Source organism: Salarias fasciatus, chromosome 18, assembly GCF_902148845.1.
Source record: "Salarias fasciatus chromosome 18, fSalaFa1.1, whole genome shotgun sequence".
NCBI classification, from domain to species: domain Eukaryota; kingdom Metazoa; phylum Chordata; class Actinopteri; order Blenniiformes; family Blenniidae; genus Salarias; species Salarias fasciatus.
In genome coordinates this window covers 5,437,119-5,579,654 of record NC_043762.1, presented here as the reverse complement: position 1 = coordinate 5,579,654, position 142,536 = coordinate 5,437,119, and the positions used below count along the sequence as shown (strand labels likewise).

The 142,536-nt window shown below is 47.4% G+C and overlaps 8 protein-coding genes and 1 pseudogene across 11 annotated transcripts; 5 read left to right on the top strand and 4 right to left on the bottom strand.

The window, feature by feature from the left end:
* The first annotated feature begins 8,076 nt into the window (after positions 1-8,076).
* Positions 8,077-9,609, top strand: LOC115405683 (5-beta-cholestane-3-alpha,7-alpha-diol 12-alpha-hydroxylase-like). The gene has a single exon (XM_030115338.1). It carries the CDS (start codon positions 8,077-8,079, stop codon positions 9,607-9,609), a length of 1,533 nt encoding a protein of 510 aa, XP_029971198.1.
* Positions 9,610-33,089: 23,480 nt separating this feature from the next.
* LOC115405466 (5-beta-cholestane-3-alpha,7-alpha-diol 12-alpha-hydroxylase-like) lies at positions 33,090-34,853 on the bottom strand. Its single transcript, XM_030115052.1, has one exon. It carries the CDS (start codon positions 34,835-34,837, stop codon positions 33,302-33,304), a length of 1,536 nt encoding a protein of 511 aa, XP_029970912.1. The 5' UTR covers positions 34,838-34,853; the 3' UTR covers positions 33,090-33,301.
* A 9,445-nt stretch (positions 34,854-44,298) lies between these two features.
* Positions 44,299-45,659, top strand: LOC115405921 (protein disulfide-isomerase pseudogene; annotated as a pseudogene).
* A 16,762-nt stretch (positions 45,660-62,421) lies between these two features.
* On the bottom strand, positions 62,422-64,180 carry LOC115405362 (5-beta-cholestane-3-alpha,7-alpha-diol 12-alpha-hydroxylase-like). Its single transcript, XM_030114929.1, has one exon. It carries the CDS (start codon positions 64,167-64,169, stop codon positions 62,634-62,636), a length of 1,536 nt encoding a protein of 511 aa, XP_029970789.1. The 5' UTR covers positions 64,170-64,180; the 3' UTR covers positions 62,422-62,633.
* Positions 64,181-81,982: 17,802 nt separating this feature from the next.
* LOC115406093 (5-beta-cholestane-3-alpha,7-alpha-diol 12-alpha-hydroxylase-like) lies at positions 81,983-84,249 on the bottom strand. Its single transcript, XM_030115987.1, has 2 exons — positions 82,605-84,249; positions 81,983-82,319 (listed from the first exon to the last, which is right to left on the bottom strand). Exon 1 carries the CDS (start codon positions 84,211-84,213, stop codon positions 82,678-82,680), a length of 1,536 nt encoding a protein of 511 aa, XP_029971847.1. The 5' UTR covers positions 84,214-84,249; the 3' UTR covers positions 81,983-82,319; positions 82,605-82,677.
* Positions 84,250-88,385: 4,136 nt separating this feature from the next.
* gjc2 (gap junction protein gamma 2) lies at positions 88,386-99,076 on the top strand. Its single transcript, XM_030114718.1, has 2 exons — positions 88,386-88,470; positions 97,728-99,076. The coding sequence occupies exon 2, from the start codon at positions 97,757-97,759 to the stop codon at positions 99,002-99,004; it is 1,248 nt and encodes a 415-aa protein (XP_029970578.1). The 5' UTR covers positions 88,386-88,470; positions 97,728-97,756; the 3' UTR covers positions 99,005-99,076.
* A 5,052-nt stretch (positions 99,077-104,128) lies between these two features.
* iba57 (iron-sulfur cluster assembly factor IBA57) lies at positions 104,129-108,514 on the top strand. Its single transcript, XM_030115345.1, has 3 exons — positions 104,129-104,634; positions 107,503-107,864; positions 108,039-108,514. Exons 1-3 carry the CDS (start codon positions 104,327-104,329, stop codon positions 108,425-108,427), a joined length of 1,059 nt encoding a protein of 352 aa, XP_029971205.1. The 5' UTR covers positions 104,129-104,326; the 3' UTR covers positions 108,428-108,514.
* A 154-nt stretch (positions 108,515-108,668) lies between these two features.
* jmjd4 (jumonji domain containing 4) lies at positions 108,669-113,283 on the bottom strand. The gene is made up of 6 exons (XM_030115339.1): positions 112,340-113,283; positions 111,889-112,054; positions 110,253-110,378; positions 109,912-110,179; positions 109,070-109,216; positions 108,669-109,004 (listed from the first exon to the last, which is right to left on the bottom strand). The coding sequence occupies exons 1-6, from the start codon at positions 112,890-112,892 to the stop codon at positions 108,669-108,671; spliced, it is 1,596 nt and encodes a 531-aa protein (XP_029971199.1). The 5' UTR covers positions 112,893-113,283.
* Positions 112,905-116,920, top strand: snap47 (synaptosome associated protein 47). 4 transcript variants are annotated; one of them, XM_030115342.1, is made up of 5 exons: positions 112,905-112,995; positions 113,126-113,230; positions 113,503-114,018; positions 115,190-115,805; positions 115,970-116,920. In XM_030115342.1, exons 3-5 carry the CDS (start codon positions 113,516-113,518, stop codon positions 116,114-116,116), a joined length of 1,266 nt encoding a protein of 421 aa, XP_029971202.1. In that variant the 5' UTR covers positions 112,905-112,995; positions 113,126-113,230; positions 113,503-113,515; the 3' UTR covers positions 116,117-116,920. The 4 variants fall into 4 exon arrangements, with proteins under 4 accessions (XP_029971202.1, XP_029971204.1, XP_029971201.1 ...); XM_030115344.1 differs by having other exon boundaries at positions 113,126-113,240; XM_030115341.1 differs by having other exon boundaries at positions 112,926-113,230.
* The last annotated feature ends 25,616 nt before the right edge of the window (positions 116,921-142,536 follow it).

Here is a 142,536-nt window from a genome sequence, read left to right as displayed (position 1 = left end):
TGTCTGCTGGAAGAAACCTGTGACTCTGAAAAGGTTCTGGCCAATTCTGGGTTCACCCTGATCAGGGATCTGGACTCCTTCCTCTCCTCAGCGAACCAGGGTTCCCAAACACAAACTTGTAGTCCATCTGAGAGTGGAGCGAGGGGAAAACCAGGGCCACAGCACCCCCATGTGGCCGCAGGAGTCTAGAGTAGGACCGTTTTCTTCACTGAACCAGATGTTTTCAGCAGTGGTGACATTAGAGGGAAATAATGGGTTTTAATATCAATACAAGCGTTTAAACTGTGTTTTTATTAGGGGAACAATGGAACGAGAAACTCACAGATCGGATCAGATCACGGTTTTAATGAATGGATCGGATCATTTTCTGATCAGCAAAAAAACAAAAAAAAAACAACCAAAAAAACAAAAAAGAAAAACAAAAACAGATAAGACAGATATGACTTTGTCCTCCTTTGATTTTGTTAAACACTTTTACCCAGTAAATCAATACAACGTTCAACTGAAAATGGCCAAATGTGGCCATTTACAATGGTGTGAAAACTACTACTTGCAATGTAAATCATGTCTTCCTGAAAAAACTGGAGTGACTGTGTGACTCTGCAGTGAGAGCAGAGCAGCACAGGCGACCTGGGAGAACTCAGCCACAGTTTTAACCTCTTCCTGCTCACATCTTGGTACGATGGCGTCGCTGAAGTGGCTGAACAGGACTTCATAGCGAGGCTCAGTCACGTTCAGAAGGTGTTTGAACCCCGTGTTTTGCTCAGTGGAGTACGGCATCAGGCCTGCAGCTATAAACATTCCGATGGCTGTGATTCTACAGTAAAGAGCAGCTTAAATACCGCGGTGATGAGAGACTGTTGAACCACACCGGAGTGACGTGGCTGTAAACAGGTGACCATGCTGTAAGGCTTTCTGGGGCCACAGTGTCGACGCACCATGATGGCTTTGTCCATAAACCTTCTTCCATCATCACTGTGTTTTGCAGGAAGCCTATATGGAGTGAAATTAATGCCAAAACCTCTCCAACACAAAAAACGTGTTTTATTCACAGCCGATGATTCACACACAAACTCAGTGTGTTTTGCAAAAGCAAAATGTCATTCACAACTAATGCACTTAGGTTTGTCCATCAAAAAAACGTTCCACAAATTAAAAAAATATATATCTGCACTTACATTAAAATATTCTTTAAGTGCAAAATAAAATCTTTCAAGATTATTTTTTTTTTTTCCGAGTACAAAAAACAATTCTGCAGGTTGGAGAAAAAAATCTGCAGGTTGGAGAAAAAATTCCGCGGGTTGGAGAAACTTTTCTGCAGGTTGGAGAAACTATTGGCTCCCCAGCGTCACGTGACTTTTGGCAGTGATTTTGCACCTTCCTGATTCGCATCCGCAGGACTTGGGATTTATTCACAACTGCGAGTGTTGTGTAATTTGCATGCCACAACAGGAGGTGGCGCTGTGCGCGTTCACGTTTACAGTGTTTACAGTAAATGATCATGTACTGTGCTTCAACAAGACAGAATTAAACACAAGGAGAAATGGACCAAAACAGAAAGGCGACGACGGACTGTACGGAGACCAGCTGGACCCGGTTCAGACCCGGTTGGGCTCACTTACCGCTCCTGTTGTGGAAAAGGCTGCCTGGAAGTGAAATGTCCATCAAAGCATCGCAGCAGCACGGCGCTACAGGTTGTCAGGGCACAAACTTTTGTCTGGATTCAGTGATGGCATTTTATCTTGAAGAAGACAGTAATACTACAGCCAGACACAGAAACACTACAGCCAGACAGACTCACATCTTTGTGACAGCTGCAAAGTTTTGTGACTTAGTTGTGTGGACCCGGTGGACTGCAAGGTGCACAATGTTTTCCTTCATTTTAGTTGCAGTGTTATTTGTTTATGCACAATCTAATCGTACTTTATACAGTTGCAGTGATATTTGTTTGCACAGACTTTTGCACCTTATTTGAACTGTAACTGTAACTTTAACAGTGTGTTGCACTACACAAGAAGGTTGGTAATAAACAGAAGACTTTGAAACCAGAAATGGTGACATTATTGCAGCATGGGTAAATGGCGCAGTCTCACAGAGGATTCCCCATTAAAATGAAGTTTCATAAATAGCTACCGAGCTACAATATTTAATTTCACCATAGTCTTATTAACTTATTAAAGCAGAGGCTGGTTTTTGTCACCATATGAGCAGTAACAGCTGAGGAGATTTACCTGTCCTGAATGTTCAGGATAAATATTAGAATTAAGCAGAGGAAGACTGTTAGCCATCAATTTTATTTACAGAAAAACAGAAGTTGGCCACATATAATCAAGATAAACAAAACAAGCGGTTCATCTCAGCACACATGGACTTAATTTCACCATTCATTCGTTTACAACTGACACACTGCTCATTCTCCACCATGTCGCTCTGTTGTGGAGCTTGATACACATCAGGTGTGTGAGGTTCAGGTGCAGCAGCTGCAGTAACTGCCGTCACAGTCTCCTGTCTCCTTTTTCTCCGTTGGAATCTTTCCGCAGCTTTCACCTCCGTGTGTTGAGATGTGATGACAGGAGCGCAGTCTGGATGAGGTTCATTCACTTCATCAGCAGCTCTCCTGAAAAACACACTTGCCCATTATGACTTTTAACATGAGGTCAGTTACAATGTACTCTCAAAGTCAATCTCCTATTAGTGAGGACATTTATGATATAAATTCAACAGTAGAGGGAAGTGGAAGTGGAGGAAAGAGTGTTTGCTTTGCCACTACTGCCCTGAGCTAGCGTGGCTAACGCTAGCAACCAGCTAACACCACGGACACCACAACATGGGTTAGCTCCGGCAGTGACAAAAATGACATGTACCCACGAAGATAATTTAATTTTTCATCAACAATGACCACAAACTCACCTGTTGGCTGCTCAGGGCGCGTTGTTCTGGGGCGACTGACTCACTCGGTTGTGGTCCTGGCTGGTTGTGGATGGTGCTATGCGTTAAACGGCATCAACAGCGCCACCTCCTGTTGTGGCATGCAAATTACACAACACTGGCAGTTGTGAATAAATCCCAAGTCCTGCGGATGCGAATCAGGAAGGTGCAAAATCACTGCCAAAAGTCACGTGACGCTGGGGAGCCAATAGTTTCTCCAACCTGCAGAAAAGTTTCTCCAACCCGCGGAATTTTTTCTCCAACCCGCGGAATTTTTTCTCCAACCTGCAGATTTTTTTCTCCAACCCGCAGAATTGTTTTTTGTACTCGGAAAAAAAAAATTAATCTTGAAAGATTTTATTTTGCACTTAAAGAATATTTTAATGTAAGTGCAGATATATATTTTTTTAATTTGTGGAACGTTTTTTTGATGGACAAACCTAAGTGCATTAGTTGTGAATGACATTTTGCTTTTGCAAAACACACTGAGTTTGTGTGTGAATCATCGGCTGTGAATAAAACACGTTTTTTGTGTTGGAGAGGTTTTGGCATTAATTTCACTCCATAGCCTAAATGCTCCCACATGTGTGGTTTAAATGATGTTGGAGGTTTTCAAAACACTTCTGCTCTTCCACTAGCCGTGGCTACTTGAGTGTTGATTGAACATTCCGCCTTCATGTGAACACGCAGAACCTTTTCTTCATCGACCAATCTACGGACCACGTTCGAGCCGATCCGTGAGGAGGGATCCTCAACAGTGATCCATTGCATCAGTTTTCTCTATTAACAATGTCTAACTGATAAAGTTTGATTGGTCGCGGAAAAGAATAAAACAAACCAGGTGTGGTTACTACGCTCTGAAAACTGTTTTATGAATGGCACTCGAAGTTTGCTTCCTCTCTTGCGCCATCTCTAATGAGCAGTTTATTTTTGATCCATCGAAGTCTCCACATCAACTTGACGTTTGGTGATTGCCTCCTGCTGACTCTGAAGTTCTAACCTCCTTGTACGGTCCCCTTCTTTCCATTTCCTTCTGGTCTGCAACTCAGCTCTCAATTTGTCCGTCACAGCTGCCAGGTCCTCTAACCGTCTTCACACCTGCTCCAGCTGGAATCGCAAGTCTGCAATGAACTTTGCATCTCTGGCAGCATCATCCTCATGTCTGCAACTGAGCTTGTCCACCTGCCTGGAGAAGCATTCCCTCTCTATATCGAATGTCCTGAAAACATCTTCCAGCTGAAGGTGAACATCAGCTGACCGTGATGCGGCTTCATTCAGAAGGAATTTGCGATGGCTCTCGTTTTGCAAGCCGAGTTTTTGCAGGCGCTCATCTCTAAGTTCCTGATGAGTGTCATCTTGGTGTTTCTCCAGTAACACACTTCGACACTTTTCAATCTGGTGCCCCTTTTTCAGATTGCTGTAGGTCACTGTCTCCTTCAGAAACATGACTGCTGACTTGTGCTTCCCAGAAGACACCTGTACAGCTTCTCTTCTTTCCTGATCTTCTTCATTACAGAGTCTCGCAGCTCACTCCTGAGGCACAGCTTCAGCATATCCCTTTTCAACTACCTCTTTCACGTACGCTGAATGCTTCTTGTACAGCTGTGAAACTTTCAAAAACTTTCTCTTCAGTCCCAACAATATCTGCTTTGCTACTGCAAAATTATTGGGAAGTTCAATGTCAGGTTTTTTGAATGGCAACTTCAAGTAGTCCCGCTCATCCTGCACCACTGCAGAGGTTTCCATGACCTCCATAAACTGATGTCCTCTCTAGACATCCCTGTGTCATAACTGATGACCTCTCATTGAAGTCATGGTTGTACTGACTGCTCAACATGTGTTCGAGCGTCGTCACAGAAATCCTGTAGAAAACAACAGAAGAATGTTTCCCTTTACTGCTGTCATCACCATCGCTTAAAGGAACATTAATGACCCAACCCAACACTGTTCTTATAGCGTACGGCTGTTCCACAATTCACAGTTCCAATTCCACAGCTGTTGACAACCTCTCATGGTTCCAATAACTTGGGAGCGTTGGTACCTATCAACAAGGCAACATCAGCATTTATGTTGTGGATGTGTATCTTTGACAAATACGGCCATCTTTGTAAGTCGGCAGTGGTGGCGATTTCCCACAAAGCAACAGGAAAGCGAGAACAGCGCCTACAAAACCGACGCACGCTTTATGGCATGACGTCATCTCGATGTGACTCAAACACACCACATGGATGAGTAAACGCACAGAGGTGAGTAAAAAAAACTCTGAAATATTAGCAATATTGTCTAACAGAACGTAGTTCTAGCAGTGTTTCAGGCTACAATGTAGCTGTTTAGAATGCTGATACAGGGTCAGTCTTTCCACATCAAGCTTATCTGAAAATTTGTTCTGATGATTTTGGACATTTGGGGACCGGACGGTGGAGCGAGGCGACCCGGCGCTCAGCTGCTTGGTGTGGGCTGCAGCTGGCTGTGACTGTCCGCTGTGGTCAAACATGAGGTGTGGATCGTTTTGTGTGAATCCAGCAGTGTCTTGGTCCAGTTTAATCTGTTTCAGAGTAAATCTGCTCAGCTGAAGGAAAAGTTCACGTTTAAAGCTGTTTAAAGGTGTAATACAGGATTTTGATTTCCGGGTGGATCACCTAAATAATTGGTGGGTCTGTTTGTCAATCATTCTGACGAGCTGGTTTCGAAAGGCGGTTCCACGTGCTTGCGCCCAATAAGCTTCTCCCTTTTGTGCATTCAGAGTGTTTATGTAGCCGGTGTGCTTCTGAGCTAGTACTTACCGATGGCGAGTCTGACATAATGAAACTGTGACTGTTTCGGAAAACAAGCTTTATGTATGAGCGAGGCCGATCGCAGAAACTGTAAACAGAGCCGTGCACGTCCGGAGAAGAGGAGATCGCGCTCGCACGCTTCCGCGTTTCCTGGGAGAAGCAGGAGAGCCGGGCGGATGCTCTGGCGCATGCGTGTTGTTCAAAAAGTGAGTAACAGATGTTTGGCTTCATCTTTTCGAGAAAATCCTGTATTATACCTTTAACTAACTTTAATGTTAAAAATGAGAGGTGAATGTTACTATTGACCATAAAGTTCAGTCTCAGTGGTGTAAATGTCTTCTTCTCGTTATACTGGTGAATGTTGTGCATTCAAAATAACATGAACTATATCAAGGGACCACTGAGGAAAGAGAACCTGATCCAGTGGGGATCTGCAGCCAGATGTGTATGGAGTGAGTCTTGTTTTTCGACGCTTGAATTATTGCATGTATGAATAATTTATTGAATTGGTAGCAGAGTTGGGGTTCGTGGAGCAGTGCCGTTACACGACTCGTTCCCAGCAAAAGTAATTTAACTTCTTGTAACGTTCGTTACTTGTCGTTACATACCCAACTCTGGTTGGTAGTGTGTGATTCTTTTTTTGTTTTTGTTTTTGTTTTTTTTTGTCCTCAGAGACTTTGGGATCTCTGCAGAGTTGGCTGTGATGCAAAACAAGCTATAAATATAAGAGGCATCATTTGAAGGCCGAATCCAAGGTATCAGACCTGTTTCTTTACTTTGAATGACACCAGAGAGGCTTCCTGTGACTGAGATATTATGTTATCACATGTACATGTTCATGTTTCTGAGTACTGACACAAAGCTTTCTTCCTTCCAGCAGAATCTCAGTCTGGAGTCATAAAGGTAACTGGGTGCTGCAGGCATGAGTCTTCACCTCCACCCAGCAGAAACCCAGCTGGTGGAGACAGGACCAGCTGGTTCATGGTGGGTCTGAGCAGGACCAAGTCCTCATCATATCCCAGGTTGTCAATATAGACATCAGTAAACCTCCCTTTGGTCACAAACACCCTGCAGAATGATGGAGGGGAAAACTTTCTGTTTAGGGAACAGATGTTTCTTTGGCTGTGCAGGAGGAAGAATTCTGATGTGGCTCCATCAACGACTCCAGCAGGATGGAGAAATGCCTGAAGACCAGGAGAGCAAAGCTCCAGGTTCCGGCGTCCAGAAAAATAGGGTCCTTGCAGAATTTTGCGGACCGCCAGATGGGCTTCATCGCGGCGCACACCGGAGCCCTCCCGGATCAATCTAAACAGAAGCAAAACCGGTGCCGCAAGGAAAGTACATACGTTTTCCAAAATAAAACTGATTTCAAACTAAAATCTGTGTCTTGATTTTGCCTTAACAAATTTTATTTTTAAATTCTTCTAGCACAATGCAACAAACAACACGATCTAATCATGATATGCATGAGAAAAACGAACGATTTTGTACTTACTCATTGTAGGAAAGTCAAACGACACCAAAATTAAATAAAAAAACAAAGTCAAAATGCTTTGGGCCTGAGTAAATATTGTTTTCAGCTTCCTCGTATTAAGAGGTGGAGACTTTCTGTTTGCTCTGTTTGAGCTTAGAGAAGAGAAAGAGACCAAAAGAAAAGGGATATGGTGCTGGTGACATGTAATGATAATTAATGACTGCGTAACAGAGGTAGCAACGGACTCCCAGCAGTCTTAACCTACAGCAGTTTCTCTGCAAAATGGTCCAGGGTGGCCTGAAAAAACTCTGTCAGCTTTACTGAACAGAAAAGTTTTAATCCAAACCTTTCAAATAAAGATGGTGTCAGTCTCCCGAAGTCAAGCTGGGAGTTGGTTCCACATGACAGGACCCTGATAGCTGAACGTCAAGCTGAAGCATGTCAATAAACAGCCATTAAAAAAACAGTCATGATAAAAACAAATGTTGAGTCTCGGTGTGATTTCCACAAACAGGGAGCGACTGAAAAAAAGCCTCAGTATCCTGTGGATGTAAGTTTTATTCTGGAAAAGAGTAGATTAGATGAGATGTGAGAGGATGAAATGGGGGAAAACATCCCCAATATTTCAATGACTTTCAGCTAATCTTTTGATATGTAGCTTGATGTAATATTTCAAGACACAAATGAAGTCTGGTAGCCATGCCAAACAAAGAGGCGAACTTACAGTTTCATCTATTGCAGAGCAAACCTGTTTTGACACCCTAAGGCGCTTCCTTGGCTTTACCTCCTGAACAGAATAAATAAGAGCAAGTGTTTGCAGGGGAGGAGCAACAGTGTGTTTGTCCTGCTGGATCTGGACCTTACCTCTTCACTGACTTGAGTCTGCTGAAGGAGTCGGTCATGGACCTGCTGCTGCTGATCCTGCTGAGCTTCGCCGCCGCTCTCCTCGGAGGACTTTACCTCCTCGGCGCCTTTCGACAGCAGCGTCCCGGAGAACCTCCTCTGGATAAAGGCCCCATCCCCTGGCTCGGACATGTTCTGGAGTGTCGCAGAAATACGCACAAGTTCCTGGAGAGGATGAGGAAGAAACACGGTGATGTGTTCACCATCCAGCTGGGAGGGTTTTATTTCACATTCCTGCAGGACCCGCTGTCATTTGGAGTCTTCGCTCAAGAGAGCCGAGAGAAACTGGACTATGTCAAGTTTGCCAAGCAGATGGTACGGCAAGTCTTTAGTTTCAGTGATATCAGTGACGATCTCAAAAGCCTGCAGGTGGCCAGCACCAAACACCTGAAGGGAGAAGGCCTGAAAGTGTTAAATGAAGCTATATCAAGTAACCTTCAGAATGTGATGCTGCATAAACTGGGCTCAGACTCTGATCGCATGAGCTGGAACGAGGATAGTCTCATCATGTACAGCTACAATGTGGTCTTCAGGGCGGGATACTTGACTCTTTTTGGCAATGAGCCACCGTCAGAGGGAGGAGAGGAAGAGGCCAAAGCGAAGGACCGAGTGGAGTCACAGGACTTGTTCTTCGAATTCCGCAAATATAACCGGCTCGTCCCTGACTTAGCACGTGGCACAAGTTCCCTGAGTCAGCGGTGGGAGGCAGAGAGACTGAAGGCCCATTTTTGGAAAGCTCTATCAGTACAGAAGATGAAGACCAAAGAGAACATCAGCCGCTGGGTCTGGGACTTGAAGCAGGCTAAAGAGGAGAACGGTATGGAAGAGTCAATGATTGACAGGTATATGTTTGTACTTCTGTGGGCCTCACAGACCAACACTGGGCCGACCTCCTTCTGGGTTCTCCTCTTCCTCATGAAACACCCAGATGCCATGGCAGCAGTGAAGCAGGAGGTGGACGATGTCCTGAGACAGTCTGGACAGAGTGTCCAGCCTGGTGGGCCCTTGGTAGACCTGACCAGTGAGATGCTGTTGAAGACCCCGATCCTGGACAGCATTGTGATGGAGACTCTGCGTCTCACTGTGGCACTGTTTTATTTCCGTGACGTAAAGGAAGATATGACCGTAAATATGGCCGACGGACGCCAGTATTCCATCCGTAAGGGTGACAGGATTTCTGTGTTTCCTTACAGCGCGCTTCATATTGACCCAGAGATCCACCCGGACCCACAGTCCTTCAAATACAACCGTTTCCTGAATCCGGACGGCACCAGGAAAACTGACTTTTACAAAGGAGGGACCAAGTTGAAGTTTGCCACAATGCCCTGGGGCGCTGGGGTGTCCATGTGCCCCGGCCGATTCTTTGCTGTCAACGAGCTCAAACAGTTTGCCTTCCTCATGTTGGTGTACTTTGAGTTTGAGCTGAAGAATCCTGATGAGGAGATTCCCCAGATCGACCACGGACGGTTGGGCGCCGGAGCCATGCAGCCAACCAGAGATGTTCCATTCAGATACCGATTCAGATATTAACACAATAGGCTCTATAATCGCAGAGTGCGCCTTGTCTAAGCGCGGTTTAGGCGCACTTTCAGCGCAGCAAGTCAACGGGTGTGTCCAGAACATTTTGCGATTTTGGTGAAGGGTCCCAGACTGTCTGAGGGGAATTAAGCTTATTTCTGCTTCTTTGTGCCACAATTCTGGTTAAGATGCACATAAATAATAAATGAGAAACTATCTGTCATGTACCTTGAAAGACTTACTGACTTCATTGTGTGCATACGGGTGAACAGATTATTTATTGATTAAATATGACCCCCCGGGGTCAAAACATATACAGCGCTAAAAACGTGCATCATAGGATTACTTTATTATTTTTATTTTCTCACTTTTTTTTTCATTTCTTACACTTTACCATCCCTTATTATTCATCCCTTATTATTTTATTTTCCCGAAAATTTTTGGCTTTGGCCGTAGCAGAAAACAATGGAGAATGGGCCGTGGTTCGCTGCAGCAGCCCGCTGTGTGTAACGCTGTGTCTGCTAATAACCTGCCTTTAGATGGAAAAGCACCGCGCAACAGGTGTGGGTTTGATGAGGCACATTGCAGGTGATAAATTATTACATGACAAATGGGTGTTTGTTTTCCAATCTGATTTAAAACAATTCTATTAGAAGCATCTGTATTTAAAGCGATCCAGGTTTAATCCTCCCAGGTGTAGCTTGTTATTCAGTTTCTGTGACATGATAAAAAGATCTCTCTTCCACTTAGAGGTTCTGATGATTAGCAGTCTTCAGCCCCAACAGGCAGTTTTTTTATCTGATGGATATCTGCTGAAAGAGAGTTCAAACATCTTCATGATGCGCTCATGAGCTTAGTCTGGATAGGAGCCCAAAGAAACGTCTTGCAGGGGGTGTCGGTTACTCCTTTGACTGACAGCGCACTTCAGCCAATCAGCGCTTCAAAACAAGTACGTCATCAAAATGCGTTCGCTAATCAAAGGGTTAGCATTAGCTCTAGCTTCTCTACACGCAAAGACACGCAACAACATCTTTTCCTGTTAGAAACTCACCAAGCACAGACCCTTCAGACTCTTGCTCTAGCTAAAGAGCTAAAGCTAACTCTTAGAGAAGCTAACGCATGACGTATTTGTTTTGAAGCTCCGATTGGTTGAAGTACGCTGTTAGTCAAAATCCACAGGGGGAGAGGCGGGATTTTCAGTGAAACAGAGCGTTTTCTCTTCCGGGTTTCAGAATTAGTCCCAGAAAATCATTTATTTCACACAAAATGACTTTTCCTTCGCGTCAAAAATAAGCTATTACCATGTTAATGCCAATAATGGCGTTTGGGCTAGCTAAAATAACATGATAAAGGCCCTTTAAAATGGAAAAAAGAATGAAAGAAAATGTAAACATCGTCTGAAATGATCGAGTATAAATTTCCTGAGGAATGTAAGCTGAGAATACCAGTCGTTATCTACATGATCTACATTATTTTCCAAAACAACAAGCCCCTCCACATCATTGATACTATTTATTGATGAGTGATTAGCAGCCATGTAGCTTAATCCAAGTTAATGTCACGTTCTGCAACAGAGACATAATTTCATGCAACATTACCTCTGTCTTTCTCTCGTTTCTCCTCCTCGTTTTCTTGTTTTTTCTTCCCAGGGCACTGGGACAGTTCTGGTTGTTTTGACATCAGTGAACCAGGAAGGAGAGGGGGAGGAGGGGGCGCTGGGCGGGCAGCTGGGGGGCTCGGACCACTCAGTAAATAATATGGCAAACTACTGGAATTAATTAATTGTCTTCGCTTACGAGTACAACTACTTAGAAAAATTGTGAAAGTTACACCTTTTCTTCTTTCCCATTTGTACTGTAGATAATACAATGTTATGATGAGCTACTACTAGATTCACACAGATTGAGATGAATGCTCAACCCTCACGTTTGGGCTTCGTAGTTTTATTACCAAAGACTAGGTTACTACTATACACCTGCATTGCAGAGTTGCAAAACCCAAACCCTCGTCATCATGCGTGCCTAACTGCCTTGAGTCTCAAAATTAGTAGCAGGCTGCACCATTATATCAGTGATGATGTGGCTACAGCTATCAATTAAAAAATTGATTTAAATTGTTTGTCCTGTGCAGCTATACATGCTTTTGCTGGGATAATAACTGTACCTGTGTCTGTACAGACACACTCAGCAAATTCTTAAAGTCCCCAACTCCTGGAGGAGAAGGGACATCTGCACCACTCTCTGAAGCATGTAAGTAACTCGAGCCAATTATTTGTGGTCTCAGTGTAATTGATAAGTTGCTGTAGTTTACAGTTACGCCTTGCTGTTACATGTAGCTAGTGGTGGGCACAGCTAACCAAAAAGTTAGCTTCGATAACTGTTCTTCCGCTAACTGAAAAATTAGGTTCGAGAACGGTAAACCGATAAACTGCTAAAAGATTTAGCTGAAGCTAACAATAACCACTAACCGCAAACTTTTATTATAGCCTATGAGTGACTTGTAGACTCTGTCTATGGACTCAGTAAACTGACGAGTTAGCACGCAGGACTCTATTGACGAGCTGGTGCACGTCAAATGCGCACGTGCGACATTTGTTGACATCGCACCATGACGCAAGCACGTACGTGAGTTGTTCAAATACCCCGGAATCTTGAGTTCCGGGGCTTTCTAACAGTTTATGAATCGTTTCAATTGGACAAACGGATTGGGAGTTATATGCATTACAAAATCCATGTTTTTTCAAAACAATTTTCTTCGTTTTTTTAACCACAGAGAAGAGGCTTTTCACTACTTTGCACAGTAACGGAAGCACGTACGAGAGGCGTTCAAGTACCCTCGGAAACTATAGAATCAGCCTACATTGGTTCCCAGAGCTACCACTACGCTAATGTGTAAATTTAGTGGAAACTAATTTGTCCGCTAATGTTTTTCAAAGTTAGCTGAACAGCCAATCCACTAATGAAAATGTTAGCTTCGCTAATTAGCGGTTAGCTGATTAGCGGACTGCGCCCACCACTGCATGTAGGATTTAGTAAATTTAATAAATTGTATTTGTTTTGTTTATGTGCATTAACATCACTGTACACAAAAGACAATGCAGTGGTTTACAGTTGCACCTCCAGCTCCAACATCCCCAACATCCAGCACCTCCTCCACTGACACACACAGTGCAGCTCCTCCAGCCCAAACATCTGATGATCTCCCATCGACACCACTCTCTGAAACATGTAAGTAACTTGAGCCAATTATTTCTGGACTCTGTGTAATTCAAAATACACTACTGTGTTATAATAATAATAATAATAATAATAATAATTGTTATTATTATTATTATTGCTGTTGTTAAATGTTAGTTACACCTTGTTGCTAATAAAGTTAGGTCTTATTTAAAGTTAGGTCAATTCAAGTTTATAGTTCAGTGTTTATATGCAATAAAAAAGACAAAGGACTGAATGCAGTGGTGTAACAGTCTGAATATACTATGCTTACAGCTGCAGCTCCTCCAACAACAACACACACAAACACACCTCCAACAGCAGGCACAGCTACCTCCTCCACTGAGAGACGGTCATGTGCAGCAGCTACAGATCCTGCTGACTGTCCAGCCCTGTCTGATGAGGTGAGGACGGAGCTCGTAATCTCAGGGCCATGTCAGGTAAAGCCAGATTTTACCTTTCCAAAAAGGGATGATGGGAGAAGTTGTTATCACCACCATTTTTATCGGCAATTAGTAAATGGAGAGAAAATGAAGAGAAGCTGGTTGGTATATTCCAAGAAAAAGAAAAAGTCTTTTCTGCTTCTGCTGCAAGCTTTTCTCTCAAAAATCATACAAACTAATCACTACTGGATTTAATGACTGGAAAAATTGCAGTGACCAACTCAAAACCTATGAGAACAGTCCAGAACACTTAAAGCACATGACATCATGGAAGGAACTCGAGACTCGACTTGAGAAAGGCCAAACAATAGATAGGATAGAAATGGCACTTTTAGAGGCTGAAAGGAGGAGGTGGCGTGACGTCCTGACCAGGTTTGTGGCCATTATTCAGTCGTTGGCAGAGCAAAATATTGGCCTTAGGGGGAGCAAAGACGCACTTTACCAGCCAGACAATGGCAATTTTCTGAAGGAGGTAGGGCTCATGGCCAACTTCGACCCTGTCCGTCAGCAGCATGATGCATTGGTGGAACGCGGAGCCATCCATACATCCTATTTAGGAAAACATATTCAAAATGAACTAATACATTGCATTGGTGGCAAGATTGTGGGGTACATTGTCAATCAAATAAAAAAATCAAAATACTTTTCGATTATTTTGGATTGCACCCCTGATTTAAGCCATAAAGAGCAACTATCAGTCATAATTCGACATGTTGCAATGGAGGACACACCTGAAATAAAAGAGCATTTTATGGGGTTCCTTGTAGTGGAAGAGACAACTGGAGAAAGCCTGGCGAAACTCGTTCTTGACAGACTAGAAGAGCTGAACATCCCCCTTGAAGACTGTAGAGGGCAGTCTTATGACAATGGGGGAAATATGAGAGGAAAGAGAAAGGGAGTCCAAGCGAGACTTCTGCAGTTAAATCCAAGAGCTTTATTTGTGCCATGCGGAGCACATACGTTGAACCTGGCAATAGCTGATGCAGCGAAAAGCTCTGCAGGTGCCACTTGCTACTTTGGCTACCTGCAGACGCTTTTCATGCTTTTCTCCGCCTCCTCTCAGAGATGGACCATCTTAAAAAGACATGTCAAAAAAACACTGAAATCCTGGTCAGAAACCAGATGGGAGAGTCGGGTCGGCAGTGTAGAGGCTGTAAGGTGCCAGGCTGCAGAGGTCAGAACTGCACTTTTAGAGGTGAGGGACAAAGCCACAGATGAAGTTTTGAAGACTGAGGCACAATCTTTGGCTGAAGAAGTTGGATCGTATCGCTTCTCAATCTGTTCTGTGGTATGGTATGATATCCTGACCAAAATCAAACATGTCAGCAAAGTGTTGCAGTCACAGTCAATGCAGTTGGATGTTGCAGTTGACCTCCTGAAGAAAACAGAAGCCGCTGTTTTATCAAAATGTTTTATCATAATGAATTTTTTAACTTCTCCAAACTACTGACCAAGAACAAATTGTGTTGGTGAATGAGTTAGTTGCTTCAGATCTTCGGCTGATGGGAAACACTGTATGGACTTAAAAACGGTGACAACAATAAGTCAAGAAAGCACCGTTTGTACAAAGAACATGGTGTAAACATTACTAAGAGTCAGAGTCCTTGCCTCTCCAGATACATCACCCAGGCCAGCATTTCCATAGTCATATCCTAATATCTTTATTGGTATAACCTCTGTTGTGGTTCAGAGAGAACAGAAGCAATGCCAAATAATGATCTGAGAACTCTGCAGACTGTAGTACTTGTCTCATATTGCACAGAAGTTTTTTTTTTTTAATGCTATTAACAACGTTTAATAATAGTCCTTAAATATGTGTATTAAATCAGTGTTGCAAATGTATGGTTTATTTCTCACTTAAAGGAGTCATATTTTGCAAAATTCACTTTAAAAAGGTGTCTTTGGAGTCATATTACCTCCCAGAGCCTCTGTGTGAGCCCCCAGAAGTGAAAAATTCAGTCACCTCCCTCAGTTGCGCACTCCACTTTTAAGGAAATATACACTCAAACATGCGATTCTGAAATCTTCCTCTTGTCTACGTCATCAAGAGGAACAACCACTCCCCCCCGGAAGACGATCCAGCCTTTGGCCGGCCCCCGGACAGGTGGTTATAGCAGTATTGTTGCCGTAGCCTCATTTAGATGTTAAAATTTGAAAATGGTCTTTTTCCTCCTTGTCTCGCTACACCGCTTTTTTGAAAATGAAACTGAAACTTAAGCTGAAACGGTCGAGGGGATGTGCCTCTGACTGTGCCCAGTGTTGCCAACTCCCCAGTAAGGAAAGTCGCTATTTGCTGTCCTAAAAGTCGCTAGAAGTCGTCATCACCTAATTTGCATAATAGGCCATTTGCATGTAATTGTAATGGACGCTGTAAGAGAGAGTAACGTCATTGGAGAAGCAAAAAGTGAGTAAAAAAACACCCTAATTATGTTTAGAATGACAAATGAACTGACAAAAGTGTGACAGTGAAGAAACATTTACATGTCCATCCTGCTCTGTGACCCAGGACAGGAGCAGCGGCGTATTTACGCAGGCGCGATTCATTTGAAGTGTGGACAGGGAGCGGTGTGGGTCTCCTCCTCTCTGCTCTGACTGCAGCAGGGAGCGCTGCGTGGCACTGACCGCTTGTGAGTGCTTTGGGACGGGGGAGGGGCTCACGGCAGCACCCGCTGCTCGTTGAGGACAGCAACTGCAGATGAGACGTCCTGTCACCTCAGTCTCCAGAGCACCAGAAAAAGTCGCGAGATTTGTCGCTCGTCGCTTTTGCCAAAAAAAGTCTCCAAGAGGCTTTGGAAAGTTGCCAGATTTAGCAAGAAAGTCGTTAAGGGGGGGATGCATTATTCGGCAGGACATATTTTGTCTGTGCCAAGATTTGCGTCCCCTGGTTTTCTGGGGCCAAATAAGTTCCACGTTTACATAATTCACATGGTGAACGTGAAACTTATTTGCCCCCCTCAAAAAAAAAAATAAGGGGAAAAAAAAAAAACAGGACACACAAATGTCGGCAGAGACGAAGTGTGTCCTGCCGAACAATGCATCCCCCTCTTAATAAATGTTATGGACATTTTTAGATCAGATACAAAACACATTACAGATGTGGGTCTTTTAATCAAACCACGTGAATTATATAAACGTGGAATAAACTATCCTGTCTTTACTGTAAATAAATGAGCTTTGGACATATTTTTCGGCATTACATTTTCAATTTCGAATCTGAACTTCAATCAAATGCTTCAACATATCTAACAGACTGTACTGCAAAGAAATCCAAGCTTTCATACAGCATCTTTTCATTATCAAAAAGTACTTTGCCGTAGAAAACTGTTTGGCGTCTCAGAGTTTCCGTTTTAGCGGAGCGGACGTGCTCCCGCGACCAGGGGATGCAGATCTCGGCAGGCATGCATAACTCGGCACAACACCCCCACCGCGTGTGAGAGAGTGGGCGTGGCCAGATGCGTTCAAGTGCATCCCGGAAAGTAGGCTGTGAAAAACAGGCTGTTCTGATGAGGGCTTCTCAGAGCCACTGTTTAGACCGCTCAAACTCTGAACATAGGATCAATTTCGGCGAACAAACTTATATACTATGTTTTTGGGCTTCTGTGACCTACATGACGTGACTGAAAAATAGCATAATATGGGAGCTTTAAAGCTCGTGTCCGGAGTTTTGAAACAGAGAGGTTTTTTTAAGCCAACATCTCAAGGTTCCGCCCTCCCTCTGCTTTCTGAGCGACCAAGCCACGCCCCTTTAATTGTGCACACGAATTATCTGTCGGGTGAAAATGAGAGCCTCTGAGTCCTACAGCTTCCTACATGTTTAGCTTTTTACGGTGGATGTTCAGCAGACAGTGGATATATCCGAGGTAAGCGGGGCGGCTGCTGCACAGCTAACTCACCTCTGCCTGGGCGAGCGGCCGTGCTCTCTGGCTGCTCCACACTTTGATTGACAGCAGGACAAGGCAGAAGCTCGAAGTCTATTGGCTGACACTGACCGGCGCTTTTTCGGATAACACGGGGGTCTATGAGACGAAGGCGGGGCTCATAAATACATTTTTATATTGCTTTATGCTAATATTATATTATTGTATCGAACCAGACTAACACATTTAAGCTCTGTTAAAAAATGATACATACGGTGGAAACGAACGGAAACGAACGGACACGAGCTTTAATATGATAACAGAAATGATTTTTATTTGACCTCGGGAGTGAAATAGATTGTTCCCGACATTGTAATTGCTCTTTAAAGCTCTCCTGAGCAGAGTGGTGAACATTGCTATGACATCAAGCTACTGTAAAGTAGCTTTGGATAAGGAAATACACTACCAGAGTCTAGTATGCAGTGAGTAGTGACATTCTTGTTCAATGAGAAAGTTGCAATAGATAGCAATTAAATCATTTAAACACTGTGATTAGCATTTCAAAGCACATTCATCTAATGAATACAACAAAGCACCAACATGATAAAGAAAAAAGACATTTTATGGGTTGAAAAACTACAAGAGCCAAGTGTTCTCAATAAAAAATAACTATTTACAATAAGAGTTATGGAAGACCAATATGATAAGTTACATCACTAAGAACGATAAGGGCATCCTCTGCTTCTTTGAAATGTGTCATCATCTCCAGGAGTGCTGCAAGACCATCTGTGCCCTCTCTGTCTTCCTTTAAAGCATTTTTCAGAAGACCTTTAACTTCTTTGCTCCAACACATCAGCTGACATCTGAAGTACTCCAGGATTCTCTTTCCCTTTTTATCCATGTCGTCCTTCATTCTGGTGTACAGGTAACACCAGTCAGGGTGGTGAAGTGAGAGAGTAAGAACTTCCAACACAGGAGAAACCATAGACATACATAGAAAGGCCTTTCTATATAAATCTATGGGAGAAACGGCCACCATTCACTTATGGCTGCATGGTCGTGTTACCAGCCAGGGCATCTGGCTCTTTAAGAGCGAGGGAATTGTGGGTAATGTAGTTGGATTCTGGAAAAAGACGGGAGGTTCGGCGGTGTCTAATGAGAGCTGCACTGTTTGTTTTTGGCCCAAATTGACCCACTATTTTTCTGTATTTAAATTGGCGATGGCGGTGTTTTTGTGACAGTAAAGTCCCTTTAGGAGCAAGACTTCTGCCTCCTCATATGACAGGAATAACTGGACAGCAAGTTACCAACACGAGCCTTTCTGGGTGCAGACACCCGGTCTATTTCAGCGGTTCCGTACCACGGGTTAGCAGCCGCAGAAGCTGAGGAGGTAACGCTCTGAACTGAAGGGCGTGCTTACCATTATTCGCCACAAGAGTGCGCACCCTACAAACCTATTGACTTTCAACATCAAGTAGCCAAAAATCCCTTAATTACAATAACATGAGTATTTTGTAACTTTTTATTTCCACCCCTGCAAATTTCAACCCTCTCACAACACTCACCTTTTTTTAAACTCATTGATTCTATCTTTTCAACATATAAAAAACATGAAAAATACCAAACAGGATAAAAACCATAATCTTTGGTCCTTGCAGTGCCTCAAATGACCTGTCTGACCCTTGTCTGGCTGAAGATGCTTACTCAAAAAAACCTGGGTTCTTCTTGCTTGACTTCATGTTCTTCGTCCAAATCATCAAACTCTTCATCTGGCTGTCTGTCACCTGGCTTTCTCCACTCTGCCTCACTCACTGCTCTTTCTCTCTGCTTACATTCTTTCTCTACCACTGCTGCTGCTGCTGCTAACAAAAACAGATCACCCTCACTCATCTCAGTATTTCTATCTTTCTCTTCACCTTCGACATTTGATTTTATAGCTTGTACAAACAGAGCGTCACATCCAGCTTTCAACACAGAACCAGCAAATGTTGAACCACCATGAATTAACATGCACATTAACTCTCTTGGTGATCTGAGATGACCAGGCTGTCTGCACTGACAGACATTAGAAGTAATGTGTTACTATACTTTGGTTACTGAGTTCAGGAAACAAGTAAAGTCAGGATTACAATTGCAAAAGCAGTAATGAAATTACTGCAGAAGCTGGTCACTGGCGATATTGATGAGGATATGTTACCTATTTCCACTGTAAATTTGAAATTTTCAATTATTTCATTTTCTGCTTTTTATTTATTTTATTTTTTGCTTTTTTTGTATTGTAATTGTATTATATGTGCTGAATATGCAGAGATAAACGTCATCAAATAATGACTAGAATAGAATAGAACAGAATAGAATAGAATAGAATAGAATAGAATGCTTTTTATTGTCATCATACATGCACGATGAAACAAAAACAACTCCTTTGTGCAAATAAGAGACAGAATCGGAAAATAAAATTAAAAAAGATAGCAATAAATAATAATTTGTATATATACTAAAAGAGGAGCAAGAATACAAGGAGTGTAAGAATAAAAAAAATACCAAAGTTTTACTACTTTCTTTCATTAAAATATGGTGGCCCAATGTGCATGAAGTTAAAAGATTTGAGCTTATTCTATGTACCATTTCCCAGTTTTGTTTTCTGGTTTTGTTGTAAAGCAACCTTGGTTTCTATAAAGTGCCATGGAAAAAATTTGATTGAAAACTTTAATGAAGATGCTTTCATTTGATTTAATTTTATGTGATGAAATTTGCAGAAAGATCCCCTCAACTGCCACCGCAACATGGTGGGAAGTTTGAGTACCTGTGAGATCCCAGGAGCTCTTTTGTCTGGTGCTTTAAAACCCTGGTAGTACGGTGGCCCTGAGGTGCAAAACACAACGGCAAATCAGAAAACACAACACAAAAAGAGAAAACACAACAGCAAAAGAGAAAACAAAACGCAAAAAGAGAAAACACAACGCCAAATCAGAAAACACAACACACAAAGAGAAAACACAACGCCAAATCAGAAAACACAACACAAAAAGAGAAAACACAACGCAAAAAGAGAAAACACAACGCCAAATCAGAAAACACAACACACAAAGAGAAAACACAACGGCAAATCAGAAAACACAACACAAAAAGAGAAAACACAACAGCAAAAGAGAAAACAAAACGCAAAAAGAGAAAACACAACGCCAAATCAGAAAACACAACACACAAAGAGAAAACACAACGCCAAATCAGAAAACACAACACAAAAAGAGAAAACACAACGCCAAATCAGAAAACACAACACACAAAGAGAAAACACAACGGCAAATCAGAAAACACAACGGCAAAAGAGAAAACGGAAATCGGGTGCATCAGTCTTCTTCTTCTAATGATTTCCGGCAGGCTGTACGCTTGTTTAGCGCAATGCTGCCCCTTCAGGTTAAGTAGTGGGTGACATCAGTTGTCGCTGATTGGACGAAAGAACTGGTCCGTCCTTTGAACCGGAAAGAGTCACAATTCGCCGCTAATCCAATGCTTCTGATCCTTAAGATGCAGTAAAAAACGCCTGTTTTTTAATAAAATGCCGTAAAAAACGTGCGTTTTAAACCAGCAAGACGTGCGATTTTTACGGCGTTTTATAAGATGTTAATAAGCTCTGCCCTCTGAAAAACACAGCCAATAAGTTTAATTTTTCTGAAGCCAATCAGCAGAGAGCACAGCGACGCCAAAACAATGGATCCAAGACACTTGTCAGCTCCTCTGCTCGAGGAAATGACTGAAATTCAGAGGATTAAAATATCGATTTGCACGAATTATAATCACCGTGGCTGAAAACGCTGTGCTGAAAACGTGTGGGTAGTATAAAAAAGCAAAAACAAAACTAAACAAAACAAACACACCCTTGATCATCACATTTTCAGAATTTCCTAAGTCCATATCTGTACATGTTTCTATATATTATAGCTCCAGTTATATTTTAATAGTATTAGTGTTATATTTTAGATCTGTTGTATATCCAGTTCAATGTTTTCTTTTTGATTTCGATTACTTATTCTTTATTTGCAAATGTCCTCATTTATTTGCACCCGTAGATAAATACAGTCTATTCTGTTCTATATGAGGCACAGATCTGCTCATAACTGGGTAAAATTCTGATTTTTTTTTTCTGACAGACAAAACAGTTTGCTGTTGAAGGTTTCGTTTCAGACTGGTCTTAGGAACTGTGCAGAGACTACATGCTTGTCAACATGAGGCCAGCTCAGAAGAGTTGGTTGATGACAGGAGAATTGTTTTATAAGGCTGTATTTAGTGACAGTTGTGTTTAAAACAGTAACAGGGTCAGATTAAATCAGTACTGGCTTCTCCCTACATGTAGATGATACTGGCTCCACCTTACCTTTGGCTCTTCAACTGCAGTCAGACTGAAGTGTGTTTCCAAAAAGGACCCTCTTAATGTACTGTGTCACAGTGCAGAATTGTCTGGATTGAAGTTCATGATAATCACCATGTAAAATGTTCAAAATACCACCATGTACAACCTTTACATCTCCATTTAGCACCACTACTTAAAAAGGAATGCCAAATGCAAAAACACTGCTGTGCTTGTGTTGAGCAAGAACCAGTGAATTCAGACACATGGGTGTGAAAACCGTTTTTATTGGAAAGGACATCAACACCACTAGTTGTTGAGTTACTCCTGTGTAGCGCTGGGTTCTCGGGGTCTGGACCAGCAGAGAGACCCGCTGCAGGAACGTCTGAAACCCTGGCTCTGCTGTGCTGCTGAGAGGACAAATCAGCCTCATTCAGCCTCGCTGCCCTGCTTCATCTTCAAGGAACTGCAGGTTCAGACGCTGCTCCTCCTGATGGACATGCCGTTCATCACGCTGCAGCTCCCAGCTCACCTGAAGCCTGGATTTCTCTCAGGGGCTCCGTCAGGTCTGGTTGGTGCTCCAGCCTTCTCCTGGTTTAAAAGCAAAGGGGGAAAAAGAGCAGTTGAGCAAGGCACTGCCACCCACACCCTGCATCCACCCATCAGACCCTGTGGTGGCAGCTGGTGGAGACGATTTTGGACAGTAACATTGCTGGATGTAATTCCCAGGGTGTAAATGCAGAGTGTGGCTGATCAGATGATCGCTCTGCACTTCTGTAATGGATTAAATATTATCTATTGTCCTTTGTCCAGCAGTTTTTGCTACTTCACTAGTTTGTGTTCACTGTAACACTGGACGAGAGACAGCTGTTCAGCATAAACATCCACAGTTCACCAGAGCAAACTGGAGCTGCAGAAACAGCAGCATAGATTTATTTCAGTGCTCTGCATCAATAGTACTGCACACTGGGCCCTGGATCCAGCTGGAGCAGCAGTGGTGAACGTATCTATGTGATACTTGACAGAATTCTGGTTGATAGAATACCAGTATAGATGCTGAATTGTTTCCTGAATTATCTACAGTATGAACAAAGCTGCTGCTCACCTCCCAGCTGCTGGAGCTTCATAACACAGGAGAGTCCGGCTGGAGGTGGATGCTCCATCCTGACGACGCTACATCTCTCTCCTCCAGCCCTGGGCCCAGAGGAGGACGACTCCTGTCCTCCTGCAGAAACGTTACACAAACCACATGCAACACCACAATGCTACATGGCTGGGTGCAAAGCTATCTAGCCTAGCCGCGTGCTAATGCTAACCAGCTAGCGCGCTGCGTGGATACACTTTTAAGACAAAAACCTCAGATTTCAGTGGTGGATAACGGCATGGTAACACTGGTGGTTGTACAGTTCAGAGTATTAAAACTTACCATCACCTCCATCTCAGCCGCCGTCCACACAGCCTCTCCTCCGTTTCTTGCATTTTGCGCGGTGCTGACCGGGTCTGGAGCCGATAGAGAGCAGCCACTCCGAGATGATGGTGGTTTTGTTTTTCCTTTTTTTCCCCATTTGCGGTGATTTTTTCCCCACTTTTGTCCATTTCTAACGGCACCGTTCGGTTCCGTTGAACCTCCTCTGCAGTGATGGAAAGCAGCCGCTGCTCCTCCGGTGAAGACCGGTGTTCAGTAGACTTTTTGGAAAGGTTTGCGTTGTTGTCGCGGTGAGACCGGTGGAACAGATCGTCACAGATGGCTCGCTGCTTCGCAGGCTGGAACGCCGCATATCCGATCCGAACTGAGCAGACCTGAACCGTACCGAAACTGTGGAAACGAGGCTTTACTGGCGAATTGTGACTCTTTCCGGTTCAAAGGACAGACCAGTTCTTTCGTCCAATCAGCGACGACTGATGTCACCCACTACTTAACCTGAAGGGGCAGCATTGCGCTAAACAAGCGTACAGCCTGCCGGAAATCATTAGAAGAAGAAGACTGATGTCACCCGATTTCCGTTTTCTCTTTTGCCGTTGTGTTTTCTCTTTTTGTGTTGTGTTTTCTGATTTGGCGTTGTGTTTTCTCTTTTTGCATTTTGTTTTCTCTTTTGCTGTTGTGTTTTCTCTTTTTGTGTTGTGTTTTCTGATTTGGCGTTGTGTTTTCTCTTTTTGCATTTTGTTTTCTCTTTTGCTGTTGTGTTTTCTCTTTTTGCGTTGTGTTTTCTCTTTGTGTGTTGTGTTTTCTGATTTGGCGTTGTGTTTTCTCTTTTTGCGTTTTGTTTTCTCTTTTGCTGTTGTGTTTTCTCTTTTTGTGTTGTGTTTTCTGATTTGCCGTTGTGTTTTGCACCTCAGGGCCACCGTATGGTAGGGTCTCCAATGACAAACAGGCCCTGGCGATGGGTCAGAATAAGAGGACTTCAAAAACCCCTATTTGGTGACAGGTGCCTCACTGTTGTTTCGACTTACAGGATGAACAGCAGTGCAGAGTACCCAGCCTTCTTGAAGTCCCTGGGAGGGGTGCTGGACATTGCTCCGATTGGGGACTGCATTGTTCTACTGGTGGACTTGCGATAGTGAGGCCAGGAGGGGGGTGATCAGGTTGCACGGCCTCCCCGATCTGAACCTGAGTGGTGTTCTGTTATTGGACTCCTGTGCTAGTCACAGTTCATCTATAACAAACACCATGTTCGAGCACAGGGGTGTCCACAAATGCCCTTGGCACCAGGACACCCCAGCTCAGAGGTTTATGACTGACTTTGTAGTCATGCTGTCTGACCTCTGACCTCGTGTCTTGGACACTCGGGTGAAGAGCTGTGGACCGATCACCACCTGGTGCTAAATTGGTTTCACTGGCAGAGGAGGAACAGGACCAAATGTGTTGTGAGGGTCTAATGGGAATGTCTGGTGGAACCTCTGTCAGTAGGATTTTCAACTCTCACCTCCGGGAGAGCTTCTGTCATATTTCAAGGGAGACTGTGGACATTGAGTCCCAGTGGACCTTGTTCTTCACCTCTATTGTTGAAGCAGCTGCTTGGAGATGTGGTCTCAAGGTCTCTGGTGCTGCTGTGGTGGCAACCGCTGAACCGGTCAGTTGTCGCCCCCACCCTCACCTACGGTCAGGAGCTTTGGGTCATGTTTGAAAGGAAAAGATCCCGGATACAAGCAGCTGAAAAGAGCTTCCTCCATAGGGTGGCTGGATGCTCCCTCAGAGATAGGGTGAAGCGCTCAGTCACCAGGGGTGAGCTCAGAGTAGAGCCGCTACTCCTCCACATCCAGAGGAGCCAGCTGAGGTGGCTCGGGCATGTATTTCGGATGCCTCCTGGTAGAGGTGGGCGATACTCCAAATTTTGGTATCGATCTGATACTAAATTGGTTTCTCTGGCAGAAGGAGGAACCCGGACAGACTTGGCAGGACCAAACGTGTTGTGAGGGTCTAATGGGAATGTCTGGTGGAACCTCTGTCAGGGCAGAACAACATGAAAGAACAACGTGTGATCTCTCCGTATCAGGTTCTTGGTCTGATTGGAATCCTGTCAGGTCCCTCCTCCAGGCAAAAGAATGCCAACAAGACAGACAGGTTTACAGTCAGAGAAGCCCTCTCAGTGCCAGCATTTGTGCATCAGCTTTCTGACCTTTTCTGACTCTGTTTCACTCTGATTTCAGCTCTGACACCATCTCTCCAACAAAAACTCAGCAAAGGCTCACTTCAACAAGCCAGAATGGCTGCCTTATCTGATAAGCCCCTCGGACTGGTTTTTGATAACACCTTCAAAAAAGACATATTTATTGACATTAAACAGACTGAAAATCATATTAAACGCCAGTGGAATGAAAATAAAAACCTGCTCATTAATATAATACATCCCCCAGTCCAAAATAAACTCTTAAAATGACACAAATACACAAAGTTAGTCCATTAATTCAGTGCAACTGGTCCGGGGCCATTCCCACCCCCCACGCCCTATCGGGGAGGCTGAGTCTAAAGGAGGAGAACCCTCAACTGAACTATAGAACTGATCCAGGGAGAATCATGGTGGGGTTTTGTGAGGGTCGTGGAGAACCAGGAAGTAGAGAAGTGTCTGAGATGTGGCATATGGTGTGTGTGTGTGTGTGTGTGTGTGTTTGTGTGTGTGTGTGTGTGTGTGTGTGTTTGTGTGTGTGTGTGTGTGTGTGTGTGTGTGTGTGTGTGTGTGTGTGTGTGCAGGTTTTTGTATGGTCACACACACACACACACACACACACACACACACACACACACACTCACACACACACAGAAATACTCCCATACCAGAAACACGCGAACGAGATGTCGGGATGCCACCACAAGGTCACCCGCACCGCCGCCACCGGCCTGCAGCCACGACGAAGGGAAAAGGAATAAAACACTGAGTGGGGTTGCAATCAAAAGAAATTAAAATGAACAAAAAGATACAAATAACACATATCAACACTGACACATGCACAGTCCACACTTTCACACAGTCATTCATACTGAAGGGGGAAAGCCCCAGTTTAAGACCGCTCCCCGGCCTGTAGCGTCCAGCCGTCACACGGTCTGCACAAGGCAACTGGGGATTTGGCTCTGTGTCGTGGCTACGCTGCAGTCGCCGGATCACTGCAGTGGCACAGGCTGATAGGGTTATGCAGATTGGATCAAAGGTGGTATAAACAAATGTTGAAACACAGCAGCTGGAGACAAACAGCTGCAGACAAAGTGACTCCACAAGCAGATCGCAGCAGCACCTGGATCAACCAAGTAATGCTATTGGGCTAAACCATACTGATATCCATCCACCCATCCATCATTTTTCTACCGCTTATCTGGGACTGGGTCGAGAGAGAGAGAGAGCGAGAGAGAGAGAGAGAGAGAGAGAGAGAGAGATTTTTTGATTTTTAAACCATACTTTTATTTACACAGGTTACAGTGATACAGTGTGTGTCAGACTCTTAAAAACAATTCATATTTTCAAATTAAAAAATGTGCAAAATGAAGTTCATTGTTTTCCAAACAGCACAGAATGTCCTTAAAACACCAGACCTCTTTAAAAGCGTTTAAATCATTGTTATGCTTAAAAAACCGGTATATAGCCAGAGTCTGGATTTGACGTTGACCTGCCACACTTCTCTGACGTCCTGTCCTTCTCTGCCCTCAACCTTGTTCCTCCTGCTGACATAAATCGCCATCTTGGCTTATCCTTAGATAAAATTGAGGAGCTGCCACTTGTTTTTTTTTCCTTTTTGTCTGTAGCCAGCTCCCATGATAAAAGTTCTCTCAGTAAAAGCAACACTAAAAAGACTAAAAACCGCCGTTAAAAGAGTGAAGAAGCCTGTGAGCCTCTTACACTCGGTAAAAACGTGGTAGACAGTCTCTCTCTGATGGCAGAAGGGGCACGTGTTTAAAACAGCAGGGTTGAGGACAGAGATAAAAGCATTGGAGGCGATGGCACCGTGTAAAACCCTCCACTGGAGGTCTCCAGTCCGTTTTCTCAAGGGGGGCTTGTATAAAATCCTCCACTGTGGGCCGGGTCCAGGTCCAGCCTGTCCCAGTCTCTGTGACCACACAGTGGGGGGCCTGTTGCTCAGTCCACCCTTGTGGATGCTCTTCACACAGTTCCTGTAAAATATTTTTTTGTCTGCCTTGTGTAAGGATAGTCTTTCAGGCTGTGTGGTCTTCAGGAGGGGGCCGGACAGATCCCCCAGCTCCAGGCTCAGCAGCACCTCGGGGAAGGGGTCGTCAGCATCCGGGGAGAGTTCTCCTTGGCTGTACCTCCTCAGCAGGCTCCTGTCTCTGGGCGTCAGTCAGAGATGGGAAAAGTACTTACATTCTATACTCAGTAAAAGTACAAGTACTTGTGAAAAAAAACGACTTTAGTAAAAGTAAAAGTACTCATTGAAAAAATTACTCAAGTAAAAAGTAAAAAGTACAGGCTCTGAAATGTACTTTTAGAGTAAAAGTAAAAAGTATTTCTTGTTTACCAGTCGTGTCTGTAAAATCAACTGTAACCTTGAGGTTACAATTTGTGAGGTTAAGAGCTTAACCTTACATCATACAATGGCTAATTTGAAGGCTATTAACCTGTTAGGACTTGATCTGTGTCATTTTTAAACACTTGTACCATTACACTTTCATAAGTAACAGATCTACAAGCTCATGGCACAGCAAGTGCAGCACTATGGGCTTGTAGATCTGCCATTTTTTGAGAAAAGAAATTGCAAATTGTTGAATATATCTTCAAACAGGTTTGTGCTGACACAGAAACCTATTTTTTTCATAAGACTGTTAGAATTTAGAGGACATTTATGTGATCAAACATTTGATCAGGTCCTCAGAGCTCAGTGTTAAACTCCACACAGGTCTTAATTGGCCTTTGGCCAAAAAGTAGTTTCTAAATTGATGTCAGGTATCATGGAAAGTAGACTCACCTCCTCAAATCAAGTTTGTTTTTAATCAGGCAGCAGCACAAAGTACATGTGTACAGTAAATAAGTGTTTCAGCCATATATGCAGAATGCATTGAACTTAAGAGAAAATAAACAAAAAGAAAAATGAATGAAAATTAAAGTTAATATTCCGCGGGCATTAAAAAAACACCATAGTGGTCCTTTATTGTTGAATTTCTTCTGTGATCGATGACTTTGTTGCAACTTCTGCAGAATAGCTTTCCTTCATCCTCATGTTGCTGTTTAAGTTCTGCTCTTTCAGCTGCGGTAATTCGCATGCTTACTGGTCGTTGCGGGGAGCGGGGTGCGAGGGGGGGGGGGGGGGGGGGGCAGAGGCCTGTTCGTCCCGTTCACCTGGCTTGTCCTCCGGCGTGGCGTCGTCAGGGTTTACCGCTGCCACCTTGCTGTCCTGCTCTCTGTGTCGGACATGTCGCTGCCAAGCTGGGCTCCATAGTCTCACATTAACACATCTCTCATTGAAATTACTGAAGTGAGTTAGCGTGCTACCTGAAGTCTGCCGCCAGAGAAAGCTGTGTGTGTGGGTGTAGTCTCTGTAGCCAATGAAAAGAACGAACATGGACAGCGAGCCAATCACAAGTTGGGATGTATGGAACCGCGAGTAATGTTTCATATGATTGGCGGAGCCTGCGGAGACATTTTCAATTCTTTTTTTAATCGTTGTCGTGCATTAAAAGTAACGAGCCTGTTTTGAAAATGTACGGAGTAAAAAGTACAGATACTTGTGTTAAAATGTAGCGGATACAAGTAAAAAGTACTCAGAAAAATATATACTCAGTAAAGTACAGATACCAAAAAAATGTACTTCGTTACAGTACTTCGTTACTTGTACGTCGTTACTTCCCATCTCTGGCGTCAGTGCACTCCTCCACTTCTCCAGGAGTCCCTGGGACACCCGGATGGACTGCATCCCCAGCAGCGAGCCCAGAGCCTGGGCGTCGCTCAGGTCCGGCCCCACAGCATCCACAAGCTGACCCACGGTGAGGGTCCCAGACTGGATCAGCCTTCCGGTCAGGCCGGGGGTCGAGGCTCCGCTGATGTCCAGTCTGGATCCGTGGATCAGGGGTTCTTTCAACAGCCAGTGCAGAGAGTCGGCTTTCAGGCACCTTCTGCGTGAAAACAAGGCCCAGCATTTAAATAAACTCTGGTAAAACGGAGGCAGCCCCTTGAGATTTAGAAATTTGGGATCAGTCAAAAACAGAACATTATCCAACCCCAACTTATTGGCCCGCCTCAGGATGCAGCTGGCCACGCCTCTCCACACCAGATCCGCCGGTCCTGCGAGGTACCTCTGCAGGAACTGGAGTCTAAAAGTGGCGGTCCGGCTGGCCAAGTGGACCAGGCCCTGGCCCCCCTCCTCTCTATCTAAAAACAGCACCTCCTGTGGCACCCAGTGCAGACCATCCCAGAAGAAATCTATCATTTTCTTTTGAATTTGAGCCAGGAGAGCTGGAGGAGGGTCTGCACTGGTGAGTCGATGCCACAGCTGGGATGCAACCAGATTATTTAAAACCAAGACTCTGCCCCGAAGTGACATTTTTGGGAGGAGCCACCTCCACTTGGAGAGCTTAGCCTCCACCTTTTCCAGGACGGTCTCCCAGTTCTTCTGAACAAAATGTTCCTTTCCAACATAAATGCCCAGATATTTGAGGCCTTCCCTCCTCCATGTTAAATTTTGGGGAAGAACTGGGAGACCGTCATGCCACCTGCCAACAGCAAGGGCCTCGCTCTTCCCCAGTTGACCCTTGCTGCAGATGCTGCATTAAAATCTTTAATAATATATTAACTAAAATATCTACGTCCCCCTGATTCCTTATAAAAACAATAAGATCGTCTGCATAGGCCGATAAAATCATGCTTTCACTAAAACCCGGTAAAAGCAGACCCTGCAGACTGGAACGTAGCTTAGAGAGGAGGGGCTCCAGGGAGAGCGCATAGAGCATCCCAGACAGAGCACAGCCCTGCCTGACACCTCTACACACCCTAAAAGGAGCACACAGACTGCCGTTGATCTTCAGCACACTCTCAATGTCCCTGTACAGCACCTGGATCTTAGCTATGAAACCAGCGCTGAACCCAAAACTTTCCATGACCCTCCAAAGGAAGCTGTGTTCAACTCGGTCAAAAGCCTTTTCCTGGTCTACTGAAATCAGACCAGCATCGATGTCCAAAGAACTAGAGACTTCCAAAATGACTTGAATTTGGTGGACGTTGTCCTCCATGGACCTGCCGGGGACACAGTAGGTCTGATCCCGGTGGATGACCTGCTCCATAGCCCTCCCCAGCCTGGAGGCCAAGACCTTGGACAGGAGTTTGTAATCCACACAGAGGAGGACATGGGGCGCCAGTCCTTGATGTCCTGCAGGTTCCCCTTCTTGGGGAGCAGAGTGAGCACTGCTCTCCTGAAGGACACTGGCAAGGAACCAGAGGCCAGACACTCGTTGTGGACGTCCAGGACATCCCTACCCAGGATGTCCCAGAACGCCTTGTAGAACTTGGTGGTGAGCCCATCGATCCCAGGAGACCTGCCCGTTGGCATCGCCTGCAGCGCTGCCCGCAGCTCCTGCATGTCCAGGCAGGCCTCCAGTTCTGTGTTGGTCTCCTCGGAGACACGAAGCAGTCCCCTCAGGAACCCCTCCAGGAGCTCCTGCTCCTCCGTGAACTCACTCCCGTACAGGGAGGAGTAGAAGCCCACCGCCGTCCTCCGTATCTGGCATGGTTCGGTGATCTCCTCCCCCGTGTCTGAGAGCAGTGCGTGGATCACTCTCCCCTGTCCGGCCTTTTTCTCCAGGCTAAAGAAGAAGCTAGAGGGAGCATCCATCCCTGTGATGGTCTGGTACCGGGACCGAACCAGTGCACCCTGCACTTTAACGTTCAGCAGGTCGGCTAAAGCCATTTTTTTCCTTTTGAGGTTTTCAAAATCACCTCGATTTCCTGTGGACTCACTTAAATGCTCCAGTTCCACTATCTCGGTCTCTAGATCCTTCATAGATCTGGTGATATCACTTGTGACATTGAGGGTGTGCTGCTGACACAGGAGTTTGATCTGCGTCTTACCGTGGTCCCACCACTGCCTAAGACTGCTAAAATCTCCCTTCCTCTGTCTAAAAACCTGCCAAAAAAACATTAAAGCCTCCCTAAAACTTCTATCAAAGGTTAAAACAGAGTTAAAATGCCAGTAAGCGCTCCTTGGTCTCACCTCCCTGATAAAAATACTGCTTAAAAGTAGACAATGATCAGTAAAACCAACCGGTAAAATATCACACCTCCTAAAAACATTAAAATGATGCTTAAAACAATCAATACGATCCAGCCTGGCTGAGGAGACCCTGCTCTCTCTACAGTGGACCAGGTGTACTGCCGACAGTCAGGATGCATCCTTCTCCAGACGTCCACAACGCCCTGAGAGTGGACCAGCTGCTTTAAGACGTGCTGAGAGGCTGGATGAGGCTCTGCATGGTTGCGATCCAAAGTCGCGTCTTCCGTGCAGTTAAAATCCCCACGCACAAACAAATAGTCCTCCGACCCACACCCACTTACCACCTCAGTCAGTTTGAGGAAAAACTGCTTCCTCTCTGCTCCGGCTGTTGGAGCATAAATGTTAATAAATACAAGTTTAAAATGGTGGAACTGAGCTTTAACTAAAAGCAGCCTCCCCTGTACACAATGCTGGACCTCCAGGGAGTCGGGGTTAAAAGCCCTGGAGAAGAGGAGGCCCACTCCTCCACTGAGAGGAGTAAGATGGCTTAAGATGGCCTCCCCCCCCAATTCCCTCCTCCATTCAGCTTCGATGCTAAAATCACTCTTAGTTTCCTGAAGGAACAGGACGTCGATCTTCTTAAGTGTGGCTGTCTCATAAACTGACTGTCTCTTTCTCAGATCTCTGGCTCCATTTATGTTTAAAACACCCAGCTTAAAAACATCCATGGTAAATGAGATGTCTAAAACCAGGATAAGAACAAATAAATTAATTAAAAAACACTTGGCTGCCACCTTCATCATTTAATTGTTTTTTGGCTTTTGGTACAAGTTTTTTTAAACGATAACACTCTTGCTCAGTGAGGCCAGACTCCTGTCTGTTGCTCATATGGAGCCTGGCCGCTGGGGGGGGGGGACTCCCCAGGCGTTGGCCCGCGGCGCCGGGGCCGGGGTGGCTGCGGCCGCGGCGGCAGCGCCGGGTCCCGCGGAACCCGGTCCCGCCAGGCCCGCCTCCGCCGAGCCAGACCCAGCAGAGCCGGAGTCCGCTGAACCAGATGAAGCAGACGCGGCCGGGCAGGCCCTGATCGTGTGTCCTTCCTGTCCACAGCCGAAGCACTTCATGCCAGCTGAGCTCGCGAAGACAACGTAATCATAATCATTTACTCTCACGCGGAATCGGAGGTTCAGCTCCTCGCTCCGGTTATTGAGTATCATAAATACGTGTCTTCTGTGGCACACGGCGTTCTTCAGCAGCTGAGACTTACATCCAGACAGGATGTCCTTCACCGAGGACACCACCTTTCCAAATCTGGACAGCTCGTGGATCAGAAGCTCATCTGGCACGAAGGGAGGGACGTTGGACAGGACGACCCGGACAGCAGGCTGAGACAGCGGCTGGACCGGGACCAACCTGTCCGCGACGGTAATGCCTGACTCCACCACAGCGTTAGCCTGCTCCACCAGGTCCAGGAAGATGACCACGGCGCTGTTCATCCTCGCGACCGACTTAACATTGTCGTAGCCCACTTTCTCCCCCACAGCCAGGGCCACGTCCTCCACGCTGAGGGGGAACTGGGCCACCACCCGGACCCCGTGTTTGCGGGTGAGCTGCCTGAGGTTGGTCATGGCTGCAGCCAGACCTCCCCCAAACAGACCGCAAAATCCACCAAGAACCCAAATAAACGATATAAACTAATAAATGTGCTCTGTGATTAATAAACTACAGTGAATATGAACATTAACAATTTAAACAAACAGAAAAAACAAGCTAAACGCCACACAACACACACCATGCTCTCACACACTCCAGCCGCTGCCCACTCCCAGCATGCACTGAGAGAGAGAGAGAGAGAGAGAGAGAGAGAGAGAGAGAGAGAGAGAGAGAGAGAGAGAGAGAGAGAGAGAGAGAGAGAGAGAGGGAAACTCTTCAGTGACTCTGGGGCAACTGAATCAAAACTCCAACAATACAACACTGGAAACCCACTTTCAGACACCACAAAATGTCTCTTTATTGTTTGACATGGCTGGAAGCAGTGAGAAGCGTTACACATTGCTGACTATAGAGCGATAACTGCTAACAATAAATTGAACCTCTGATAACAGTGGTGTTATTGATAAAGCTACCTCTGCTCAGGCTGGATGTGACCGTGAATGCTGAGCATACATGACGGTGGCCGTCACAGATGACGGCGGTGTGTTAATATCTGAATCGGTATCTGAATGGAACATCTCTGGTTGGCTGCATGGATCCGAAGCCCCACCGTTTGTGGTCGATCTGGGGAATCTCCTCATCAGGATTCTTCAGCTCAAACTCAAAGTACACCAACATGAGGAAGACAAACTGTTTGAGCTCATTGACAGCAAAGAATCGGCCGGGGCACATGGACACCCCACCGCCCCAGGGCATTGTGGCAAACTTCAACTTGGTCCCTCCTTTGTAAAAGTCAGTTTTCCTGGTGCCGTCCGGATTCAGGAAACGGTCGTATTTGAAGGACTGTGGGTCCGGGTGGATCTCTGGGTCAAGATGAAGCACTCTGTAAGGAAACATACCCATCCTGTCACCTTTACGGATGGCATACTGGCGTCCGTCGGCCATCTTTATGGTCATGTCCACTTTCACACCACGGGTAAGGAGCGGTGCAGCGGTGAGACGCAGGGTCTCCTCCACAATGCTGTCCAGGATCGGGGTCTTCAACAGCATCTCGCTGGTCAGGTCTACCAAGGGCCCACCAGGCTGGACACTCTGTCCAGACTGTCTCAGGACATCGTCCACCTCCTTTTTCACTGCTGCCATGGCATCTGGGTGTTTCATGAGGAAGAGGAGCACCCAGAAGGAGGACGGCCCGGTGTTGCCCTGTGAGGCCCACAGAAGTACAAACATATATCTGTCAATCATTGACTCTTCCATACCGTTCTCTTCTTTAGACTGCTTCAAGTCCCAGATCCAGCGGCTGATGTTCTCTTTGGTCTTCATCTTCTCTACTGATAGAGCTTTCCAAAAATGGGCCTTCAGTCTCTCTGCCTCCCACCGATCCCTCGGGGGGAGGACGCCATATGCCAGGTCGGGGAAGAGCTGGTCATATTTGCGGAATTCGGAGAACAAGTCCTGTGACTCCACTCGGTCTTTCTCTTTGGCCTCTTCCTCTCCTCCTTCTGACGGTGGCTCGTTGCCAAACAGTGCCAAGTATCCCGCCCTGAAGACCACATTGTAGCTGTACATGAAGAGACTATCCTCATTCCAGCTCATGCGATCAGAGTCTGAGCCCAGTTTATGCAGCATCACATTCTGGAGGTTACTCATCATAGCTTCAGTTAAGACTTTCAGGCCTTCTCCCTTCAGGTGTTTGTTGCTGGCCACATGCAGGGTTTTGAGACCATCTTGGTCATTACCAATGAAACCAAAGACTTGCCGTACCAGCCGTCTGGCAAAAATGACAAAGTCCAGTTTCTCCCGGCTCTCTTGAGTGAAGGCTCCAAATGACAGCGGGTCCTGCAGGAATGTGAAATAAAACCCTGCCAGCTGGATGGTGAACACATCACCGTGTTTCTTCCTCATCCTCTCCAGGAACTTGTTTGTATCTCTGCGAAACTCCAGAACATGTCCGAGCCAGGGGATGGGGCCTTTATCCAGAGGAGGTTCTCCGGGACGCCGCTGTCGAAAGGCGCCGAGGAGGTAGAGTCCTCCGAGGAGAGCGGCAGTGAGGCTCAGCAGGATCAGCAGCAGCAGGTCCATGACTGACTCCTTCAGCAGACACAGGTCAGTGAAGAGGTAAGGTCCGGATCCAGCAGGACAAACACACTGTTGCTCCTCCCCTGCAAACACAACAGCACTCCCAACTCTCCTGGAACTGCTGATTAGGTCTTTTAATGGCAGACAGCCAGCATGGAGTTGCTGTGGTTTATTGCATGAGTTGTTTCTCAGGAACTCAGAGTCTCCCAATCTGTTGGCAAACTGATTAAATCACAGGTTTTTTGAGGACTTCTGTTTAATGATAGACTGGGATGTGAGAACAGACTGTGACTCATGGTGTTCCTACTGAATAGATGTAACTTGTTGGATTGAAGTTTATATTCACTGAGTGACAAAACTGGAGAATAAATGATTAATCGGTCCTTTACAGGTGACGTCACTCTTTTGCATTGTGGGATTGAATCGCCATTTCGCAGGCATGGTCTCACTCTGGGATTCACGTCTTTGAGTGCGGCATTATTTCTCAGATATGGGAAGATCGTGTTGCGTGATAGGCTGCCATATAAGTCGCATCGACGGAATGGGAGCAGGACAGAAGGCAGTCTCCGTTTTTTCCAGTTTCCCACGTGGAAAAGAAATTAGGGGAGCAGACTGAGGAAAAGATGAAGAGGCGTCAGACGGCGGGGGTCGCAGCAGTGACATGAAAGAGCGTCACTTTTGACTCCATATCTGCCAACATGGTTGTTTGCTCTCGGCATTTTCATAAAGGCAAGTGAGCGAGTTTATTTGTTTTTAAGCAATGTTACTGAAAATGTGGTTTCTCTCTGAATGAAGTTACGTTAGCCGCTAACGGTTAGCGCACCTGCGAACTAGCTTCACCCAACTGCAAGCCAACTTCACTTGTGAAATACAGTCAGCGGAGGAGGGCAGTGGAGAATCACTTCATGCTAAAGCTGGTTATTTTGTTTCTTCATCTTGAATTTAAGCTTTCCAGACGGAGTGACTTCAAAGATCCAGTCAGACCTGCTGTCCAGAGGAGGACACGTCATGTCAGTTCTGTGCACACAGACAAGTAGAGACAAACACACATTCCCTGGTACACTGCAACACACATCCACACATCAGATCTGATCTCGTTTTGAAAACAAACATACAGTCATTGATTTGTTTGCTATAATTGATCAAACTAAATTAACAACACATCCTAGAGGAGAACAGTCAGCAGCTTGTCAGTCAGACGATGTTCCAGCCTGAGAAACAATCAGCAGAACAAATCCACCTGCACCTGTCTGTATTTACAGTCCTTGTAACTCACAATCTGACATGGTGGCATGTGTGATTAACTTACCAGTGTGCGATGTCATGCAAGCATCCAGTGTTTACTAGCTCTCTCAATAAAACCTAACGTGTCTGCAGGTCAGCCAGCCGATGAAATGATGGAGATTGACCCAGACTGGACACCATCCCTACATCTGGGACACACATCGGTCACACCGACAAATGCAGCGCGCTCTGCAAGGCGATTTAGGCGGGACCAGCTAAGGAAAGTGTCACCGCAAGCACCAGAGACAGGAGTCCACCGGGAGGCAGGGACTGGAGAGCTGGAGACCGAGGAGGGGACGTCAGAGCCTGGACAAATTCAACAGAGTGAGGACTGACACCTGATGCTGAGGAAGAAAGCAGTCAGCTGGTCACAAAAGATGACACACACACACACACACACACACACACACACACACACACACACACACACACACACACACACACACACACACACACCAGTCAGGACGCCACACAGACTGTTTTTAATATTTGTGGAAGCACGTGTTTTTGTATCTGACATACATAAAGTTTGTCACTGACACTGAGTCTTTTCGAGTTACTGCTTTTTGTTAGCACATAAGTAACTTGATAATTAGCTGTGCTCCATTTGTGCGGATAACATCAATGGAGCATGTCATTGTCACATAATGTGTTGTGGTAAATGTGTCCGACTTTGTTTTTTTTTCTGCATTTGCAGTGGTGAGGTCAATTTTGGGTCCCACTTTTCTGATGCTGCTTGGTATCAGCCAGTATGCAGGTTGTCTAGTCACAGTTGTTGTCTCTCTGCATCTGACAACGGCCTCCAGCTTAAACAACATAGCTGCAACATGTGTGCACGTCTCTGCTATTCCAGCCATACATGTGCAGTGACCAGATGATCTGGCTCCTGACGGCTCCATGATGGCCCAGGCCTTCAGTGGTGGATCGTTCAGACGGTGGGAGTGCAAGACCTGTAGAAAAGACATTTAATTTAATTTAATTTAATTTAATTTAATTTAATTTAATTTAATTTAATTTAATTTAATTATCGCCAACATTACCACTGTTTCTGTTTTACAAAACAAGAACAGGGTGACAAGTTTCTGTCTGTGGTTAGACAAAGTGATGCCTGCTATAAGCATTCATTTATAACTGCTTCATACTTGAGTGATGTAATGACAATAATAATAATAAATTTAATTTAACAGCGCCTTTCAAAACACTACACTTCACACAAGGTTAAAAACACATTACAAATAAAACAACAGACAGCGTAACAGAGCGAAAAGAGAGAAGTTACGGGTGACGGGCAGATTGAAACAGGTGGGTTCTGAGTATGACAGCAAGGTTTTCAATGTTGGACAATGACCACTTTTTTCTTGCACATGGGATGTGAATGTGAGGTCATTTTGTCACAATAATACATAACACGAGTCTTTAATTACCCTCAGTTAAAACTGGTAAAGCAAATCAGACAAAACCAGCGTGTCCTCCATCCAGGACTGGACTGATGACGGTCAGGTGAGCTCATCTTTGCGGTCACGACTGTGTTGTTCCAGCCCTTCAGTCGAGATGCGAACACATCCTGCACCCAGCCATTCGTCAAATGTCCGTGCGCTTCCAGAGATTTATAATTTCGGAACTGCTCACGTGTAGACGCTGACACCGTAAACCAGGCAGTCTGTGAATTCCAGCGCCGAAGTCGGAGGCAGCAATGTGGCGTCGGAGCTCCAGTCTCTGGTTTTCAGGTCATGTGGATCGATGTTTTTAATTGTGGACAATTTAGCCACACACCGGTCTGTGGCCTCCTTTATGAGTTTGTCTCTGTACCGTGTCCTCTCGTTGCTCTTATCTTCTCCATATGGGAAAATGCCAAAAAGAAGGTCATGAAACCACTGTGGTGCGGTTTGGTCACGTGTCTGCAAAGGACCCACAAGTTTACCAAGCAGGGGCCGATTTGATCCAACCCCTTCCAGAACCCGGAGAGAGGCCAAAATGGTCCAGTGCTTTTGAATACACAAGTCATTGTCCTCCAGCCACCTTTCATTTGTAAATGCAGCCGCTACGCAATGCATCATGTAGGAATGTGACCCAAACAGAGGGGGAAGTGTAGCGCACACACAAATGTTCAACTGAGGCTTCTGAAACTCTCTTCATGTGATAGTTTGTATCAGTTTGACACAAAATACCATTTTCAGAAGAGAAAACTTTGTTTTGGATGTCAGGTATCAGTTTGCACGAGATTTGAGGGGTTTGCACATTTTATTAGTGTGTGTATTCCATAGGTAGAAAAATGGAAATAAAAGATATTTCTTACAGTGCATTTGTGGGTCCTGTGTATGAAAACAGGATTTGTTATAACATAGTATGTACAGTGCCTTGAAAAAGTCTTCACCTCCTTTGAATTCATTACACTTTTTCTTAAATTTCATACTTTAAAAATACAGTTATAAAATTGGCATATTTTGTGAGGAACCAACATCAAATGGGACACAACTGTGAAGTGAAATGAAATTTATACAATATTTAAACTTTTTTTTTAGAAATAAAAGCTGAAAAGTGGGACGTGCAATATTATTCACCCCCTTTTCTCATAGTGGCTTCAGAAGTTGTCTGATTGTTTCCTCAATGATCAAATAGAGTCTATCTGAGTGCAATCCAATCTTAGAACAGATGTAGCTGGTCTGTCATGGGTCCCAATGGTCTGTCAGAGAAACAAATGCAAAACTACGCTCTTCTCTGTGCCACAAAATCAGTCCTTCTGCTGAGGGGAGGTTTGAGGTGGCCTTTTCATAAGGCTACCTCCTGCACTGAAGTGCCTTCCTCCCCCTCACACTCTGGCCCCCAACCCCCCCCCCCCCCCCACCAATAGGTATGCATGAACAGCAACCTGGCAGGTATCGGCTGCGTTTACAAAAGAAAAGCAGGCCAGTGAGTGGCCGCTGAGTTGTGCACTGAAAATCAGGGGGAAATTTTGGCCCCTCTTTGAGTTTCATAGGTAGGAAAGAAAAACCTGGGATTACAAAAAATTCATTGTGTTTGGAAAGAATCTACATTAACACTTTATTTGAAGCCCCCCTACACATTATAAGTACATTTATAAAGTATTATAATACCATTATAGCACATGTAGCTATAGTTATAATCATTCATAAATGCTCACAATGCCAGGACCTAACCCTAACCCTAACCCTATGCTGTATAGTGAGTTATAAAGCATTGTGATAATTTATGAGTGTTTATAACTACTTATAATGTGTTATACCGAGTGCTTCAAGTAAAGTGATACCGAATCTTCCTTCCTGGCCGATTTGCCAATTTTATATATTTATGTTTGCAGTATGAAATTTAACAAAAGGTCAAAAAATTTAAGGGGGAAATATACTTTTACAAGGCGCTGTATGTGCTTGTAGAAAATATAACACTGAATCAGTATCTAATGTAAAACTGAAGTAAGAGGTCGACGCAGTTTATGTTTTTCATTTCTTGCTGTGATTTATTGATGATGCCCAGAATTCAGTCTGCCTGGCTGATCCGGGCAGCTCCTGACGAATCTTATTCATTGTGCCAAGGATGGTGGTCTTCCGTCAGAGGAGTTGTTTGGCGAGTGCCAGAGACCTGAAGAAATTATCTGTTTTTTACCGTTCTGCCTTTGTCCAGAAACGGCTCCGTCTGCTTTATCACCACATCTTCTCCCACTCTCACCCTCTTGGCATGGCTGGGGTCTTTCCCAACATAGGGGATCATGTTGCACACAGATTTAGTCTTCAGGTCACATGCCACCCAGAACTTTATCCCAACCTTGTCTGGTTTTGTTGCAAGAAACAACAGTGAGACTCTTTTTGGGAACAGCTGTTTGTCTGTGGTGATGTACCTGCCTGGACTGTAGGACCAAATGCAGTTTGCAACAAAGAAACTCCAAACATCGGAGATTGTGGGGAACCTGTCAGTCTCAACTGGGTCCCACTCAAACCCTGGGAGTTACATTACAATTTGTAATGGGTAAGAAAGTTCATTGTGTTTGGAAAGATTCTTCTCTGCTAAACTCAGGAGGAAATCTCAAAGTAGTCCCTGGCTCTTTTCATGCCTCCCCCTCCCCCTCAGAGGTATGCATGAACCAACGAGCTGGAAGGTATCGGCTGCATTTACAAATGAAAAGAAGAGCCAAGAGTGGCCGTTGAGTCGCGCATCAGGGACCATTTTGGCCCCTCTGGGTTTCATAGGTAGGCCAGAAAATCCTGGTATTCCTGGTGTTAAAGGTGTATTGTAGGATTTTCTCGAAAGGACGAAGCCAAACGTCTGTTACTCGCTTTTTGAAAAACGTGCATGCGCCAGACCATCCTACCTGCTCTGTTGCTTCTCCTGTTTGGGATATACTTTAATTAACACTACTACTATGGAATAATTCTATTAACTGCATATTAGGCCATTCTTGAGAGAAGTACACCAAGGTTATAAGATGTTCTGCTAAAGTGTAAACATACCCACATGTTCCGGAGAAACCAACACACACTCACTAGTGTTCCAAAACATACTGGATAAGGATGTCAGCTCTCGGTTGGCAGCTGACATCAACATCAAATTGTCCAATTGCGAACAAAGTCCAACCTATCTGTCGGGGCAGGCCCAGAAGAACATGGAATAAAAACTCTGTTTCATCAACAATCAGGATCCTTTCGGGGCGAAATACTTTGTATCTTTCCCTGTAAGGTCCAGCGCTGAGCATTACATCTGGCTATACTTAAATAAATGGTAATAATCTGAAGTCGGTCGTTTTGGCATTCTTTATACCAAGCATAGGATAAAAGAACCGGGTGGAGTCAGCGGGACGGAAGTCCTGGGCTCCAACAATTGGTGCCGTGACCCGGATTCTTCTTGATATTAGGTCATTCGGAACCACGATCTTTCCAGACGGGCCTGTCTTCACCACCCAACGGCAAAGGAGCTCCAACAAAAGAGGTAAGCAGAAAGCCTTTTCTAAAGTTTCTGCCGGACTTCGGTCTGTTTGTCATTTGGGCGGAGATCAGAGGTCCGGAAGAAAGATCCTAATATTCGTAAGCGATGACTCTTTAGTCTTTTTTCTCTATGTAGCCACATGTAATGTATAAATCACATAGAACACACATAGGGAAAGTTAATAAGTGTCCGACCTAAATTCTAATTGGAAAACATAAGGACACAGGGACATATTTTCATCTTTATTGTTTTTCACATCAGCTGTGGGGGGGTTCCTGTGCTCTGAAGTGAATTAAACTCTCGGGGCTCACGCCCATTGCACGGGGGTCTCCAGGCACAGTTCTGTGGGGACATTGTGGTTGGTGATAGTGCAAAACAATAAAAACGGGCATAATTTGAATTGGCTACCAGAGGACACTGACTCTGAGTCTGTTGTAAAAGGGAGACCAGAGGGGTTGAGAGAAGGTTAGCAAGATTTCCCAGTTCTACGGGACTAAAAGTGGAAATACTCTCAAACCGTCGACTCGGGCCTGGGTCACCCCCAGGTAGAAACAGAGCCCTCTGCCTCCCCGGCGCGGTGGACAGCGGGACCCCATGTCCCCCACTGTAGACCACATCCGACAATACGAGCAGTGTGTGTGGAACCCTTTTTCGGCGTGGTGTGCACTTTCACTGAATCTGTGGCAGTAGGCCCAGGGGACACTGGTAGAGCAGATCCTCCTATTTTGACACTCACTCGGTTGCTGTATGGCGCTTGACCTCTTGGCGTGAGTCCATCGCCTCCCCAGACGTGGGGACATCAGTAGTCGGACACTCACCTCTTGACACTCACTTGATCGCAGTACCGTTTGCCCTCTAGTAGCGAGTCCATCACCTCCCTAGACAAAGAGGACACTGGGAGAACCGACCCTCATTCCTTGACATTCACTCGGCCGCAGAAAGGCGTGTGACCTCTTGGCTTTTGAGTCTCTCACCTCCTCTGAATCAAAAACCACTGCTGGAAGCAGTTCAGTGTGTGTGTGGCAATCCTTGCCTAAATATATTTTTTGTGTAAAATTTAGGTTTGAAGGTTATTGACGGAGTGCAAACTAACTGAAAAACCTGTAGATATATGCGGCTCTAACACAGGGTGCTGAGGTAAAAGAGAAGTTAATGATAAAGTGTAAAATTCTGGTTAAAATAACTACAATCGAACAAATTAAAACAGAGTTTTGAGCCAAGCCACTATTAAAACTAGACCGAAGGAACCCGTAAATTGTGTAACTTGGTAATTTACTTCACCTCGTACAGGTGCAGAAGAGTGACAGAATGAAAGACAAAACTCTTAAGTGTTGGCAGGAGCAGCAGCCAGACAGCCTGGGAGGTCTGATGTTCAAAATTAATCTTAAACGAAACACCAGACTGACCAAGAAAGAACAGGGACCGGCGTTAGAACGTTTGACTGAATGGGCAGAACAGCCTCAGACAGAGGGAGAGCTGGGAACATGAGGAGAGCCGTGTCCAGAACCGCTAAGTATACAAAACCTGATGAAAATCAAAAAGGAAAAAAGAGAGAAGGGACTTTTCTTTTTCAGAGGACAGAAAGAGAGAGAGAGAGAGAGAGAGAGAGAGAGAGAGAGAGCAGACAGGCGGCTGGCAGTAAACACGCTCGAGCCGACCTTGAGAGAGCGAGCACACACACACACACACACACACACACACATACACACACACACACACACACACACACACACACACACACACAGGTGGTGACCATCCAAGTGAGAACATTTAAACATTCACACTGACCCATAGAGGAAGCTTGGACTGGGTCACACCTCGAGAAGATCAAGTAATTTTAATTTTCGCGTTGGCAGTGAAATTCTCTAACTTTAAAGTTTTCAGATTTGAGACCATTGATCCAACATTTAAAATGACTCACTTAAACCTTTCAGTAGGTTAACTGTTTAGTAAAGAGACTCTAAAACTAGACATCAGGCCTTGAGTGACAATAATTAAGAATGAATGAATAAGAACACAAAACTGTCCCGAGAGCAGACTGGGCCATGATTGTTTGAAAGCCAAAGATTAAATATTTGTATAATTAACAACAGGTAACATAAAAACAAACTTTCTAACCAGACCTCACAGAGTTGGTGGCCACATAGAAGTCGTTTTAGAGAATTTGAAAATTGAAATAATCTATCTAAGTACAATAGAAAAAAAATAAATAAATAAAATAAAATAAAATAAAATAAAATAAAATAAAATAAAATAAAATAAAATAAAATAAAATAAATAAAGGGAAATGAAATACTGCAAAAGTTATCACAATATGCAAAACAGATGCCAGGTCAATAATTAAGGTCTGTCTCTTTCCAAAACCGTAGAAAACGTTTTTATTCACAGATCAGATAAATCTGTTGCCAAACTCAAACTGCAGTGAAAACTAAAATAGATTCAGACCACAAAGGTCCACTGCATTAATGGAGTGAAAAGATCATACCAAACTTTACTTATGGACAACTTTTCCTGCAATACAGGCCGTGGCAAAACTGACCCCTGACCCCCCAACCGACACAAGGGGGGTATCAACCTCAGGAACCTCAATAACAGCCAGCCCATACCAGCCCCCAAACCATCCCATGATGCCCTGGGGTGCCGAGGTCTTACAAGGGGGGAGAAGTAGCTGACTGTGTCCGATCCAAAATAATTCCCTGCTGTAGAACTGAACATGGACTGGAAAAATACTGGACTCCTCACTAATCCTGACCCTCACTCTGGAACACCATACAGCGCAATAGACCAGCCACACACACCCTCAATACACACACCAGCTGTAATATTTTCCAGGAAAAAACAGAGCTATGGCCACTTTATAAAGAAATTAAAACACAAATGGGAAGGTTATGAACTGGAGCAGACGTTTCTACTCTGATCTGACTGTCCTGTAAATCTGCTGGTGAAGGTCATGACAGCAACCATGAATGCACAAATAATCTGTTGAAGAAAAACACACTGAAATTATTTTCCCTGATGGTAGAATCAAGCGGCGTCTCTGAGACAAAACATCCCATCAGCTGATACAAACAGCAGCTCAGCTCACACAGGCAGAGGTCAGAGATATGGTGGGACGGGCTGAGACGTCTCGGTGAGACCCCTCTCCACGAGGCTTAGAAGAAATGGGAGCCGTGGATTAGAAGCCTCAGGACGTACATGCCCCCCGTCCACACCCCACATTGTACCTACAACTACTCACTGAGCCCTGGCTCCAGAATACGCCAAAGCGGCCGGCATGCTGAAGGCGGAAGGCTCGGCCATCCGTCTGGGTAAAGTGGACGCCACCGAGGAGACGGAGCTGGCCCAGGAATTTGGCGTGCGAGGGTACCCCACCATCAAGTTCTTCAAGGGCGGAGACAAGGATTCTCCCAAGGAGTACTCAGCGGGCAGACAGGCCGAGGACATGGTCACCTGGCTGAAGAAGCGCACCGGTCCTGCCGTCATCACCCTGACCGAGGTCTCCGCCGCCGAGTCTCTGATCGCAGACAACGAGGTTGCAGTCATTGGCTTCTTCAAGGAGGCGGACTCAGAGGGCGCTAAAGCCTACCAGAAGGCAGCCGAAGCCGTGGACGACATTCCCTTCGCCATGACCTCCAGCGACGCCATCTACTCCAAGTTCGAGGTGTCCCAGGACAGTGTGGTGCTCTTCAAGAAGTTCGACGAGGGCCGCAATACCTTCGATGGCGAGCTGACCAAGGAGAAGCTCCTGGCTTTCGTCACGGCCAACCAGCTGCCTCTGGTCATCGAGTTCACCGAGCAGACCGCCCCCAAGATCTTCGGCGGCGAGATCAAGTCCCACATCCTCATGTTCCTGCCCAAAACCGCCGCAGACTTCCAGGACAAGATGGGCGAGTTCAAGAAGGCCGCCGAGGGATTCAAGGGAAGAATCCTCTCCATCTTCATCGACAGCGACATCGACGACAACCAGCGCATCCTGGAGTTCTTCGGCCTGAAGAAGGAGGAGTGTCCGGCCATCCGGCTCATCACGCTGGAGGACGAGATGACCAAGTACAAGCCCGACTTGGACGACATGAGCGCTGCCAGCATCACCGCCTTCTGCACGGCCTTCGTGGACGGGAAGCTGAAGCCTCACCTCATGAGCCAGGACATCCCCGAGGACTGGGACAAGAACCCCGTCAAGGTTCTGGTGGGCAAGAACTTCGAGGAGGTGGCCTTCGATCCCAAGAAGAACGTCTTCGTTGAATTCTATGCTCCGTGGTGCGGACACTGCAAGCAGCTGACGCCCATCTGGGAGAAGCTGGGAGAAAAATACAAGGACAGTGCCGACACCATCGTGGCCAAGATGGACTCCACGGCCAACGAGATCGAGGCGGTCAAAGTGCACAGCTTCCCCACGCTGAAGTTCTTCCCCGCTGGAGACGACCGCAAGGTGATCGACTACAACGGAGAGCGGACGCTGGAAGGGTTCACCAAGTTCCTGGAGAGCGGCGGACAAGACGGCGGCGCTCCAGCAGAGGACGAGGACGTCCTGGAAGAGGAATTGGACGATGAGGACGGGGACTCGGATGGAGAGGACAGCGGTCCAGAGCACGACGAGTTCTGAGGAGGAGAGAGGAGCTGAGTTTGGTGACCCCGACGTGAAAACGTACGGAAAACAAGAGAAAAAATATGACAGACCACAAGAAAAGATTTTGTTGCTACTCTGAATAAATTTAAAATAACAAGAAACGAGGAAGTGACAGTTCACCAGTATTAGAATATTTTAAAGAGGACTTTCCTCAAACACTTCCAAATTCATTTAACTGGACACAAAAAAGCGACAACATGACCCCTTGACCCCGGGGTCAGTCCCTCCTTAGTGGAGTAAGGAGGAACTTGTAGTAATTATTGCTTAATTTGATATTATTTTGAATATTTTTTGGGGAATTTTAGAACATTTCAATTTATTTGGGTTTTCTCGTAGAGATTTAGACAAACTTGAAGAGATGGTTTATTTGCTCACTGAACTGATAAATGAAAAACGATACAGTGAATATACTACACTAATTTGGGAGAAAAAAAATAAATGTAAAAAAATAAAAAATAAAAAAATAAACAAAAACAAAATAGAGGAAAAAAATGCAGCGAATAAAAATTGATTGATGAATTATTATAAAGTAGTAATATGAATTAAAATATTTAGATTAAACTGCTAAATAAATGACAAGTAGCTAGATTACTAACAGCTGAAACACAAGTAGACCTTGATCACTAACAAAATAAAATAAAACAATGAAAAACCTTCAAAGAGCTGCAGCCCAACCAGGGAAAGACAGCTGGATCAGGAAAAGAGCAGCACTCAGACACACAGCACACTCAGATTATATTGTTGTGATTTCATAACCAGTATCAGCTTCACCGTCTCCACATTCAGCCTAAACTGGAACAAGAACACAAAACTTACTGACACTTAATATGGTTTTTCAACTTAACTCATTTTGGGAGAAATATAGAAAAACAGAGGAACGTCTACAGGGGACGATATCAGACGTAAAGATTTGATTTAAATGACTATCCAGCCACTGGTGTGAGCAGCAGCTCATGCTACCAAGACAGACTGCAGAAACAGGGAATATTAAGACTGCCTTACTGATAAAGCCATCCTACATGATTTTTAATGAAAACTCCACAAAATCAGAGCAACAATTTCAGTGAAGTGAAAAGAACAGATCCTTGTTGGTGATAGGGAACATTCTGACAACTATGTGATCAAATCAACAGGAGCTCAGTTTAAAATCAAACTGAACTATGGAAGGTTTATCTTCACAGGATCAGGAGGTCCAGCTCCAAAACCAGCCCCACCAGGGACAGTGGGGGACGAGTCCCAAGGAAACAACAGGGGCTGCAACAAACCATGTGACCCAGGAGACCGACCACAGTCTGACTAGACGATAACAGAGTGACTGATGGTACAAGACTCGACGTGTCTTCACTGACCTACTGACTGACACCAGACGACACCTGAAAGACCTGGACAGAGACCCTGAGGACGAGGACGGACAAGCCTCACAGGAGGTTTGAAAAGCCGTTGTGTAGACTGGGTTGTGATATTCAGTCAGGCCTGATCACCCTGCTGGTTATCACAATCCTGGCCGTCACACTCACTTTGTGGTGGGAGGCCCAGAAACATGAGGAGAGAAGATACTAAACAAATAAAATATGACAGTATGGTGTTTGGAGCCTGAATAATCTGAGGGGAGACTAGTTTGAACATTGGACTCTGTATTGGCTGAAAAAGGTGGAGGAGCAGCATGTTTGGAACAGTCTGCTGCTCATGTTCTCCAAACAACTCAGCTCCTGATAAGGTTCTCACAAAGGCCTTCGAAGGTCTGAGCTCAGTGTCAGAGCGACTGGCTGAACACTCTGGCGTTAATAATCCTCCAACAGATAGATAGATAGATAGAGAGATAGATAAAAACTTTATTAATCTCCCAAGGGAGAAATTCCGGTGTCCAGCAGCACACAGATCATCCACATGCAAATAATAAATAACAACAGTACAATAAATACAAGTGCTCGGATTGTACTTAGTTTGGCTCAGGCACATCTGTTATACAGCCTGATTGCTGAGGGGATGAACGACCTCTTGAAGCGCTCAGTTCTGCAGCGCAATGACAGGAGCCTGTTACTCCGCTCACTTTTTTGAGCTGCAACTGTGGATGTTTGGAGTTCCTCAAGATACTCTGCATTAGAGCCCCCATCCTCCTCTCCAGGACTGCTCCAACAGAGTCCACCTTCCTCCCATCACAGACACACACCTCCTGATCAGTCTGTCCAGCCGATTGCTGTCTCTTTTTGTCATGCTGCCACCCCAACAGACAACCCCAAAGAAAACAGCACTTGCAACAACAGACTGGTAGAAAATGTACAGCATGTCACCACACACGTCAAAGGATTTAAGTCTCCTCAGGAAAAACAGACTGCTCTGTCCTTTCTTATACAGGGCCCGAGCCTGCTCCGACCAGTCCAGTTTGTGGTCAAGGTGCACACCCAAGTATTTGAAGGTGTGAACAACCTCAATACTCTCTCCGTCGATGATGACAGGTTGATGAGAGGCTTCCTGCCAAAGTCAATGATCATCTCCTTCGTCTTCGAGGTGTTCAGAATAAGACCATTGTCCCTGCTCCAGGTGGTGAATCCCGCGATGAGCTCCCTGTACTCCTTTTCATCCCTACTCTTCACACATGCGACAATTGCAGTGTCATCTGAATAATTCTGCACATGACACGCAGCAGATCTATGAGCAAAGTCAGCAGTGTACAGTGTGAAGAGAAAGGGAGATAGTACAGTCCCCTGCGGTGCACCAGTGTTGCTCATCAGGGTCCCAGATACACACCCTCCGAGCCGGATGTATTGTGACCTCAGAGTCAGGTAGTTGTGGATCCAGCGAACAAAGAGAGGATCCACTCCCATCGTCTCAAGTTTCCCCTTCAGTAGCTGAGGCTGGATGGTATCAAAGGCGCTTGTAAAGTCGAAAAAAATCAACCTCACATAGCCAGAAAGGAGAGCGCCTGATGGACCATAAACAAGACCGCATCGTCCACTCCCATGCTGTCCTGATTGGCGAACTGAAGGGGGTCCAGCCCCCCCTCCACTTGAGGTTTGAGCAGTCGGAGCAGCAGCCTCTCAAAAGTCTTCATTACCACGGATGTTATGGCCACTGGTCTGTAGTCCTTCATCCCTGCAGGCCTTGCCACCTTGGGCACTGGGACAAGGCATGAGGTCTTCCACAACGCAGGGACACGTCCAGTCTGAAGACTCCGATTGAAGATGGTTTGGAGAGGCACAGCCAGCTCTGACGCACACTCCTTCAGCAGCCGTGGTGATATCCCATCAGGCCCTGCAGCTTTCCATCCATGGAGCCTCCTCAGCTCCACACGCACCTCCTCCACAGTGAAGGCCGGCGCGTCAGCAGAGGTGGAGCAGAAGGGGGGAGAAAACCTTTGGGAAGTAGAAATCACATATTCTCCCTCTGTTGGTGTAGCTCACTGTCGTCACAGTGGTGGAGACTCTCAGCAGGTGCTGCTGTATCCCTCATATCAGACTCTCTGCCTTAGATGCATCGATTCGGCCTTGACTAAAAGTTACACTGGAGATCCACCACCACCTTTTCAAATGACTAAAAATTGCCCCACTGATGTCTCCCTCTGAGCCCGGAGGTGCTGACATTGAAGAAGAAAACTACCTGGACCAGGACCAAGTGGGCCACTGGAGGATCCCTGGGATATCGGGATGAAGAGGAAGAAGAGGACGACGCCGTCTGATGAAGATCACCTCCCCGCCCCTCACCCATTTGAGTATAACATTTGCGTTGCTACTGCTAATACATACCCACATATATTCTTGCTGCACACACGTAGAAACTCCAGAACTTTGATTTTTGAGCTTGACTTTTTAGAATGATTTTTTTTGTTACATTTTTTTAGGCTTATTTAGGATGGTTTTTTTATTAATTTTTTGGGGTGATTTTTATGATGATTTAGAGGTTGATTAATAAATGGGTTGATTCAGTTACACTCTTTTTCTTTTTCTTTTTTCTGTTTTCTTTCCTTCAAATTAGATTAAGTTTGTTTTAGTGATTTATGTGTTGATTTACAAAAAGGATATAATCAGTTGAAAGGAAACTCAGAAAAAAAAATTACAATTATATTAAAATTAAAGTTATGCTTCAAAACATAAAATTAATTACAATATTAGATGTATTATGTTTTCTTGGAAAAATAACATTAAAAAAAATTTAAAAAAGGATAAAATAAACAAAAATAAAAAATCAATCAATCAATAATAAAATCAGTAAATAAATGATGATAATAATAATAATAATAGTAATAATAATACAAATCACATAGTTATTAGACAACAGATTTTGGAAAGACTGGAAAAATCTGAAGGTAATAATAAATATGGTAATGGTAAGACTAAAATGATTTTCGGACACTCGTAATGATTAAAAGTGATTGGCATTAAAAACCTTAATATAAGTTTGTAATTTCGTATACTAGCATTAGAAAATAGCTTGCATGCTTATTATTTTAAATAAACAAAATTTTGCAAATTGCTGGAGCTGTGATCTGTGGTAATTAAGGGTTCAGAGCTCCTGAGGAAAGGTTTTCCGTCAGTACGGAGGTGGACAGGCCCAGATCAGTGAAGGGACGCTTGCTGTTTTTTCTCTTTTATTTTTACCTTCTTATTTTTCTCTTTTCATCTTCTTTCCCTACACATGCATATTTACATACGCGTCCAGCAATGAAGAACGCTTGCTGCCCTTAACTGCCTTTTCAACACGCTGACACATAGTCGCGTATGTCTTGGGATGGTGAAGGATCCTGTCTGAGATCGGAATGTACCGAGAGGGGGCGGGGCTACGTCATAGAGGATTGATGACAGGCTATTTTACCTACCTCGGCATACACATTAACACTTACACACACTCACACACATTCATTTTTTTTGGTGATATGATGAAATCATATCAAAGGGGGGAACTGTTAGGGATATACTTTAATTAACACTACTACTATGGAATAATTGTTCATTTTTTTTTTTCATTTTCTGCCGCTTTATCCCTTTCGGGGTTGCGGGTGGCTGGAGCCGATCCCAGCTGCTGTGGGCGAAGGCGGGGTACACCCTGGACAGGTCGCCAGCCTGTCGCAGGGCAGACATATATAGACAAACAACCATTCACTCACACATTCATACCTAGGGGCAATTTTAGGGTGATCAATTAACCTACCATGCATGTTTTTGGACCGTGGGAGGAAGCCGGAGTACCCGGAGGGAACCCACGCACACACGGGGAGAACATGCAAACTCCACACAGAAAGGCCCCAAGCCCCGGCCGGTATTTGAACCCAGGACCTTCGTGCTGTGAGGCAAGAGCGCTAACCACTGCGCCACCGTGCGGCCTGGGTTATTAGGCCATTCTTGAGAGAAGTACACCAAGGTTATAAGATGTTCTGCTAAAGTGTAAACATACCCACACGTTCCGGAGAAACCAACACACACTCACTAGTGTTCCAAAACATACTGGATAAGGATGTCAGCTCTCGGTTGGCAGCTGACATCAACATCAAATTGTCCAATTGCGAACAAAGTCCAACCTATCTGTCGGGGCAGGCCCCGCCCAGAAGAACATGGAATAAAAACTCTGTTTCATCAACAATCAGGTTCCTTTCGGGGCAAAATGCTTTGTATCTTTCCCTGTAAGGTCCAGCGCTGAGCATTACATCTGGCTATACTTAAATAAATGGTAATAATCTGAAGCCAGTCGTTTTGGCATTCTTTATACCAAGCATAGAATAAAAGAACCGGGTGGAGTCAGCGGGACCGAAGTCCTGGGCTCCAACACTCCCTAGGAAACGCCTATCAATGGCGGAAGCGTGCGAGCGCGAGCTCCTCTTCTCCGGGCGTGCACGGCTCTGTTTACAGTTTCTGTGATCAGCCTCACTCATAAAGCTTATTTTCTGAAACAGTTACAGTTTCATTGTGTCAGACTCGCCACGGTAAGTCCAAGCTGAAACCGAAGCTCACTGGCTACATAAACATCTGAATGCGCATGCGCAATAAGTAGAACCTTATTGGGAGCGAGCACGTACAACGGCTTGACGAAAGCAGCTCGTCAGAATGATTGACAAACAGACCCACCAGTTATTTTGATGATCCACCCGGAACTCAAAGCAAATAGAACATCCTATATTACACCTTTAAACTGCATGGACATTAAATATTTATCAGAGCAAATGCACGACTGGTTACTGACCAATTTAATCCGTTTCGTCAGAAGATATTGTTGTGTTGCTACCTTTTAACTTGTCTTTGTTATATAATGCTCACATGGTGAGAAGATAAAATTCTTCCAATCACACAAAGGCTTTTGTTGATGCAGTAGGTGGATATTAACTCAGATTTACTGAGTGTTTATCATCCAATTGACCTTGAAATGTCCCACATGTTCATTACAGGAAACCTGCCCACAGTGCTGCCAGCCCAGGCAGATGAAGCAGCGCTCATGATCCTGCTCGATGAGCGGAGCGCCGCAGGAGCGGCAGGTGAACGGCCTGACGCCCGTTGGCGACTGGTCACGGGCCGGTGAATCCATGTAGGCTTGATCCGAAGAATCTTGATCCGAAGAAATTGTGGCTTCTAATGTCTCAAGGGCTGAGGAAGAAGAAGGGAGAGCGACCGCCGCTGGCTCGGGATATACCCTCGGCGAGGGGCGTGGTGCTGTGCCATCGCGCGGCAGGGATTGGTGCGTCGAGTTTTCTGTTGTCTCAGTGGATTGGCTGGCGCCAAGAGGAGTCCGTAGGTGGGCACGCACTTACTCATAGAACTGGAGTTACGTCCAGTAACTACTAAATATGTATCTAAACATTCCTCAATCTGTATCAAACTACTCATACAATGTCCATGCAGCTCAGATTTCTAACTTACTTTCAGTGAACAACACATACAGCTTGAGCTGCCAATGTGTTGTGTGCAGAGCCTCTTGTTCAACGAGACGCTGCATGGTCTGAACTGAAGGGCGTGCTTACCACTATTCGCCACAAGAGGGCACATCCTACAAACCTATTGACTTTCCAGCATCAATTGTATTCAAGTATGAGTGAAATCACAGGCTTGAAAAAAATAAAAGCACAAGCAGCCAAAAATCCACTTAATTACGTTAACATGAGTATTTTGTAACTTGTTACTTCCAGCCCTGCAAATTTCCCACACAACAGGCACCTTTTTCTTTACTCATTGACTCTATCTTTTAAACAAATAAAAAAACATGAAAAATACCAAACAGGATAAAAACCATAATCTTTGGTCCTTGTAGTGCCTCAGATGACCTGTCTGACCCTTGTCTGGCTTAAGATGCTTACTCAGAAAAACCTGGCTTCTTCTTTCTTTACTTCATGTTCTTCGTCCAAATCATCAAACTCTTCATCTGGCTGTCTGTCACCTGGCTTTCTCCACTCTGCCTCACTCACTGCTCTTTCTCTCTGTTTACATTCATTCTCTACCACTGCTGCTGCTGCTGCTAACAAAAACAGATCACCCTCACTCATCTCAGTATTTCTATCTTTCTCTTCACCTTCGATATTTGATTTTATAGCTTGTACAAACAGAGCGTCACATCCAGCTTTCAACACAGAACCAGCAAATGTTAAACCACCATGAATTAACATGCACATTGACTCTCTTGGTGATCTGAGATGACCAGGCTGTCTGCACTGATAGACATTAGAAGTAATGTGTTGCTATACTTTGGTTACTGAGTTCAGGAAACAAGTAAAGTCAGGATTACAATTGCAAAAGCAGTAATTAAATTACTGAAGAAGCTGGTCACTGGCTATATTGATGAGGATATGTTACCTATTTCCACTGTGAACTTGAAATTCTCAATTATTTCATTTTCTGCTTTTTATTTATTTTATTTATTGCTTTTTTTGTATTGTAATTGTATTATATGTGCTGAATATGCAGAGATAAAAGTTATCAAATAATGACTAGAATAGAATAGAATAGAACAGAATGCTTTTTATTGTCATCATACATGCACGACGAAATAAAAACAACTCCTTTATGCAAATAAGAGACAGAATCGGAAAATAAAATTAAAAAAGATAGCAATAAATAATAATTTGAATATATACTAAAAGAGGAGCAAGAATACAAGGAGTGTAAGAATAAAAAAAATACCAAAGTTTTATTACTTTATTTCATTAAAATATGGTGGCCTAATGTGCATGAAGTTAAATGATCTGAGCTTATTCTATGTACCATTTCCCAGTTTTGTTTTCTGGTTTTGTTGTAAAGCAACCTTGGTTTCTATAAAGTGCCATGGAAAAAATTTGATTGAAAACTTTAATGAAGATGCTTTGATTTGATTTAATTTTATGTGATGAAATTTGCAGAAAGATCCCCTCAACTGCCACCGCAACATGGTGGGAAGTTTGAGTACCTGTGAGATCCCAGGAGCTCTTTTGTCTGGCGCTTTAAAACCCTGGTAGGGTCTCCAATGACAAACAGGCCCTGGCTGATGGGTCAGAATCAGAGGACTTCAAAAACCCCTATGTGGTGACAGGTGCCTCACTGTTGTTTCGACTTACAGGATGAACAGCAGTGCAGAGTACCCAGCCTTCTTGAAGTCCCTGGGAGGGGTGCTGGACATTGCTCCGACTGGGGACTGCATTGTTCTACTGGTGGACTTGCGATAGTGAGACCAGGAGGGGGGTGATCAGGTTGCACGGCCTCCCCGATCTGAACCTGAGTGGTGTTCTGTTATAGGACTTCTGTGCTAGTCACAGTTCATCCATAACAAACACCGTGTTCGAGCACAGGGGTGTCTACAAATGCCCTTGGCACCAGGACACCCCAGCTCAGAGGTTTATGACTGACTTTGTTGTCATGCTGTCTGACCTCTGACCTCGTGTCTTGGACACTCGGGTGAAGAGCTGTGGACCGATCACCACCTGGTGCTGAATTGGTTTCTCTGGCAGAAGGAGGAACCCGGACAGACTTGGCAGGACCAAACGTGTTGTGAGGGTCTAATGGGAATGTCTGGTGGAACCTCTGTCAGGGCAGAACAACATGACAGAACAACGTGTGATCTCTCCGTATCAGGTTCTTGGTCTGATTGGAATCCTATGTCAGGTCCCTCCTCCAGGCAAAAGAATGCCAACAAGACAGACAGGTTTACAGTCAGAGAAGCCCTCTCAGTGCCTGCATTTGTGCATCAGCTTTCTGACCTTTTCTGACTCTGTTTCACTCTGATTTCAGCTCTGACACCATCTCTCCAACAAAAACTCAGCAAAGGCTCACTTCAACAAGCCAGAATGGCTGCCTTATCTGATAAGCCCCTCGGACTGGTTTTTGATAACACCTTCAAAAAAGACATATGTATTGCCATTAAACAGACTGAAAATCATATTAAACGCCAGTGGAATGAAAATAAAAACCCGCTCATTAATATAATACATCCCCCAGTCCAAAATAAACTCTTAAAATGACACAATTACACAAAGTTAGTCCATTAATTCAGTGCAACTGGTCTGGGGCCATTCCCACCCCCCACGCCCTATCGGGGAGGCTGAGTCTAAAGGAGGAGAACCCTCAACTGAACTATAGAACTGATCCAGGGAGAATCATGGTGGGGTTTTGTGAGGGTCGTGGAGAACCAGGAAGTAGAGAAGTGTCTGAGATGTGGCATATGGTGTGTGTGTGTGTGTGTGTGTGTGTGTGTGTGTGTGTGTGTGGTCAACAGTCAGTGCCTGGCCACTCTGTCAGACAAATGTTTCCAAAAATTCTTTCCCTTTGAATTCTAATGTTTGAGCGAGGGCTGTATGACACATAAATCGCCCATCATTATGTGGCAACGATTTGTAGAGTTATTTATTTAAGGTGTATTGATGAGCACGACAACGCCACCCTGGGACTTTCACCCAGGGAATTATTTGATGCAAAAAGACACACTTGGTTTGACAGTTAAAAATACAGATTTTATTAAACAAACAGGTTTAAAAAGAACTTTCACACATTGAAACTCAATCAGGGAAGGGAGGGTTTACTCTGGCCAAGGCCTCGTGGATGGGCCCGGGCTCGTGCAGGGGAGGGACATTCCAAAAGGAAAATAAATCAACCTAAATCACCCAACCTGTGGCGCACACACACACAAACACACACACACACACACACAAACACACACACACACACACACACACAGAAATACTCCCATACCAGAAACACGCGAACGAGATGGAGGGATGCCACCACAAGGTCACTCGCACCGCCGCCACCGGCCTGCAGCCACGACAAAGGGAAAAGGAATAAAACACTGAGTGGGGTTGCAATCAAAAGAAATTAAAATGAACAAAAAGATACAAATAACACATATCAACACTGACACATGCACAACCCACACTTTCACACAGTCATTCACACTGAAGGGGGAAAGCACCAGTTTCAGACCGCTCCCCGGACTGTAGCGTCCAGCCGTCACACTTCCTGCACAAGGCAACTGGGGATTTGGCTCTGTGTCGTGGCTGCGCTGCAGTCGCCGGATCACTGCAGTGGCACAGGCTGATAGGGTTATGCAGATTGGATCAAAGGTGGTATAAACAAATGTTGAAACACAGCAGCTGGAGACAAACAGCTGCAGACAAAGTGACTCCACAAGCAGATCGCAGCAGCACCTGGATCAACCAAGTAATACTATTAATGCTATTGGGCAAACTCATACTGATATCCATCCATCCATCCATCATTTTTCTACCACTTATCTGGGACTGGGTCGAGAGAGAGAGAGAGAGAGAGAGAGAGAGAGAGAGAGAGAGAGAGAGAGAGAGAGAGAGATTTTTTGATTTTTATTTTTAAACCATACTTTTATTTACACAGGTTACAGTGATACAGTGTGTGTCAGACTCTTAAAAACAATTCATATTTTCAAATTAAAAAATGTGCAAAATGAAGTTCATTGTTTTCCAAACAGCACAGAATGTCCTTAAAACACCAGACCTCTTTAAAAGCGTTTAAATCATTGTTATGCTTAAAAAACCGGTATATAGCCAGAGTCTGGATTTGACATTGACCTGCCACACTTCTCAGACATCCTGTCCTTCTCTGCCCTCAACCTTGTTCCTCCTGCTGACATAAATCGCCATCTTGGCTTCTCCTGAGATAAAATTGAGGAGCTGGCACTTGTTTTTTTCTTTTTGTCTGTAGCCAGCTCCCATGATAAAAGTTCTCTCAGAAAAAGCAACACTAAAAAGACTAAAAACCGCCGTTAAAAGAGTGAAGAAGCCTGTGAGCCTCTTACACTCGGTAAAAACGTGGTAGACAGTCTCTCTCTGATGGCAGAAGGGGCATGTGTTTAAAACAGCAGGGTTGAGGACAGAGATAAAAGCATTGGAGGCGATGGCACCGTGTAAAACCCTCCACTGGAGGTCTCCAGTCCGTTTTCTCAAGGGGGGCTTGTATAAAATCCTCCACTGTGGGCCAGGTCCAGGTCCAGCCTGTCCCAGTCTCTGTGACCACACAGTGGGGGGCCTGTTGCTCAGTCCACCCTTGTGGATGCTCTTCACACAGTTCCTGTAAAAAATCTTTTTGTCTGCTTTATGCAAGGATAGTCTTTCAGGATGTGTGGTCTTCAGGAGGGGGCCGGACAGATCCCCCAGCTCCAGGCTCAGCAGCACCTCGGGGAAGGGGTCGTCAGCATCCGGGGAGAGTTCTCCTTAGCTGTACCTCCTCAGCAGGCTCCTGTCTTTGGGCGTCAGTGCACTCCTCCACTTCTCCAGGAGCCCCTGGGACACCCGGATGGACTGCATCCCCAGCAGAGAGCCCAGAGCCTGGGCGTCGCTCAGGTCCGGCCCCACAGCATCCACAAGCTGACCCACGGTGAGGGTCCCAGACTGGATCAGCCTTCCGGTCAGGCTGGGGGTCGAGGCTCCGCTGATGTCCAGTCTGGATCCGTGGATCAGGGGTTCTTTCAACAGCCAGTGCAAAGAGTTGGCTTTCAGGCACCTTCTGCGTGAAAACAAGGCCCAGCATTTAAATAAACTCTGGTAAAACTGAGGCAGCCCCTTGAGATTTAGAAATTTGGGATCAGTCAAAAACAGAACGTTATCCAACCCCAACTTATTGGCCCGCCTCAGGATGCAGCTGGCCACGCCTCTCCACACCAGATCCGCCGGTCCTGCGAGGTACCTCTGCAGGAACTGGAGTCTAAAAGTGGCAGTCCGGCTGGCCAAGTGGACCAGGCCCTGGTCCCCCTCCTCTCTGTCTAAAAACAGCACCCCCTGTGGCACCCAGTGCAGACCATCCCAGAAGAAATCTATCATTTTCTTTTGAATTTGAGCCAGGAGAGCTGGAGGAGGGTCTGCACTGGTGAGTCGATGCCACAGCTGGGATGCAACCAGATTATTTCAAACCAAGACTCTGCCCCGAAGTGACATTTTTGGGAGGAGCCACCTCCACTTGGAGAGCTTAGCCTCCACCTTTTCCAGGACGGTCTCCCAGTTCTTCTGAACAAAATGTTCCTTTCCAACATAAATGCCCAGATATTTGAGGCCTTCCCTCCTCCATGTTAAATTTTGGGGAAGAACTGGGAGACCGTCATGCCACCTGCCAACAGCAAGGGCCTCGCTCTTCCCCCAGTTGACCCTTGCTGCAGATGCTGCATTAAAATCTTTAATAATATATTAACTAAAATATCTACGTCCCCCTGATTCCTTATAAAAACAATAAGATCGTCTGCATAGGCCGATAAAATCATGCTTTCACTAAAACCCGGTAAAAGCAGACCCTGCAGACTGGAACGTAGCTTAGAGAGGAGGGGCTCCAGGGAGAGCGCATAGAGCATCCCAGACAGAGCACAGCCCTGCCTGACACCTCTACACACCCTAAAAGGAGCACACAGACTGCCGTTGATCTTCAGCACACTCTCAATGTCCCTGTACAGCACCTGGATCTTAGCTATGAAACCAGCGCTGAACCCAAAACTTTCCATGACCCTCCAAAGGAAGCTGTGTTTAACTTGGTCAAAAGCCTTTTCCTGGTCTACTGAAATCAGACCAGCATCGATGTCCAAAGAACTAGAGACTTCCAAAATGACTTGAATTTGGTGGACGTTGTCCTCCATGGACCTGCCGGGGACACAGGAGGTCTGATCCCGGTGGATGACCTGCTCCATAGCCCTCCCCAGCCTGGAGGCCAAGACCTTGGACAGGAGTTTGTAATCCACACAGAGCAAGGACATGGGGCGCCAGTCCTTGATGTCCTGCAGGTTCCCCTTCTTGGGGAGCAGAGTGAGAACTGCTCTCCTGAAGGACACTGGCAAGGAACCAGAGGCCAGACACTCGTTGTGGACGTCCAGGACATCCCTACCCAGGATGTCCCAGAACGCCTTGTAGAACTTGGTGGTGAGCCCATCGATCCCAGGAGACCTGCCCGTTGGCATCGCCTGCAGCGCTGCCCGCAGCTCCTGCATGTCCAGGCAAGCCTCCAGTTCTGTGTTGGTCTCCTCGGAGACACGAAGCAGTCCCCTCAGGAACCCCTCCAGGAGCTCCTGCTCCTCCGTGAACTCACTCCCGTACAGGGAGGAGTAGAAGCCCACCGCCGTCCTCCGTATCTGGCATGGTTCGGTGATCTCCTCCCCCGTGTCTGAGAGCAGTGCGTGGATCACTCTCCCCTGTCCGGCCTTTTTCTCCAGGCTAAAGAAGAAGCCAGAGGGAGCATCCATCCCTGTGATGGTCTGGTACCGGGACCGAACCAGTGCACCCTGCACTTTAACGTTCAGCAGGTCGGCTAAAGCCATTTTTTTTCCTTTTGAGGTTTTCAAAATCACCTCGATTTCCTGTGGACTCACTTAAATGCTCCAGTTCCACTATCTCGGTCTCTAGATCCTTCATAGATCTGGTGATATCACTTGTGACATTGAGGGTGTGCTGCTGACACAGGAGTTTGATCTGCGTCTTACCGTGGTCCCACCACTGCCTAAGACTGCTAAAATCTCCCTTCCTCTGTCTAAAAACCTGCCAAAAAAACATTAAAGCCTCCCTAAAACTTCTATCAAAGGTTAAAACAGAGTTAAAATGCCAGTAAGCGCTCCTTGGTCTCACCTCCCTGATAAAAATACTGCTTAAAAGTAGACAATGATCAGTAAAACCAACCGGTAAAATATCACACCTCCTAAAAACATTAAAATGATGCTTAAAACAATCAATACGATCCAGCCTGGCTGAGGAGACCCTGCTCTCTCTACAGTGGACCAGGTGTACTGCCGACAGTCAGGATGCATCCTTCTCCAGTCGCCCACAACGCCCTGAGAGTGGACCAGCTGCTTTAAGACGTGCTGAGAGGCTGGATGAGGCTCTGCATGGTTGCGATCCAAAGTCGCGTCTTCCGTGCAGTTAAAATCCCCACGCACAAACAAATAGTCCTCCGACCCACACCCACTTACCACCTCAGTCAGTTTGAGGAAAAACTGCTTCCTCTCTGCACCGGCTGTTGGAGCATAAATGTTAATAAATACAAGTTTAAAATGGTGGAACTGAGCTTTGACTAAAAGCAGCCTCCCCTGTACACAATGCTGGACCTCCAGTGAGTCGGGGTTAAAAGCCCTGGAGAAGAGGAGGCCCACTCCTCCACTGAGAGGAGTAAGGTGGCTTAAGATGGCCTCCCCCACCCATTCCCTCCTCCATTCAGCTTCGATGCTAAAATCACTATGAGTTTCCTGAAGGAACAGGACGTCGGTCTTCTTAAGTGTGGCTGTCTCATAAACTGACTGTCTCTTTCTCAGATCTCTGGCTCCATTTATGTTTAAAACACCCAGCTTAAAAACATCCATGGTAAATGAGATGTCTAAAACCAGGATAAGAACAAATAAATTAATTAAAAAACACTTGGCTGCCACCTTCATCATTTAATTGTTTTTTGGCTTTTGGTACCAGTTTTTTTAAACGATAACACTCTTGCTCAGTGAGGCCAGACTCCTGTCTGTTGCTCATATGGAGCCTGGCCGATAAAATAAAACCATTCAAATCAGGGAAATGATCCCCCACCTTCACCCGGTGCTGGTTTTTGGTCTGGTGTAAGAACATTTTTATTTTGTCTGCGCAGTATGGTGACCTGTTTCTCTGTGAGCTGCTAAAAGAAATATCGCTGCTGTCTGACACACACTCACTGCCACTGTCTGACACTCGCCCCTCCACACAGCTTTTCTTTGCGTCTGCATTGTTGCCTTTTTTCTTTCTTTTCCGTGGTTTCACCCTGTCCACTCTGTCCTCCTCCATCTCTGCCTCCTCCACCTGTTCAGCCCAGGAGGCGCTCCTGCCTGCTTCTCCTCCCTTCTCCCTTTCCACCTGCTCCTCCTCCACCTGTTCCTCCACTACTTTCTCCCCCTGTTCCTCCTCCACCACCTGTCCCTCCTCCAACTGCTCCTCCACCACTGTCTCCCCCTGATCCCGCTCCACCTGTCCCTCCACCTCACCTTGCTTCTCCTCCCCTCCCTCACCCACTTTCTTTTCTTGTTTTTTATCTTTTTTCCCCTCCACCACCGCAGTGTTATTTACAGTAGTGTCAGTGTCCCTCCACCCGGCAGACTCGCTCTCCTCTCCCCTGCCGCCACCCGCAGCTTCACCCGGTGTATTTACACTACTCACCCCGTGCTCGGTGCTCTCCTGTGGGGCCACGACAGATCACCTCCTCAGGAAGGTCCGAGGAGCCGCAGTCGGCCGCTCGGACTGAGCCGGGGCCGCCGCGTCCCCCGGGAGCCCGGAGCGCGGAGCCGCCGCCGGGGGGGGGGACCCCCCAGGCGTTGGCCTGCGGCGCCGGGGTCAGGGTGACTGCGGCCGCGGCAGCAGCGCCGGGTCCCGCGGAACCCGGTCCTGCCAGGTCCGCCTCCGCCGAGCCAGACCCAGCAGAGCTGAATCCTGCTGAACCAGATGGAGCAGACGCGGCCGGGCAGGCCCTGATCGTGTGTCCTTCCTGTCCACAGCTGAAGCACTTCATGCCAGCTGAGCTCGCAAAGACAACGTAATCATAATCATTTACTCTCACGCGGAATCGGAGGTTCAGCTCCTCGCTCCGGTTATTGAGTATCATAAATACGTGTCTTCTGTGGCACACGGCGTTCTTCAGCAGCTGAGACTTACATCCAGACAGGATTTCCTTCACCGAGGACACCACCTTTCCAAATCTGGACAGCTCGTGGATCAGAAGCTCATCTGGCACGAAGGGAGGGACGTTGGACAGGACGACCCGGACAGCAGGCTGAGACAGCGGCTGGACCGGGACGAACCTGTCCGCGACGGTAATGCCTGACTCCACCACAGCGTTAGCCTGCTCCACCAGGTCCAGGAAGATGACCACGGCGCTGTTCATCCTCGCGACCGACTTAACATTGTCGTAGCCCACTTTCTCCCCCACAGCCAGGGCCACGTCCTCCACGCTGAGGGGGAACTGGGCCACCACCCGGACCCCGTGTTTGCGGGTGAGCTGCCTGAGGTTGGTCATGGCTGCAGCCAGACCTCCCCCAAACAGACCGCAAAACCCACCAAGAACCCAAATAAATGATATAAACTAATAAATGTGCTTTGTGATTAATAAACTACAGTGAATATGAACATTAACAATTTAAACAAACAGAAAAAACAAGCTAAACGCCACACAACACACACCATGCTCTCACACACTCCACCCGCCGCCCACTCCCAGCATGCACTGAGAGAGAGAGAGAGAGAGAGAGAGAGAGAGAGAGAGAGAGAGAGAGAGAGAAAGAGAAGGAAACTCTTCAGTGACTCTGGGGCAACTGAATCAAAACTCCAACAATACAACACTGGAAACCCACTTTCAGACACCACAAAATGTCTCTTTATTGTTTGACATGGCTGGAAGCAGTGAGAAGCGTTACACATTGCTGACTATAGAGCGATAACTGCTAACAATAAATTGAACCTCTGATAACAGCAGTGTTATTGATAAAGCTACCTCTGCTCAGGCTGGATGTGACCGTGCATGCTGAGCATACATGACGGTGGCCGTCACAGATGACGGCGGTGTGTTAATATCTGAATCGGTATCTGAATGGAACATCTCTGGTTGGCTGCATGGATCCGAAGCCCCATCGTTTGTGGTCGATCTGGGGAATCTCCTCATCAGGATTCTTCAGCTCAAACTCAAAGTACACCAACATGAGGAAGACAAACTGTTTGAGCTCATTGACAGCAAAGAATCGGCCGGGGCACATGGACACCCCACCGCCCCAGGGCATTGTGGCAAACTTCAACTTGGTCCCTCCTTTGTAAAAGTCAGTTTTCCTGGTGCCGTCCGGATTCAGGAAACGGTCGTATTTGAAGGACTGTGGGTCCGGGTGGATCTCTGGGTCAAGATGAAGCACTCTGTAAGGGAACATACCCATCCTGTCACCTTTACGGATAGCATACTGGCGTCCGTCGGCCATCTTTATGGTCATATCCACTTTCACGCCACGGGTAAGGAGCGGTGCAGCGGTGAGACGCAGGGTCTCCTCCACAATGCTGTCCAGGATTGGGGTCTTCAACAGCATCTCGCTGGTCAGGTCTACCAAGGGCCCACCAGGCTGGACACTCTGTCCAGACTGTCTCAGGAGATCGTCCACCTCCTCCTTCGCTGCTGCCATGGCATCTGGGTGTTTCATGAGGAAGAGGAGCACCCAGAAGGAGGACGGCCCGGTGTTGCCCTGTGAGGCCCACAGAAGTACAAACATATACCTGTCAATCATTGACTCTTCCAAGCCGCGCTCCTCTTTAGTCTGCTTCAAGTCCCAGACCCAGCGGCTGATGTTCTCTTTGGTCTTCATCTTCTGTACTGATAGAGCTTTCCAAAAATGGGATTTCAGTCTCTCTGCCTCCCACCGCTCCCTCGGGAGGAGGACGCCATATGCCAGGTCGGGGAAGAGCTGGTCATATTTGCGGAATTCGGAGAACAAGTCCTGTGACTCCACTCGGTCCTTCTCTTTGGCCTCTTCCTCTCCTCCTTCTGATGGTGGTTCGTTGCCAAACAGCGCCAAGTATCCCGCCCTGAAGACCACATTGTAGCTGTACATGAAGAGACTATCCTCATTCCAGCTCATGCGATCAGAGTCTGAGCCCAGTTTATGCAGCATCACATTCTGGAGGTTACTCATCATAGCTTCAGTTAAGACTTTCAGGCCTTCTCCCTTCAGGTGTTTGTTGCTGGCCACATGCAGGGTTTTGAGACCATCTTGGTCATTACCAATGAAACCAAAGACTTGCCGTACCAGCCGTCTGGCAAAAATGACAAAGTCCAGTTTCTCTCGGCTCTCTTGAGTGAAAGCTCCAAATGACAGCGGGTCCTGCAGGAATGTGAAATAAAACCCTGCCAGCTGGATGGTGAACACATCACCGTGTTTCTTCCTCATCCTCTCCAGGAACTTGTTCGTATCTCTGCGAAACTCCAGAACATGTCCGAGCCAGGGGATGGGGCCTTTATCCAGAGGAGGTTCTCCGGGACGCCGCTGTCGAAAGGCGCCGAGGAGGTAGAGTCCTCCGAGGAGAGCGGCGGCGAAGCTCAGCAGGATCAGCAGCAGCAGGTCCATGACCGACTCCTTCAGCAGACACAGGTCAGTGAAGAGGTAAGGTCCGGATCCAGCAGGACAAACACACTGTTGCTCCTCCCCTGCAAACACAACAGCGCTTCCAACTCTCTTGGAACTGCTGATTAGATCTTTTAATGGCAGACAGCCAGCATGGAGTTGCTGTGGTTTATTGCATGAGTTGTTTGTCAGGAATTCAGAGTCTCCCAATCTGTTGGCAAACTGATTAAATCACAGGTATATTGAGGACTTCTGTTTAATGATAGACTGGGATGTGAGAACAGACTGCGACTCATGGTGTTCCTGCTGAATAAATGTAACTTGTTGGATTGAAGTTTATATTCACTGAGTGACAAAACTGGAGAATAAACGATTAATCGGTCCTTTCCAGGTGACGTCACTCTGTTGCATTGTGGGATTGAATCGCCATTTCGCAGGCATGGTCTCACTCTGGGATTCACGTCTTTGAGTGCGGCCTTATTTCTCAGAAATGGGAAGATCGTGTTGCGTGATAGGCTGCCATGTATTTTGATTTCGTGAAATGGTTGCATTTGATTTTGTAAATGTTTTTTTTTTTTTGATATGTTAACAAATCTTGACAAATTGTCATTTATTTTATGTCGATAGGGGCAGACATTATAAGTCTAACTTCTTTCTGTTCCTTTTCATTTCTTTCTTTTAAAAAGAATGAAACAAATAAAATCAATCAATCAATCAATGTAAGTCAGTGAAATCACTGTGGTGCGATTTGGTCACGTGCCTGCAAAGGACCGATGGGCCTACCAAGCAGGGGCCGATTTGATCCAACCCCTTCCAGAACCCAGAGAGAGGCAAAAATGGTCCAGTGCTTTTGAATACACAAGTCGCTGTCCTCCAGCCACCTTTCATTTGTAAATGCAGCCGCTACGCAATGCATCATGTAGGAATGTGGCCCAAACAGAGGGGGAAGTGTAGCGCACACACAAATGTTCAGCTGAGGCTTCTAAAACTCTCTTCATGTGATAGTTTGTATCAGTTTGACACAAAATACCATTTTCAGAAGAGAAAACTTTGTTTTGGATATAAAGTATCAGTTTGCACGATAATTGGGGGGTTTGCACATTTTATTAGTATTATGTATTCCATAGGTAGAAAAATAAAAATAAAACATATTTCTTACTAGGGCTGTCGCGGTATACCGGTATTGATGATAATCGTGGTATTAAAAAATGAAATTTCAATATCGTGTTCAAAATGCGCACATGATAATATCGTAAAGAGGATCTAGAGCCACTTGAAACGTGTTGAAGTGTATTTTCAAAATCCGCTCCTGTTCTTCCGCCCTGCTTCGTCTCCCTCCTGCAGCACCCCAGCCTCTCCCCCTCCCCTCACATATAAACACAGCAGGAGAGGCGGTAGCTGCACGGCTCCTAGCTAGCGTGGCTCCCAGTTAGCGAGCGTCACGAGTGAACTAAACATGACGGCGGTGGCCGACAACGACAGTGAGACGCTATCCTAATCCGAAAAAAGTGTGTTTAGCAACACTGACTGCATGTTGATGTAAGCCGGGTAGCAGTGGGGCCCCGTTAGGTAGGTTCCAGACGTGTCATTGTAATGTATCTGGGGGGTTTCAAGTTGTGTCGCTGATATCTGCCGTCTATCGGGGCCCCCCTTCTAGCAACTAACCGGTGAGTACTCGGAAAAGGGCCCCATGTGGGGGATTTTCGACACGTTGTCGTTGCAGTGTCTAGTGAAGCGCCTTAAATGTGTCATTGAAATTGACTGATGACAGCCGTACCTCGGGGCCCCCTTCAGCTCGGGGCCCGAGCCAGTAGCGGCACCTCTGACTGGAGAGAAGCAGCTGCTGCTCATTCCGCCTCGGTGGTATAGGATTTCACCCCAACAGGGTCCGTGGGTTTTCATAACCCACCAACCCTACGTAAATGACGCCTCTGCTGTGGATCCTCTGTTAATCAGTTCATCAGATTTTAATTAGTTGAGTGTAACTACACTTTTGGTATGCAGTTGTACAGTTACTGTTCTCATATTGTTTCAACACCTCATTTGACAGGTATTCTGAATGTAATTCATCTGGGAGAAGAGAGAAAACAAGCAGAAATAAAATTAAAGATGAATGTAAATGTTTGTACCATTATTAGTTAAATTTTTGATAATATCGTTATCGTGACATTTTTTGCCCATGACAATCTTCAAGAGAAAATTTGATATTGTGACAGCCCTATTTCTTACAGTGCATTTGTGGGTCCTGTGTATGAAAACAATATTTGTTATAACATAGTATGTACAGTGCCTTGAAAAAGCATTGACCTTCTTTGAATTCATTGCACTTTTTCTTTAATTTCATACTTTAAACATAAAGTTATAAAATTGACATTTTGTGAGGAACCAACATCAAATGGGACACAATTGTGAAGTGAAATGAAATTTATACAATATTTTAAACTTTTTTTTAGAAATAAAAAACTGAAAAGTGGGACGTGCAATATTATTCACCCCCTTTTCTCATAGTGGCTTCAGAAGTTGCCTGATTGTTTCCTCAATGATCAAATGTTGAGCTCAGGGGTTGAGGAGGGGGTCCGGTTCGGGAACCACAGGATTTCGTCTCTGCTTTTTGCAGATGATGTTGTCCTGTTGGCTTCATCGAACCCGGACCTACAGCATGCACTGGTGTGGTTCGCAGCCGAGGGTGAAGTGACAGGGATGAGGATCAGCGCCTCCAAATCCGAGGCCATGGTCCTCGACTGAAAGAAGGTGGCTTGCCCTCTCCAGGTCGGTGGAGAGACTCTGGCCCAAGTGGAGGAGTTTAAGTACCGTATTGGCCCGAATATAAGACGACTCCGATTATAACACGACCCCTATTTTTCAAAGATCATTTTATGAAAAAAAAAAAAAAAAAAAAATGCCGAAGACAGTAAGGTCACTCATAAAACAACTTTTTATTATACAATTATGATAAAGTCAAACTCACAACTGAGATAACATTTCACAAGATATAAAATGAAAAAATATATTCTCTTTCTCAAAATAAGAAACAATAAGCAACAAACAAGAAGGCTCAAGGGGTCAAAACTGCATAAATGATGTAAATAACTTTCCAGTTCCTTTAGCTGAATCAGGCTCTGGTGGTGGACATCCCGTCTTTCCGTTTTTCAGTGACGTTTCACTCACCCTTCTATCAGTCTCTCTGAAGCGTCGCTCTTCTCATAGCTTTTCTCATAGCGTTAGCATCTGTAGGCGGTTTTTTTTCTGTGCTCTCCAATAAGAACGAGGCGCTCTGCTACACCACATCTTATGGTGGCTTGGCAGTAGTTTGAGGACTCTGCTGCATTGATCACCATCAGTTGAAAGTTGGTATCATAACTTCGCCACTGTTGTTTGCTCGGTTGTCCAGCGTTCAGCCCCTTTGTTCCAGATGATCCGCCATTTTTCATCAGATCATTTGATCTCATTTCATCGCGCCACTCGCTCTCTGGTCAGTGATACTTTGGCTCCATCTAGCGGCGTGGATGGGTATTGACCATCTACCGTAAGTCCGCGATTATAACACGACTCCACTTTTGAGGATGCAGTTTCTGGAAAAAACATCATCTTATATTCGGGCCAATACGGTATCTCCGGGTCTTGTTCACGAGTGAGTGACAGTTGGAGCGTGAGATTGACAGGAAGATCGGTGCAGCGGCTGCAGTGATGCAGTCGTTGCATCGGTCCGTTGTGGTGAAGAGGGAGCTGAGCCGAAAGGCGAAGCTCTCGATTTACCGGTCAATCTACGTTCCCACCCTCACCTATGGTCATGAGCTTTGGGTCATGACCGAAAGGACAAGATCCCGGATACAAGTGGCTGAAATGAGCTTCCTCCGTAGGGTGGCTGGGCGCTCCCTTAGAGATAGGATGAGGAGCTCAGTCACCAGGGAGGAGCTCGGAGTAGAGCCGCTACTCCACCACATCGAGAGGAGCCAGCTGAGGTGGCTCGGGCATCTGGTTAGGATGCCTCCTGGACGCCTCCTTAGGGAGGTGTTCCGGGCATGTCCCCCTGGGAGGAGACACCGAGGAAGACCCAGGACACGCTGGAGAGAATATGTCTCGCAGCTGGCCAGGGAACGCCTTGGGATCCTGCCAGAGGAGCTGGAGGAAGTGTCTGGGGACAGGGAAGTTTGGGCATCTCTGCTGAGACTGCTGCCCCCGCGACCCGGCCCCGGATAAGTGGTACAAAATGAATGGATGGATAGATAAAAAAGTTCATTGTGTTTGGAAAGAATTTTCTCTGCCAAACTCTGGAGGAAATCTCAAAGTAGTTCCTGGCTCTTTTCAAGCCTCCCCCTCCCCCTCAGAGGTATGTATGAACCAACTAGCTGGAAAGTATTGGCTGCATTTACAAATGAAAAGAAGGGCCAAGAGTGGCCGTTGAATTGCGCATTTAAAATCAGGGACCATTTTGGCCCCTCTGGGTTTCATAGGTAGGCCAGAAAATCCTGGTATTCCTAGTGTTAAAGGTGTAATGTAGGATTTTCTCGAGAAGACAAAGCCAAACGTCTGTTACTCGCTTTTTGAAAAACGTGCATGCGCCAGACCATCCTACCTGCTCTACTGCTTCTCCCGAGGAAACGCCTATCAATGGCAGAAGCGTGCGAGCGCGAGCTCCTCTTCTCCGGGCGTGCACGGCTCTGTTTATAGTTTCTGCGATCAGCCTCGCTCATGAAGCTTATTTTCTGAAACAGTTACAGTTTCATTATGTCAGACTCGCCACGGTAAGTCCTAGCTGAAACCGAAGCTCACCGGCTACTAGGGGTGTCCTCAGATAGTCGACGATTCGACGATTCGTTCGAAGGGGCCTGATTCGACTGCCAATCACGCAGTCGAAGCATCGAAAAAATGTGATTATTAAACGAGGACCATTCCATTACAGCTGTATGGTGGTGCTGAATGACTGATTTTACATAGAATTGCTTGGTTTTTTTCCCCAAATAAACATGATATAAAGCCTATTTGATATACATGTTAGCCTATCAAATATACTGTGGAAAAATTTACTTAACTTGTAGTTTTATTTAATATTATATCTATTTAGTGTCTGTGAATCAACCACCATGGTGAGTGGCACAATCCCATTTTGCGCAGAGCTCCGTCACAGAGCAGCATCTCGGTGGTGATTTGGCTTAACTTTAAAAGTCTTACAATGTCAGAAAAAAACAGAACTTCAGACCAAGTCAAAGATGATCCAAAAAAAAGTCAAATGCAAATTGTGTCCTTATCACTTCACAACAACATGGCTTTCCACATTAAACGGGTAAGTAGCCAGATAATTGGGCTATTAAAAGACGGTTCTGTTACTCAATTCTCATTTTTAATGCTGACTTTTATTTCGTTTAATTGTAATATTTTAGGTGATTATTATATTATTATTTTTATTTATCTAAAAGACTAATACTATTTAGTTTAGTGTTTGTTTTTGCATGGATGTTGCGCTGCGAAACGGACCGACACAGTGCAATTAAGCCTTTCATTTAATTTGAGCAGATAATGTGAGAAACTGTTTAGCCAAAAAATGTGAGCTTATCTGCAGAGATTATAGATACAAATAAATAACATGTTTTAGCCCGTTTGTTAGAAGTGGGTTTGGTTCTGGTCATTTGAACTATACTTCATTTGTTTGATGTTTAGAGTCACCGACACTTTGTTCCAGTCTGTGTTTCAGTGTGTAGGAAAAAAATAAGTGTTGTTTTACCTGCCTGCGCTGTTTTTTTTTTTGTTTTTTTGTAATTATTTGTATTTTTTATTATTATTAGTGCAATCAGGGCCGGCTGTGGGTATAGGCGCCCCGACGCTCCGTGTGCTGTGTGAGCACCGCTCTGCATTGTGCTGCTGCGCTGCTCCGACTCCCCGTGCAGCCCCCCCCCCCCCCCCCCCCCCCCCCCCCCCCGCTCCGCCAAACAAGATGATAGATTCGACTATCAGTCGACTATTGGCAGAATCGGACGAATCACATTCGACTATGGAAATTCTTAGTCGGGGACACCTCTACCGGCTACATAAACACTCTGAATGCGCATGCGCAATAAGTAGAACCTCATTGGGAGCGAGCACGTACAACGGCTTGACGAAAGCAGCTCGTCAGAATGATTGACAAACAGACCCACCAGTTATTTTGATGATCCACCTGGAACTCAAAGCAAATAGAACATCCTATATTACACCTTTAAACTGCATGGACATTAAATATTTATCAGAGCAAATGCACGACTGGTTACTGACCAATTTAATCCGTTTCGTCAGAAGATATTGTTGTGTTGCTACCTTTTAACTTGTCTTTGTTATATAATGCTCACATCAGCTGACTTCATGGTGAGGAGATAAAATTCTTCCAATCACACAAAGGCTTTTGTTGATGCAGTAGGTGGATATTAACTCAGATTTACTGAGTGTTTATCATCCAATTGACCTTGAAATGTCCCACATGTTCATTACAGGAAACCTGCCCACAGTGCTGCCAGCCCAGGCAGATGAAGCAGCGCTCATGATCCTGCTCGATGAGCGGAGCGCCGCAGGAGCGGCAGGTGAACGGCCTGACGCCCGTTGGCGACTGGTCACGGGCCGGTGAATCCATGTAGGCTTGATCCGAAGAATCTTGATCGTAGAAATTGTGGCTTCTTACGTCTCAAGGGCTGAGGAAGAAGAAGGGAGAGCAACCGCCGCTGGCTCGGGATATACCCTCGGCGAGGGGCGTGGTGTTGTGCCATCGCGTGGCAGGGATTGGTGCGTCGAGTTTTCTGTTGTCTCAGTGGATTGGCTGGCGCCAAGAGGAGTCCGTAGGTGGGCACGCACTTACTCATAGAACTGGAGTTACGTCCAGTAACTACTAAATATGTATCTAAACATTCCTCAGTCTGTATCAAACTACTCATACAATGTCCATGCAGCTCAGATTTCTAACTTACTTTCAGTGAGCAACACATACAGCTTGAGCTGCCAATGTGTTGTGTGCAGAGCCTCTTGTTCAGTGAGAGGCTGCATGGTCTGAACTGAAGGGCGTGCTTACCACTATTTGCCACAAGAGGGCGCACCCTACAAACCTATTGACTTTCCAGCATCAATTTTATTCAAGTATGAGTGAAATCACAGGCTTGAAAAAGTAAAAGCACAAGTAGCCAAATCCACTTAATTACGTTAACATGAGTATTTTGTAACTTGTTACTTCCAGCCCTGCAAATTTCCCACACAACAGGCACCTTTTTCTTTACTCATTGATTCTATCTTTTAAACAAATTAAAAAAAAACAAAAAAACATGAAAAATACCAAACAGGATAAAAACCATTACCTTTGGTCCTTGTAGTGCCTCAAATGACCTGTCTGACCCTTGTCTGGCTTTAGAGATGTTCCGATTCCGATACCAGTATCGTAAATTGCGCCGATACTGCCGAAAATGCTGGCATCGGTATCGGCGAGTCCTGGAGTCCAGGCACCGATCTGATACAACGTCATTAATTAAATTAGTAATCTATTCACTGGTCAGCTCCGTTAGCTCCGTTAGCTCCTTTTGCTCTGTTAGCACTGACACTTCTTCTTGTTGTTTTACGCAGCCTGCATCCCGTTGGTTGCACTACCGCCATCTGCTGGTCATTAACTCTGACAGTTCTTTGCCGCTGCTGCAGCTGCTGTTCTTGAGAAGAAGAAGAATGGATCACGTGACAGACATACAGCGCCTGTTAAAGAAGCCATTTGCCGATGTTTAGAGTGCAGCTTCTCCTGTTTAGATTTTTATTTTTGAATGTAACTTCATAGGTTGGACAATAACATTTTGGAAAGTAATCTTCAAAGTTGCTGTTGAACTATTTTTTACTGTTCTATTTAAATGCCCTGTTCATTTTACTATGTTATGTTTGCACCCTAATTTAAAAAAAAAAAACCCTAGATTTGTTTATTAAGTTACTGTTGCACTGCTTTTATTTATACTGTTTTATCTAAATAACTTAATTTTACAATATTGTGTCTGCACTTCCATTTAAAAATGCAACAACAAATATTTCTAGATTTATTTAAGTTGTTGTTGCACTACTGTTTTATATTGTACTATTTAAATTCCCTTTCATTTAAAAATATTGGGGCTGCACTTTAAGTTATTGAAAATAATTATTCCTAGACTGATTTAGTTCAATTGTATTTACACTGCTGTTTTTTATACTGTTCTATTTAAAAATAAATGGCTTGAATTTGCTGTATTGATTCATGTTTTAGAGGGTTTAACCTGAGCCAGGCCTCACCACAGTGATAATCATGTGACAGTCATGCAGGCGAGGCATGGTATTATTTTATAATATACTGGTATCGGATCGGTACTCGGTATCGGCCGATACCCACAGTAAAAGTATCGGAATCGGTTTTGGGAGGCAAAAAATGGTATTGGAACATCTCTGTCTGGCTTAAGATGCTTACTCAGAAAAACCTGGCTTCTTCTTGCTTTACTTCATGTTCTTCGTCCAAATCATCAAACTCTTCATCTGGCTGTCTGTCACCTGGCTTTCTCCACTCTGCCTCACTCACTGCTCTTTCTCTCTGTTTACATTCATTCTCTACCACTGCTGCTGCTGCTGCTAACAAAAACAGATCACCCTCACTCATCTCAGTATTTCTATCTTTCTCTTCACCTTCGACAACTGATTTTATAGCTTGTACAAAGAGAGCGTCGCATCCAGCTTTCAACACAGAACCAGCAAATGTTAAACCACCATGAATTAACATGCACATTAACTCTCTCGGTGATCTGAGATGACCAGGCTGTCTGCACTGACAGACATTAGAAGTAATGTGTTACTATACTTTGGTTACTGAGTTCAGGAAACAAGTAAAGTCAGGATTACAATTGCAAAAGCAGTAATGAAATTACTGAAGAAGCTGGTCACTGGCTATATTGATAAGGATATGTTACCTATTTCCACTGTGAACTTGAAATTTTCAATTATTTCATTTTCTGCATTTTATTTATTTTATTTTTTGCTTTTTTCGTATTGTAATTGTATTATATGTGCTGAATATACAGAGATAAAAGTCATCAAATAATGACTAGAATAGAATAGAATAGAACAGAATAGAATGCTTTTTATTGTCATCATACATGCACGACGAAATAAAAACTCCTTTGTGCAAATAAATGAGAGAATCGGAAAATAAAATAAAAAGGATAGCAATAAATAATAATTTGAATATATACTAAAAGAGGAGCAAGAATAGAAGGAGTGTAAGAATAAAAAAAAAATACCGAAGAACAGATGTATTATTACTTTCTTTCATTAAAATATGGTGGCCCAATGTGCATGAAGTTAAAAGATCTGAACTTATTCTATGTACCATTTCCCAGTTTTGTTTTATGGTTTTGTTGTAAAGCAACCTTGGTTTCTGTAAAGTGCCATGGAAAAAATTTGATTGAAAACTTGAAGAAGATGCTTTGATTTGATTTAATTTTATGTGATGAAATATGCAGAAAGATCCCCTCAACTGCCACCGCAACATGATGGGAAGTTTGAGTACCTGTGAGATCCCAGGAGCTCTTTTGTCTGGTGCTTTAAAACGCTGGTAGGGTCTCCAATGACAAACAGGCCCTGGCTGATGGGTCAGAATAAGAGGAGTTCAAAAACCCCTATGAAAATAATAAAATCAAAGGCTGATACATTACATGGAGTGCAGCTGAGGCCCAACCCTGGAGCCAGGCCTGGGGTTAGGGCTAGCATGCAAGCACCTGGTGGCTAGGCCTTTGCCCACAAGGCCTGACTGGGCTTAGCACAAAGGGACGACATGGGTCTGACCTCCAGTGGGCTCACCATCCACCGAGGGAACCTAGGGTCGGGGGCAGTGGTGATTGGGTATCAGGCGATATCATGGTGCTTGTCAACCTGATCCCCAGATGTGGAGACTGGCTGTAAGGACATGGATCATTATCTCATTGGGGGGAAGGAGCTTGACCTTGTGAAGGAGCTTAAGAGGTACCAGCCAGATATAGACTCACCTCCACACACAGCCTGGGCTCTGGAACCCATTCCCTCCACAGCGGCTGGACTCTCCACTTCTCTGCTTGGCAAGAGGTGGAGGGCTGGTGTGGGGTTACTTAATAGCCCCACCGTCATGTGTTGGATTTTACCCCCGCGAACCAGAAGACTGCGTCCCTGCTCAGTCAGGTCGGGGACAGGTGCCTCACTGTTGTTTCGACTTGCAGGATGAACAGCAGTGCAGAGTACCCAGCCTTCTTGAAGTCCCCGGGAGGGGTGCTGGACATTGCTCCGACTGGGGACTCCATTGTTCTACTGGTGGACTTGCGATAGTGAGACCAGGAGGGGGGTGATCAGGTTGCACGGCCTCGCCGATCTGAACCTGAGTGGTGTTCTGTTATTGGACTTCTGTGCTAAGAACAGTTCATCCATAACAAACACCATGTTCGAGCACAGGGGTGTCCACAAATGCCCTTGGCACCAGGACACCCCAGCTCAGAGGTTTATGACTGACTTTTTTGTCATGTTGTCTGACCTCTGACCTCGTGTCTTGGACACTCGGGTGAAGAGCTGTGGACCAATCACCACCTGGTGCTAAATTGGTTTCACTGGCAGAGGAGGAACCCGGACAGACTTGGCAGGACCAAACGTGTTGTGAGGGTCTAATGGGAATGTCTGGTTGAACCCTCTGTCAGTAGGATTTTCAACTCTCACCTCCGGGAGAGCTTCTGTCATATCTCAAGTCAGACTGTGGACATTGAGTCCCAGTGGACCATGTTCTTCACCTCTATTGTTGAAGCAGCTGCTTGGAGATGTGGTCTCAAGGTCTCTGGTGCTGCTGTGGTGGCAACCGCTGAACCGGTCAGTTGTCGCCCCCACCCTCACCTACGGTCAGGAGCTTTGGGTCATGTTTGAAAGGAAAAGATCCCGGATACAAGCAGCTGAAATGAGCTTCCTCCATAGGGTGGCTGGATGCTCCCTCAGAGATAGGGTGAAGAGCTCAGTCACCAAGGGTGAGCTCAGAGTAGAGCCACTACTCCTCCACATCCAGAGGAGCCAGCTGAGGTGGCTCGGGCATGTATTTCGGATGCCTCCTGGACGCCTCCCTGGGGAGGTGTTCCGGGCATGTCCCACCAGGAGGAGGCCCAGGACCCAGGACACACTGGAGAGTCTATTACCCCTTTCCCACTGCAACTAGCGGGTCGACCCGTGTCTTCGACCCGCTAACTATCGCCTTTTTAGACGCCTTTCCCACCGCCTGCTGACCCGCGTCTCACCTCCTGCTGGCGAGCCGCGTCGCTGCGTTTTCCCGCACTGATGGTGTCCCACGTTGATGACATCATCAGCGCGACGGAGCAAAACGAAAGTAAACAATGCAGCGGAAAACAGTCCCTGTTACCTGTAGACGAATCTCCTCTTCCCCACGGATCAGGGGAAGCTCTCTGGTCTCGCTATCTTGCCAATGCTGGGTCATGTTGACGAAGGAAATCTCACGCTGTGTCCAGAAACAACTAGCACGCTAACTTAGCCACGCTGCGTCGACGTCATCATGTAAGTTCCTCCCACTAAAAGCCGGTAGAAAGCTGACCCGGGAATTTACCGGGTTGATTGCAGGGTGAACGACCCGGGTTGAAATCCCGGGTCAAATCTTTTCCCACTGCCATGACTTCGTGGGTTTAAACGGGTTTTTTGGCCAGTGGGAAAGGGGTATATGTCTCTGGGCTGGCCTAGGAACACCTCGGGATCCTCCAGGAAGAACTGGAGGAAAAGTCTGGAGATTGGAAATCTGGGCATCCCCGCTAAGACTGCTGCCCCCCGCGACCCAGTCCCAGATAAGTGAATGAAAATGGATGGATGGATATGCAGAAAGAACAGAATTAGGCTGGAAAGTCTACTGCTGTATTGTGTATTCAGATTCTGCATCATGGTTTGAAAAGTAAGGGCCAATCCCAATTCTACCCCTTACCCCTACCCCTTAGCCCTTAGCCCTACCCCTATCACTCTCCTACCCCTTTTAGAATAGGGCTGAGGGCTAGGGCTATCTTTGCAGCACTATGAATTGGGATACCCCTTGGCCCTTTAAAGCCCCGCCGCGCTCCTATCACACCAAAAAATTATGGATATTAGAAATGATAGAAATTACATTAGAAATTACTTTTATTTTTTAATAATGGTATTATCATTTATCTTATATTTATTTTTGAGGTTCTCCCACTTTTTTGAAGCTTGCTGGGCTGTAACTTCCCCTTCCAAGCCATTTTCTTTTATGAATTTCCTAAAGTTATACATATATGTTTATATAAACACGTTTTATTACTAACATATTATAGCTCAGACGAATAATATAATTTACTCCCAATGTGTTTTGGCGCTATATTTTGATTTCAAAAACTTTTATTCATTTTCACCTCTAAACTGAATCAGAAGTCGGGTTTCATCGGGGGTCCCTGTGTCATACATATTATGTTAAAAACATGATAAAAGATGACGTTAATACAGTGATTAGTGCTCTTCAGAAGTTACAAATTTACGATCGGAAACGGTGCTACGCAGCGCTAAAACGTTCATCCATGACTGGGACACTGTCACGCTAGTATATCTATAAATTCAGTGAAGCAAATACACTTTTTATAGCTTTTTAAATAGTATACAGAAAGCAATCTTACATTTGTGCTATTCCGTGATGGGCGCCATGTTGTTTTTTTCTGGCCAATGTGAAACTCCGCCTACCCCTATAGAGAATAGGGAGCATCGATGCAGACTTCGCTGAAAGGGGTGAAATAGCCCTTCCCCTTTCCCCTACCCCTATTCAAAAAGTAGAATTGGGATAGCCCTTAAGCCTCGTGAACGCGCATATCATAGGGGGAGGGCTGAGGGGGAGGGGTAAGGGGTAGAATTGGGATTGGCCCTAAGTGAAGCAGTTACTAAAGTAACTATTAAAGCAACAAAAATAAGCAGTCTGTAAGGTAAATGGATTACTTTCTTGGAGATACAATCATTATCCACAGCTAATTGTTAATTCCAAGTAACTTCACCAACGCGGGTTGTTTAAGTAACCCGCCAAAAATGATTGCTCTCGCACTGACTTTTTTTGCATTTGAAGTTTCCTTCATCTGAGCCATTTCTGCCCTCTTTTTTGTAAAACAGCAACAAGCATTGGAATATGAACTCCATTAATCTTTCTCACCGCCACATTCACAGCAAACCAGCTCAATTCACTGGTCATCCATTCTTCAAGCTCTTGTCAATCTTTCACCCTTTCAGTTACATGCTATCACATGCTCGAACAGAGCAACATGAAACAACAACGTGTGATCTCTCCATATCAGGTTCTTGGTCTGATTGGAATTCTATGTCAGGTCCCTCCTCCAGGCAAAAGAATGCCAACAAGACAGACAGGTTTACAGTCAGAGAAGCCCTCTCAGTGCCAGCATTTGTGCATCAGCTTTCTGACCTTTTCTGACTCTGTTTCACTCTGATTTCAGCTCTGACACCATCTCTCCAACAAAAACTTAGCAAAGGCTCATTTCAACAAGCCAAAATGGCTGCCTTATCTGATAAGCCCCTCCTACTGGTTTTTGATAATACATTCGTAAAAGACATATTTATTGCCATTAAACTGACTGAAAATCATATTAAATGCCAATGGAATGAAAATAAAAGGGGGGGGGGGGGGGCAAGCGATACCGAGGGATGCCGAGCAGTGCCAATCAGTGCGGTGCGACGGAGCGCACCGCAGAGCGGCGATTACACCACGCGCAGAGCAGCGCGGTGCAGAACAGTGCTCACACGTAACACGGACCGTTTAAAGAACGATTTTTTTTTTTCCATACATTTGCCCTGGGTCTGCAGCGAGGTGTGCCGCGTTCCCGCTAATTGAGGAACTCGGGCCTAGTGGATGGGCCCGGGCTCGTGCAGGGGAGGGACATTCCAAAAGGAAAATAAATCAAACTAAATCACCCAACCTGTGGCACACACACACACACACAAAGAAATACTCCCACCACCAGAAAAACGCAAATGAGATGGAGGGATGCCACCACAAGGTCACCCGCTCCGCCACCACCGGCCTGCAGCCACGACAAAGGGAAAAGGAATAAAACACTGAGTGGGGTTGCAATCAAAAGAAATCAAAATTACCAAAAAGATACAAATAACACATATCAACACTGACACATGCACAACCCACACTTTCACACAGTCATTCATACTGAAGGGGGAAAGCCCCAGTTTCAGACCGCTCCCCGGCCTGTAGCGTCCAGCCGTCACACGGCCTGCACAAGGCAACTGGGGATTTGGCTCTGTGTTGTGGCTGCGCTGCAGTCGCCGGATCACTGCAGTGGCACAGGCTGATAGGGTTATGCAGATTGGATCAAAGGTGGTATAAACAAATGTTGAAACACAGCAGCTGGAGACAAACAGCTGCAGACAAAGCAGCAGTGACTCCATAAGCAGATCACAGCAGCACCTGGATCAACCAAGTAATACTATTAATGCTATTGGGCTAAACCATACTGATATCCATCCACCCATCCATCCATCCATCCATCCATTTTCTACCTCTTATCTGGGACTGGGTCGTGGGGGCAGCAGTCTCAGCAGGGATGCCCAGACTTCCCTGTCCCCAGACACTCCAGCTCTTCCGTGAGGATCCCAAGGTGTTCCCAGGCCAGCCGCGAGACACAGTCTCTCCAGCTTGTCCAGGGTCTTCCCCGGGGTCTCCTCTAGGTGGGACATGCCCGGAACACCTCCCTTGGCAGGTGTCCAGAAGGTTTCATCTTAAACAGATGCCCGAGCCTCCTCAGCTGGCTCCTGTGGATGAGGAGAAGTAGTGGCTCTAGTCCGAGCTCCTCCCTGGTGACGTCGCTCCTCCCCATATCTCTAAGGGAGCGTCCAGCCACCGAACAGAGGAAGCTCATTTCAACTGCTTGTACACGGGATCTTGTCCTTTTGGAACTCCAACACATGGTAGTTGAGCTGTGGGGCCCCAAACAAACCCAGACCAGCCCGCCGCCTCTCACCACAGGGAACGCCAGAGACGTGGAGAGTGCAGCCGCTCTGGAGGGGTTGGGTTCCAGAGCCAAGGCTCTGTGTGGAGGTGAGCCCGACTATATCAAGCCGGTACCTCTCAACCTCACTCACAAGCTCAGCCTCCTTACCCCCAACGAGTTGACGGTCCATGTGCCAAGAGCCAGTCTCTGTGACCCTGGATTGGGTTTCTGGGCACCCTGCCATCTACTGCCAGGGCGACGTCAAGTGCAATTGTGGACCCCCCCGTGCTCAAACATGGTGCTTGTTATGGACAAACTGTGGCTAGCACAGAAGCCCAATAAGCGGCTGTGGTTCAGTGGGGAGAGCAGTCGTCTTGCAATCGGGAGGTTGTTAGTTCGATTCCTGTCTCCCCCTGTCTGCATGCCGAAGTGTCCTTGGGCAAGACACTGAACCCTAAATTGCCCCCAGTGGGTGGACTGAGCGCCTTGCATGGCAGCCGCCTCCACTGGTGTGTGAATGTGAGTGTGAATGGGTGAATGTGTTAATGCAGTGTAAAGCGCTTTGGGCTCTGTCAATGCAGTGTAAAAGCGCTATATAAGTGTAGACCATTTACCATGTACCAATAACAGAACACCACTCGGGTTCAGATCAGGGAGACCATGTGTCCCACTCACCCCCCTCCAAGTCTCACTGTCCCTGCTCACGTGAGTGATGAAGTACCCCACTAGAACAATGGAGTCCCCAGATGAAGCACTGTCCAGAACCCCTCCCAGGGACTCCAAGAAGACCGGGTACTCTGCACTGCTGTTCGGCGCATAAGCCGAGGCAACAGTGAGGCACCTGTCCGCCACCTGAAGGTGCAGGGATGTGACCCTCTGGTTCACTGGGGTGAACTCCAACACATGCACTCAGTTTGGGGCTATATGCAAGCCCACGCCAGCCCGCCACCTGTCAGCACAGGCAACGCCAGTGAAGTGGACAGTCTAGTCCTTCTCCAGAGGTTGGGTTCCAGAGCCCGAGCTCAGGCTCCTTCCCCCACAATGAAGTGACATTCCAGGTCTCTAGAGCTCACCTCTGTGTCTGGGGATTGGCTGCCACCCAATCCACATTGCACCTTGCCCCTACGGTTCCCTCAGTTGGTGGTGAGTCCACCGGAGGTCAGGCCCTCTTCACCCCTTCAAGCTGAGCCCGGCCGGGCCTCTTTGGCAAAAGTCCGGCCACCAGATGCTCGTATTTGAGCCCAACCTCAGGCCTGGCTCAAGGGTGGGGCCCCAGCTGCACCATACCGGGAAATGTAACGACCTTTGGTTTTCTCTTTTTTATTAGGGCTTTTGAACTCCCGTCAGTCTGGCCTATCACCCAGGACCTGTTTGCCATGGGAAATCCTACCAGAGGCATGAAGCCACCAACAACATAGCTCCTGGGATCATGCGGGTGCTCAAACTCCCCCACCACTTTCAGGTGGCAGTCCTTGGGGGAAATTACCCATTGGAAACAACTGCTCCTTTTTTTCATTATACAGTTCTTCATACCCATTTTGTCATGTGTGACACATAGCCAAGCTATGATAAAGCCAAGAAAAGAAACTGCCACCCGACTTCATCATCTGGGGAGAAGGCAGCTACGTGTACATCCTTTGACTGACTCAATCACATTTAATATAATAAAGATGGGATATGATCAGAGGAAAAGTGTGTTTTCATAAGGCCTGTCTGATTAGGATGTGCGATGCTGCTTAATACTCTTTGTAAGAAGAGGCAACATTTTAGTGAGTATTTTACAGTCCAAAGTCAGCAAGCTGATTGGCCCAACGTTTGATGGGTCTGTACTATCTTTGTCCTTTTTTGGTGTCAGAGAAATATTTGCTTTTTTAAAAGTTGTGGGGATGTGTTCTCTTTTGAAAACTTACTCATACACTTTTTGTATAATAACAGCAAGGTTATCTAAGTAAGTTTCATAATACTAGCAGGGAATGAGTCATAACCGGGGGATTTTCCAACTTTCATCAGTGAAACTGCCTTTCTAATTTCCACTTCGGTTGTTGAAAAATTAAGCAATTCAACAAGTTCCTGAGGCAATTTAAGAAGGTTAAGTTTGGAGAGGAAAATTTCACTGTCTTGTTGAAAAACACTTTTCGGCACTTCAGACACTTTATAAGGTCTCATACTACTGCTTAATTGTGTTATTAATGTATGCAGCAGCAGTGACCAGTTTGTTTCCTGGTTTTACAGCTGGATTTTAAAAAAATCCTGTTTTTCAACTTGCCTAGTCAACACATTTCTAGTTGTTTCCCCTCCCTCACAAAAAGTTGCTTTTAGGCAAAACAGAGAAGAGGACACTTTTCTATTGTAGATTTCATTCCTATGAAATTTTAACCCACAGGTGTCTCAATATAATGATATAAAGGCTGTTACTCCCAGACTCTGGAACCTCTTGCCCTTGTCTCTCTGTATGGCCGAGTCTGTGGACTCCTGCGAAAAGAACTTGAAGGAACAATGCCAAAAGAATGCTAAACAAATCACTTAGTGATTTTATCTGTAAAAGGTGCTTTATAAATAGACTTTACGGACTTACTTAGAAGCACTGCTGATAGTGAGAATGTGAGTTGTTTCCAGCTGGGACCCGATCATGTTAGACTCTCTTACATCCTGGTGTGTGTTTTTAAATGACAGTGAAAGTCCTTCAGGTCAACTTGAGAGACTTTACACAAATCTGTACTTACATCTATAAATTCATTTTTTAAAAGCCTGACTTCATTCTGACAAGTCTGAAAGTTCCCTGATGAATTCATCACATAAAACAGTTCCGACAACAAACCTGACAGTCAGTCATGAAGACTTCAAACATCATTTAATTATCATTCTTCTCAAGAAACAAAGATTTCATGACCTTGCTGTCTGTACACACTCAGATTGATTCAATATCAACACATATCGTAATACTCTCCTGAACTTTCCCTTGTGACCCACATTTCTAAGACATCATAGTTGGCTGTCATTTATCAACATGCTGTTTCAGGGCTGATTCCTCTTCATGCTTTGGAAAAAACATGACAGCACAGGACATTCCTGCTGAAAAAAAAAAGTAATTTAACAGCAGCTGCTCTCAGTGCAGCTTTATGAACATGATCACCTCTGGCTGAGTGGATCTGTAGATCTGTGCATGAGGAAGTGGAGACCTGTTGTCCTGTAGATCAGTCAGACAGAGAGAGAGAGAGAGAGAGAGAGAGAGAGAGAGAGAGAGAGAGAGAGAGAGAGAGAGAGAGAGAGAGGAGGAGGAAACTCTTCAGTGACTGGGGCAAAACTCCAACAACACAACACTGGAAACCCACTTTCAGACACCACAAAATGTCTCTTTATTGTTTGACATGGCTGGAGGCAGTGAGAAGTGTTACACATTGCTGACTATAGAGCGATAACTGCTAACAATAAATTGAACCTCTGATAACAGCGGTGTTACTAATAAAGTTACCTTTGCTCAGGCTGGATGTGACCGTGAATGCTGAGCATACATGACGGTGGCCGTCACAGATGATGGCGGTGTGTTAATATCTGAATCGGTATCTGAATGGAACATCTCTGATTGGCTGCATGGATCCGAAGCCCCATCGTTTGTGGTCGATCTGGGGAATCTCCTCATCAGGATTCTTCAGCTCAAACTCAAAGTACACCAACATGAGGAAGACAAACTGTTTGAGCTCATTGACAGCAAAGAATCGGCCGGGGCACATGGACACCCCACCGCCCCAGGGCATTGTGGCAAACTTCAACTTGGTTCCTCCTTTGTAAAAGTCAGTTTTCCTGGTGCCGTCCGGATTCAGGAAACGGTCGTATTTGAAGGACTGTGGGTCCGGGTGGATCTCTGGGTCAAGATGAAGCACTCTGTAAGGAAACATACCCATCCTGTCACCTTTACGGATGGCATACTGGCGTCCGTCAGCCATCTTTATGGTCATGTCCACTTTCACACCACGGGTAAGGAGCGGTGCAGCGGTGAGACGCAGGGTCTCCTCCACAATGCTGTCCAGGATCGGGGTCTTCAACAGCATCTCACTGGTCAGGTCTACCAAGGGCCCACCAGGCTGGACACTCTGTCCAGACTGTCTCAGGAGATCGTCCACCTCCTCCTTCACTGCTGCCATGGCATCTGGGTGTTTCATGAGGAAGAGGAGCACCCAGAAGGAGGACGGCCCGGTGTTGCCCTGTGAGGCCCACAGAAGTACAAACATATACCTGTCAATCATTGACTCTTCCATGCCGCTCTCCTCTTTAGTCTGCTTCAAGTCCCGAATCCAGCCGTTGATGTTCTCTTTGGTCTTCATCTTCTGTACTGATAGAGCTTTCCAAAAATGGGATTTCAGTCTCTCTGCCTCCCACCGCTCCCTCGGGAGGAGGACGCCATATGCCAGGTCGGGGAAGAGCTGGTCGTATTTGCGGAATTCGGAGAACAAATCCTGTGACTCCACTCGGTCCTTCTCTTTGGCCTCTTCCTCTCCTCCTTCTGACGGCGGCTCGTTGCCAAACAGCGCCAAGTATCCCGCCCTGAAGACCACATTGTAGCTGTACATGAAGAGACTATCCTCGTTCCAGCTCATGCGATCAGAGTCTGAGCCCAGTTTATGCAGCATCACATTCTGGAGGTTACTCATCATAGCTTCAGTTAAGACTTTCAGGCCTTCTCCCTTCAGGTGTTTGTTGCTGGCTGCATGCAGGATTTTGAGATCGTCTTTGATAGTATCAATGAAACCAAAGACTTGCCGTACCAGCTGTTTGGCAAAAATGACAAAGTCCAGTTTCTCCCGGCTCTCTTGAGTGAAGGCTCCAAATGACAGCGGGTCCTGCAGGAATGTGAAATAAAACCCTCCCAGCTGGATGGTGAATACATCACCGTGTTTCTTCCTCATCCTCTCCAGGAACTTGTTTGTATCTCTGCGAAACTCCAGAACATGTCCGAGCCAGGGGATGGGGCCTTTATCCAGAGGAGGTTCTCCGGGACGCCGCTGTCGAAAGGCGCCGAGGAGGTAGAGTCCTCCGAGAAGAGCGGCGGCGAGGCTCAGCAGGATCAGCAGCAGCAGATCCATGACCGACTCCTTCAGCAGACTCAGCTCAGTGAAGAGGTAAGGTCCAGATCCAGCAGGACAAACACACTGTTGCTCCTCCCCTGCAAACACAACAGCGCTTCCAACTCTCCTGGAACTGCTGATTAGATCATTTAATGGCAAACAGCCAGCATGAAGTTGCTGTGGTTTATTGCATGAGCTGTTTCTCAGGAACTCAGATTCCCAATCGTTTGGCACATTCTGATGAAATCGCAGGTATATTGAAGATTTCTGTTTAATGATAGACTGGGATGTGAGAACAGACTGTGACTCATGGTGTTCTTGCTGAATAAATGTAACTTGTTGGATTGAAGTTTATATTCACTGAGTGACAAAAGTGGAGAACAAATGCTTAAACTGTATGGACATTAAATATTTATCTGAGCAAAAGTACAACTGGTTTCTGACACATTTAATCCTTTTCGTCAGAAGATATTGCTGTTGCTACCTTTGAACATGTCTTTGTTATATCATGCCCACATCAGCTGACTTCATGGTGAGGAGATAAAATTCTTCCAATCACACAAAAGCTTTTTTTGCTGCAGTATGTGGATTTTAACTCAGATTGACCTTGAAATCTTCTTCTTCTTCTGAAATGTCCCACATGTTCACTACAGGAAACCTACCCACAGTGTGCACAGCATGTCCTGCAGTATCACTTGCTGAGAGACAGGCTACAGGAGAATCAGAACAGAAAGAACAGCTTTCTACTTCTGAAATCACAAAGAAAAACAAGAAGACGCTTTGACTTTCAGAAGGGTTCATTGGCAGAAAGAGAAGATTCAAGAAAGGTCTCTCAGATACAAAGATGATTTTAATTCAGAAATCCATCATTATTTATGATCCCCTCGTCGACAATCGATTCCAGATCCATCAATCTTTTAGATATCACTGAAGAGAGAGAGAGGAGAGACTGCTGTGTGTTTGTCTTTTTCGATAATTATCTGGATGACTCATATCATGGGTTGGGTACCAATGTACACAACACACACACACACACACACACACACACACACACATACACACACACACACTAATACCCTACACACATATTCCTCCAATAAGTAAAGTTCACCAAACAAGTCCTTGAAGGTGATTGCTTATCAGTAGTGAAGGTCTTATTGTAATTTTCATTATCAATATTGATGTCATATGCTTAATTACTTTGAGTGTTGCTACTCAATGATTTTATTGACTAATCTTATCATTGGTGTGGTCCAGACATCTGAGACAATGTTGAACCAAGCTTAACCCAGACCTGGTCTAATGATCTACAATAAAAGCCGGAGGCCTCCCGCGCTCACTTCTCCAGCTGACATTCCTCTGCGTAACAGGCCTTATCGTCCCGTTCTGACAAAAATGTGTGATAGGTTGGGTCATTCACAGGCCAGGGAGACTTATCAAAGCACAGAAAAGACAAACAAGTGGCACTTGTTTACTAGTCCCAGATTGGGACCAAACCAGGGACCAAATACAGAACGGCTGGACACTCCAATGTTTGGGAGTTCCATCACCTCACCCTCACCCTAAGAACCGCTGACAGTCATGTTCCCCGCTGCTCTACCTAAACATACCAGCAACATGAACATTGTCATCCCCACAGACTCCTTCGACGCAATGTGGACCAAGACTTGTTCTCAGCCCCTGAACAAGGGCTTTTAAGGGTGCTTTCACACCATCCTGCACTGCATGAAAAAAGGGATTTTCGCCAGGAAACAACACTGTAAATGGTCTCGACATTTCAGGTGAACAGCTATAAGTGGGGACTTGCAGTCAACACCGAAAACTACCGAATATTGGTGTGAATGGCTGATCTGTCAGTCTCCAATATGGGGGAGACCTTCCAGAGACAATGAAAATGCTGTGAGTAATACAATTGCAAATCAGAGGTGTGTGTGTGTGTGTGTGTGTGTGTGTGTGTGTGTGTGTGTGTGTGTGTGTGTGTGTGTGTGTGTGGAAAGCTAGGTAGTGGGGGGATTGAGTTTTCACACTGGCATTGCTATTTTTAAGAGTAGAGATGTTCCGATTCCGATACCAGTATCAGAAATTGCGCCGATACTGTTGAAAATGCTGGCATCGGTATCGGCGAGTCCTGGAGTCCAGGCACCGATCTGATACCACGTCATTAATTAAATTAGTAATCTATTTACTGGTCAGCTCCGTTAGCTCCATTAGCTCCTTTAGCTCTGTTAGCACTGACACTTCTTCTTCTGTAATGTTTACGGCAGCCTGCATCCCATTGGTTGCACTACCGCCATCTGCTGGTCGTTAACTCTGACAGTTCTTTGCCGCTGCTGCAGCTGCTGTTCTTGAGAAGAAGAAGTATGGATCACGTGACAGACGTACAGCGCCTCTTAAAGTAGCCGTTTGCCAATGTTTAGATTACAGCTTTTGCTCTTTGGATTTTTATTTTTTGAATGTAACTTCATAGGTTGGTTTTGAACTATAATATTTGTAACATTTTTTAAGTTGCTGTTGAACTATTTTTTTACTGTTCTATTTAAATGCCCTGTTCATTTTATTATGTTATGTTTGCACCATCATTAAAGAAAACCTAGATTTGTTAAGTTACTGTTGCACTACTGTTATTTATACTGTTTTATCTAAATGACTTCATTTTACAATATTGTGTCTGCACTTCAATTTAAAAATGCAACAACAAATATTTCTAGATTTATTTAAGTTGTTGTTGCACTACTGTTTTATATTGTTCTATTTAAATTCCCTTCAATTCAAAAATATTGGGGATGTACTTTGTTATTGAAAATAATTAGTCCTAGATTGATTTAGTTCAACTGTATTTGCACTGCTGTTTTTTATAAATGGCTTGAATTTGCTGTATTGATTCATGTTTTAGAGGGTTTAACCTGAGCCAGGCCTCACCACAGTGATAATTATCTGACAGTCCTGCAGGCGAGGCATGGTATTATTTTATAATATACTGGTATCGGATTGGTACTCGGTATCTGCCGATACCAACAGTAAAAGTATCGGAATCGGTATCGGGAGGCAAAAAATGGTATCGGAACATCTGTAATTTCGAAGTAACCATTGTTCCCACATTCTCTGCATTTCTTTCATTTCATTTCCCTTTCCCTAGGATTACTGCTGTAGTAGCATTCCATTAACGCTCTGTTCTCCGACCTGCTCCACGAGTGTCTTGTTCCAGTAGCCAATTTGTCATCAGTATGCCCTGGTTCCACAACAACTGACGCGGGCCTTGTTGACCCAGGCGACGTCCGGGCCGGTATAACTCTTTCATTTATGGTTTCGCTCATCCTGAGGTGTGGACATGTATGTGTTAGGGGCCTTGTCCAAGGGCCCAACTGGATTACCATATCCTGACCAGATATACATACATACATACATACATACATACATACATACATATATATATATATATATATATATATATATATATATATATATATATATATATATACACCGTATTGGCCCGAATATAAGATGAGATGAAATGATCTGATGAAAAATGGCGGATCATCTGGAACAAAGGGGCTCGAATGCTGGACAACTGAGCAAACAACAGAGGCGAAGTTATGATACCAACTTTATTATATATATATATATTCATTCATTCATTCATTTTCTGCCGCTTTATCCCTTTCAGGGTCGCGGGTGGCTGGAGCCAATCCCAGCTGCTGTGGGCGAAGGTGGGGTACACCCTGGACAGTTCGCCACTCTGTCGCAGGGCATATATATATATACATATATATATATATATATATATATATATATACGTGTGTGTGTGTGTGAGTCTCTGTGTGTGTGGTTGTATGATGTATAAATCTCCTTTTCATGTGCTTACTTGAAGGAAACTTGATTTTGTAAATATAACTGACCAGTAAAGTTCTGGTTAGGGGTAAAATAAAAAGGTCTCTCTCTGTCTCTCTTCCTCTCTCTCTCTTCCTCTCTCTCTCTTTCTCTCTCTCTCTCTCTGTGCATACATGCGTGTGTGTGTGTGTGTGTGTGTGTGTGTGTGTGTGTGTGTGTGTGTGTGTGTGTGTGTGTGTGTGTGTGTGTGTTTTCCACAGAACAATGGGGCCTTTCCAGCTTGATGCGGCTCTCCTGTGTGTTCTGCTGTACTTGGTGGTGAAGGGTTTGAAGGAACAAGAGCCATTGTGTGTGTTTGTCATCCAGCTTGTGAGCGTGAGCAGTGAGACCATGTGTCTGGACGGCGGCCCAGGAGAGCCCAGGACTAGACTTCGTCCACCTGCACAGGTACGTCCTTTCTGTCATCGCTCGCATCTCCAGCAGTCTGGAGGCTGCTGCTAAGCTCATGTTAGTAGTGAACAGTGTTTGGCAAGTTACAATAAAAACTGACTAGTTATAGTTTCTAGTTACAAAACGTAATTGGGTAACTGACAGAGTTACAATATTTTAAAATTAACTTTTTACAAGTCCAATTAACTATTGTGTTACTTAATGTGTTTAAATATGTGAAAAAATGTGGATCCCCTCCTAATGGAACTTTTACAAGTTCATATTCAATTTGTTATTGATGATGAAACTGAATATGTGACTACTGAAATAAATGGACAGAATAAATTAACAAACAGGTAATGCTACGTGAATCTAAATTACTCACATGTTGCTGTGTAATGAGACAAGGCTATCTATGGCTGTATCTCTATATGCTCTAATGATCAGGACTCTATGGCTGTGTTAAGGGTGGGCGATATGGCCTAAAATTTATATCACGGTATAATTTGATATATAAATTTCAGCATAACAGTCTTGTAATGGTTATCATAGCACATGGAGAAAGCAGGGAAGCAGGAAGTAGTTTTTAAACTATTAAAAATCATAAGTCAAGTTACTTTGAGTCCAAACCATATTCAGATAATAGATCAGGGGTCAGCAACTTGATTTGGCGTTGTGCCAATTTTTTTTGACTGATCCCCGTTTGTCGGTGGCTAACAGCTAAGCTAACAGCTGACTGAGGCACCGCTATCAGCAGCTACTTTTACGAAGTGTCCCTGAAGGCAGCAGAAGCTGCAGGGCTCAGGTTGTTCTCTGACGCAGAGGATTTCGGGTGTTTCACAGGTAAAGAAGGCGGTTCAGGAGGAGCTGGATGCTGACAGGTTGATGGACGGTGTTAAAGGGCAACTCCGGTTTTTTGACACCTGGACCTTATTTATGGGTGTGTCATGCTCATATACTCACTCAGACAAACATCGTGCAGCTCGGAGTCCTTCAGAAGTTATTTAGATCCAAACGATGTAGCCGCACTAGCGGGGGTGCCACAGCAATGGAGCGTTAGCGCGGGACATAATCTCTGCAAAGTCGCTCATTTCGGCTGTATTTCTTCATCCATCGCCAGTGTTATCATAAAGTCAGCTCGTCTACCGTCTTCAGGTGGGTCAGCTGAAGAGCTGACAGTTTTCGCTAACTTAGCCACAATTAGCTCGGATGGGAACGTTGCGGAGCTCCTCTCCCCAGCAGAGAGGCACTTTGAGTCGGCCTCGGCTGTCACGGTGCCCCGGCGTCTGACTTCCAGGGGCCGAGTTGGAAAACGGCCCTCAGCTGCTCCACGGAGGCTCCGGACACCGGCGAAGACGCACGGCTCACACGCGGCCGCTGGGCCGCTGGATGTCCCTCCTCACCGGGAGGATGCGTATCTCCGCTCCCTGGCAGATGCGCGCTCCGGGAGCTCTCTCCTTGCCGGGAGGAAGCGTATCAGTGCTTCCCGGCGGATGCACGCTCCACGCCGGCCGCGGGACGCGCGACGGCCCGCCGCGCCGCGGCCGGAGCTCTCTCCTCGCCGGGAGGAAGCGTATCTCCGCTCCCCGGCGGATGCACGCTCCACGCCGGCCGCGGGACGCGCGACGGCTGGAGCGCTCTCCTCGACGGGAGAATCCAGATCTCCGCCGCCCGGCGGATGCGCGCTCCAAACCAGGCCGCGGGACACCGCCGGAGGCCCCCCTTCCGACCGAAAGGCAACCCAGCGCCGATGGAGGAAAAATACAGCCGAAATGAGCGACTTTGCAGAGATTATGTCCAGCGCTAACGCTCCATTGCTGTGGCACCCCCGCTAGTGCGGCTACATCGTTTGGATCTAAATAACTTCTGAAGGACTCCGAGCTGCACAATGTTTGTCTGAGTGAGTATATGAGCATGCACACACCTATAAATAAGGTCCAGGTGTCAAAAAACCGGAGTTGCCCTTTAATGCCTCCGTGAAGCAGCCATCGCTGTTGTTGTGTGCTTCTTCTTCAGGGAACCTGGCATCTAAAAAGTTGCATTACTGCCACCCAGAGGATGTAATGTGCTATCGCGGTTGGGAGGTATGACCAAAATCCCTACCGTGGGCCAAATTTATATCACATACGGTTTATACCGCCCACCCCAAGGCTGTGTGTCGATCTGCTCTAATGATCAGTGTCTATGGCTGTATGTCTATCTGGTCTAATTATCAGGGCTCTATGGCTCTATTTAGGGCGCTATACCTATCTTATAATCGGATTAATATGTGTGCAGGACCAGCGGGTTGAGATCGAATCGTTCTGTCTCCTCGCGCTGCATGGCTGAGCAGTGAGTGACGCTCGGCTCCGCCCCTCCCCCAACCCGCGTGACTCAGAAACTGAAGAAAGTCAAATAAGTCTGGACTCTGATTTCTGGTCTGGTCTTTGATTCCTGGTCTCTGACTGCTGGTCTCTGACTTCTGGTCTGGACTCTGACTCTTGGTCTGCCTGTGGCTGACTTCTTGTCTCTGACTTCTGGTCTCTGATTCCTGGTCTGATGTTTGACTCCTGGACTCTGACTCCTGGATCCTGACTTCTGGTCTCTGACTCCTAGTATGGACTTTGACTTGTAGACTCTGACTCCTGGACTCAGGCCCCTGGTCTCTTTCTGGTCTCTTTCACCTATACTGGACTTTGATTCCTGGTCTGCTCTGGAGTCTGACTCGTGATCTGGTCTCTGACTTCTGGTCTCGGACTCCTTGACTCTGACCACTGGTCTGGCCCCCGACTGCTGGTCTCTGATTTATGGTCTGGACTCTGACTCCTGGACTGTGACACCTGGTCTCTGACTCCTAGTCTGGACTTTGACTCGTAGATTCTGACTTCTGGACTCTGAGTCCTGGTGTGGTTTCTGTCTGACTCCTGGACTCGGACTCCTGCTCTCTGACTCCCACACTGCAGATCCCTGCTTCACTCTCTGGGTATTAGGTGTTTCTTTTTTTTTTTCTAGCCTGTTTTCAGTGGAGTTTTCTTGAAGGTCTACTTGGTTCCCAGTTGAGAATTTTTCTCCTGCTGGTCGCCCTCTGCAGCACCTCACTGCAGCTGAAACCTGATTCACTGAGCTGTTGGTCTTCAGGTGAAGTTCCCACTGCTGCCATGTGGAGCTGAATTCTCACATTAAGCACAGAGATTTTTAAATCCACTTTGCATATTTAGCAAATTCAGCAGTAGAGGTGACCTACTTACTCACTTTATCAGTGTTTTGTGTGTGTGTGTGTGTGTGTGTGTGTGTGCGTGCGCGTATAGGGGTTATCAGCTGTGCTCTCAGAGAGCAGGTTAATGACCACTCCCTTGGATCGATGCCATGTTGTGAAACTGTCACAGCCTGAGAGCAGCAGCGCCCCTCGCTGGCCTTCACGTTAGCCTCTGGCAGCGGCCTATCGTCCAGAACCAGGAGCAGGAACAAGACGGAAGGTTAAAAACACCTTATCATTATGTAATTTTACTTTTTAATTTTTTATTTTTTTTTTAACTTTTAAATTCTCATTAAATTACTGTTGTGTCTGGATAGCCTGTTATCAGCAAAGGGGAAAACATGCAATGGTGTGATTGTTGTTCACGTGTTGATGTCGTCTTTAAATCAGAGGTTTATACTTTTACTCTTCTTTACTCTGTAGGAGAAGTTCAGAGGTTCACTGATCTGACACAAAAGAGTGTTTCTGCAGTGTGTGGACACATTCAGAGGCCTCGTCCTGCAGCTGTGTGTGTGTCGGTGTGTGTGTGTGTGTGTGTGTGTGTGTGTGTGTGTGTGTGTGTGTGTTTCACTCAGGCATCTGAAGGAGGAATAAGTTGCACAAACATGTCTCTGATAGTCAGTCTGACCCTGCTGAGGTCTGACACTGCCATGGGCCCCGCCCCCCCAGCCTTCCCGGCCCCTCCAACCCCCCTTCGGCTCGGCCCATGACAGAGACCCTTATTTGAGCTCATGTCAGGGAGTCAGACCCTGCAGCTCCTCTTCATCATGGAGGATGTGAACTCAGTGTGTTTTTCTGCCCTGATGAAGAAAATCCAAACCGAGAAATGTGAACATTTCCACACGTGTGACTGAGTCTAGCTTTAAAGATTCAAGGGTCTGGACACACAGTCCAAACCCTGTCTCTCTCTCTGTCTGTCTCTCTCTCTCTCTCTCTCTCTCAGACTTAGGTTGCTGGGGAGTTGTAGATGTAGCTTCAACATTTTTTCTTCTTGATGAAAATGCCGGTGGAGCTGTGTGTGTCGGCGCCACAGCAGAACTTCAGGAAGAGAACCTGCAGTCACTTCCTCAAACCGTCTGCCGTGTGTTGAGTGTCACTGGTGCGCTTATTGTGTGTTGTGTTGTGTTGTGTTCCGTTGTGTGTGTGCACTGTGCCGTGCACTCGCCGCCGTGGCGCCCGGGGCGCCGGGCTCAGCAGCTTCAGAGGAGGCGTCTCTGGTGGAGCTGACACGGACGCTGGCGGCCGGCGGCGAGGAGACGCCGCGCTGAGGAACATGAACAAATGCGATGGGACTGCCAGCTCTGTCAGGCAGCCTGCTGGAGCCGCTGCTGCTGCCGCTGCTGGTGTCTCAGTATCTTCTGTCACTCCTTCCTCTGCGCGGCGGTCCGGGGGGGGGGGGGGGGCGGGGGGGGGGGGGCAGTCACATGGTGTGGCGGTTACGTAAACCCAGACCACCACAGACCCCCAAGTCTGCTCCCATCAACTTATTTCAGCAGCATCATGAAACTGCTGCTGACGTTGGAGGGAGCGGCAAAAATCTACACCTTAACAAAACTACAGCGCAACAATGCTACACCCGCATGAACCCACAGCACCACGAAGCCACTGCACCTCACAGCGCGACGGCACGACAAAACTACACTGCTACAAAACTACACTGCTTGAAAACCACACTAACAAAACCACACTGCTTCCAACTACATGACTACAATCCCACCCCACCACAAACCCGTCTGCCACAAAACTTCACATCTACATAACTACACTGTAATAAAACTGCACTGCTACAAAACCACACAAAGTTAGACTGCTGCAGTGCTACACCATAATGGAAATACAGCACTACAAAACTTCACTGTAGCAAAACTACACAGCTAGTAAACTACCGTGTGACAAAAACTACACCGTACAAAACTACAGCACTACAAACCAATGCTCCTACAAAACTGAAGAGCTATAAAACCACACGAGTTCAAAAACACTCAGCGGGAAAAGACAGAGGACTCCAAATAGAACCACAAACCCCTACAGGGCTACAAAACTGCAGCGCTTCAACATCACAGAGCACGACAAACAAACAAACCAACAAAAACTACACACCGCTACAAAGCAAAACAGGACAACTATGCAAAGTTATCAAACTACATTTCTCTGAGAAGCACAGAACGACAGCGAGAGAACGACAGAGAGCTTCAAAAACACAATCATGAGTCCTGAACTCCTGAATGCCGCCGCTGGTAGCTGTATACGCAGATATGAGACGGTGTTGTGAAAGTGTTGTTCACCAGGCGATGGGAAGCTGAGGCTCTACTGAAGGTGTCTACAGCGAGTACAGAAGTCAACAGTCAGAGAAGAAAATGGCGGCACAGCACAAAGAATACACTCAGCTACACAATGACTAAAATGCTACAGAGTTAAATACAATCTTAATACTACAAAAACCACAGAGCTTTAATGACGTGAAAAAATACAAAACTATGAAGCTACAAAATTTCAAAGATACGAAAAAGACAACAAAACAACAAGCTGGATGAACATGGTTCAACATGCAGTAGTTTCTGACTGCATTCATTTGTTTGTGTAATCGCCCCCCAAACACACACACACACACACACACACACACAAGGGAAGCGAGTGTTGAATATTAAAGAATCACATGATGCCAGTCCTTGTTACAGGAGCAAAGTCACGTCCTGTCTCAGAGGGAAACTGCTGTATTTTCAGGCTCACGGCGCTCCAATCAATATGTATCAGAGTGAAGTTTCCCAAAGCCACAGCAGAGGACACCAAGAGAGACGCAGCCCTCAGCTGGAGTCTGCGCTCCCACTCTGCTCACTTTGTCTCGCTCACATATTCCAACACGTTTCTTCAGTCTGTTGGTCTGTGACTCCTCTGACTCGTCCTCTGACTCGACTCCTCTGACTCCTGTGCTGATGCTTGTTCTAGCAGCAGTGGTCTGAGTTTGACACGTTTCCTGAGAATCGATCCAAACGAGGAGGAAGTCTTCAGACCGTTGTTCACATCAACATCTGGACCACGTGGTCCCAGGTCCTGTTTCTGTGAATCCAGATCCAGCTGCTGGAGTGGGACGCTGTCAGACAGCTGCTGAATTTTAATTATTGTGGTGCTTCAATATAAAACAGTTTCAACATGCAGCGTTAAAACAACTGCTTTAATGTGATATTCACTGATCCTGAAGCAACGCTGCTTTCAGTTTGCGGTTTTATTTATTTATTTATTGTATTTTGTGAAATTTCTTGGTATGGACAAAGGACTGATTGGAGGGAGGACTGAGGCCTGGTCCTGGTCCTGACCGGAGTTCCACTCCTCTCTGATCAGGATCAGAACATGAGCAGAATTTCTCTCCTCTGAACCGTCTGTGTGTTTTTAGAGGAGGTTTAGGAGGAGACGACAGCTTTCCAACTTTAAAACACGTGCTCGCCGCTCCCTGAGGGGAAGCACATGTCTAAACTCCAGCAGCGTGGCCGCCGCCGGTCCTCTCCACGCCGCGTCTCCTCAGAGCGGAGCAGCGGGCAGCCTGGGAGGCCTGAGCCGGGCCGGGGCCCGGGGCCCACGTGGCCTCGGTCTCAGCTGGTCTGAACACAAACAGCTCCCAGAAGAAGAAGCTCCACAGGGCCTCTGAGGGGCTGGCTTTCTCCGGACCACCGTCATGAGGGTCCTGAACCTTCTGGAGGAGACGTGAGGGTCCTGAGGTTTCGCTCCCGCCTCACACAGTCTAAACACGGAGACGTCAGCTGACCTTCGGCCTCCAACATCTAAATATTATGACAGGACGATGGAAGTCACTGCAGGTACCTGAAGGAGACGTTCCGCGGATCGCAGGCAGGTGGTTTATGTCCCAGTGACACGGAACTCATGGACCTCGTGGACCTAATCATCATCATCCTCATCAGTTCCTGTCTGCTGCGTTGTCAGCAACCCACTGATCAACTTCTGATGGAAAACAAGGGGAAGAAATCAGTGGCATGAAACTGAGAAGGATGGAGAGAGAGGAGGAGGAGGAGGAAGAGAGAGAGGCAGAGAGGGGGCAGGGGGGGAGGGGGTAGAGAGAGAGAGAGAGAGAGAGGGAGAGAGAGAGAGAGAGGGAGGGAGGCATGGGGGGGATGGGGGCAGAGAAGGGAGGAAGCATCCTTCAGCTTCATTTCAATCTGAACATGATCCTCGGTCAGACCGGAGCAGCAGGGAGCAGCTCAGGCAGAATGTGAAGCTTTCGGAGGACTTCTGGGCTCTGCGGGACTTTCTCAGGACTTGAGGATGTTTGAGCAACTTGCTGCACCTGACAGACGAAGCTTTGGGCATCAGGAGACATGAGCACATGTTCCAGGTGAGTGTGGACGGCCCAGGAGGAGCTGCTGCTTCCCCGTCTGAAGCTGCATGAGAGCCAGGAGACAAGCAGCAACGATACACCTGCTCACTCTGTCACCCTGATGCACTCTCTCACTCTGATGCACTCTCTCTCTGATTCACTCTCTCACTCTGATTCACTCTCTCACTCTCCTTCCCAGTGTGAATGTTCCTCAGTAGCCTGAAGAGTCTCCCGTCTTGTATCTATTCAAACTTCCTCAGTGGTTCAAGTATCAAAGTAATAGATCAAACATCAGATAATGACCAGGAGGCTGGGATCGCTGTAAGACTGACTTCTTGAAGAATTTCTGAGAACTGGATTTGAAATGTTTGAATTTTGATGAAATGAACAACTTGAAGTCTCATGGGGTCTTTCATGAAGTCTTTTATGAGACTGAACCTGCTGTGAAACAGGATTAATGTTGAAGTCTGAAGGAATCAACTCGGGTGGAGCAGCCTCCACCTTCCTGCTCCAACCAACCTCGACCCCCCTGCTGCTCCAGTGGACCTCCGCCTCCTCTGCCCAACTTCCATCTCCCTACTCCACCCTCAATCTCTACACTCCACCCTCCATCTCCCTGTTCTAATCCTTTATCACCCTGCTCCCCCCTCCATCTGCTACATCAGGCTGCACTGATGTAGCACTATGAACAGGTGAAACGCCTGAAGCGCCTACAGCTTTGGATGAAGGCGGTGATCTGGGCGAAGAAACGACACCAGCAGCATCAAGACGCTTTTAGAGAGAAACATCCAAGTATCAGACCTGAGCAGGAGACAGCAGAAAGAAAGAACTCCTTCAAAAGGAAGAACCCTGCAGAACCAGACTCAGAGGAGTCTAAATCTCCAGCAGCTCCTCCACAAAATGTTCCAGAGTTCCTGAAGCAGCTTCATTCCACAGAGAACCTTAAAGTTCTCCTGGGTCATCTGGGACTAACAGCTCTTTAAGACCTGCTGAAGTCTGGTTCTTCAGAAGGATTTTAAATTCTATTCTATATTTAACAGTGAAATGTTCTCTCCTCTGGTTCCTGTCAGAACTCTACTGCAGCGTTTTGAATCAACAGGAGAGTCTTCAGCAGTTCTTGGTTCTCCCTGACAGCAGAGAACCACAATAATCTACTGTGGAACCAATGATGGGTTAAAGTCTCAGAGTCCCTCTGTGTCAACATGTTCCTGATTTAGAGACTTTATAGGACAAACAGGAGGTTCTGAAGACTGGGTTAATGTTCTGGTTCTGCACCAGAGTAACTCCAGGTTCATCTCAGTGGTTCTGGTTGTCAAAGCAGTACCACAATAACACCAACTTATGTGTTTGACACCACTCATCAAACACACATCTTGGGATAATTGTAGTCCAATTTTGCGTCGCAACACAAACATAGCCAAGGCTGAGGAATGAAAACACTGGTCTGGGACAGGACTGGTCTGGGATGTACCTGGGTTTATACAGGACTGGTCTGGTACAGGACTAGTCTGGGACAGAGCTGGTCTGGGACATGGCTGGGTTGGGACAGGACTGGTCTGGGACAGGACTGGTCTGGGACAGAGCTGGTCTGGGACATGGCTGGGTTGGGACAGGACTGGTCCGGGACAGGACTGTCTTTTGAAAGGACTGTCTGGGACCGAGTTGTGTCAATCTAAGCAGAAAGCTGAAATCTCTTCTCTTGTTCCCTCACAGGTTTACGTTGAAAAGCTTGTCAGAGCATCATGAGCTGGAGCTTCCTCACTCGCCTCCTGGAAGAAATCCACAACCACTCCACCTTTGTGGGGAAAGTATGGCTGACCGTCCTCATCATCTTCCGGATTGTACTGACAGCGGTCGGAGGTGAGTCCATCTACTCCGACGAACAGACCAAGTTCACCTGCAACACCAAGCAGCCGGGCTGCGACAATGTGTGCTACGACGCCTTCGCTCCGCTCTCGCACGTCCGCTTCTGGGTCTTCCAGATCATCATGATCTCCACCCCCTCCATCATGTACATGGGATACGCCATCCACAAGATTGCTCGCAGTTCAGAGGAGGACCGTCGGAGGCAGCAGAGACTGCGCAGGAAGCCGCCTCCTCACTCCAGGTGGCGGGACAGCCACCACCTGGAGGACGTCTTGGAGGACGACAAGGACGACGAGGCGGAGCCCATGATCTACGAGGACACGGCGGAGGTGCAGGAGAACAAACCCCAACCGGCGAGCAAAGACCCGCCCAAGCATGACGGGCGCAGGAGGATCATGCAGGAGGGACTGATGAGGATCTACGTCCTGCAGCTCATGTCTCGAGCTGTGTTCGAAGTGGCTTTCTTGGCAGGACAGTACCTACTGTATGGATTTCGGGTCAGTCCTTCGTACGTGTGCAACAGAGTGCCGTGTCCTCACAGGGTGGACTGCTTCATCTCCAGGCCCACGGAGAAGACCATCTTCCTCCTCATCATGTACGTGGTGAGCTGCCTCTGTCTGGTGCTCAACGTGTGCGAGATGCTGCACTTGGGAATTGGAACTTTTCGGGACACTCTGCGGATGAAGAGGAACCACGGCCGACGGACGTCCTACGGATACCCCTTCTCTCGCAACATCCCCGCCTCTCCTCCCGGGTACAACCTGGTGATGAAGACGGACAAGCCCGGCAGGATCCCCAACAGCCTGATGACCCACGAGCAGAACATGGTGAACGTGGCCCAGGAGCAGCAGTGCACCAGCCCCGACGAGAACATCCCATCTGAGCTGGCCAGCCTGCACCGACACCTGCGGGTGGCGCAGGAGCAGCTGGACATGGCTTTCCAAACATACCAGACCAAACACACCCAGCAGACCTCCAGAGCCAGCAGCCCAGTGTCCGCAGGGACCGTTTCCGAGCAGAACCGGGTCAACACGGTCCAGGAGAAGCAGGGCGCCAGGCCCAAGTCCGCCACAGAGAAGGCGGCAACCATCATAAAGAATGGAAAGACGTCGGTGTGGATCTGAGAGAAACGAGCCGTGATCTTTATGGAGGAGAAACCTCAGCAGAGAACAACAATCAGGACTCAGCAGGATTGGTTTTTTATTCATAAGGTGAAAAGAAACTGAAGATCTTTCCTTCTGTAGTGTGTCTTAGCCCTCAGATAAGAATAATTTGTGCCAACTTAGTTTAGCTTCTGTAATATGAACTAAAACCCACAGCTTAACCAGCATGGAGCTCCTCATGAGGACCAGCAGCTCAGACCCTCCAGGAAACATCAGCCAGGACACAATGTCTGAAGCTTCACGAGTCGGGAAGTGAAAATGTTGAGTGTGTGAAGACACTGTCACACACACACTGTTTCACAGCATGTAATGGCTATGAGATGATTCATGAAGAAAGAACTGCCAACAGACAAGGGAAGAGGTGGCTTTTATTTCATCTGTTATCAATTTGTTAAACACCACAGGTTGAAAGAGCTGTAAATCCAATGCAAAATAATAAACGCGAACAAACAGGCAAAGTAACGTGCTTGGGATCATTTAACACTGTGTGAATGTGCACAGGAAGATTACATTTTCTACAATAAGCTTTAAAATGCCTGGAACGTCTCCAGCAGCAGCAGTGAATGGAATGAAACGTGACTGAGCAGGGAGAGTTTCTCTGACTGGCAGCAGCTGGAACTCACATTATTCCTATAAATCTGGGAAAGTCAAACTTTGGTGCGAGAACGCGGTGCCGGATTTTCCATTGTTTAACACCGTGTCTTGACCTAAGAGATGTGGAACTGAGCCTGTTGGTTTTCATTTTGTTCAGGGTGGAGAAGGAGCCAAAGTGAATGGATGAGGAGGCCTTCAGGACACGAGGAAAGATCTTAAACAAATAAATACATCCAAGCTGCAGTTTCAGTTCAAACGTATGGCAGTCGCTGAGCAGGAAACAGGTTCCCTGATTCCAGAGAATGAAAGATTAAAATCAAGACATTCTGAGACAACGGAAAGCTGAAGGAGACCAGGAGAGACCAGATGAGACCAGCAGAGTGCAGATGAGACAAGTAGAGACCAGCAGAGTCTAGAAAAGACCAGATGAGACCAGCAGAGTGCAGATGAGACCAAGAGAGGCTAGCAGAGTCTAGAAAAGACCAGATGAGACCAGCAGAGAACAGCAGAAACCAGCAGGGAGCAGATGAGACCATCAGAGACCAACAGAGTCCAGAAAAGACCAGATGAGGCAGAGAGCAGATGAGACCAACAGAGACCAGAACAGACCAGATGAGACCAGCAAAGACCAGCAGAAACCAGTGGAGAGCGTGAGATCAGCAGAGAGAAGCGGCTAGCAGCAAAGACCATCTGAGACCAGTAGAGAGGATGGACACCAGCATCAACAGGTTGTATGAAGATGTTCTTCACAGAAAGAAGAAACAAGCAAGAGGAAGTGGTCAGGTATCTTTAACCGAAACGGCAGAGAATGGTTTCATCAGAGTTCAGCAGAGTTCCGTGGAGTCAGACTTCTGAGTTCTGCAGCGTTATGACCTGCATTGAGCAATGAGTGGAAAACTGAACTGTTTCAGAGTGTAAAACAGAGCATTCCTTTCAGCAGGGTCTAAGACTTCCTCTGCGTCTGCTGACAGGAGCAGGAGGGTTTCAACCAGCACTGGAAGCTCTTCTTCTTCTCTTAGGAAAGAATCTGGAGCAGTCAGAGATGCAACGTTCAGAATGGGTCTGTCGTTTGAACGTCTCTTTAAGTGAACAACAAGATCTGGTTCACAGCTGCCTGCGAGCCGTTCGTACGTTCAAACTGTCCACACCTGTTTCACCTGTGTGTCTGATGAGTCTGAGCGGTCAGCGCTCCGATCACCTGAACGCAGCGGCGAACTCAGGGGAGGAAAGGTGACTGGAGATGGAGTTCAGCCGGTGTTTTGGTCTAACTGGTTTCCCTGGTAACTAGTGACTGACTTCCTGTTCTGTCTGCCGTTGCTCCTAGATGTTAAAAACCTGACAGAAATCCACGTCGGACCTTCATGACTCTTAAGGCCTATTCATACTCCACAAGAACAAGAACAAAGTTCGGCAAGGGAGGCGGTGCGAGAACAAAATGACGTCATTTTGTTCTCGCACCGCCTCCTTGCCGAACAAATTTCGGCAGCCTCGCGCCCTCCTCGTGTAAGAACTTTGTTCGGCTGGGTGATCGAGAAGTCTTCTCTGATTGGTCAGATTTTCCTGCTTCACCTAGACACTCCCACTTATTGTCAAAGCGGAGCTGACTGAAGGGACGGTATTGAACGGAGCAGAAAGCTCCAAGTTTATCAACAATCCCTCATAAAGTCAGCTGAATTCGTCTTTAGAATTATACCTGTCCAGGTATGTGATTACATTACTTGTACCTCTTTCTGTTTTTTTTTTTTTTTAAATTTTTTTTATTCAAGTTTTCTAATATTGTCAACATTAAACAAATCAACAACAACCAAATAAAAACCTCTTTCTTTCTGTTTAACAAAATGTTACCACTGTTCAACAGAGAACTAATTATTCTCGACTCAGATCATGTTTAAACTGATTTTATTTAATGACTTAAGTGAACACATTTCCAAAAGAAGGATTTCATGACTCTGATAAACTTCAACCATAATGGCTTTATTATATATCGCCAATTAAGATACCACAAACACATTTCTCCAGGAAAAAAATAAATACAACTTGCATAGTCCTCACATCGCTCCCAAAAAAATTTGAACCAGAATTAAAAAACGATATATTTCTGAATGAAACGTTTTTAAAAGACATGGCAGAAATTATTCACACTGATTGGTGTATTTTTTGTGTGTTTATTGTCATTCAAAAGATAACAAAAAATATACATTAAAGAAACACAAAAATATACATTAAAGAAAATAATACAATACAAGAATGAATGAAAAAGGAGCAGAAAGAAGAAAAACTTGTAATGTCTGCCCCTTCTTTCATCATATCATATTTTCCCAATATTTACAAACACCGTCATCTTTTTCACCTGATTTTACACTAGTTACATTTATTTAAAATATTTTTGTTGGATTCTTGATTTTAAAATGAATTAATAACAGCCCCTATAATTCCCTCCTGCAGGCTCCAGTCCTGAAGGAGTCTGGAAAACTCCAGAAAGTCATTTCTTGAGAGGATCAGAGTCCTGACGGTTCCTCTCTGGTCCTGGAGGTTGCTGGTTCCTCCACCCTCTGGTTCCTACACCTTGTACACTGCCACAGGAGCAGCAGTGCAGGTGGAGTTGGTGGATGTATCTCATGGGTGGTGCAGCAGCTGCATCTGTACAGATCATGAAAAAAAATCATTTTCAATGCCTTGCCTGTTAAAGAGTTTTTTCTTCAGCGTGCCACTGGATCTATAAATATATATATATATATATATATATATATATATATATATATATATATATATATATATATATATATATATATATATATATATATATATATATGTAATTTTTGCATCATTTTATTTATACATCATTATAAAAATAATTCCGAATATATTTCAGTTTCTACATGATTTTTTGCTCCTGCTTTGACCATAAAATCATTCACCCCTCTTGCTGGAGAAGCGGAGCCAGCACTGAGGGGGGCGTGGCCTCAGAGGGGCGTGGCCTTTGAGTTCTCGCTTCGGCTGGAGTATGAAATGTCAGGGAGCTGCCGAACTTTCTTCGGCAGCTTGATGACGTCATCCTGCCGAACTTTGTTCTTGTTCTTGTGGAGTATGTAGGGGCCTTTACTTTAACATCTGCTGTTACGAGCATTAGCAGCAGCAGCGGCTAATGCTACAGGAAGTCAATCACCAGTTAACAAGGAAACCAGATCTTTCAAAACACCACATTTAGCACTTTATGAAGGGGGAGTTTTTAGCAACACACACACACACACACACACACACACACACACACACACACACACACACACACACACACACACACACACACACACACACACACACACACATGAATCTTTTTGGGGATGACATGCGAGGCAGAGCACAATACAACATTTGTAATTTTTTTTAGTCAGAAAAACACCTTTTTCACCAAACAGCTGCTACCACCAGATGAACACTCAGCCCCAGCAGTAAGAGTGTCAGACGTCCGAACACAACAGACTGGCTCCAGCACTGATGAGGGCGGCATCTCTGACAGTCCCTAGACGTCACATGAAGTTGGTCAACGTGTCTAGTCTTTTCAACGACAGCTTTAAAGGAACGACTCCGATCTGACTCCCTTCAGAGAGACATGAATCTCCTGTTGAATCCTGTTCATGCTTTCTTCTGATCCATCAGAGCTCAGCAGCGCCCCCTGTCTACACACAGATGAAGAAGTGTGTGGTTTGCTCAGAGTGTTTTGTGTTCCTGTTTGATTGATGGAGATAAACCCTGGGGTTTCAAGCATGCTGACACAGTTCCTGATTCATCTTCGGGGGTTTTGCGTCAGTCCTTATAGCTCTCGTCTCATCAGGAGTCTCAGTCCTTTCAGAAGAAACGTCATGACTAATGTTGACGGGACAGTGAAGGAAGACAGACCCCTTCCCAGAAGAAGACGAAGAACATTTTAAAAAGGTGAAACTTTTCTCACATGAGACAAGAACTGCAAAACACACAAGGAAATAACCAATTCTCCATTCAAACGTACCTTAACAAACACACACGAGACAGAAGATAAGTGTAGCAGGCGTGGTGCCCTGGGTGGTGATTACTGGAATCAGTACTGATTCTACCCGCAGCAGGAGGGGAGGATCTACCCGTATCTCTGCTTCACACACTCACAGTGAATGAGTGTGTGTGTGTGTGTGTGTGTGTGTGTGTGTGTGTGTGTGTGTGTGTGTGTGTGTGTGTGTATGTGTGTGTGTGTGTTACTGTTTGAGCAGCTCACTCATGCAGTGTGTGAGCTGTTCTCCACCACTGGTGACGGATGGAATGGAGTGGAGGAGTGTCGCCCCCTGCTGGCGACCTGGACTCCCAGCTCAGCGAGGCTGCAGCAAACTTAAACTACTACTACTAATACTACTACTAATACTAATACTAATACCAATACTACGACTACTACTTCTAATAATAATAATAATAATAATAATAATAATAATAATAATAATAATGATGATGATAACAATGTCTGGCACTTCCGTCAACAGACACACGTGGTGCAGTGTGTAGAGCAATGCATTGTGGGGCTTCAAGATGGAGGCACGGCCGCGGTGAGCAGTGGGTGGAGGAGTGTGTGTTATCAGCACAGAGTCACACACACGTTCACTGGCTGTGTGTGTGTTAGTCTGCAGTGTGTGAGACACTGTTCGGTACTCTCGGTGCGCACACGGGATGGTTCTTTGTTTCGTTTCGCGGTGCGCGCTCACGGCCGCCGCTGGCGTCCGTGTATCCTCAGGGGCGCGCTTTGCTCGCCACCTCGCGTCGGTTCGGGGCTACAGCGAGGTCACGAGCCGCGGGCACGGGCCCGTGTGTTACGCGCTGACCCACCGGGCCCTGCTGAAGCTGGAGGGCGCGGACACGAGCGCGTTCCTGCAGGGGATCATCACCAACGACGTGACGCTGCTGCACGAGCGCGCGGCTCTCTACGCACATCTGCTCAACGTGCAGGGACGCACGCTCTATGACGTCATCTTGTACAGGTAAGTGGAACTGAGCTCTGTCCAATCAGGGACAGTCCCACGTGACCCGCTTTATTCTGCTCAGGCTGTCGAGGAAGGAGGACCTGAAGGACCCAAGTCCTGAGTCCTGAGTCTAGAGGCCAGTCACCTGGACTGGGTCCTGGGGACCTGATGGACCTGGATCAGGTCACTTAGGCCGAATCCCATTTCACCCCTTAGCCCTTCCCCTTGGCCCTTCCCCTTGGCCCTCCGCCTATGAAACGGAGTGCTAAGGGGTAGGGGAGAAAGTCAACCCCTCCGATTTGGGACACCCCTCCGACAATCGCGTACGTCATCAGTAGTCGCCGCTGCCGATGACGTAGGCAGATGCGACAATTATCTGCCGAAGAAGAATGTTTTTCTTACATTTTAAAACTTTATTAATTGACAAAATACTGACATTTATGAACGTCTTTCGTTGCGGACGCCGCCATCTTGCCGATCTTGGAAGGCTTTCTGAGAAATCTGTCATCCAGTGGCGCCGGTGGCGAGGGGCGCTTGTTTTGTTCGCCTGGACCGTGGGGTTAGTTCACTTCCGCATTGGCGGGGGCGCTCGTTTCCCACCCGCGCATTCCAGGCGGGCCGTGTTGAAGAAACCAGTTTATTGAAAATAATCGTCTATCTGTTGTGTTTGGAATGCGCCTGGAATGCGCGGGTGTGGAAACGATCACTCCAGTCAATGCGGAAGTGAATTAACCCCGCCCGCCAGGCATGATCTAGGCTGAAAGAACAAGCGCCCCTCGCCATCGGCCGATACCCCTCCGTTTGGAGTGTGCCTCTCGAGAATCTCCTTTTGGAGGGGTGACTGGCCCTCTTTCTTGGCCCTACCCCTCCGTCATAATGACAATTGGGACACTCCTACCCCTCCACGTGAACGCGCAAAACGAGGGGTAGGGCCAAGGGGAAGGGCTAAGGGGTGAAATGGGATTCAGCCTTAGACCGGGTCCCGAGGGCTCAAAGAATCTGTGTCAGGTCGCCTGGACAGAGTCCCGAGGATCTGAAGGACACGAATCCTGAAATCCAGTTATCTGGACCGGGTCCTGAGAGCACGGAGGACCTGGAGCAGGTCACCCGGACCAAGTCCTGAGGGCCTGAAAGACCTGGATCAGGTCGCCTGGGGCCTTATCGATCAATCTATGTTTAGAACTGGTTCTAATTTCTATCTTTGGGACAATATTAAGGGATGTGGATCGTTTTAAACAGTATCATTGGAAATGTTCCTCAATATTTTACTGATCATGGTGGAACTTTGATGTGGAGCATGTAATCAATGGGTTGAATGATTTCACTTAAACATTGGACCACAGCTGGCTGAAAGGGGAGGCTGATGAAATCCAAACTGAGTCTCTGAAACCGGTAGAAACAGATGAATTCATAGATGTAATCAATAGCAGCAACAATGAAACCTCCACAGAGTGGAGTGGAATCAATATGACACTAGACCAGGAAGTCATTGGTGGGATTTCAGACCCATTAGCTGACATCTGTAGCTTCCCATTTCCCACTAAAACATCAACGTTTCCACATCACCTGCAGGTTTGCTGTCATATCGAGCTGAAGCGTCACTTCACTCCTGACAGGCCTGTTTCACTCAGTTCTCTAAAGACGAATTCAATTTTGACCCTGAGCTGAATTTTATTCCACATGTAGCCAGAGTCGACCTCTCAGGCCAGCAGGAGGCGCTATTCCAGCTTTTATCTCGTTGGTTAGATTACCGTAATGCCTTGCTCTCTGGTCTTGTCAAAAAGAGGATTTCAAACCTCCAATTATTACAAAGCTCAGCCGCCGGGCTGACGAGGAGCAGGGGGCGGAGTCACATTACACCAGTTTTAAAGTCGCTGCATTGGCTTCCTGTCCTCTTCAGGATGGATTGTAAGGTTCTCTTATTAGTTTTTAAATGTCTTAACGTTCTTACTCCTTATTTAGCTGATCTGTTTTTACCTTATTGACCCTCGGGGCCCTGAGGTCCTCTGGCAGCGGCCTACTGTGCGTCCCAAAAGCCAGAACCAAGACCTACGGCGAGGAGATGCTCGGCCACTACGGCCCCCGCCTGTGCACAGCCTGTAGGAGAACCTTTCCTTCAGACTGGGGGGTCCTTCACACTGCTGTGCTGTGTGCGGATCCTCCTGTCCTGGCAGTATTGATCATGAATCAATACTGAGGAAAACCAGATTCCTGTTGATCATAAATCATTCAGTATTGATCACTAGTTCTACCATATCTGTGTTGTTGTGTGAAGGTTTGTGAAAAAATGTACAAAAGTAACTTTTAACATCATTCAAAAAAGAGCAATCGGTAGAGTCACAATGCGGGATGTAGGGAACAAAAACCAGGACCAAGACCAGAGTCTGAACCAGGGTCTGAACCAGGGTCTGAACCAGGGTCTGAACCAGGGTCTGAACCAGGGTCTGAACCAGGGTCTGAACCAGGGTCTGAACCAGGACCAAATCCAGGGATCACCTCGTTAGTGATCATTGAACGATAAATCCTGGGGCTTGGGGAGGGATCTGGGGGGGTTTCTAGTTTCCAGTACTGTGGAGTCTGGAGTGGGCGGGGTCGGGCAGTGCAGTGTCCCTCAGGGACATGAACACCGCCGAACTACACCACCACCAGGGACTTTTTTGGCATTTCTTTTAAACACCGAATATCCCGACATGTTCCAGATGATGTCGGTTATCGTTGTATATTTCAGGACTCGGTCCAGGTGACCGGACTCAGGTCCTTCAGGTCCTCAGGACTCGGCTGGTTTCTGTCTTGAAACTGTGATGATCAGCTGAGTGGAGCTGAACAGATGAGTTGTGAGTTCAGGAGAGCTGAATGTGTGTGAAGGTTTTCTTCTCGTCTTCTCAGGCTGAAGGGCTCGGAGGGAGCGGACAGCGTGCTGATGGAGTGTGACGGCACCTTAAGGGACTCGGTCCTGAAGCACCTGAAGATGTACCGGATCCGCAGGAAGGTGTCGGTCAGCTGTTGCCCAGAGCTGAGCGTCTGGGCCGTGTTGTCCCGGTCCCGGTCCCGGTCCTCCACGCCGGACGAGCCGGTCCAGAAGCCCGAGCTGAGCCGGCCGGACCGAGCCGTGGTGTGGGAGGCGGACCCTCGCACGGCGCTTATGGGCTGGAGGTTAGTCCTGCAGGCCAACCAGGACCCAGTGGAGCTGCTGAAGGGCTCTGAGACGGGAGACACACAGGACTACCACAGACACCGCTACCGCATCGGTGAGGAGTGTGTGTGTGTGTGTGTTTGTGTGTGGTCAAATCCAGCAAAGGCCCACGAGTCAAGTGTGTGCAAACCACACAGTGTGTGATGCTCCCCTGGTGTGTCCAGGGTGATGTTACTGTGGCGTGTGCCTCAGTTTGTCATCCTAAGCTCTTTGTGTGTGTGTGTCTCAGGACTCCCAGAGGGGGTGGAGGACCTCCCCCCAGGCGTGGCCTTGCCTCTGGAGTCTAACCTGGTGTACTTGAGTGGGATCAGCTTCAGTAAAGGCTGCTACATTGGTCAGGAGCTGACGGCGCGGACTCATCACACCGGGGTGGTGCGGAAACGCCTCATGCCGGTGCGCCTGTCTCCGGCACCGCCGGAGACGCCGGGTGGCGCCGCGCTGCAGACAGAGGCGGGTAAAGCGGCCGGGAAGCACCGGGCGGGCCTGGGGGACCTGGGCCTCGCCCTGGTCCGCACGGCCCACGCCCAGGAAACACTGACGCTGACGACGAGCGGCGGCGAGGTGGTGACGCTGCAGGCTGCCGTGCCGCCGTGGTGGCCCAAAGACCAGGACGTGTGACGGAATGACAGACCGTCCGACCATACTGACACTCCGTGTGTGTGTGTGTGTGTTTGAGTGTGTGTTTGTGTGTTAGTTAAATAAAGCACAGGAAAAAAAAACCCTCCTGGTCTCCTCTTTATTCACATCGGTCCTGGTACAGCAGGTGCCCCCCCTTCAGTCCTGGTATTCCAGGTGCCCCCCCTCAGTCCTGGTATTCCAGGTGCCCCCCCTTCAGTCCTGGTATTCCAGGTGCCCCCCCTCAGTCCTGGTACAGGAGGTGCCCCCCCCTGGTGGATTGGATGCTGTCCCGGATCTGCTGCAGCAGGGTCTCGGGCTGCAGGCTCAGAGCGGAGTGGTCCAGTCTCTTGAAGTCGTCGTTGCAGAGCAGACACTCGATGATGTGAGCCACCCTCTGCAGGTCGAAGGCGGCGTGGTACGGGCCCAGCGCCGCCAGCGCCTCCGAGTGCGGCCGCGAGTATTCGGCCGGCTCTGCGGAGCAGCAGCTGTTGAGGAACGCCATCCGGTTATCGGCCACCATCTTCAGGAAGGAGGCGAATTCTGCGTAGTCGATCCCGGAGCAGGCCTTCATGATGACCTGCGAGGACAGGGCCGCACGTCAGACGGTCTGCAACGCCGCCGCGCCGACCCAGATGTTCCTACCTGGCAGTGCTGGTGCCAGGACTCCATGGTGTCCCGCCACTCGTCGATCTCCTTCTGGACGGACAGCAGTTCGCTCTGCAGGAACGTCCACATGAGGTCCAGGTTACAGCCGTTCAGCCAGTTGTGGTTGATGGAGATGGTGTCTTCCTGTGAGAGGAGCACACCGGTCACCACGGGGCGTTACACTCACAGAACAGAGGAGGGCTGGGCTCTGGGCGCCCCTGTCTACTGCCACTATAGAGGCTGAAGGGGTCAGAGGTCATCCCATCAGTGACCGTCGTAACACCGGGGGATTTCTAAAGATGTGATTAATTCTTATAGAGACTTATGGAGACACACTCCATAAAGCAGCAGGCTGTAAGCTTAGGTGTTAGCTACCGGAGTGTGGCGGCTGACTGTCAGTGAGCTGTTAGCTTAGGTGTTAGCCATACGGTGTGTTCCTACATCGTGAGCTTATCATTATCTTTTTTTTTTTTTAATTGTCGAGATAATTTTGTTTGCCCATATCATGCACCCCTACAGTCAACCATCTGGAAATGAAACTGTGACAATTTGTGTCTTATTACTGTTTTTACTGAGATTAATTATTGAATTTTGTTGAGAGATTGTCAGAAGAAAGCCTGCTTGGCCCCAGTTGGCCAGCAGAGGGAGCCAAGCTTCCAATCTCTCCTATATCAGGATGAAGACAACATTTCAGAAGGTCCTTTCCTTTTTGGAAGATGTGATTTGGTTTTGAAGCGGTTGTTGTGTCTTGGCCTCAGTTCAGCTGAGCAGGCTGGTCAGAGGTCATGGTAAACAGGAAGTGCCGGTGACAGCTGTTGGTTTTGCCCCGTGGTTCTTACCAGGTTATAGACTTGATGATGCCAGCCGCTGGGCACGAAGATGATCTCTCCCGCCTCCTGGATGATCTCCAGTGGCTGGCACGCCTCCTCGGCGTGCGGGAACAGGCCTCGGTCCTTCAGCTCGCCACACGTCACGTCGTACGGCAGGTTTCCGTGGGCGTCCCGCAGGAAGTCCTCCTGACCCGGGGGGTACAGCAGCCACTTCTTCCTGCCGCAGATGTTGGCAGACCAGCTGTAAGACCTGAAGACGTCGGCGTGAAACGGAGTCCTGGAGACAGCAGAGCCGGGACGTGAGGCAGGAGACAACCTACACCGGCAGCGGTGACAGCGGCTGATCGTACCACGAGCCTTTAGGGCCCATGTAGACGAAGCGGTAGTCATCCACTTCCAGCGTGTCCCAGTATTCATTGAGCCAGTCGGACAAGAAGAAGAGCGGCGTGGAGTAAACTCTGTGCTCAGGGAAGTCTCTGTGGACCGACATGAAGGTCAGAGGAGGAGGAAACATGGGAGGGAAATGGGTGAAATGGGGGAGGAAACGGGTGAAACGGGAGTAAATGGGTGATACGGAGGAGGAAATAGATCAAACAGGAGGAAACTGAGGAGAAAAAAGGGTGAAATGGGAGAAAATGGGTGAAACGGGGGTGGAAACGGGTGAAAAAGAGGAAAAAATGGGTGACAGAGGAGGAAACGGGTGTAATGGAGGAGGAAACTTGTGAAACGGAAGAAAATGGATGAAGTGGGAGAAAGTGGGTGTAACAGGAAGAAGCGGGTGTAATAGAGGAGGAAACAGGTATAGTGAATTAGGAAATGGGTGTAATAGAGCAGGAAACAGTTTTAGGGGATGAGGAAGTTGTTGTAATAGTGGAGGAAATGGGTTTAATAAGGGAGGAAAAAGGTGAAACAATAGGAAATGGGTGTAATGGAGGAGGGAATGGGTGAAAAAGATGACGAAACGGGTGTAACTAAGGAGGAAACGGGTGAAACAGGAGGAAACAGGTGTAATGGAGGAAGAAAGGGGTGAAACAGAGGAAATGGGTGTAATGGAGGAGGAAATGAGCAAAACGGAGGGGCAAACGGATGTAGCAGAGGAGGAAACTTGTGAAACATATAAGACAATGGGTGTAATGGGAGGGAACAAGTGAAACAGGAGGAAGTGGGTGTAACAGAGGAGGAAATGGGTGTAATAGAGGAGGAAATGGGCGTAAAGCCTCGTCCATGCTTCACATGTCGGCGTGGGTACGCGTTGCACATTGGTCCCTGTGATGTAAAAATCATCATCAATTTCTGTCCGCTAGGGTCCACATGGATCGATCCGCGGACGTCCATACACAGCCCAAACTTTGTGACTGGACACTCCGTCTGGAGGGATGAGAAGGTCTGCCGACAGAAGTGAAAGTATCTAATTGCTCGGGCGCCGCCCCCACGATTCATAAACAGAAAAAAAAGGCTAAATAAACTCTAATACTAAATGATAACATACTGCCAATGTATGTGCTTCATTTTCTATAAATAATCTGTAACAAAGTAGCAGACAAACAGTCTGGAGTGCCGGAAAAGCTTCTCGAGGCTGCGTGAATCAGTGCGCCTGCAAGGAACGTGCACCACTGAGCCCAAAATGTAGCATGACAGAAAGAGCGTGCGCATCGGTGGTGCACGGATGCTCCAAAGTGGACGTGGGCACGCATTGGACGAGCCTTAATAGAGGAGGAAATGGGTGAAACGGTAGGAAACGGGTGTAATGGAGGAGGGAATGGGTGAAAAAGAGGAGGAAACAGGTGAAACAGGGGGAAACGGAAGAAAACTGAGGAGAAAAAAGGGTGAAACGGGAGGAAATGGATGAAACAGGGGAGGGAATGGGTGAAATGGAGGAGGAAACTCATGAAATGGGAGCAAATGGGTGAAACGGGAGGAAACGGGTGGAACAGAGGAGGAAATGGATAAAACAGATTAAAGAGCGGGGTGGGTCAGAAGGGGTACCTTGCCATATGCCAGTCCTTCAGGTAGAGACATCCTCGGGGGGATGAGTGACCGTTCTGAATGAACTCCTTCCAGTAGTGGATGAACTCTTTGAAAGGCATCACCTGTTTGGGGTTGGCGTTGTACTCTTTCGCGTTGCAGTTTGCCACAGGAACTGAAGTCTCATCTGTCACCAACAATCAGAGAAGGAGTCAGCTGGTATCAAGAAGAAAAGTCCAACAAAGAAAGAGAGCAGCAGGAAACCCTGCAGCTGTCGACACACAGCTCGGTCCGTTGTGTGTCTGTCCTGTGATGGACTGGACACCTGTCCAGGTGTACCTGTCCTCACCTGTCCAGCTGTGCTCTGTGTGGTTCCATCTGAATTTTGCTTTCTTTACATTTGTTCCCTTCCAGTGGTGCTGGATCAGAACCATGTTCGTGCTGTGGTCTTTCTGGACCTGGATGACCTTACCAAAGTCCTGCAGCAGATTCTGGAAGTCCGGCCTCCCGTCCTCGGTGACCCAGCGCCTCCTGCACCTCCACTCCTCCGTGAACCTCCTGGAGAACATGCAGGGGTGGTTGGGCAGCAGGTACTTCTTGAAGAACTTGGAGTAGCTCAGCTCCTTGTCGATGTAGTCCACGAAGTGTGAGGAGCAGAACTGCTGGTAGGACGACCTGGGGATCTGCACCAGGCTGCTGCAGGTCCGGTACGCCTCCAGGTCCATGGTGGGGACAGGGGGACTCTGGATCCCGGGGTGGTCTGACAGGATGGGGGACCAGACTCCGAGCCGGGTCCTGGTGGTCTCACATGCTGTTTTCTCTCCGGGAGGGGGGGGCGGACACGAGCCTGCGGGGAACAGCGGAGGTTCTCTTCCTCGCTCCTCTTCCTCACATGTCCGCCTCTTCCTCCGTTCACAAAGAGATCTCGCCCCCTTGGAATCCGTTCCCCCGGTCTCTCCCGGTCTCCGAATCCGGTTCAATCGAACAGGAACCTTTTTTTTTCTGCGGAACCTTTGTACTTCCATCCCTTGTTTCCCGTCGGACAGTAAACAGAGCAGCGCTGCCGTGTCGTCGTGTCCGTCGTAAACATCGAGGACAGCTGATGTTGGAAAGGTGGCGTTTTTTCGGGTAAAACAGTTTTCAGTCTGCTTCGTGTGTCTGAACAGTTTTATTCATGTCCACACGCAGCGCTGGAACGATTCGTCCGGCCTGTAGCTCCGTCTTAAAACTCTTTTAATGTTTGACGGCCCGGTTTCAGGTCGGACAGTTAAACCTGCAGCGCTGCTCTGCAGGTAGCCTGTCATCAGTAACCGGTCACCTGGAGGAGGACCGTGAGCAAAGGAACATTCAGCTGTGGTCACAGGTTATAGAGAGTGAGACATCACTCCTCCTCTTCTCCTCATCTCCTGCGTTTCCTCTGTGTGACCCTCACCTCCTCCTCCTCCTCCTCCTCTCCTCCTCCAGGTGACCCTCTCTTCCTCCTCCTCTCCTCCTCTCTTCCTCCAGATGACCCTCAGCTCCTCCTCCTCCTCCTCCTCCTCTTCCTCCTCTCTTCCTCCAGATGACCCTCAGCTCCTCCTCCTCCTCCTCCTCCTCCTCCTCCTCCTCACCTCCTCGTTGCTCCTCCCCCTCCAGGTGAACCTCCATCATGAGCCTCCCTGCCTCCATCCACAGCTGGTCCTCCTCCTACTATGTGGGCGGCGAGCGGCGGTGGCAGAGCGGCGTTCTATCCCTGAGCAGGACGGCGCTGCGCTTCGTGTCCAGGCAGGCCAGGGCGGGTGAGGAGCAGGAGGAGGTGCTGCTGAGCCTCCACCTGTCCCGCATCGTGGAGATCAAGATGGAGACGTCCAGCTTCATCTTCGGCACGCTGACCGTCCTGGAGGAGGGGAACCTGAAGCACTGGTTCGGCTCCCTGAAGCCCAACCGCGTGGTGGTCTACACCGTGCTGGAGCACTTCTGGAGGGAGCGCCTGCTGCCGCCCGGCGCCGGGCGCACGGCGCCGTCCAGAGGCAGGGAGCTGATAGGCCTGGTGGCCGGAGCCCAGAGACAGCTGGAGGACACGGGACGAGTCCTGAGTCAGCAGGGGGAGCAGTTCAGCAGCATGCTGCAGGACCTGGACAAGATGGAGTCCGACCTTGGGGTGGCAGACAGGTGAGGACCGCCACACCCGGAGCTCCCGGAGCTTCAGCTGAGGAACCTGGGACACCTGGTACAGACAGTGTATATGTAATACGTGTTGTTCCGACACGCCTTTCACAACACTCAAGATGGAGCGAAACAGAGAAGAGACCACAATGAAATGAAAACAGCAGAGTGAAGAGATTAACAGGAGCAGGTGCATCGTGGAGGAAAGGTGGAGCGAAACAGACGAGTGTGAAGTCGGGACTTTATGGGGTTTTTGGAGATGATGAGGGGGTTTTAGAGGTGAGAGAGGGGTTCTTGAGATGATGGGTGGGGGAGGTTCTGATGATGATGGGGGAAGTTTTGGAGATGATGGGTTGGGGTTTCTGGAGGTGAAGGGGGGCTTTGGAGATGATGGGGAGAATTCGGGAGGTGATGTAGGGGGTTCTTGAGGTGATGAGGGGATTCTGGAGATGATGAGGGGTTTTGGAGATTATGGAGGGTTCTGGGGGTGATAAGGGGTTTCTGGAGGGTTGATGGGGGCTTTCTGGAGGTGATGAGGGAGGGGGTTAGAGATGAGGGGGGGTTCTGGAGATGATGAGGGGAATGTTGGAGCTGGGGGCGGTTGGAGGTGATGGGGGGTTCTGTAGGCAGTGAAGGTTAGTTCTGGAGGTGATGGGGGGTTCAGGAGTTTATGGGGGCATCCTAGAGATGATGAGGGTCGGTTCTGGAGGTGATGGGGGTTATGGGTTGATGAGGGGTTTCTGGAGGTGATTACGGGGGTTCTGGTGATGATGGGGGGTTCTGAGTTCAGGTCTGCCTCCTTCACTTCGGCATCTCTGCCTCCAGTAAAGCTCTTTAGTGGCTCTGCCTCTTCCACGGAGCTGTCGGGGGCGTTCTGCTTGGAAACGGGTGCTGAGAGTGAAACATCTCACCATCCGGCCTGTTTGGCTTCGGGTTCACCCTACTAGACCAGGAAACCTCGTTGTCGCACTAATTTCGGCCATGTTTGACGAGTAGACTTTCTCACAGCTGATCATCCTGATCGGCAGAAATCTCTTGCGCTCACGAAGCCCAGTCACATGATCGACCAGGCCTGAATGAGCTCAAATGACTTCTCCGTTAGCGAGGGTTAGGGGTAGGCTACCTGACTCTCCGTTTCCACGCCATGAGTTGTGAGCTGCTCCTCGCTGTCCCGCAGACTGCTGTCCGAGCTGGAGTCTCCGTCCTGGTGGCCCTTTGGCAAGCTTCCCTGGAGGACTCAGTCCGAGGCAAAGAGCGAGGCGCCAGGCGGGGCCACGGCCACCGGAGGCGCCCGACCGTCCGGCAGGAACAAAGTGCTGGCGAGCGTCCCGGCCGTGGTGTCCAGGGGAGGGCGCTCGGACCTGAGGCCCGGCGCGCTGCTGCTGCTGCTCTCCTCGCTGGAGGTGCGAGACGCAAACGGTCAGCTGCTCCACCGCTTCGAGCGCGGCGACGTGGACGAGATCCGGGTCCACAGTCCCTACGAGATCACGGTCCGACAGCGGTTCATCGGCCGGCCCGACGTGTGCTGCAGGCTGCTGTCCGCCAAGATGCCCGCCGCCCTGTCGCTGCTGGAGATGCAGTACAAGAAGAAGGTGGAGTTCAGCGGCGAGTACGCGGCTTTCCGAGCGACGCCTCTACCCTCGCCGTCGGACTCTCAGGGAGCCTCCTCCTCCGGCGACACGCAGCAGAACCTGGACTGGCAGGCGCCGCCCGAGGTGCCGGCTGGAGAGCTGTCCCAGCTCCAGGTCCTGCAGCCCGATGTGAGCCAGGCCGAGGCCCAGGAGCTCCGACAGGTGAGCCACACCACAGGACCAGGACCAGGACCAGGACCTGAGGGCTGGGTCACATCACAGGATTTGTGTTACAGTGCATGTTAGTGACTCTGTGTGTGTGTGTGTGTGTGTGTGTGTGTGTGTGTGTGTGTGTGTGTGTGTGTGTGTGTGTGTGTGTGTTGCAGTTGCTGCTGCAGCTGAAGAGTCTGGCGCTGGAGGCAGAGTCGGAGTTGGAGCGACAGGAGGAGGCTTTGGACGTTTTGACCGAGTCGGTCGATCGGCGATCGTTAAACATTGAGAAACAAACAAATCGCATGAAGCGGCTGCTGTAATGCCGTGACCCCGCCCCCCGCCGTGCCAACCAGCTGTGACTCTGGCTGTGACTCCGCCCCCAGCCATGCCTCCACCCAAACCAGTCGTGACTTCATCCCCAACCATGAGTCCTCCCCAACCAGCCGTGACTCCGCCCGAGCTGTGCCTCCACCCCCAGCCTCGACTCCTCCCCGGCCGTGACTCCACCCACCAGCCACCTGTCGTTCTCCACACAGTGTCGGTGGTGACGGAGGGACGTGGCGTCACGCAGACAGAAGCTGGCTACAGTTTGATGTGAAGCGCAGAACGATGGCAGTGAAGGAGGAGTCCTCACATCTGAACTGGAACTTTTCTCCAGCCCACTTGAGAGATTTACTGTCCACACAGGTTTTGGTTGGAAACAACTTGTTGAAAACGGCTTCCAAGGTGGAATTTTCTGGAAACACTCGGCCTCTGTGTAGACCGTGGAAATGCTGCTCCTGGTCCTGGTCCTGGTCCTGGTCCTGGTCCCAGTCCACATTTTCCCCACTGGACTGTGAAGCCCCGCCCCTCCCATCTGAGAAACCCTCAATTAGTATTTCTGCATGAGTTGAAAGGTTTTTAAAGATGAGTATAAATGTTTAAAGACTGCATGTTCTGATCTCCACGTGGCAAATGCTGCGTCATCCAGAAATGACTCAACTATGAACTTTCTGACATGACGACTTTAAATGAATCTACTGTCCGACTGGAGTCACCTGCTGTGAACAACCGGTGAGAGAGTGGCCTGCAGAGACTAAACTGTAAATACTATAATGTCTGGTTCTCACATTAAAGGTATAATAAGTAAGACATTTACTATAAAAACTACAAAAATCCCCTTTTGTTCACCTGTCATTGAAGAAACATTCCCTTTATACTACCTGTCGTCTCCATCAGTAATGTGTTGCTCAAGTTTTTTTTTTCCTTCAAAGTGAAAGGGCGAGAACGTCACAATTCCTGGTTCCAGAGCCAATCATATGTGAGCTCACGAGGTTGCCAAACAAGCAGCGCAGCAATCTGTATTTCATGACGGCGCCGTCGACTTACGCTCCGCTGGGGCGACGCTCTTCAACTGTCCAAACTCAGTCCGTCAGGACAAAGGACAGACAGATACAGGACAGACAGGATGAAGAACAGACAGAGGACAGACGGGACGAAGGAGAGACAGATACAGGACAGACCGAGGACAGACACGACGAAGGAAAGACTGATACAGGACAGACAGGACGAAGGAGGGACAGATAAAGGTCAGACATGGTGAAGGACAGACATGGTGACAGACAGACAGAAACAGGACAGACAGGACGAAGGACAGGCAGATACAAGACAAACAGGAAGAAGGAAAGACTGATACAGGACAGACAGACGGGATGAAAGACAGACGGCACACCACCGCATGCCTGAGCTGAATTCCAGCCCTGAAACAGGAAGTGAGCGCGCGGTGTATTCAGCTCCAGCAGGAAGTGGTGGCGGTTATGTCCGACCACAGACACATGAGATGGGATCCTGCTGGCCTTGACTTCTGTTTGCTCCATCGCAGCAGAGCCTGGGGCAGCGCCGCCCTCAGCGTGTCCTCACAGGCATGTCCAGAGGCCCTCAGTGTGTCCTCACAGGCTCGATGTCCCTCAGTGTGTCCTCACAGGCTTGATGTCCCTCAGCATGTCCTCACAGGCTCGATGTCCCTCAGCGTGTCCTCACAGGCTCGATGTCCCTCAGCGTGTCCTCACAGGCACGTCCAGAGGCCCTCAGCGTGTCCTCACAGGCTCGATGTCCCTCAGCGTGTCCTCACAGGCACGTCCAGAGGCCCTCAGCGTGTCCTCACAGGCTCGATGTCCCTCAGCGTGTCCTCACAGGCACGTCCAGAGGCCCTCAGCGTGTCCTCACAGGCTCGATGTCCCTCAGGGTGTCCTCACAGGCACGTCCAGAGGCCCTCAGCGTGTCCTCACAGGCTCGATGTCCCTCAGCGTATCCTCACAGGCACGTCCAGTGGCCCCCAGCGTGTCCTCACAGGCTCGATGTCCCTCAGTGTGTCCTCACAGGCTCGATGTCCCTCAGCGTGTCCTCACAGGCACGTCCAGAGGCCCTCAGCGTGTCCTCACAGGCTCGATGTCCCTCAGCGTGTCCTCACAGGCACGTCCAGAGGCCCTCAGCGTGTCCTCACAGGCTCGATGTCCCTCAGGGTGTCCTCACAGGCACGTCCAGAGGCCCTCAGCGTGTCCTCACAGGCTCGATGTCCCTCAGCGTATCCTCACAGGCACGTCCAGTGGCCCCCAGCGTGTCCTCACAGGCTCGATGTCCCTCAGCGTGTCCTCACAGGCACGTCCAGTGGCCCTCAGCGTGTCCTCACAGGCTCGATGTCCCTCAGCGTGTCCTCACAGGCACATCCAGAGGCCCTCAGCGTGTAGGCACAGCACTTGTCAGTGAGCTGTTCTCCTTCACAGATCAGGTGATGCTGATCAGACAACAGGTGAATCTCAGGCTGAAAACAATCGGTGGACACCCTGAAATGTCTCCTGTTATTTTCCGTTGATTGTTGTTCCACTCCTCGTTGCTGGCTGAGCTAAGTCACTGTCGTACACAAAGACCCAGAGCATCACTGGCAGAATGGGCGACGTGCTCGATGGGTGAAGTGACCTGTGACATGCTTGATGAGCAGCGTTATGGGTGATCTGCTCAATGGACGATGTGCTTGATGGGTGATATTCTCAACGGGCGTCTTGCTCAATTGATGTGATGGGTGACCTGCTCGATAGGCGTCATGCTTGACGGACGACATTCTCAACGGGCGACGGGCGTTCTTACTTGGTGAGCTGATGGGCAACTTGCTGAACGGGCAACAAACTCGACGGCCGATGTGTTCGATGGGCGGCGTGCTCAGTGATGCTTCTTCACGACATTCAAGAACTGAAGTGGGTTCAGCCTCCAGGTTCGGGTTCTGTCCAGATCTTTTAATGTTGTGTTACTGTGCTGCGACACCAGCTGATGGATGAAAGGAACAATAACAAGCCTGTCAGCTGGATTTCTGTGGCATGTTTCGGTTTGGGACCGCTTCTCTTAACTTCTACGTTTGGGTCAGGAAGCTTCTGCAGGTCATTTACTTCAGGCAGGTAAGAACGCCTGCTTATCCCACCTTCACACTTCACTTTAACATTCTTGAGTTAGTTTTTAAATCCTAAATTTTCTCACGTATTGCTTCATCCTCAGGTGAAACCATCTGCCAGTCCTTTACGTACAAAGATCTCAGAGGAGTTTTTCCATTTCTGAAGTTCAGCAGATTTTAGTATGAATTCTTCAGCAGCCTCTCTGATGACCTGAGAGCTTTTCTGTCTGTCAGTGTGGAGAACATCTGCTCCATGCAGAACCTAATGGAAGAGCTGGAGAACCTGGTTAGGGAACCATATGTGTCTGATGCAGACATTGGACCACAGTTTCAGGGTTCTGAGCTGTTTTGGACTGAAGCTCCAGATGTTGATCCTGGATCCACTGCAGACTCTCTCCTAGTTCAGCGGTCACTGCCCAGAGTTCTCCTACTGCTCCAGGAACCTGAAGCTTCAACCCTCCTCATCTGTCTCAGTTGTTCCTTCCTGTGTTTTTTTTTTTTTGTTTGTTTGTTTTTTAGTGATATTGCTGTCCGCTGGTACTTGCTGGCAAGTACTTGGAGTTCACACACAGATGTATACCCTGGCCTCTAAGGCCCCAGTATCTGGTCTATGGCAGACCCTGCTGGCCCGTCTGGTTCTCGTTCTGCCATGATTCGTGCCTCTGTGTTCTCCGTTTTTTGCTCCTCTGACTGAGGTTCTTTCTGGGATGAGGCGGTGTTGGTGTGTTGTCTCTATTCGTTTCTCTTCCTGCGGTAAATGGTGAAGTTTTTTCGAGTGTGACTGGATTCAGCAGAGGGCAGCAGTGAGTCACTGACCACCAGCTTACATTAGAGATAGACACATGATGATCACAGCTGCTCACACACACACACACACACACACACACACACACACACACACACACACACACACACACACACACACACACACAGGAAGGAGACTCTGGGTCTCCTGCTGATGATGGATGTGGAGGCTGATGAACCATCGTGCAGCTTTGAAGCAACATGACTGCTCTCTGTCACCTTGTGTGGTCACTCAGGGTCACTGCAGGCTAAAAATATCCTGATTTTAACTGAGTAAACAACGGGATGCAACTACACAGGTGGATGTTGCAGAACAACTGCATTTCAACAACACAGCTGGACGCAACTACTTAGCTGCATTGCAACAGCACAGCTGGTTGTAACTACACAGCTGGATGTTATAGCCCAGCTGTATTGTGACAGCACAGCTGGATATTGAGAGGAGGAGAGCTGGGGGAGGAGGACAGCAGGAGTAAGCAGAAATGAGGAGGTGCAGATCAGTCTGCAGAGTTAAAAATGTTGAGAAATGAACAGAAACTTTGTGAAATTCTCCTTTCCTACAGACATGAGTGACCCTGAAAGCATCTCAGTCAAGGCGAGCCAGTGAAGAGAAGTGGCGCTGCTGCTGCGCTCTCTGGGTTTATTTCTATAACTCAGAGGAATTCTGCAGTGGAAACCCCTCCAAAGCGTTTGTCCGGGTGACCTCATAGTGAAACATGAGAGCACAGAGTGAGCCCAGGCCTGCTGAGCTGCTCCACAGCTGGAAAACACTCCAGATGTTCTGCAGGGCAGCCAGAGGAGAGACTGCTCTGTCGTTCACCATGTTCACTCACTTCACTGTTCTCAAGATGTTGACTCTGGTCGCTGCTTTCACACTTAATTCCCTTCACTCTGCTCTCTCCGATCAATACATCATCTCCACTTCACTCTGGTCCCTCTGATCACATCACTCTGATCATTACATCACTCTGATCAATACATCATTACTACTTCACTCTGGTCACTCTGTGGTCAAGTTTGGTGAAACAGAAGTTTAGGTTTTGTTTGGTTGTTTTGGGCGGACTGCCTCGCGGTGGTGATCTGATCTCCTGCCAGAAGAACTGAAGACACCCTTCAGTCTGCTCCATCATGTGTCAGTCGAGCCAACCCTCTGAATCCAGACAACCCACTTCACACTGTTCACACCTTCATCAGTTACAGCCGTCATCAAGACAGTCTGACACACACAGGCACGCACACACACACACGCATACGCAGTCTGACACACACAGGCACAGTTGCGGTGAGTGTGTCTCATGTTGATGTTGCTGTCAGCGGACACTCGGCGCCGACGGGAGATGATCTAACTTGTGTTCTCTCATCGCTCCGTCATCAGACTGCTGCTGGGTAACACGGGGTTGACCAGCAGGAAGGGCAGACTTCCTCCTCCTCCTCCTCCTCCTCCTCCTCCTCCTCCTCCTCCTGACGGCGTCTCCGTATTCCTCCAGACAGACCGGTTTGATTTGTGGGTGAAGTCAGAGCTCTTCTCAGAAGAAACCAAAACCAACATTCCCATTTCCACACCAATTAGCAAGTGCTCCATCCACTAATTCTCCACCCAAATCCAACGGGAAGTTAAAATGCAGGGTTCAGGGAGCGCTGCTCTTTGATGTTCAGTGCTTTCATTAGAAGCAGGCAGCTGCTGAACAGCTCCGTGCTTCCCTCACATTTCCTCATCAGAACGCCAGGAGGCCAGTCTGGGCTACAAGGTCAGGGGTCAACGGGGTGACCATGAAGGAGTGAACAGGGTCAGTGGGGTGATAGTGAAAGAATGAACTGGGTCAGAGATCAACGGGGTGACCATGAAGGAGTGAACAGGGTCAGGGGTCAACGGGGTGACGATGAAGGAGTGAGCAGGGTCAGTGGAACATGAGCTGGTTTAGAACGTCAGAAGAAACGGTTAGATCGACCCTCCTGACGATGTGATGTAATGCTAATTCACACACACACACACACACACACACTTGGGCAGTCTCTTTACGCAAATCAATATAAATTGTTATTCTGATGATCATTAAAACATTACTCAAATGACTGCATCTACGTCACAACACCTGAGCCCAGAGGGGTTGTGTGTGTGTGTGTGTATCTGTGTGTTTGTGTTAGTGTGTGTGAGTGTGTGTGCGTCAGCCTCCGTCACTGCTAACCTACTGAGGTTGCCCATCCCATAATATTTGCCTTCATGGCTGTAGACTTCGTTCAGCCTCCTCCTGTCATTGTTTCGGTCTCCTCCACCCTGCCGGCTGCAGCCGCCCGGCCGGCCATGCGTGGCACTGGTGCGACGGTTTCCTGAGGACTTGCCGGCAGAGCGTCCGCAGCTGAGGGATCGTTTCCCGACAGACTCCAACTGAAACGTCTCCGATCTCGTGTGAGTCCCACACGACAATCCACTGCCCCGCTGTGGCGCTCTGCTCTGATGAGTGGATGTTTGAAAACAGCAATCAGACTTTGTTACCTGACTGTTGTAGAGTTTTGTCACTGAACATCATTTTGTTCAACATGACCTGAACTGAAGGGACAGGAAGTCAGCGGTGTCCTCATGTTCCACTGCAGTTAAACATGGAGTCCCTCGGGGTTCTGTTTTAGAACATGTGCTTCTTGGAGGGAACATCCTCAGGAAATGTTCCATTCATGAATTTATTAATCAGAGAGGCGAACGTCCCCTCGTGATTAGAACTGTTTCCGCAGGTCGACTAGAACCAGAACTTCTCAAACAACTGAAGGATTGACCGAGAGAAGTCTGATCAACACACACACACACACACACACACACACACACACACACACACACACACTCCGACATGCATTTCTGTCTTAAAATCGCCACTGAGCCCAAAAATGAGTTTTCTTTGATTTAGTGTGAGTCCACCACAACCCCCAACTCAATCTGTGTGTAATTTTGATCACTGCCCCTAGTGGAAGTGTGTGGAACTGCTGCATACATATGTCCCCATTGTGGTGACTAAAGCCAGAAAGTGTATTCTATGGCAGGAAGAAAGTAGTACTAGCTAGTTTAATAAACAACTTCAATTCTTTTTACCTTGTTGGCCCAAAAAAAAAATTAAGTTTTAATTTCATTATAGAGCTACAATTTTGATGTCACTTGTTAATTTTTGTCTGTAGATAAGTTTTTGATGAATATGAATTTGCTGAACCCGACCCCCTCCAGGCCCTGGCTGGGCTGCACAGTCATACAGAGACCGGACAGCCAAGAGGCCCCAGACTCCGTACTCCCAAAGCACCCTTCCGCATGGCATTCCAAGGGACGAGGTTGAACACCTTCTCCATGTCCAATAAACAAATGTGCACTGGTTGGGCAAACTCCCAGGAATCCTCTAGCACTCTATGGAGGGTCTCAAGCTGGTCCAGTTTTCCAGGACCAGGTCAAAAGCCACAATGTTACTCCAGGATCCAGGGTTCGATTATCGGTCAAATCCTCCTCTCCAGTCCCCAAGAATAGACCTTCCTGGGGAGGCTGAGTGTGATATTGCTGTGGTACAGCAATATCGTCTCTTTACAACACAGATTCATAATTTTTGACTGCAGAAAGTTTTGTCCCACAACACAAAGCCATTTTGATTTCATATGTGTGCTTAAACTTGGACAGATAGATCACAAGAGCTTATGATTTAGCATGCCTCAACGCTTGTGATGGGCTGATGTGGCCTCATGAACCACTCTCTTTATTCTCTGAAGCAACTTGAGCATAATTTAGTCTGTTTCTCTTCCCTCCAAGCAGCAGTGGTCTGCAAATGTAATGTAACTTGTCTTTCAGTCCTCGGTGTAGTTTACATAACCTGTGCATGTTTGCTGATGATACAGTAGTCATGATAGACTTATATCCTGGTGTGTGTGTGTGTGTGTGTGTGTGTGTGTGTGTGTGTGTGTGTGTGTGTGTGTGTGTGTGTGTGTGTGTCCTTCCTGCCTGTAATGAGCTTCTGGATGTGACTCCTGACCCTTCAGATTTGACATTCATGTCAGTGACCTCTCGTGTGCGATCCTGAAGTTCTGCTGGACTCCATCACACGTTCCCAGCAGACCTCCATCAGCTGTTCCGTCAGGGCCAGCCTCCGGCGGTGAGTGGGCCTGCCGGAGGCTCCTGTCAGCGGACCATGCAGACCTCCGTCAGGCCCAGGACCTGGTGGTCAGTGGACCTGCTGGAGGTTAACGTCAGCAGACCTCCATCTGTGTGTTCTTCCTTCCCGCAATCTTAGAAATTTCAGGATTCTCACCTCCACCTGCCCTGCAGAACCACCTCCACTCAGAATATAATCACCCTGCAGCTCAAACATGTACCAGAAACCTGCAGCTGAATGTAGCTGAACCATGAGGGTGAAACCTGTATCTGAATCCTCTAGCTGAACGATGTAGCTGAACCATTGTAACTGAATCCTTTATCTGATCCATGTATCTGAAGCATGCAGCTGAATCCTGTAGCTGAATCCCAAGGCCAGGGTCAACAGGGCGGTTTGAAGGTCCAGGGTCAACAGCTAGCCTTCACCACTGAGGACCTGGGCCAGATCAGGAAGCTGGAAGAAGCTGGCCTTCATCTCTGCACTGATCTGTTTATTGAGTTTGAATGCTCACGAATAATGACACCCACGTTTTTTAGCCTGTGGTCTTATGTAGGGTGTCAGTGGGCCAAGGGAGCTGGAAGGACCTGGACCAATTCAATGTGACCAAACGGGACGATCTCAGTTTCGGTTTCATTCAGTCTTAAGAAATTTAGGTCCATCCAGGTTTTAACGTCTCTCATGCTGTGCAGGAAGAGAGTCTCTGGACTGGACCTTCAGAGGCAGCTACACCTGAACACCGTCAGCGAAGCAATGGAAGGAGACCTCATGTCTCCTGAATATTGATCCCAGACGAAGCAAGTAAAGGGAGAACCGTCAGGGACCCAGAACTGACCCCTGGGGGACCCCACAGGTTTGAGGGGCCACTGAAGAGGAAAACTGCTCCGACTGCTCACAGTGCTGAAGGGGTGGAGGGAGAATGGACTGATCCACCCTGTCAAGTGCTGCAGTCCTATCCAGCAAGCACAGACCTCTACTGTCTTCATGTCTCATGCAGCACCACCCGCCACGTCTCCTCCACCTGCTGGAAGCTTCCTGGAGTCTCAGCGGCGTCTGGCCTGACGGCCATCACACTGACCCCGGCCAGATGTGCCGTATCAGCGGAACCCAGATGTGACGGGCAGGAAGGCAACATCTCCAGCAGGCCTAATGAGGAGTCAGTCTGAGGTGAAGCGCCGGGGATGGAGTCTGTTCGGACGGAGACGCGGATGTTACAGTGATTCTGACCTGAAATGACCGCAGAAAAACTGATATCGGCCAAAGTTGAGTCAGCGAGGCTGAACTTCACCTCCGTCACTGTTTTCTGTCTGCAGAACCAAAAATATCCAGAAGTGATTCAGGAACCTTCCTTTCTGACAGGAACCTCTGGGATTTCTTGCTCTTCGTCCCTGTTCTCTCCTTCTCTTTCCATCCTCGAACCTCCAACCAGAGGAGCAGAAACTCTCCTCTGAGACTGGTTCTACAAGAAGCCTCCTCTAATAGCAACTCCAGTCTTCAGCAATGTTTGGTGAATGACTTCCTGTCAGTGTGTGATTCAGTAGATCCTTAACTTTATTGGCTGTAGTTAAAATAAACAGTATTTTGAGCCTTTTGCTGGAGTGCGTCCTGAAGCGGGGGAACCCAGCAAACAGCTGTGTTTTACTACTGCTGGATAGAGAGCTCCGTGTGTGAGCTTCCCCTGCCTCGTAAAGTGCCGCAGCCTCTGCACGCTCACCTCCGGGAGATGGAGAATCAGAGCCGGGTTCCTCCAAGGTCCTGGGTGTTTTTATCGCCGGCGGTGTCCGTCCTCCCTCCGGCGCTCCGTCACACTCAGGTACCTGTGGACAGCCGCTGTCCTTGGCGCTGATGACCGGGAGCTGGCTCTGGTCCTCGGCCTTGGTTCCTACCTGGCCTCCTCATTTGGAACGGCTCCTGGAGTAAATCATGCGTCCTTCTGGCCGGGCGTCCTCCAGCGGGCTCCTCTGAGACCAGAACATGTCACCGCAAAATATGGCAGCAGCAGGAGAACCGTTTCTCCTGCAGGACAAGAACATCTCCTGAAGCTCTGAGTTATACTCAGCTTCCTTCCACTGCCTGGAACACAAGGCCACCCAGTGCAAGGCCATGCTGGAGCTCCTCACTGCTCCTGTCACCTCCTATCTGCTCCTGTCACCTCCTTTCACCTCCTATTGCCATGAGGGGAGCTGTCAATCATGTTATCATTACAAAGTGAGCAGATATCAGATTGTGACAGACCCGTCTTGAACATCCTTTGTCCCGTACAATGAATTCTATGCATAATTGTGAATTGTATTAATTGTATATTTGAGTTCTTTGTCATTTTAAAGGTATTTTAACATATCTGTGACCATGGATTTTGATCAAAGTTATTGAATAGATCAGCTTCCCATTTTAAAGTTAGAAAGAAGATTGCATCCTCTAGCTTTCATAATATTCTATATATATTGAATAACAACTTTGGGGAACTAAGATTTTAAGAATTCTTCGACCCTGAGAGACCCCAGTGCAATTGGTTGAGAGTTTTTTTTTTCTTTTTTATCTATAATAGATTTGAGTTGATGATTTTCTAAAAATGTTGTGCTGCTGATTCCATATTGTGAAGTGAGAGTATTAATTAAAGACAGGTGCCAATTTTCAGTGATATGTTCTAACTACCCTAATTCCTTTATTTGTTATATGTTATGTTGGGTATGCTTTGTAAGTCACAGTTTATGGGCATGGCTGTAGTCTTAGACCAGTTGATAGAGTAGTCAGATGAGAATTTTTCAATAAGTGTGATTGTCTGGGAGATAGAGGTTTGAGAGTTTTGCAGGAAAAGCAATACATCATCCGCATAAAGACTTATTTTATGTTCTATATTGTTGTTAGCCTAGGATTCTCTGATGGCTTTATTTTGTCTTATAGCAGCTTCCAAAGGTTCAATGAAGACGGCAAACAGTGAGGGAGAGAGTGGACAGCCCTGTCTGGTTCCTCTCTGCAAACAGAAGCTTGGAGAAGTCTGCTCATTGATCTTTACACATGCATCTGGGTTTTTATCCAGTCTATGAAAGACGACCCAAACCCAAATCAGGTTAATGTTACAAATAGGAATTTCCAGTTTACTTGATCAAAGGCTTTTCTGCATCTAAAGAAATAATTATGGATTACAGATTGTATATTGCAGACTGATCGATTAGGTTAACTAATCTACGCATGTTAGTGGAACAAATATAATTTCATTCAGTTCAAGCTTAGCTTCTCCTGATATCCTTCAGCGTGTGCTCTTTGTGGAGAGACATGATAAGCCTCCTCCAGCCATTTAATTCAGAGTTCCAACTCTAAGGTTCTTGAAGATTCTTTCTTTTTCTTATGTGAGGAGAAGTTAATTATTTTCCCCCTCTTCACTGCTTTTCCTGCCTCTCAAAGAATGCATGCTGAGGTGTCTCCCAGACGTTACCCTTGTGGAAGGAGATGTTGTTCACCGCTTCCTCCAGGAGCTTCAGGTGCGTTTTAATGAAACTTTTCACCATCGTCTCGGGGTCATCCTCCGTCTGTTCTGGAGTTCCACAGTAAACTAAGCTGTCCATCATGCTGCTGGCCTAGAGATCAATCAACATTTTTCATCTTCTTGTTTTCCTCAGATAGTCAAGTCGACCCCTTAGTGAGGGTTTTCACCAACTCTCTTCTCCACCACCAGCGTTTCCACCTGCTGCTGGCTGAATTCCAGTGACTCGCGTAAGGCCTGGAATTTCCCTATGGAGGATTTCAAACAGGTTCAGATGAGCATCAATCCTGGAAAGTTTCTTATCTAAGGAGATAAGAACGTTCGTCAAGTCATCTGCAGGTGGAGAAATGGCTCCAGACGATTCCTCAGTTCACTGATCCACGATCCAGTCAAAGCAGTAATCTATGTAGTCCGTCAGGCTGGCCAAATCCTCTTCACTGTGATCCAGGGCGAACCTAAGACACAATAATTCCTCTGCTTCCCAAAGCTTCTATAGCCGGGTTAGTGAAAATAGTACAAATAAGTGAATGAATGAATGAATCTCTGAGCGCGCTTGGCTTGAATCTGCCAACTCACAGGAAGTGTGACACTTATATCACCTATTGTCTCCTATCAGCGCCTATCTGTTCATCTGTTCACACAGGATGATAGGTGAATGCATACACACATACCCATGCCCCCCCCCCCCCCCCCCCCCCCCCCCCCCCCACACACACACACACACACACACACACACACACACGCTGTGTGATGACTCCAGAGTCATCACACAGCGGTGGTGCAGCAGGTCTGATGGTGTTGGCCGAGCTCCGGGCTCACATGCCTGTGAAGGGCAGAGAAAGGAAATGGGTGGAGCGGGCGGAGCAGCCAGTGTTTTCACTGAGGAGCTTGGAAGGAGCTCATCTGGTTCTAATCACGGCGCTGTGGAGCAGTGGAATACCCCGAGCTGCCCCGGGACGCCGTCACTCCACTAAACAACAACAGAGCTGCAGGCAACGTCATCCGCCGGCAGACCTGAGACTGAAACCTGAGTGCAGCCGCCACACCTCCTCCGCCGCCTCCTCCACCCCTTCCCCATCCACACCTCCTCCGCCGCCTCCTCCACCCCTTCCCCATCCACACCTTCTCCACTTCTACCACCTTCTGCACCTCTTCCATCTCCTCCACCTCCACACCTCCGCCTCATACACACCTCATCCACCACCACCGTCCTGATGGACAGTGTGAATAGTAATGTACCTGCACATTCCTGCCAGCAGGGGGCAGCACAGCCCCGCGTCAGTGAGGAGGATCTCACACTCACACACACACACACACACACACACACACACACTGGCATGAAACAGACACTGACTGCACAGCCACAGAATCTTACACCATGTGAGAGAAATACATGAGGACTGATGGATGGATGGATGGATGGTTGGATGGATGGATGGACGGCTCCTTACTCCTGCTCCCAACATCTCCTCCTGACTCCTCGTCCTGCTGACACCTCCTCCTGGCTCCTCCTCTCCTCTAGTCTTCCTCCTGACACCCCAGTGCCTGTCCTTTCATTTTTTTTTTGTCTCTTTCTATGCTCCAACTCTCAGCAAGAGTAACAGAAAGTCTCCTCTGAGTTTGGTTTGACAGCAAATCTCCACCAACCCCACCTGAAGCTCCGCCCATTAGGTCCATCCTTCTGCTCCTGGTGCTTCCTTCGGATGGCACTTCTCCCGTTTTCTGGAGAGCCTCTTCATCTCCTCCTCCCTCTGTCCTGCAGCTCCTAATGATAGATGGTGGGTGAGTCGTAGTAGAGAGTAATAGAAGAAACATGTGAAGGCCACATGGGGAGAAAAGGCCTCCTCCTCCTCCTCCTCCTCCTCCTCCTGCCGCCTGCTCCTGCCGCCTGCTCCTCTGTAACTCCCTGACATTGGCTTTCCTGTTTCTTTCTAGAATGACAGCTTTATCTGAGGAACACCTGGTATGTATCAGTGGACCGTGTGTGTGTGTGTGTGTGTGTGTGTGTGTGTGTGTGTGTGTGTGTGTGTGTGTGAGATCCTCTCAGAGATGTCACATTCATCACGGCTGCCTGTAAATGCAGATCCAGCTGAGAATTATCAACACCTGTTGATTGGTGAGCTGGATCGGAGCAGCACTCATCCAGTCAGCCATTGTTTTATTGTGAGGTATCATTGAGTCCCTTGAGTTTTTGTTTTTTGTTTTTTTTTGCCTCCTGAAGCTTTCGAGCTCTCTCTTTGGGTGTTGAAGCCTTCCAGCTCTCTTAAGCTCCTAAAGCTTTAGAGCTCTCTCTTTACCTCCTGAGGCTTTCCAGCTCTCTGTTTAGCTTCTGAGGCTTTCGAGCTCTCTCTGTATCGCCTGAAGCTGTAGTGCTCTCTCTGTATCGCCTGAAGCTGTACTGCTCTCTCTGTATCGCCTGAAGCTGTAGTGCTCTCTCTGTATCGCCTGAAGCTGTAGTGCTCTCTCTGTATCGCCTGAAGCTGTAGTGCTCTCTCTGTATCGCCTGAAGCTGTAGTGCTCTCTCTGTATCGCCTGAAGCTGTACTGCTCTCTCTGTATCGCCTGAAGCTGTAGTGCTCTCTCTGTATCGCCTGAAGCTGTACTGCTCTCTCTGTATCGCCTGAAGCTGTAGTGCTCTCTCTGTATCGCTTGAAGCTGTAGTGCTCTCTCTTGCCTAGCGTTGGGAAGCATGTAGAATGTGAAGAGGATAGGTCCTAAGACAGAACCCTGTGGAACTCCATGTACTGATGCACTGATCAGGGGGAAAATGTCTTTTAACAGTCTCGTTGGGATTGGATCAATTAGATGGTCGGTTTAGATGAAGAACTCAGACAGTTCTATGGGATGAAGCTGGACAGCTGTGAGTCAGGTTCTACTGACAGATCTGAGGATGAGAATCATCAGTCCCCTTTGGGGAGGCCACTTTGGGGAGAGTGCTTTCAATGTTATCTCTAATAGTTATAATTTTATGGTTAAAGAAGTTTACAAAATCATTACTGCTTTGCGTTAAAGGAATCTAAGGTTGGACAGAGATGTGACTTTTTTTCAGCCTGACTATAGTGCTAAAGAGAAACCTGGGATTGTTCTTGTTTTCTTCTATTAAGGACGAATAGTTTGCAGTGTGACTTTAACAACAAGGTATTTTGTAGATTAACAGACTTCCTTTCCAGGCAGTATGAAACACTTCAAGTTGAGTTAGATGCCATTTCCTCTCTAGCATTCCTGCTGATTTCTTTAATGTTTGCAGTTGTTTGTTATACCATGCAGCTATCCTCCTCTGATGTTTTAATCTTCAGGGGACAAATCGAATCAAGTGTGAAGCGTGACAATGTATTGTTCTCCGTGTTCTCTGATGTTAATGTCTAGAGTGTATTATTCTCCGTGTTCTCCAGTGTTAATGTTTAGAGTAAATTGTTCTGCGTGGTGTCATTACTTAAACAAACAACAGCACCAACTAGTGGACCACCATGAGAACTACATGATTTGGAGGAGCTCTGCTGTTTCCGTGGAAACAGGCATTGTTTTCAAAACCTTGCTTTGTAAATGAGAATCTTTTCTGAATCGAAAACACTTAAACAGTGTTTCAGGGCCTCAAGCGAGAGAACCTCTCGAAATCTGACAGCAGCATGAAAGATCAAATGGAATAGAATAGAGTAGAATAGACTAGAATGGAATAGAATGGAATACAGTAGAATAAAGTAGAGTGGATTCAAAATGAGTTGGATTCCCTTCATGGTGCCAGAGGTAAATTCTTTATAACGTTACTCCACACAGAATAGAAAGCTAAAATATTCAAAAAGACAAAATCTAAATAAATTAATTTTAAATATTAAAATTAAGAAGGCCAAATTATGACTGAGAGACATTGTTCAGGATGGACCGTGGTTTGGACCCCATCCTCCTGTCTGAGTGTTCCTCCTCCACCACGTCCATGAGTCTCTTGAGCCTGCTGGTGTCTCCACTCTCAGTCTGGTGTCCCAGCAGGGAAGAGGAAGGAGGACAGAGGTCTGCACTTCAGACCGAGAGAAGTCCACCAGACACTCAGAAGACCTTCAGCACAGTGCAGCAGACGTTGAAGTACCTTGGCCGTGCAGCTGTGATGAGTTGTGATGCTTCAGCAGAGTCTAGGTCCTCTTATTAAAAGATGTCTGCTTGTTAGTTTATCTCAGCTTCCGCAGTGTCTTCCTCCCTCGAACTGATGTACCTTCATCATCAGACTGATTCACACGATGCAGACAGCTCAGCTAATGTACAGCAACATGACAACAACTCATCAGCTGTGTTAGCATGACGAGCAGCACCTCAGAAAGAAGGTCACTTTATTGAGCTACACCATCCATCCATCCATCTGTCTATCTATCTATCTATCTATCTATCTATCAACTGCTTACTTGGAGCCATGTCACAGGAGCAGCAGTCTAAGCAAGATCCTAAGGAGTTCCCAGTCCAGCCCAGAGACATGGTCTCTCCAGAGCGTCCTGGGTCTTCCCCAGGTCCTCCTCCCAGCAGGACATGCCCGGAATTCCTCCCCAGGGAGGCGTCCAGGAGGCATCCTAAACAGATGCCCGAGCTGCCTCAGCTGGCTCCTCTGGATGTGGAGGAGTGGCGGCTCTGACTCCCCCCTGGTGATGGAGACGTCCCACTGAGGGGTCCCAATGTGCCCCAACCTGGGCCCTTTGTCCTCCGCTATAGTTGTGAGGACCTTGTGTGAGGACCACGGGTTTATAACCTTACAAGTGAGGACAATTTTGGAAAATGAGGACATTTATGCCGGTCCTCACTTTTCGACAGACCTTTTTTGACCTTTTTGAGGGTTAAAACTTGAGTTTTGGTTTCGGGTTACAATTAGGTTTAGGTTAGGTTTAGGGTATGGGTTAGGGTAAGGGGCTAGGAAATGCATTATGTCAATGAGTGTCCTCACAACTATAGCTGTACAAATGTGTGTGTGTGTGTGTGTGTGTGTGTGTGTGTGTGTGTGTGTGTGTGTGTGTGTGTGTGTGTGTGCGTGAGTGCCTTTACCTTCTCTCTCAGAGTTCCTGTACTGAGTGACAGTGAAGCTGTGGAGATGTTGTCAGAGGAGCTCAACCCGCAGCCTGAGGAGCGTCAGACAGAGCAGTTGATCCTCCTGCTGCTTCTCCTCCTTCTCCTGCTCCTCCTCTTACTGCTCCTCCTGCTGCTCCTGCTGCTCCACTTGCTCCACCTTTCCTCCCTTTTCACGCTAAAGAAAACAGGAGGATTCTGGGTGGTTTCTGCTTCAACTCAGTGAGCTTTTGAGGGAAAATGTGAGCGGAGGGTCACACCCAGCCAGGTGAGTCATTTCTGAGGTGTTCAGGTGTCAGAAGGTCCAAACGTTGACGTGGGAGACGGAAAAGCTCTGTGACAGGTGTTTTCCTCCGTGTAGAGTCCCGGCTGGCTCTGCTAGATGAGCCAACATGTCACCGTGAGGCCTTCAAGGACTCCTTCACATTCAGTCATCTGCAGCCATGTTTACCCTTCATGTTCCATTACAGTCTGAGGTAGGGGATGCACACACACACACACACACACACACACACACACACACACACACACACACACACACACACACACACACACACAGCATTGCCGCTGATTCCAGTCTGCTCAGGTGTCCATCTCATATTTGTTCTTCATAAATATCAGAACTTTCTGTCGCTCACAGTTTGAAAGAGAACCTGGAACAATCCAGAACCTTTGAATCTGGAAAGTCTTCAAACCTGTTGACGTGGATCCAGTCTTCTTGTATCCAGAAGGCTCTGAAAGTTTTCCATTCTCCCTTGAATTCTTGCTGTGTGAATAAGGCCTAAAGTTAAAACCAACAAAACCTAATGTTTCTGTAAACTTACAATACAGTTTATCTCTAACTTCCCTTTGACGATCATCCTTTGATGACTGAGGCGGTGGAGGGCCACAATGGTCTGGATGCAGAATCTGGGCTTTATGTTCCCACAGTTCTTAGAGAAAAGGTATGAAGTTATGTGAAGGTCCGGTGATGTAAGCCTGCAGATGGTCACGTGTTGCTGCTTGAAGGCAGCAGGTGATGAGCTTCAGTTGAAGGGAGGTGCTGGATCCCCATCCATGGGTTTTCATTTCAAAGGAAATTCATGGAGCTCTTTATTGTGGAGTGCAAGGGTCGAAGTGGGCTTCACTTCTCCCGGCTCACCCACACCCATCTCTCTAAGCCTTTAATCAAAGCGACATCTGGATCACATTGACAGAAGCAGCAGCGGGTGGGGGTGGGGTGCGGGTGGGGGATCAGCAATAGCAACGGGTGGGGGTGGAGGTGGGAGGTTGGGTGGGTCGGTTATTATTAATAACAATGTTACCCATAGCTTTCACATTCAACTTACAGTTAAGGTGACCAAGACCACAACATGCAACCAACATACAACCAGCAAACAACCCGCATGCTGCCAACTTGCAACCAACATAAAAGCGACATACAACCTGCATGCAACCCACATACAACCTATATACAACACACAGGCAACCAACATACAACCTGCATGCAATGAGCATGTGACCCACATACAACAAAAATGCAACAAGCATACAACCAGCACTCAGCCAACATACAACCGACATACAACCTGCATACAACCCACATACAACCCACATGCAACCAACATTCAACCAACATTCAACCAGTGAACAACATACAACCAACACACAACCAACATACAACCTGCATGAAACAGCATACAACCCACATACAACAAGCATACAACAAAAATGCAACCAACATACAGCCAGCATAGAACCAACATAAAACCAGCATATAACCAACATGCAACCAGCATACAATCTGCATACAACCTACAACCAACACACAACCAGCATACAACAGGGATACAACTAACATGCAACTAATGTAGAACCAACATATAACCAGCATACAACCAACACATAACAAATATACAGGCAACATACAGCTCCGAGAGGAACTGATCTTGCACAGTGCCAGCCTCTCCACGCCCTCTTGAACTTCCCGTTCCCACCCCCAACTGGCTGGGCACATCCTATTCACCAAGGTGTTGGTTTCACTGCTCCATCGTGACACCACACACTATAGGATCAGAGGAGGAAGATCTCGGGTGATCTGTCGTTTGCTGTCTTCAAGTGTGTGGTCTCTAGCTCTTTGAAGGTTTGATGAATGCGGTAGTGTGTTCCAGGCTTTCGACAGCGTGAGGGGCCACAGGCTCAGGACGGCTGGCTGGACTGGCGTCATGGCAGCAGAGTCCACAACCAACATCTGAAACCAGAGAAAAAAACCTTTGAACCATCTGGCAGGCAACAGATCTAGAATCTAACATTCATCATTTTCTGCTCTTCTGAGTGGAGCTTCAAAGTGGGAGCTATAAGGAGGCTGCGGGTTCTCCTCTCTGGTCCTCATCCCAGGAGGTGCAGGACCTCTTACAGCGGAAGCTGTTTATCTGAGAGGGACAGCAGAGCTGGTCTGGAGAGCCTCAGCCAGAAGCTCTTATCTCCACAAAGTGCAGCACAGTGTTCCTCTGAGGAGGAGCCAGTCCTGAAACTCCCTGACAAGCAGCTCCTGCTGTGGACACAGAACAGGCTAATGCGAACCACAGCTACTGTAAAGCCAGGTTCATGCTAACCACCACTGCTGTGAGGCAGGGTAATGCTAACCACCGCTACTGAGAATGTAGGCTAACACTAACCCACTGCTACTGTGAAGGCAGGCTTATGCTAAGCACTGCTACTGTGAATGTCGGCTAACGTTAACCACTGCTACTGTGAAGGCAGGCTAATGCTAACCACTACAACTATGCAGGCAGGCTAACACTTACCACTGCTACTGTGAAGGCAGGCTAATGCTAATCCCAGCCACAGACTAATCCCTGCATCACTCAGGAACTGTGGTCTTTTTATGTTGCTGTCAGGATGACTGAGCAGATTAAAGATCAATGAAGTCGTCCCTCTCCAGTAAAGAGGAGTTCAGTGAAAAGGTAACTGTGAGGAAAAATTTTAGCTGAAGCAAACAGTTGTCTTCAGGCTTATTTAAATGGCAATGATTTCAAATGAAAATGCAAAAACCTTTGCAGTGTTTTTAGTGTGTGTTTACATGGCAACAATGTCAAGAGTCACTGACACACAACGGTTAGAAACAATTCCCAAGGTACAACTTTTAGACCACATTCCAACTCTGCCATCATGTAAAAGAGCAAAAACAACACTGTCTGGAAACGTTTGGGCTCAGTGGGGTGGTTTTGGTCCTGGTCCTGGTCCTTCTCCCATTGATAATGTTCAGAATATTGTTCTGTCTGGTTTCATGACAGAAGCTAACAACAGCACCAGCTAGTGGACCAACATGAGAACTACATGGTTTTTCATTGAAGTACTGATTTCATGGAAACGGACATTGTTTTCAATGTGTTGCTGTGGAAACGGGATCTTTCTGAGCAGGACAGAGACTCAGATCTTCAGATGTTTCAGAGTGAGCCACCGAGGTTTCAGTCAGATTTCCAGGACTGATCCGGACATGGTGAAGGACACGGACTCCTCATGTGAGCATGTGTCGGAGGAGGCGTAGCATGAGGAGGTGCAGACCCCGCAGACCTCGCAGATCCTGCAGGACCCTGCAGATCCCGTAGACCCTGAAGACTCTGTAGATCCTGTAGTACCCTGCAGACCCCTGTCGGGGGGTCCAGCCGTGAGGAGGAGCTGTAATGTGTTTAGGAAGCGATTTGAGCTCCGGCTGCTCGTATCTCTGAAGCTGCCGCTGTGAGTCGGCGTTATCTCCTGCTGCCCTTCCCTTCCCAGCCGGCTGAATCAGCTGGCTTTCCCACTCTGTGACGTGAAGCGTCCAATTAGGAGGAAACGTGGAGGTCCTGATGTTCGCTGGTGGTCAGGCTGTACGAAAACCCCCAGACCCAGCTCCTGTGCTCCTTCACTGTGGTAGGTCACATCAGAGTCCTGCAGGACTCTCCTGACCCTGCTCCTGCTCCAGATCCTGCTCCTGCTCCTGCTCCTGCTCGTGATCCTCATCCTGATGAAGGTTCTCATCCTGGTCCTGCTCCTGCTCCTGCTCGTGATCCTGCTCATGATCCTCATCCTGATGAAGGTTCTCATCCTGGTCCTGCTCCTGTTCCTGATTCTGATCCTGGTGTCCTGGTCCCGGTCCTCATCGTCATCCCAATCCTGATCCTGGTAATGGTGATGATCCTGATCCTGATCCTGGTCCTGGTCCTGTTCCTCATCCCGGTCCTCATCCTGATCCTTGTCCTGGTCCCGATCCTGATCCTGTCATCAGGATTGTAGGTCTGGGAACAGGACTCTGACACTGGAATCAGGTCTGGGATAAGGTGTGGGATCAGGACTGTGGGACTGGGATCACATCTGTCATCAGGACTGGTACTGGGATCAGGACTCTGGCACTGGGATAAAGTCTGGGATCAGCTCTGGGATCAGGACTCTGGGACTGGGATCAAGTCTGGGATCAGCTCTTTGACTGGGATCAGGTCTTGGGTCAGGATTATGGGACTGGGATCAGGGCTGGGACTGGGGTCAGGTCTGGGATCAGGACTGTGATCACAAGTATGAGATTGGGATCAGGTCTGTGACCATTTCTGGGATCAGGAGGGACTGGGATTAAGTCTGGGATCAGGATGGGGATCAGGTCTGGGAGTTCCAGTTCACTCAGAGACAATTAGAGTCCCATCAGAAGACGGATCATCATCTGAGTGCCACTCTTCTAGACTTTCCCACGCCGGGCCCCGGCCCCCCGGGGCCTCCGATGCTATCGGCGGCCGGAGCACATGAAGCAGCGGCCGAGGTGGAGCGGGCGGAGCGGGTGGAGCGGCGACACTGCGACACTGTGATTGTTCAGCTTTTCCACCTTCTATCTCCGAGCTGATAGCGGAGCGGCTAATCCAAACAGCCGCCGCCCTGTCATTGAATGTAATTACTGCTGGCCTTCCTGACATGTGAGCGGCGAGCAGCTGCAGGCAGCCGGGCTCCGAGGTGAGCCCGGGTTCAGCCGGATCACCGGGTCACATCCTTCACTATCCGTCATGTTGATCTACTACTGGCGCTGTAATTGGAAGGCGGGCGGGCGGCGCTTTGCTGCGCGCTGTTTTCTTTGGGCCGCTGGTGAATCTCAGACTCCATATTTTTCTCTTTCCTGTATGGATTTCACATTTGCATGGAAAAATGTGGGCTGCGTGTTTGGGTTTCCATTGTGTGGACAACATGAAGGCTGCTGGGATGGGATGTGGGAACAGGGAGTGTGCAGTTTGCTTAAGTGCATGTTTTGATGTGTGTCTGACAGCCTCGGTCTCACTCACACACACACACACACACACACACACACACACACACACACACCCGTCCTCTCTCCCTCTCTGAGAGCAGATAGAAGAGTGTGGAAGGCGTCCAGAACACACAGTGTTGAGTCATTACGGCGAGCCGGAGCTCTTTAAACAAGCAGGGAATCAAACGTTTGTGGTCAGAGTCTCATAAAACCAGCCGGGAGCTTCAGACTGATCAGGAATCTGTGTAATGTGCCCTCACCCTTTCATTTGACAATAAGGGCTGATTTTCGTATTTCGGCGGTTCCTTAAATACTGTTTTGGGAGGAAATCTCTCAGTCGGGAGATTTGTTCTGACAAACTGCGGTGGAGGAGCGATCGCACAAACAATCTGTGAGAAAGAGAGCTGGAAGTGGAAGTGTGTGACGTCCTGCTCCATTCCCATAACCGCCGCTGCTCCTCCACGTGTTTTCCGGAGCTACCTGAACACGTCCCGGTCTCCGGCTGACCCCCGACACGCGCTGGGTGTTGTCTCCACATCAGACTTCCTGTCGGCGCTCCTTCTCCATTCTTCTCTGCACCGTCGCCGTTTCCGCCTCCTTCGTGCTGGAACCTCCACTACGAGCACTCTCCGGCCTGTTGTCCGGCCTCTTTGTTTCAACAAACACCACGTTCTGTGAACCCTGAGCTCACCGTTTGGCACATGGACACAACAAACACCCAGCGCCGGGGACATGGGTTCGATTCCCACAGAGAGTGAATGTCAGTCTGAACGGGAGTCTGCTGCGTTCACTGATCAATTTGGTGTGACCGAAGAATTGACTGATATCTGGGTCACCAGAGCCCTGAGTGCTTCAGTCAGACTCTAGTTATTCTGGATGAAGGGGGCGTGGTGCATTATGGGTAGAGACAAACACTGATCCATCACTTGGCTCGAGTGGGGCTGCTGGAGGCCGAGCACAGAAACACTGATTTCGTGAAATCCATTTCTCTCCACTGCCTGAGCGGCACTTCACAGTCCGGCCGCCACGCCAGGAGCTCGGTCCGTCCACTTCCACCTGTTTGGGCTTCAGACAGGGAATCAAACCAGCACCCTCCTAATGGAGAGGTGACCGCTCTACCCACCAATCCCCAGCCTGCCGCTGTGTGAAGCTGAACGGACAGATTTCTGATTCTGATTTGAGGAAGAGGAAGAGCGGAGGAGGAAGAGGAAGAGAGGAGGCAGAGGAGGAGGAGGAGGAGGAGGAAGAGGAAGAGCGGAGGAGGAAGAGGAGGCAGAGGAGGAGGAGGAAGAAGAGGAAGAGTAGAGGAGGAGGAGGAGGAAGAGGAGGAAGAGTGGAGGAGGAGGAGGAGGAAGAGGAGGAAGAGGAAGGGAGGAGGAGGAGGAAGAGGAGGAAGAGTAGAGGAGGAGGAGGAGGAAGAGGAGGAAGAGTGGAGGAGGAGGAGGAGGAAGAGGAGGAGGAGGAAGAGGAAGAGGAAGAGGACAGTGACCTCTGGGTCAAACAGGTTAATCCTTGTTGAGTTCAGTTTTAGTTTACTTTAGTTGAGTTTTAGTTAGTTGATTTGAGGTTTAGTTTAGAGTAGTTGAGATTAGTTTAGATTAGAGTTTGGTTTAGTTTAGTTTAGTTTAGTTTAGTTTAGTTTAGTTTGGTTTAGTTTAGTTTAGTTTAGTTTAGTTTAGTTTAGTTTAGTTTAGTTTAGTTTAGTTTAGTTTAGAGTAGTTGAGATTAGTAGAATTGAGCTTAGCTGAGTTTTAGTTGAGTTCAGTTTAGTTGGGTTTTAGTTGAGCTCAGTTGTAGTTTAGCTTAGTTGAGTTGAAATTAGTTGAGTTTAGTTTTAGTTTACTTTAATTGAGTTTTAGTTAGTTGCCTCAAGGTTTAGTTTAGTTTAGAGTAGTTGAGATTAGTTTAGATTGGTAGAGTTGAATTAAGTTGAGTTTTAGTTTAGTTTAGTTTAGTTATGTTGAGTTGAGTTTAATTGAATTGGGTTTTGGTTTAGTTGAGTTTAGTTTAGTTTAGTTAAGTTGGGTTTTGGTTTAGTTGAGTTTAGTTGAGTCGAGTTCTTCTCCTGCTCTTCAAGCTGCTGCTGAAATGTCTCTTGATGGCCTGGCGATAGAAAGGTTTCTTCAGACGTCGTCTTTCGGTTGTCCTGCCGGGATCTTCGGACGTGACGCCCCTGATGAGTTTTCCTGAGCTGCTTCCGCGTCCAGATGAGGACTGAGGACGTTCGTCACGCCTCTCGACACGGTGGGTCAGTGGACGGCCGGACGGGGAGCTCGCTCCTGCAGCCGGCAATCCCGGCGTCGCCACGGTTACACGCTGCGTGGGAACCTGAGCCCAGAGCACAGTAATCCCGTCTGAATGCTGCCAGAGGGTCCGTCGACAAGGGTCCGTCACCGCCGTCTCAACCGGCGTGGCCCCCGGGCCCCGGGGGGCGGGGCCTGCTTCTGTGTGTGTTAATCCGTCGATTTAGCCGGAGTTAACGTGTTGGCGGCGCTCCAGCCGAGTCTTAAGCGGCAGTCAGAGCGAAGCCGATCTGCAGAAAGTGGAAACGCAGAACGTTTCTTCACATGTTGTCTGAGAGCCGCCCGCTGACAGACGGGCGTCCCTCCGAGAGGCGACCCTCTGAGAGCCGCAGGACGAGGAGCTGCGGATTCCTGGACGTGTTGGAACAGGACGCTCGCAGAAACACACAGGCATTCCAGACTGCAGCCGGCCTCACTCCCAGGTTTCCACTGGCTTCCAGGCTTCCAGGCCTGTGGAGAGAAACCAGCCTCGCTCACCCGGAAGAACAAACCGTGGTGGAGCAGCAGCAGTCCCAAGCCTCCCTCTGCTGCTCCTCCTCCTCCTCAACAGGAGTTCAGCTCTATCACCTAAACACAGCCAGTGACTACTAACTAGAGGTGAGAACAAACCACAAGAGAGGGTGGAACAGGAAGTGGAGTCAGAGGTGGAACAGGAAGTGGAAGTGGAACAGGAAGTGGCGCTCAATGAGAAAACATGAACACTAAAGAGAGAACAGTGCTTCAGAGGTAAAGCAAGAAAAAGGAGTGTTCCTGTAAGAAACACCGTTCGTTACCTTCAGTCACAATGTGATCAGCTCATCTTTGTGTGTGTGCACTCTGTGTGTGTGTGTGTGTGTGTGTGTGTGTGTGTGTGTGTGTGTGTGTGTGTGTGTGTGTGTGTGTGTGTTCATCATCATGTTTTTCGCCTGTTTCTGCGACTCTTTTCCAAACATGTGAAAAGCTGCTGAGGCTGCAGAGTCTTGGCTGCCGAGCGAGTCGACGGAGCCAAGACACACAGTTCATGGGAGAACAGGTGTGTTTGGAGTAAAATGAGTAAACTGCAGCTGTCGCTCTTTTTTCCAGCAGTTTGTTGTTTTCAGCATGTCTGTGTGGTCGAATGAGGCCAAAACCTTTTAAAGACACAGGCGGATCGGAGCAGCCTGAGCCGCAGGCCTGCTGATCGCTGTTATCCTGTAGATAAACTGTTAGCCTGTAGATAAGTGTTAACCTGTAGGTAAACCAGTCCCTCGTCATGAGACTGTGGGGTCCCCAGGGCCGTGAAGTGGAATGTTGGCTCCATAACCCCTGTTCAAACCCCTCCTCTGGTGTTTGTCGGTTCATGTTGTGTTTCGTTTGCTTTGACTGCAGCGTTGATGGAACACTGTGTTGGTTTGCAGGTAACCTGCAGTCTACGTGCTGGTCAGTACCACTGGATCCCCCAGTCCCCTGGAGGGTTGTGGTGGTGGGACGTTGGTCAGCTGTCAGTCTCGTGTTGAGGACTTTATTATCGCTCACTTTGAGTAAAATCAGCTGTTATTAGTTACTAGAGCTGCAATCAATCCTGTCAAAGTCTGGCTTTGAATTGATAATGATGTGAAGGGAAGGTGATCCAGGAGTGTTTGATTCCTTCATTTCTGAAGTAGATTATTATTTTTGTTGGAGCAGGAGAGGTTCTTACCTTAAACTACTGCTTCATTCTGATGTGTTCGGCGGAGTGGCTGTGTGTCCTGTTCTGCCGGCCGACGGCACCGCTGTGGCCCTGGCTGATGTGAACATGGAGCCTGTCTGAGCTGACCTGCAGTCCTGACCGGATACCGGTGCTCTGAAGAGCGATGATGATGTCTGACAGCTGTTTGGGTTATCCCTGACGCTCATGTCTCATGCACAACAGCAGTGCTGCAGATTAAATTTAAACCTGCCACATGTCAATTAATAGGTAAACCAAAGCAGAACATGAAGGAGGCCCTGCTGCTTCCTGTTCCATGTGAAGACTTAATCATTGACTCGGCCAGTCCTTTTCCTGGTTCTCCGTCTCTGCTGACGGTGTGAAGTCAGAGCGCCGGGTACCCCGCTGCCGACCGCCGAGGTGTCAGCATACACCCAGTTCACACCCATTTCACCAGACCGAGAACCATCCACAGTGATGTCAACATCATCTGCCCCAAGAAAGGCGCCTCACAGCCACAGTCCGGGCCGCCGAGGCTTCAGGCAGCAGCTCCTGCAAAGTTTACTCCTTGAAGAATGAAACACTTGAATGATCATTGGAACCAGAGGTTCTCCCCATCTTGCTGTCAGAGCAAAACTGATCTGATCTCCAAAATGTCATAAAACACAGTTCAGTTCAAACTCA

Bases quoted from the DNA above. Each gene is read 5' to 3' on its own strand.
- jmjd4 (XM_030115339.1), bottom strand. From the start codon at position 112,892: ATGGAAGTACAAAGGTTCCGCAGAAAAAAAAAGGTTCCTGTTCGATTG. The intron at 109,217-109,911 runs GTAAGAACCACG...CTCCTCTCACAG, and splicing joins ATCATCAAGTCTATAACCTG to GAAGACACCATCTCCATCAA. The intron at 109,005-109,069 runs GTAGGAACATCT...CTGTCCTCGCAG, and splicing joins CCTGGCACCAGCACTGCCAG to GTCATCATGAAGGCCTGCTC.
- LOC115405466 (XM_030115052.1), bottom strand. From the start codon at position 34,837: ATGGACCTGCTGCTGCTGATCCTGCTGAGCCTCACTGCCGCTCTCCTC.
- LOC115406093 (XM_030115987.1), bottom strand. From the start codon at position 84,213: ATGGATCTGCTGCTGCTGATCCTGCTGAGCCTCGCCGCCGCTCTTCTC.
- iba57 (XM_030115345.1), top strand. From the start codon at position 104,327: ATGGTTCTTTGTTTCGTTTCGCGGTGCGCGCTCACGGCCGCCGCTGGC. The intron at 104,635-107,502 runs GTAAGTGGAACT...TCGTCTTCTCAG, and splicing joins TATGACGTCATCTTGTACAG to GCTGAAGGGCTCGGAGGGAG. The intron at 107,865-108,038 runs GTGAGGAGTGTG...TGTGTGTCTCAG, and splicing joins CAGACACCGCTACCGCATCG to GACTCCCAGAGGGGGTGGAG.
- snap47 (XM_030115342.1), top strand. From the start codon at position 113,516: ATGAGCCTCCCTGCCTCCATCCACAGCTGGTCCTCCTCCTACTATGTG. The intron at 114,019-115,189 runs GTGAGGACCGCC...GCTGTCCCGCAG, and splicing joins GACCTTGGGGTGGCAGACAG to ACTGCTGTCCGAGCTGGAGT. The intron at 115,806-115,969 runs GTGAGCCACACC...TGTGTGTTGCAG, and splicing joins AGGCCCAGGAGCTCCGACAG to TTGCTGCTGCAGCTGAAGAG.
- LOC115405683 (XM_030115338.1), top strand. From the start codon at position 8,077: ATGGACCTGCTGCTGCTGATCCTGCTGAGCTTCGCCGCCGCTCTCCTC.
- gjc2 (XM_030114718.1), top strand. From the start codon at position 97,757: ATGAGCTGGAGCTTCCTCACTCGCCTCCTGGAAGAAATCCACAACCAC.
- LOC115405362 (XM_030114929.1), bottom strand. From the start codon at position 64,169: ATGGACCTGCTGCTGCTGATCCTGCTGAGCTTCGCCGCCGCTCTCCTC.